This window comes from Pelophylax lessonae, assembly GCF_965119305.1.
Source record: "Pelophylax lessonae genome assembly, chromosome: 2".
Classification (NCBI taxonomy): Eukaryota; Metazoa; Chordata; class Amphibia; order Anura; family Ranidae; genus Pelophylax; species Pelophylax lessonae.
The window spans coordinates 106,954,340-107,098,518 of NC_138769.1; positions in this window are offsets into that span (position 1 = coordinate 106,954,340).

Consider the following 144,179-nt stretch of genomic DNA (forward strand, 5'->3'; position numbering starts at 1 on the left):
CTAAACACATGCAAAGGATGGAAACTGTAAAAAAATAAATTCCTATCTGTAGGTTTGATATATATGTCAGATTCCACTCTCCTGTTGTCAATGCAAATCATAGTGTTCAAAAACAACACAGATTTACCACCAACATACATAGTGAATTTTATGTTGGTGCTTAATGAATTGAGTATCTCATTGAATACTTGAAGGGTTCCAATGTCACCCTGCAATATCACAAACACATCATCAATATAGTGCCACCATGTGGCGCAATGCTTGTTATAAATGTCTTCATTGTATATATACATCTCTCCTCAAACCTAGGCATAAAAGTGCGAACAAATGACGGAGCGACATTGGAACCCATTGCAACACTTTTCAGTTGTTGCACAAACACATCCTGAAAAAGAAAATAATTGTTATTCAAAATTAACTTCAAAAGTTTTTCAATCAGCCAGATTTGTGCTATAGAATATAAATCACTTGTTCTTATCAATTCTTTGGCTGCTGTGATTCCTGCATCTTGCGGTATGGACTTGTATAGGCTATTTATATCCTATGTTACTGGAATGTAATCAGGTGATGATTTAAGTTTTTGTAGAAAATTGTTTGTGTCCTTGATATATGACTTTGTTCCTTGTATCAAAGGGGATAAAATTTTATTCAAAATTGTGAAATAAGTGCTTAAAAAGTAAAGGGGTTTATTATCACTTTAAAAAATAGATCCCCTGCCCGATGCAGGGATCAATTTATAACTAGAGTTGAGCGGACACCTGGATGTCCGTGTTTGGCGGGTTCGGCCGAACTTTAAAAAAAAGTCCGGGTCTGTGTCCCGGACTTTTGCCGAACTTTTCCCGGACACCGAACCCCATTGAAGTCAATGGGGACCCGAACTTTCAGGCACTAAAATGGCTCTAAAACACCAATGGAAAGGGCTAGAGTGCTGCAAATGGCAGCAAAACGTTGTTAAGAGCATGGCAAGTGCTCTGCAAACAAATGTGGATAGGGAAATAACTTAAAACAACAAAAAAAAAACAGAAAAATAAAACAATGTTCTTCATCTCTGAAGGACGAGGCCCATATGGAGTAGGAGGGAGGTTGAGGTGGTGGTGGATGTGGCTGTGTCATAGGCGTGCACACAGGGTGTGCCGGATGTGCCTGGGCACACCCTAATCACCTAGGGCACATAGCATTATCGCTCTGTTTGCCAGTGAGGAGATGGGAAAGATCTCCCTCGGACCTGCTCTGCTCTATTTCACTTTGCCAGCAGGGAGAGTAATGTATCGGGGCCATGTACATGTAGGCAAACACATGCATGTGTATTTAAAATTTGGGGTGCACACCCTAATGCAATAGGCTGCGCACACCTATGGGCGGTGTAGGTGGAAGCGGCGGTGGAGGAGGACCAGGGCCGGATTAAGAGCATCATGGGCTTGGTGCTGAGGATTTTGAAGGGCATGCACCCAGAGGAGGAAGGGTGCAGCCATGCATGCCTAATTCCACATGGGATGCTGTCTCTGAAGCCCATAAACACATCCATGCATCGGCAACTGTCCCTCCTTGTCCGGCCTTCGTGCTGTGTGGGGAGGTTCTGAGGGAGCTGCCTGGGGAAGCGAGCATAGAAGCCAGACTTCTGTGTTTACAAGTGACAGAAGAGCGGTAACAGTGAATATGGCCAACCTGGGGCCTATATAAAGGTAGGGGCCTGGAGCTGCAGCTCCAATAGCCCCTACGTTAATCTGGCCCCGAGGAGGACGAGGTAGCCAACACTGCTTCTTTTCACAAATTTTAAATGAGGGTACACCCCAAAAGAGTGAGAAAGGGCAAAAATGGAACAATGGCTGGGTAAGGTCGGTATCCATCGCTATTCTGCACAAGGTACGGAAAAGTCCCGTGGGATCCATGCCTGGTTCATTTTAATGAACGTGAGCTTGTCCACATTGCAGTATGAGATGCGCCCCAAAAATTGGAAAGGTGTATCTCACACGTACCGACACAGACTATCCCGCAATTTAATTGTTTATACCCAAAGGTTTTGATTAAATAGCGGAATAGAAAATGTGATCAAAAAAAGTGTATGTATCTCACACGTACAAAACCACACTAGGCCCCAATTACTATTGTTTGTACCCCTAAAAGGCTGAATGAGGAGTAGGAGGAGTATGGAACAGGCAGCACCCTCAAATCTTCAGAAGTATAAGATGAACCCCAAAAACTTGGAAAGGTGGATCTCACACGTACCAACACAAACTATCCCGCAATTTAATTGATCCCCAAAGGTTTTTATTGAATAGCGGAATAGGAAATATGATCAAAAAAAGTGTATGTATCTCACACGTACAAAACCACACTAGGCCCCAATTACTATTGTTTGTACCCCTAAAAGGCTGAATGAGGAGTAGGAGGAGTATGGAACAGGCAGCACCCTCAAATCTTCAGAAGTATGAGATGAACCCCAAAAACTTGGAAAGGTGGATCTCACACGTACCAACACAAACTATCCCGCAATTTAATTGATCCCCAAAGGTTTTTATTGAATAGCGGAATAGGAAATATGATCAAAAAAAGTGTATGTATCTCACACGTACAAAACCACACTAGGCCCCAATTACTATTGTTTGTACCCCTAAAAGGCTGAATGAGGAGTAGGAGGAGTATGGAACAGGCAGCACCCTCAAATCTTCAGAAGTATGAGATGAACCCCAAAAACTTGGAAAGGTGGATCTCACACGTACCAACACAAACTATCCCGCAATTTAATTGATCCCCAAAGGTTTTTATTGAATAGCGGAATAGGAAATATGATCAAAAAAAGTGTATGTATCTCACACGTACAAAACCACACTAGGCCCCAATTACTATTGTTTGTACCCCTAAAAGGCTGAATGAGGAGTAGGAGGAGTATGGAACAGGCAGCACCCTCAAATCTTCAGAAGTATGAGATGAACCCCAAAAACTTGGAAAGGTGGATCTCACACGTACCAACACAAACTATCCCGCAATTTAATTGATCCCCAAAGGTTTTTATTAAATAGCGGAATAGGAAATATGATCAAAAAAAGTGTATGTATCTCATACGTACAAAACCACACTAGGCCCCAATTACTATTGTTTGTACCCCTAAAAGGCTGAATGAGGAGTAGGAGGAGTATGGAACAGGCAGCACCCTCAAATCTTCAGAAGTATGAGATGAACCCCAAAAACTTGGAAAGGTGGATCTCACACGTACCAACACAAACTATCCCGCAATTTAATTGATCCCCAAAGGTTTTTATTGAATAGCAGAATAGGAAATATGATCAAAAAAAGTGTATGTATCTCACACGTACAAAACCACACTAGGCCCCAATTACTATTGTTTGTACCCCTAAAAGGCTGAATGAGGAGTAGGAGGAGTATGGAACAGGCAGCACCCTCAAATCTTCAGAAGTATGAGATGAACCCCAAAAACTTGGAAAGGTGGATCTCACACGTACCAACACAAACTATCCCGCAATTTAATTGATCCCCAAAGGTTTTTATTGAATAGCGGAATAGGAAATTTGATCAAAAAAAGTGTATGTATCTCACACGTACAAAACCACACTAGGCCCCAATTACTATTGTTTGTACCCCTAAAAGGCTGAATGAGGAGTAGGAGGAGTATGGAACAGGCAGCACCCTCAAATCTTCAGAAGTATGAGATGAACCCCAAAAACTTGGAAAGGTGGATCTCACACGTACCAACACAGACTATCCCGCAATTTATTTGATCCCCAAAGGTTTTTATTGAATAGCGGAATAGGAAATATGATCAAAAAAAGTGTATGTATCTCACACGTACAAAACCACACTAGGCCCCAATTACTATTGTTTGTACCCCTAAAAGGCTGAATGAGGAGTAGGAGGAGTATGGAACAGGCAGCACCCTCAAATCTTCAGAAGTATGAGATGAACCCCAAAAACTTGGAAAGGTGGATCTCACACGTACCAACACAAACTATCCCGCAATTTAATTGATCCCCAAAGGTTTTTATTGAATAGCGGAATAGGAAATATGATCAAAAAAAGTGTATGTATCTCACACGTACAAAACCACACTAGGCCCCAATTACTATTGTTTGTACCCCTAAAAGGCTGAATGAGGAGTAGGAGGAGTATGGAACAGGCAGCACCCTCAAATCTTCAGAAGTATGAGATGAACTATGTCACATAAGAAACTCAACAAAACAAAACTATTTAGCTCATGATGTCGACAGAGTGTATCACATACAGTATATAATTTTTGTGTCCAAAATTCCACTTTAAAGTAGAACTAAAGGCAAAACCGTTTATTTTTAATTTTGGATGGAGTAAGGAAGTGTTATAACCCCTTTCAGTTTTTTTGCCATCTGCGTCCCATTGGAGACATTTTTCTTCATGTCCTGTCCCACAGTCAGAACAGGAAGTGAGAGAAAACTCCTCCAAAGTGAAAGAACCCCTGGTTGTATCCAGGGTCACCAGAACGTGTGTCTTCATTGGAAGATTTCCTCTTGATAACTCTTCTAGGGACAACCCAAAATTTTGGACTTTCTTTCATTTTTAGTGATCACAATAAATGTGACAAGTAGATAGGGTAAATCTCTCTAAAAGGGGCACAGATAGCAATAAAACCTAATAGGTATTCTAATCCCTCTCCACTCTATCCAAAACTAAAAAAAAAAAAAAATGCCTTTAGTTATACTTTACAGCTGCAGGCAAATAAAAAAAAAATGATCCTTTACAGCAGGACTGTGCCTACACTAAAGGTAAGGATTAGACCAGTCCCTGCAGTGTCTCCACTAGGGATCGACCGATATCAGTTTTTTGTTGCTGATACCGATACCGATATTTTGGCCATCGCATATCGGTATTGGCCGATATGGGCCGATATTTTGTACATTTAAAGTTTTAAAAAATAAAGACAATTTTTGGCACAAATCTGGTACTGAACATGTTAATTTTTGTTTAATGGCTGGCTTGCTAGCACTCTGTGGTGGGTGGCTGGCTGGCACCCTGTGGCAGGTGGGTCGCTGTCTGGCACCCTGTGGTGGGTGGCTGGCTGGCTGTCTGGCACCCTGTGGTGGGCGGCTGGCTTGCTGGCACCCTGTAGTGGATGGCTGGCTGGCACCCTGTTGTTGGTGGCTGGCTGTCTGGCACCCCATGGTGGGTGGCTGGCTGTCTGGCACCCTGTGGTGGGTGGGTGGCTGGCTGTCTGGCACCCTGTGGTGGATGGCTGGCTGGCACCATGTGGTAGGTGGCTGGCTGTCTGGCACCCTGTGGTGGGTGGCTTGCTTGCTGGCACCCTGTGGTGGGTGGCTGTCTGTCTGTCTGGCATGCTGTGGTGGGTGGGTGGCTGGCTGGCACCCTGTGGTGGGTGGCTGTCTGTCTGGCATGCTGTGGTGGGTGGGTGGCTGGCTGGCACCCTATGGTGGGTGGCTGGCTGGAAGGCACCCTGTGGTGGATGGCTGGCTGGCACCATGTGGTAGGTGGGTAGCTGTCTGGAACCCTGTGGTGGGTGGCTTGCTTGCTGGCACCCTGTGGTGGGTGGCTGGCTGTCTGGCATGCTGTGGTTGGTGGGTGGATGGCTGGCTGGCTGGCACCCTGTGGTGGGTGGCTGGCTGGCAGGCACCCTGTGGTGGGTGGGTGGCTGGCACCCTGTGGTGGATGGCTTGCTTGCTGGCATGCTGTGGTGGGTGGGTGGGTGGCTGGCTGGCACCCTGTGGTGGGTGGCTGGTTGGCAGGCACACTGCGAGACTAGTCCCGACTCCAGACGAGGCTGTCCATGGCGAGAGAGGCAGCCTAAGAAGGCAGAATGACGTCACGAAAATATCTGCAATATCAGTAACTTCTGGGGCCGATTCTGATATATCGGGGAAAGTGCATATCGACCCTCGATTTATTGGCCTTGCCGATAATCGGTCGATCCCTAGTCTCCACCCTCACATTCTACGGGTTTAGGGTCCTGACGTTGTCCTTCAATGGATGGGAGGGTGCTGAGGAACAGTTCATGGGGGAGCACTGTCTGTCGGTGGAGCAGAAGATCAGGTAAGTAAAACTGTTTCTCCTCTCCTCTAGACAAATCAAGCTATTAACCCTTGCAGTGGGGCTATGATCATTTTTATTTGCCTGGAGTTGGGCTTTAAGGGCCGCAGAGACAGAGCTGTTAAAGTGATTGTAAAGTCTTGTTTTTTTTTTTCTATAAAAAACAAACATGTTATACTTACCTGCTCTGTTGCAGTGGTTTTGCACAAAGCAGCCTGGATCCTCCTCTTCTCGGGTCCCTCTTCTGTGATCCTAGACCCTCCCTCTGGTTCAGTGCCCCCGCAGCTAGCAGCTTCCTATGGGGGCACCCGAGCCAAGGCACAGCTCCCTGTGTCAATTCAGATACAGAGCCCTGACCAACCCCGCCCCCTCTCTCCCCTGATTAGCTAGCTGAATTTGATTGACAGCAGCGGCAGCCAATGGCGCCCCTTCTGTGTCTCATCCAATCAAGAGGGAGAATCTCGGACAGCTGAGACGCTCATGGAAATCGCTGGACAGAGAGGGACCTAGTGTAAGTGTTAAGGGGGCTGCTACTCAAAGAAGGCTTTTTATTTTAATAGTTGGATATTATGGTTTATTATATACATACTTTTTATTTTAATGCATAGAATGCAATGCCTTTACAACTTCTTTAAGCTGTATTTAGATTACAAGCCTCCATTTGGACATCACTGACCTACTTCTTGCCACAAGACAGTCCCATGCAAAGTTTTCTACTACAGTTTGTACATTTATGTGCAAAAATATTCCTTACCATAATGCCAAAATATGAGGGAAGTCATCTTGTAAAAATGTGATCATTTAGGCACCCTGTATTAGCTCTATGTTTGGATTTATAAAATCTCAAGTTCAGGATGTTTTAGGATTTGCCACAATTGACAAATAAGGCAATTTTTCAGCATCTTTTAAAGATTAAACAGCATTTAATGCATGGACTGCTTCACAGGGAGCTGGCTAAATATATATTATTTGAAATTTAGCTGTTCCCATAAGAGTAAGCTACAGGGATCCTAAAATAGAGAAGTTAACAGAACAAAAGCTGGCTATAGTTGTGACACTTCTTAAAGAGACATTGTCATTCCACCCATTTAGGTCAAAGTGAGAGTGTCTGCTGAAAGTTCACCACCCAGCAAGTTCTACTTATTCATCTACGCTTTCTCACTGCATCCTCGCTACAGTAGTCCGCCTTGGGTAAGCTCCAGTGTTGGATGGTCTCAGTGCTTACCTGGGTTTATGATGAAGCTGCCCCTCCTGATACACTCAGTGTTCAGGCCTAGCAATTGGATTCTCAGGCCCAGTTACTGTTCAGTATGAGGTCCCATGCTTCCCTATACCCAAAATCCCTACCTAATTAGAGCAACAAAGCACAGAGTAAGGCTTTCCAACAGAATTGGGGAAGGTTGGGGTGGTATGTATACCTTGCTGAGGGGTGGGTTATTAGCAGACTCTACCGTCACTTAATTTGGAAACGTGAAAAAGTCTCTTCAGGGGGCACTAGTATTGTTTTCCAGTAATACATGTATCTGTGAGACAGCAAAAGATATGGTGAATAATAGTTAAATAAATGTATATGTATGTGTATTAAAATTGGTACCTTGTAAATATTAATTTTATATTGTGGAGGGACAGAGTGCGACACAGGGGGAGGTGACTGGTGGCATTAGGTGGAATTAGGCCACCAGCAGTCTGTGGGAGAGAAGGGAGTTGGAGAGGAGTATCCTGGGTATATCCATGAACCAAAAAGGAGGGGTGCCAGAGCCCTAGGGTAGCTGTGGGACTGAGTGATCTACCTCTCACCCAACCCCATGTGAGGCTAGTCAGGAGAGAGCATATAAAAGCACCGCAGGCATTGCAACCTACTTTGCACCTGCTTCCTTGCAGCCTGGAGGATCAGTCATCATAAGACAGATTTTGCCCACATGGACATTTGTCAGACATCACATGATGAGTGGTCTCTGGCCACCCACTGTTATGCTGTATTTTCCTACACCTATTTGGAAACACTACTGCCTATTATGGAGCTATCAGTTGTTTGGTACACTTTGCGAAGATACACTTACTCTTGTGGATTACAAATACCTTCATTTGAAGACTAAGTGCTCCACGCTGACTTTCTACAGACTTTGATTAGGGTCTATGTATTGTAATTAAGCCCCAGTGGTTAGCTGCATCCCTCCTACTTCATATTAGGGACATTTATTGAGTTTATTGTTTAACCACTTGTGGACCGCCTGCCCACAATGTTCTGCTGAAGGACAGCCCACACAGGCAAAGTATCACATACGTACGTTCCCGCCTGCTTCAGGGTTTTAGTTGTGTGCACGCATGCACGCCCCCCTCCCCCCTGCCAGTACCCACTGTGATTGTACACCAGAGACATCTATTAGTAAAAGCAGCACACTTTACACATATTGCACATAGTTGGCACGCATTTAACCTCTTAAATGCCCTAGATGTAAACCCTTTTCTAACCAGTGTCATTAGTACAGTTACAGTGTATAGTATTATCACGGATCACTTTATTAATGTCATTGGTGATGTTAGTGGCAGTTAGTCAGTTCCCCCCAGCATCAGTTAGTGTCAGATTGCCCGCCCCACTATAACAGTCCCATTATAAGTCATTTACCATCAGCATTAGTAGTATAAATAAAGAAATTCCAGTATATATATATATATATATACACACACACACATACACACACACACCATAGTTTGTAGGCACTATAACGTTTGCGCAAACCAATTAATATACACTTATTGGTTTTTTTTGTTTTCATCAAAGACATGTAGAAGAATACATTTTGCCCAAAAATTATGAAGAAATTCAATTTTTTTCATTTTTTATTGAATATGTTTTGTAGCAGAATGTAAAAAACATTTTTGTCTTTCAGTTATATCTCCAAAAAAAACTGTGGTGAATAAATACCACCAAAAGAAAGCTCTATTTGTATATAAAAAAAATAAAATTATATAAATTTGGGTACAGGGTTGCATGACCGCAAAATTACCAGTTAAATTAGCGCAGTGCTGAATCAGCATCAGGATCAGCAGTCCTGCGTTGCATGGGAGAATGTGGGGGGCCTGCTCATAACAAGGGACTGCTGAACAGCAAAAGAGAGCACTGCTGCTGAAGAAACAAGGACTAAGATAATTATATCAACCTTGTTATCACCCCCGAGTAGTTAAAGTGTTACTAAACCCACAACTGTAAAATCAGTCTGTATATACAGTAAAGCATGATTGTTGTACTCACGGTGGAACTTAAGGGGTTAATCCTCTGCATTGTGTAAAAAGTCTGTTTGATCCTGTCTTTTCTGATCCTCCCCTCCTTCCACATTCCCCTGATAATTTCCTGATAACACAGAGTCTATGGAGTCAGGCTGCGCATGCTCAGTTTGGTGTTTGTTGCTAGAGAGGTTTTTTTTATTTTCTTGGAAGGGTGCATGTGATCCCTCCTGCTTGATCCCAACTTGCAACCACTTGTTACCAACCTTTGGCTTGTTAACTGACTATGCTTTAGCTTGATCCGAACCTGCAACCACTTGTTACCAACCTTTGGCATGTCACTGACTACGCTGCTGCTTGATCGCTTCCTACTATATCTACTACTGGACCCTGGCTTGTTCACCTCCTAATGGAGCGATCCTTCGGGTCACAACAACCTGGTACTAACATGCAGCAAAATCCATCTCCACCATCAGGAGCTTTAGTAAATACCAGTGCTTAGACCTGGCTCCTTGAGAGAGCTTACATCATCTGCCAAGTTGACTTGCTTGTGTACTTATCCTGCTGGTTCAGTGGGAGCCTCTCTACTGCTATGGCTACTGGTCCCCGATACTGACCCCTGACTGACACCCAGTTTAGGCCCTATTACAATTATTTTGCTGGTGACAACTGCTGAGGATATACCCCCTTGCATTCCTAGTGCTGCTCCCCTGTTGGCTGATTCATCAAACTAGGATGAAGCAACACCATCAAATCAGGCAAAGCAAATCTCTGACCTCTAAAGTTGTTGTTTTGTTTTCAAATTTTCTCCAGATACAGGATGGCAAGTGTGAAATTGGTCTTAATACAGTAAAGCAATTTGTTGAAAAAAAAAAATACAGATTATGCTTTTACATATAATTCTTGATATGTTCAGTAGAACACTTCTCCACCTGTAGTAGTGACTAGGAATACGGAGACTGCCTGCTAGCTACACAGTGCTGAGAAATTGTTGTAAAGTGAGCTGCAGAATGTTTTATTTAGGTGCTATATCATTCACACCTGACTTATCTCCTACTGTTTAAAGGCTAAAATTGCCACAATCTGGGATCATTTAATGTGATATGAGAACAACACGCCTTGGATGGTGTATGTATAACAGCCCAATGCCATTTTGCAGGTAATTTACTTCCCTTCATATCAAGAAGTAGATAGCTAAAACTGCAGAATAATCTGCAAACAATGTTAACAAAATTGATCAACAAATAAGATACTGCGCTCAGCACAATATATTTATGTTATCTCTGAGAACTGGCATAAAGTGAGGACATTTAATAAGCTGACAGACAGTGGGGAGATAGCTGTACTGTTTCCCTGGATGTCTGCTGCTGCTGCATTCTTGGAATCGTTTTTGGCAGTGTTACGTAATTCAGACGCTTACTTTCATAAATACAGTCAGTGCTTTACGAAGCTGTCACTTTAATTCGCAGACAGCTTTAGGTTACACGATGTAAAGCAGTGGTGGTCAACTTTATCAAAAGGGGGGGCCTCAAGTACGGCCCTCATAATTTCCAAAGGGCCGCACACAGAATTCAGTAAAATTTAATTGTCAAAGACAGCAGAAAAAAAAAGAATGGTGTAATACAAGGATATGGTCAGACTCAGAGACTGCAGACAAGATAAAAGCAATGGTCAGAGACTTTGAACATGAAACAAGAGATGTTGAGAGATTTTGGATATAATGCAAGAGATGGTTAGGGACTGTGGACAGAAATGGTCACTGCAGAGAAGTAATCAGAGACTGTAGACACGATATACTGTAAGAGATGAGTAGAGACTACAGATATGGTATAGGAGATTTGTCAGAGATTGCAGACATGATATAAGAGATGGTTAGAGACTGCAGACATGCTATAAGAGATGGTTAGAGACTGCAGACATGATACAAGAGATGGTCTGGTGCCGTGGACAAGGTGAAAAAGATGGTCAGAGATTGTGGACATGACACAGTAGATGGACAGAGACTGCAACCATAATTATAAGAGATGGTTACAGACTGTAGACATGGCATAGGAGATGGGCAGAGAATACAGACATTATATAACAGATGGTTAGAGACTGCAGACATAATAAAAGAGAGGGTCAGGTACTGCGGACAAGGTGAAAAAGAAGGTCAGAGACTGTGGAAATGACACAAGAGATGGTCAGAGACTGCAGACATGATACAAGAGATGGTCGGTCAATACCTGTGGACATACCTGCAGGAGGATGTCAGAGACTGTGAACCTCTCCAGTGGACAAGGTACTGAAGACTGCAACCCTGTCTTTTAGAATTGAGGATCTTGGACACCTCATACTTTTGTTGTCCATCGGTGAGAATGGTGGTGGCTGGACCATCCTGGAGTAGCAGGAAGTGTGGAAAACCGGATGTATTCAAAGAGAGGTGGGTAACTGTAAATGATACATTACCAGTCCAATTTGAGAAAGTACTCTGTAGGGACCAATGAATCGAGGGCCCCATTTTGGATGATGGTTGTTTAAGTCGAAGATTGCTAGTAGATAGCCAGACTCTGTCTCCTACAGCGTACGGATATAGGTAACGTCTTTAAGAAAAATGAGAACTTCCGCGCTATGGATTAAGTGGATAGATAATTAAGTGAAAAAATGTGTGTATAAATAAATAAATAAAAAATATGTAGTAAATGTATGAAATATAAAAAATATATATATATATATAGATATATCTAAAAATAGGCTGCAGCCTCCCTGGATGATAGTCCGGAGACTATGCACTGGATATAAAAGGAATAGGGGTGATGGCGCTGCCTATATAATTTAGATATAATAAAAAGCTGTGCTGCAAAGTGCCTTAAACTAAAAGCAATAATGTGTAATATTCAAACAATAATATATTTCATAAAAACTTCAATTAAGTGCAAGTGCAAGGTATAAAAGTGCCTGCAGAAAGATTAGAAAGTGACTGGTGCAATGATGTATGAGCAATAAATAATATTTAACATGCAATATTAATGTGCTAAAAAGTATATAATACTATATAAAGTGAGCTGTTCCACTAATACCACGTGTTGGCATGGGGAATAAAAAAGTGCCAACAGAGCAACAATAGAAAAAAATTATTATTTTAAAAAATACAGCTTGCAATGTCCAATAAGAAAGATCCAGTAGAAAAGTCTATTTCATGTGCGGTGACTTCAAAAGCAATAAAAGTGACAACACTCGGAACAAACCGACACTCAGGTGGAAAGGTGACCCCGTGGTGGGTGGTAAGGTGCTGGGATTCCTTTGATAAAATTGCACACTTACCAGAGACACCCACCCCACACAGGGGTATAGAGCGGGTGTATTTATGGGTCTGGCAACCTAGCGGTATCCTAGTGCTTCCCAGCCACTATAGATGCGATGGTGCTTGTATATAGCGAATTCGCATCTATAGTGGCTGGGAAGCACTAGGATACCGCTAGGTTGCCAGACCCATAAATACACCCGCTCTATACCCCTGTGTGGGGTGGGTGTCTCTGGTAAGTGTGCAATTTTATCAAAGGAATCCCAGCACCTTACCACCCACCACGGGGTCACCTTTCCACCTGAGTGTCGGTTTGTTCCGAGTGTTGTCACTTTTATTGCTTTTGAAGTCACCGCACATGAAATAGACTTTTCTACTGGATCTTTCTTATTGGACATTGCAAGCTGTATTTTTTAAAATAATAATTTTTTTCTATTGTTGCTCTGTTGGCACTTTTTTATTCCCCATACCAACACGTGGTATTAGTGGAACAGCTCACTTTATATAGTATTATATACTTTTTAGCACATTAATATTGCATGTTAAATATTATTTATTGCTCATACATCATTGCACCAGTCACTTTCTAATCTTTCTGCAGGCACTTTTATACCTTGCACTTGCACTTAATTGAAGTTTTTATGAAATATATTATTGTTTGAATATTACACATTATTGCTTTTAGTTTAAGGCACTTTGCAGCACAGCTTTTTATTATATCTAAATTATATAGGCAGCGCCATCACCCCTATTCCTTTTATATAGGTAACGTCTTTGTCTATTGGCATGAACTTTATATCTCCCAGAAGCTTTCTGTAACAGGACATGGATCTTCCTCCAGTGCAGAAACAAATCCTTCACGCGTTGATCTTTTGCAGGCACGCCAGAAGATGGTTGCAGCAGAGGAAAAGATCGTGGGTGATAGCCTAATGCTGCATATAATGGAGTAGTATGCAGTGAACCGTGCCAACGAGAATTGGGGGCAAATTCTGCTAAAGGCAAAAGCTTGGACCAATTGGACTGTAGTGAGTTGGCATAATGATGACGATAGGTCTCTAGGGTCTGGTTCATATGCTCAGTTTGTCTATCAGTTTGTGAGTGGTGTGAAGTAGAGAGGGACACCGTAGTCCCTAAACTTCTGCAAAGGATCTCCAAAATTGGGATACAAACTGGGAACCACGGTCTGAGACTATGCTGATAGATATCCCGTGGTGCCTGACGATATGTGATAGGATGGGTGCAGAGAGAATTGGAGCTGAAGGTAGTCCTGACAGTGGTACAAAGTGCAACATCTTAGAAAAACGAGTAAGCGGGACTGAGTTCTGTGCTATAATCTTGTGTGGGGGAATTATGTACTGCTCAGTGGGCTGGACAAGTTCAGAGAATATAAACTGATGGGAAAGAGGATCAACTTTCCTGTTCTTGTGTCCTGGAATATATGACAAAATAAAATTGAAATGGGCCTGACATGAATTAAGACGTTTGGCAGACTGAAGATACATAAACTTTTTGTGGTCCGTCAGAATCATAAAAGGTTTTAGGGTCCCTTCCAAGAGATGTCTCCACTCTGTCAGTGCCAGTTTAATTGCCAGAAGCTCACGATTGCCCACATCATAATTTATTTATTATTTATTTATTTTGAAAAAAATGCGACTGGGTGAATCTTGCCAGACCTTTGTTGTCTTTGAGATAACACAGCCCCAGCTCCCACTTCAGAGGTTTCCACTTCAACGATATACTACAGATCTGGGTTGGGATGCTGGAGAGTTGAAGCCATGCTAAATATTTCCTTTAATTTCTGGAAAGCAGATACTGTTTCTGAGGACCACACCTTACAGTTTCCCCCTTTCTTGGTTATAGCAGTAAGGGGGGAAGCAATGGTGGCAAACCCTTTTATGAAGCATCTGTAATAATTGGCAAATACCAGAAAACTTTGGATCCCTTTTAGAGTGTTTAGTTGGGGCCACTGGAGAACAGCCATCAGTTTTTGTGGATCCATTGGAAACCTTCAGGACTTTTGATATACCCCAGGAATGGTATCTGACTTTGATGAAAAGCACACTTGTCAAACTTGGCAAAAAGGTGGTTTCCATGTAAGCGCTGTAACACCTGCTTCATGTGAAACACCTGTTCCGGGTAAGATTTGGAAAAGATTAATATGTCATCTTGGTATATTATGACAAATGTGTTCCTGAAGTCTTGGAAAAGTTCATTCATGAAATGTTGGAAAACAGCAGGGGCATTTCAGAGACCAAATAGTATCACTAGTTATTCATAATGCCCTTACCGAGTATTAAAAGTGGTCTTCATCTCATTACCTTCCTTTATTCAAATCAAACTATATGCCCCCCGTAAGTCCAGTTTTGTAAAAATAGTAGCTCCTTTTATAACTTCAAACAACTCCAGAATGAGAGGCAAAGGGTAAGAATCTTTCACAGTAATTTGGTTCAGTCCTCGATAATCAAGACCTCCAGCTTTCTTTTCAATAATGAAGAATCCTGCCCCTACGGTAAGGAGGAAAGGTGGATAAAACCTCTCTTTATACTGTCCTGTATGTATTCCTCCAAAGACTTCTGCTCTAGCTGGTACAGAACATAAGTCTTTCCTCTGGGAAGAGGTACTCCAGGAATCAGGTTGATTGCACAGTCAAACGTACGGCTTGGAGGTAGGACTTCTGCTTTCTGTTTGCAGAATACATCCGCAAAATGTGAGTATTCATGTGGAAGAGTAGGTGGTGTCTCAACAGAAGCCAAGATACCTAAATGTAGTCCCTGGGGGTGATGGATGCAGTTAAATAGACAGGAAGACCCTCAAGATAGTAATTCTCCATTTGGCCAGTCAAAGGATGGGTTGTGCTGTAGCAACCAGGGGTAACCCAGAATCACGGGCAGGTAGGGAGATTCAATTATAGATAAAGTTATCTTCTCCTTGTGCAGGGCATCGATTTGAAGGGTAACAGGGGTTGTCTCGAATTCCACAATGCTTTTACCCAACGGCTGGCCGCAAAGAGTAGTGACCCATAGGGGTATGGGCTTGGAGACTAATGGAATGTTGTGCTTTTTAGCGAAACCATAATCCATGAAGCCCCAGAATCCACAAAGACCTTTACAGTGCACTAGGGGCGATATTTTATGGATAATGGCAGGTATTGTTAACTTTGATTTGGAGGAATAATTTCTAAGGTCTAACCCAGTTCCTCTGACACAAGTTAGACCTTTCCCTTTTACTGGACAGGAAGGACAAGAGGATAATATGTAATTAATAAACATAGACCCAAGGAACGTCTTCTCTGTCTTTCAGCTTCTGACAAATGAAAACGATTGACCTCCATGGTCTTCTTCCTTCTCTTGACACCTTTCATGAAAGCAAACATCCAAGCAGACTTAACTTTAAACTTTTAAGATCATCTGGGAGATCCTTATAAACCAGTTCATCTTAATGCAATCTGCAAATCCTTTATGGAAGGTTTCACACAGGGCACTGACATCTCAGTTTGTCTTCTCAGCATCTTGCAGCGATGGATCATTGAGTTCAAGGTATGAGGTGACCCATGCCAAAGCGTTTCCCTTTAGTAAGGATATCACAAAGGTCACTTTTGTGGTAGAAGTACTAAATTCCTCAGGGTTGTTATGAAAGAGTAACTGACACAGATTTAAAAAACCTCTGCAAACTCCAGTCTCACCCCCAAATTTTCCAGGTAAAGTGATTTTGAGAGGCACAAATGGCACCGCCGGGACAGCTACTGTAGTGGGCTAGCCTGCAGCAAGGATTTCCTCATACAGGTGAGCTTGTCCAGCTTAGAGTCCAGGGAAGACAGATGTGCCTCATGGGTACCAAGCAAATGTCCTTGGCGGATAATAGCCTTCACCAAATTAGCAGGGTCCACTGTCATATTGGCCCATTGAATATGTGATGCACCTGTAATAGGCTGAGTTCGAAGTGGATCTTAGGCTGATGATTAGGCGAAGACGTGGTCAGGCAGGCCGGCTGAGATCTAGATGCGAGGTACAAAGTCGGTATCCGGGAGAGTAGTAGGAAGGCAGGCAGAGGCCAAGACATGATCGGGCAGCAAGGTACAAAATCAGCAGGCAGAAGAATGGTCAGGAAACAGGCAAGAGTCACGGTGTAAATCCAGCACATAACACAGAGGCAGCTCAGACAGGAACTAACCCAAATCAATGGGCCCAGAGCACAGGAAGTGTCCAGTATTTAAAGCCTGAAAAAATTGCAGATCTTCTACAGCTGGTTGGCAGCTGTCCATAAGGAGAGTTGCACAGTGCAAAAAACCTGCAGCAGAAACCAAGACCTTCCAGAGGCTGAATGGCTAGGTCTATGCACTTCCACACCAGAAACCTAGGTTCAAGCCCCAAACCAGAGCTGATCTGACATGTAAATGACATAACCAGAATCTACATTTATGAGAAGTCTGTAATCAGGTGCTACGGTCTCTGTCGCAGTACTTTATATTATGTCTCAAGGTTAGTATGGATGTCTTAAACCTGGTACACGCTAGTTGATTTTTTTTTTTTAATCCAGTGGATTGGAGTGGCTCCTCCTAAGCTCTTCAATTTTTTTCTCATTCAACCCCTGCTGAGCTATTGTGTTCTGACAAGGGGACGGCCCTCACACTAGAACACACCCGTCAGCACTCTCAGCCATTGGCGGAGATCACTGATCAGGTGCCAATTGGCAGGCCTTTTTTGGTCATGCCCAAAGCTGATGGCTGGCTTTTGTTGGCTTTGTATTGAACTGGCCAGGCACCCTACAATCTCATGGTACAATCTCCGTTAATTTTACTAAAACTATGCAATGTTACAACCCACCTAAACAATCGAATACTGGTAAATACCATAAGTTAAATACACAATCTTGTGTAAAGATTTTTGATGAAATGAATAAACTGGTGACATGTTCTCTTTAAGCCCACTGATCAAGTGTGTTTCTTGGTACTCATTGTAGATGATTTGGTATTGAGCTATATAGTTTAATGCAGACAAAAACAGCAAACATATGCATGTTGAAGTTTTGAATAATTTGAAGAACATTAGTCTAAACTACTTGTGTCAAACAGAAACAGAAGGCTGCGGGCTAAATCTGGACCTCCAAGCTATTTCTGATGTTGGACGAGAAGGCCTGGCTTGCAGTTTTTGCTCTAATTCATTCTAAAGATGTTCAATCAGGTTGTGGTCAGTACTCTGTGCAGGCCAGTCAAGTTCCTCCACCCCAAACTTCCTTAGCCATGTCTTTATGGACCTTAGTTGTGCATTTGTACGCAGTCATGTTAAAAAAGGAAGGGGTCATCCCCAAACTGTTCCTACAATGTTGGGAGCATGAAATTGTGCAAAATGTTTGGTATGCTGATGCCTTAAGAGTTCCTTTCACTGGAACTAAGGGGCCAAACCCAAACCCTGAAAAACAACCCCACACCATAAGAGGAACTTGACTGGTCGACACAGAGTCCTGACCTAAACTAGACAGAACACCTTTGGGATGAATAAGAGCGGAGACTGCGAGCCGGGTCTTCTCATCCCACATCAGCGCTTGACCTTACAAATGCGCTTCTGGAAGAATGGTCAGAAATTCTGATACACACACTTCTAAACCTTGTGGACAGCATTCCCAGAAGAGTTATAGCTGCAAAGGGTGGGCCAACTCAATATTGAACCCTATGGACTAAGACTGGGATGCCATTAATGTTCATATGTATGTAAAGGCAGGCGTCCATATAATTTTAATACTATAGTGTAGAACAATCCTAAAACTTGTACTCTATGTAGCACACTCCTGAACCCTGACCTCTGCACTCTGTGAATAAGGCACCCCTGAAACTGCATTCTGTACATAGGGCACCCCTGAACTCTGCACATAACATACTCCTGGTATTTATTGCCCCTTTATTATCCTCCCGCTGTTTGGCAATTTGGCCACACCCACCATTTGATGCAGTTTGGCAGGGGGTGTGGTTGAGTTCCTGCATCTATTTTCTCAGAAAAAAACCCCCAGATAAATGTATATAGTCTTAGAGATACAATTGGCTCTTTGAAGACAACCATAATGCTGATGTGGCCCGTGCCCATGGTCTAAATGGATGCTTCAGTTTAGGAGACTTTATTGCAGACTGATTGGTGGAGGGAGAACTTGTTTTGTTGTATGTGGGACAAATGCACTTTTTTACCCCTTGATTAAAATAAACCTGGAAATCTTAAGGAAATAGACTACTATCTATTTTTTGTGTTTTTTTTTTTTCGCAAAGAAAACATGTAAATCTATTTCACATATATAAGGGGTGGGTAAAACAAAGTCAGGACAAGTTATTTCCAATGTGCATTACAGCACCTGTTCAGTTCAGCAAATTACTTAAAGCAAAGCAGATGAAAAATTCATTTCTTGGCTTGGTTCTTATAGACAGTCGCCTGAAAGAATTCAAGCAGCAAGTCTATTCCGTGGTTTTCTTCGTTTATTGAAAGGACTAATATGGAAATCACAAACTCCAAGATCTAGCACCGGAAGTTCCTGACATTGCAATCACTATCACTCTGTCCGCTAAACTCAGCTTCTACCATGCCAAGGTATCAAGAATTCCAACTATGCGCTTTGAAAAGCTTCTCTCTGCAATGGAATTTTGTAACTTCTGATCTAACAGAGACTCAGGAAAGGGGGGGAGAAGGAGATCAATAAAAAGTGTATTTCACCCAATAACAATATCCCCAATGTATTATTTACTTGCGGAATTTACAATGTGATGCACTGTGTAAATACAGCAAGTATGATGTGTCATGTCTCAGTAGGCTGGGAAACAAAAGCTGAATTGAGGTCATATTAGACTAAAATATAATATGTGAAACAAGCTGTGTTTTCTTTACCTACCTGTGAGTTCCTTGGAATGCTTGGAAAGAGCTTTTCGGTGACCTTAGAATACTTTTAAGTGGCATGTAAAGGCCTAAGTAAGCAGCTATAGGGCCCATACGAAAAATAACTGCTCTAATCTTTTCATTTTATGGGACCACAAAAAAAGACAAGGTCCCTTTTAAAATAAGACATGACAAAATGTAGAGGGCAGTAACTCATAGAACCAATCAGAATTTATCTTGCATTGTTCTAACTGCACATTAGCTGTACAAATCTAATGTGTGCCCATTTTGGGTAACACACAGTATCTCCCAAAAAAGAGTACACCCCTCACATTTTTGTAAATATTTTATTCTATCTTTTCATGTGACAACACTGAAGAAATGGCACTTTGCTACAATGTAAAGTAGTGAGTGTACAGCTTGTATAACAGTGTAAATTTGCTGTCCCCTCAAAATAAATTAACACACAGCCATTCATATCTAAACCACTGGCAACAAAAGTGAGTACACGCCTAAGTGGAAATGTCCAAATTGGGCCCAAAGTGTCAATATTTTGTGTGGCCACCATTATTTTCCAGCACTGCCTTAACCCTCTTGGGCACGGAGTTCACCAGGGCTTCACAGGTTGCCACTTGAGTCCTCTTCCACTCCTCCATGATGACATCACAAAGCTGGTGGATTTTAGAGAGCGTTGCGCTCCTCCACCTTCTGTTTGAGGATGCCCCACGCTCAATAGGGTTTAGGTCTGAAGAGATGCTTGGCCAGTCCATCAGCTTTATCCTCAGCTTCTTTAGCAAGGCAGAAGTCATCTTGGAGGTGTGTTTGGGGTCCTTATCATGTTGGAATACTGCCCTGCGGCCCAAGAGAGGGGATCATGTGCTGCTTCAGTATGTCACAGTACATGTTGGCATTCATGGTTCCCTCAATGAACTGTAGCTCCCCAGTGCCGGCAGCACTCATGCAGCCCCAGAACATGACACTCCCACTACCATGCTTGACTGTAGACAAGACACACTTGTCTTTGTACTCCTCACTAGGGATGATCGAACATCGGTTCGACTCGAACATTGACTGTTCGAAATTCGGCCGAATTCCGAACTTTTTGCTGAAAAAGTTCGGAATTCGGCAACCAGAACCGACAAAAATGCAATGGGACAGGAAATGGGCTTTAAAAGCCCATGATTGGACCAGAACCATCAGTAAAAGCCAATTGAGGGGGCAGGAGAATGCTAGGAATGTGATTGTAGTGACTAGGGGGTCCAGAGGCCAATCATTAGTGAATACGCCCCCCAGTATATAAGATAGCCCTGCCAAATCTCTACCATTTTTATACAGGGATGCGGAAGAGAGTGGAAGCAGTTCTGTTACTTCTGCTCTCAAAGTGTCATTTAGCAATTATTAGTGTGAGGAAAGGGATATCTAGTGTAGTTAGGGTACTATTTTCCACTATAGTTAGATTTAATAATCTAGTTTCTGTAGGGAAAGTGTTAAGTGTAAAGGTGACCGTAGTGTAGTGTAGTGTAGGGTTAACTGACTCTGACTGCTATGGCAGGGTGACACAACCCTTCCATGTCAGGGTGACCACTATAGAGAAAAGTTTGTTTCTCTTAGAACACTTACAGAACAGGATGGTGGCTTCTCCCCTGTCACCCTGCTTTTTGTTGCAGGCGTTTATAGGGCTTTTTTGAGGACATGTTTGGAGTCAGGCATGACATCTGAACTTCTGTGTAGGGGTATATATACACACACACACACATGTATGTATATATACACATACACATATATAGGTGTGAAAATAACAGAAACCTATGCTTGCGCTAATGAAATAATTAACAGGCATACAGTCAGGTCCATAAATATTGGGACATCGACACAATTCTAATATTTTTGGCTCTATACACCACCACCATGGATTTGAAATGAAACAAACACGATGTGCTTTAACTGCAGACTTTCAGCTTTAATTTGAGCGTATTTACATCCAAATCAGGTGAACGGTGTAGGAATTACAACAGTTTGTAAATGTGCCTCCCACTTTTTAAGGGACCAAAAGTAATGGGACAGATTAACAATCATAAATCAAAATTTCACTTTTTAAAAAATGGTTGCAAATCCTTTGCAGTCAATTACAGCCTGAAGTCTGGAACGCATAGACATCACCAGACGCTGGGTTTCATCCCTGGTGATGCTCTGCCAGGCCTCTACTGCAACTGTCTTCAGTTCCTGCTTATTCTTGGGGCATTTTTCCTTCAGTTTTGTCTTCAGCAAGTGAAATGCTTGCTCAATTGGATTCAGGTCAGGTGATTGACTTGGCCATTGCATAACATTCCACTTCTTTCCCTTAAAAACTCTTTGGTTGCTTTCGCAATATGCTTCGGGTCATTGTCCATCTGCACTGTGAAGCACCGTCCAATGATTTCTGAAGCATTTGGCTGAATATGAGCAAATAATATTGCCCAAAACACTTCAGAATTCATCCTGCTGCTTTTGTCAGCAGTCACATCATCAATAAATACAAGAAAACCAGTTCCATTGGCAGCCATACATGCCCACGCCATGACACTACCACAACCATGCTTCACTGAAGAGGTGGTATGCTTTGGATCATAAGCAGTTTCTTTCCTTCTCCATACTCTTCTCTTCCCATCACTCTGGTACAAGTTGATCTTGGTCACATCTGTCCATAGGATGTTGTTCCAGAACTGTGAAGACTTTTTTAGATGTTGCTTGGCAAACTCTAATCTGGCCTTCCTGTTTTTTAGGCTCATCAATGGTTTACATCTTTTGATGAACACTCTGTATTCACTTTGGTGAAGTCTTCTCTTGACTGTTGACTCTGACACACATACACCTATCTCCTGTAGAGTGTTCTTGATCTGGCCAACTGTTGTGAAGGGTGTTTTCTTCACCAGGGAAAGAATTCTTCGGTCATCCACCACAGTTGTTTTCCGTGGTCTTCCGGGTCTTTTGGTGTTGCTGAGCTCACTGGTGCGTTCTTTCTTTTTAAGGATGTTCCAAACAGTTGTTTGGCCACACCTAATGTTTTTGTTATCTCTCTCATGTTTTGTTTTTTCAGCCTAATAATGGCTTGCTTCACTGATAGTGACAGCTCTTTGGATCTCATATTGAGAGTTGACAGCAACATAGTCCAAATGCAAATAGCACACTTGAAATGAACTCTGGACCTTTTATCTGCTCCTTGTAAATGGGATAATGAGGGAATAACACACACCTGGCCATGGAACAGCTGAGCAGCCAATTGTCCCATTACTTTTGGTCCCTTAAAAAGTGGGAGGCACATATACAAACTATTGTAATTCCTACACCTTTCACCTGACTTGGATGTAAATACCCTCAAATTAAAGCTGAAAGTCTGCAGTTAAAGCACATCTTGTTTGTTTCATTTCAAATCCATTGTGGTGGTGTATAGAGCCAAAAAGATTAGAATTGTGTCGATGTCCCAATATTTATGGATCTGACTGTATGTCTCCGCTCCTATAACACCTATATATGTGTATAAATACATATAAGTGTGTGTGTATATATACCCCTATACAGAATTTCATATGTTTTGCCTGCCTCCAAAGACCCCCAAAAAATGCCCAAAAAATGCCTGCTGCAAAAACACACCTGGGCGTTTTAGGAGCTGGCGTTTTTTTTGGGCATTTTTTGGGAGTCTTTGGAGGCAGGCATAACATCAGAACTTCTGTGTAGGTTTATATATACACACACACATGTATGTATATATACACATACACATATATAGGTGTGAAAGTAGCAGAAACCTATGCTTGCGCTAATGAAATAATTAACAGGCATATGGCTTCTCTGCTATAACACCTATATATGTGTATGTGTATAAATACATATAAGTGTGTGTGTATATATACCCTATACAGAAGTTCAGATGTTATGCCTGCCTCCAAAGACCCCCAAAAAAGACCCCCAAAAAAAGCTCTATTTGTGGGAAAAAAAGAACATCCGTTTTTGTTTGGGTACAGCGTTGCATGACCGCGCAATTATCAGTTAAAATAATGCAGTGTTGTAACGCAAAAAATGGCCTGGTCATTAAGGGGGTAAAACGTTCCAGTCCCTAAGTGGTTAAAGACACACATTAAAGCAGATTTATCAAAAAAAAAGAAAAAAAAAAGACATTTGTTACAATTCCGTTCCCTATGGGTAAATTGTGGAATTTTGCCCCTTGTTTTCGAAGTGCTTTCTATTCATGAGGTCCCTCCTGCCCCCCTCTGCTCTTGCTGGGACCAATCTGAATACATTTTTGAAGAAGTCGACTGATTCAAAACTGCAGCATTTCTTGTCTATGAGCACTTTCCACAGACAGGCAGTAGCAAGAGAAATGTAGAGGGAGGGGGATTTGTCAGGCCCTGCATTCCTTTTGATGTTGCTTGTCGGTAGAAAGTGCTTACAGCCGAGACAAGTTGCACTTACGAATCAGTTGTCTCCTTCAAAGCTGTTGTCACACATAACAGAAATTTATGAATGAAGACAACAACAGTACCTTTCATTCAATAATTAATTATTGCAGATAGTGCCAGGACAAGATAATCTAGAGCCCAGGGCGGACATGCCAAAGTGACCCCCCCCCCCAAGTTGTATGAGTATTATGTGTCAGCAAAAATCCCCCTACAAAAAAAACTGAGCACTAATTTGCATGCTGACCCCCTAAGCATAAATTCCCCTCCTCCCAGTACAAATCCATCCCCTTCTGAAATCACCCATCCCAGTACATATTTTTGCCCCTCCCTAATCCCAAAGCTCAAATGCCCCTGCATCCCCAAAAAATCACCATTCAGCATAAATCCTCTACTCCTAAAATTTCCCCTCCTAGTACACATCCCCCCCCCACTCCAAATCCCACCTCCCAGCATAAATATTTCTTCAATTCCCCCTCCTAGCACAAATCTTCCTCCCCCTAATCCTCCAACTGTAACTCCTTAAACTATGTAGTGCAAGGGCCTGCCTGATTGCATACAAATTAAAAGTGTTTAGATTTGACCTCATATTATATGGTTTTGGTAAATCTAAAGGAAAAAATCTAAAGACAATTATCTGTATAGTGTGTAGGGTTGAGCGGACACCTAGATGTCCGTGTTCGACGGGTTCGGCCGAACTTTAAAAAAAAGTCCGGGTCCGTGTCCCGGACTTTTACCGAACTTTTCCCGGACACCGAACCCCATTGAAGTCAATGGGGACCCGAACTTTAAGGCACTAAAATGGCTCTAAAACACCAATGGAAAGGGCTAGAGTGCTGCAAATGGCAGCAAAACGTAGTTAAGAGCATGGCAAGTGCTCTGCAAACAAATGTGGATAGGGAAATAACTTAAAACAACAAAAAAAAACAGAAAAATAAAACAATGTTCTTCATCTCTGAAGGACGAGGCCCATATGGAGTAGGAGGGAGGTTGAGGTGGTGGTGGATGTGGCGGTGTCATAGGCGTGCGCACAGGGTGTGCCGGGTGTACCTGGGCACACCCTAATCACCTAGGGCACATAGCATTATCGCTCTGTTTGCCAGTGAGGAGATGGGAAAGATCTCCCTCGGACCTGCTCTGCTCTATTTCTCTTTGCCAGCAGGGAGAGTAATGTATCGGGGCCATGTACATGTAGGCAAACACATGCATGTGTATTTCAACTTTGGGGTGCACACCCTAATGCAATAGGCTGCGCACACCTATGGGCGGTGTAGGTGGAAGCGGCGGTGGAGGAGGACCAGGGCCGGATTAAGAGCATCATGGTCTTGGTGCTGAGGATTTTGAAGGGCCTTAAGGGCCGTGCCTTGGCATGCACCCAGAGGAGGAAGGGTGCAGCCATGCATGCCTAATTCAACATGGGATGCTGTCTCTGAAGCCCATAAACACATCCATGCATCGGCAACTGTCCCTCCTTGTCAGGCCTTCGCGCTGTGTGGGGAGGTTCTGAGGGTGCTGCCTGGGGAAGCGAGCATAGAAGCCAGACTTCTGTGTTTACAAGTGACAGAAGAGCGGTCACAGTGAATATGGCCAACCCGGGGCCTATATAAAAGGTAGGGGCCTGGGGCTGCAGCTCCAATAGCCCCTACGTTAATCTGGCCCTGAGGAGGAGGACGAGGTAGCCAACACTGCTTCTTTTCACAAATTTTAAATGAGGGTACACCCCAAAAGAGTGAGAAAGAGCAAAAATGGAACAATGGGTGGGTAAGGTCGGTATCCATTGCTATTCTGCACAAGGTACGGAAAAGTCCCGTGGGATCCATGCCTGGTTCATTTTAATGAACGTGAGCTTGTCCACATTGTCTCTGGACAGGCGGCTGCGCTTGTCTGTTATAACGCCCCCAGCCGTGCTAAATACCCGTTCAGATAATACACTGGCTGCAGGGCACGCCAGCACCTCCAAGGCGTAACGGGCAAGCTCAGGCCATGTGCCCAATTTGGAGACCCAGAAGTTGAAGGGGGCAGACCCCTCATTCACTACATGTAGGCGTGTGCACACATACTGCTCCACCATGTTGGTAAAATGCTGCCTCCTGCTAAGACGTTCCATCTGAGCTGCTGGTGCTGCTGTTTGTTGTGGCGTGCTGACAAAGCTTTTCCACATTTCGGCCATGCTAACCCTGCCTTCTGAGGTGCTGGCGGTGCCCTGGTTGCGTTGGCGACCTCCTCCTCCTCCTCCTCCTCCTCCTCCTCCTCTGCCTTGTGCTTCCACTGTGGCCCCGCTGTCAGATGGGAATGCCAGCAGCATCGCATCTACCAGCGTGCGCTTGTACTCGCGCATCTTGCGATCGCGCTCCAGTGAGTGAATTAAGGACGGTACGTTGTCCTTGTAACGGGGATCCAGCAGCGTGGCCACCCAGTAATCAGCACAAGTTAGAATGTGGGCAACTCGGCGGTCGTTGTGGAGACACTGCAGCATGTAATCGCTCATGTGTGCCAGGCTGCCCAGAGGCGAAGAAAGGCTGTCCTCTGTGGGAGGTGTATCGTCCGTGTCCTCTGTATCCCCCCAGCCACGCACCAGTGATGGCCATGAGCTGGCCTGGGTGCCACCCTGCTGTGAACATGGTTCCATCTCCTCCTCCAGCTCCTCCTCCAGCTCCTCCTCCTCCTCATCCTCCAGAACTGTGCCCCTGCTGGACAATTGTGTCCCTGGCATTTGTGTGTGCAGGAACCCACCCTCGGAGCCCCTTGCGAATGACTGCCCTGAAAGCCTTTGAAATGTTACCTCTTCATCCTTCTCCTCCTCCTCCTCATCCTGTGCCACATCCTCTTCCATCATCGCCCGAATTGTTTTTTCAAGGAGGCATAGAAGTGGGATAGTTAAGCTGAGAACGGCGTCATTGCCACTGGCCATGTTGGTGGAGTACTCAAAACAGCGTAACAAGGCACACAGGTCTCGCATGGAGGCCCAGTTATTGGTGGTGAAGTGGTGCTGTTCCGCAGAGCGACTCACGCGTGCGTGCTGCAGCTGAAACTCCACTATGGCCTGCTGCTGCTCGCACAGTCTTTGCAGCATGTGCAAGGTGGAGTTCCACCTTGTGGGCACGTCACATATGAGGCGGTGAGCGGGAAGGCCGAAGTTACGCTGCAGCGCTGCCAGGTGAGCAGCAGCAGGGTGAGAACGCCGAAAGTGCGCACAGACGGCCCGCACTTTCTGCAGCAGCTCTGACATATCGGGGTAGTTTTTAAGGAACCTCTGCACCACCAAATTCAGCACATGCGCGAGGCAAGGGATGTGCGTCAAACCGGCTAGGCCCAGAGCTGCTATGAGATTTCGCCCATTATCGCACACCACCAGGCCGGGCTTGAGGCTCGCTGGCAGCAACCACTCATTTGTCTGCTGTTCCATGCTCCTCCACAACTCCTGCGCGGTGTGTGGTTTGTCCCCCAAACAGACAAGTTGTAAAACTGCCTGCTGTCGTTTAGCCCTGGCCGTGCTGAAGTTGGTGGTGAAGGTATTACGCTGTCCGGATGAGGAGGCAGTAGAGGATGAGGTAGCGGAGTAGGATGAGTTAGGAACAGGAGGCAAACTGAAGCGCCCTGCAATCCTCGGTGGTGGAAGGACATGCGCCAAATTGCTATCCGCCTCAGGCCCATCCGCCACTGCATTTACCCAGTGTGCCGTTAGGGAGATATAACGCCCCTGACCGTGCTTACTGGTCCACGTATCGGTAGTTAGGTGGACCTTGGCACAGATGGCGTTGCGCAGTGCACACCTGATTTTTTTCCCCCACTTGGTTGTGCAGGGAAGGGATGGCTTGCCTGGAAAAGTAGTGGCGGCTGGGCACGACGTACTGTGGGACAGCCACCAACATAAGCTTTTTAAAACTGGGCATCTCCACCAGACGGAATGACAGCATTTCAAAGGCCAATAATTGTGAAATGCTGGCATTCAGGGCCAGGGATCGCGGGTGGGTAGGGGGGTACTTCCTCTTCCTCTCAAGTGTTTGGGAGATGGAAAGCTGAACACTTCCACGGGACATTGTGGAGATGGTTGTTGGTGACCCAGGTGGTGGTGTTGCTGACAGATCGTCTGTTTGCGGGGTGGCAGGTGCCGGTATGACTACAGAGGTGGCTGGAGCGGCCGAGACTGCAGCAGAAGAGGAAGCAGGATGAGCCAGAGACGTTTCTTGGTTTTGAAGGTGTGTACTCCACTGCAGCTCGTGCTTTGCACTTAGATGCCTGATCATGCAGGTTGTGCTCAGGTTGAGAAGGTTTATGCCTCGCTTCAGGCTCTGATTGCACAGGGTGCAAACCACTTGTGTCCTGTCATCAGCACATTTTCTAAAGAACTTCCACACTAGAGAACTCTTTTGAGCTGACTTTGGTGCGCTCATTCCCTTGCTGCGTTGGGCAGTAGCAGGCGTAGTGTCTAGGGCACGGCCGCTCCGCTTCTGCACCCTGCTCCCTCTTCTGCTGTACTGGTGGCTCTGTGCGACCACCGCCTCTTCCTCCAAAAAAAACAGGTCACCTGCATGACCTTCATTCTATGTGGGGTCGAGGACCTCATCGTCCTCCACATCATCTTCCACCCAGTCTTCACCCCTGCCCTCCCTGTCGGTCTCCACAATGCTGAACGCCGCAGCAGTTGGCACCTGCGTTTCGTCATCATCGGAGACGTGCTGTGATGGTCCTTCCATGTACTCATCTTGAGAAATAAGTGGTTGGGCATCGCTGCACTCAATCTCTTCCACTTCTGGGGCAGGGCTAGGTGGATGGCCCTGGGAAACCCTGCTGACAGAGTCCTCAAAAAGAATAAGAGACTGCTGTATGGCTTGGGGCTCAGACTGCTTGCCTGATTTGCAAGGGGGTGAGGTGAAAGACGGTTGGACATTGGCTGCAGGTGCCAACTCTGACCTTTCTGCAGTAGACTGGGTGGGAGACAATGTGAAGGAACTGGAGGCACTGTCAGCAGCAAACCAATCTACTATCGCCTCTCTGTGTTCTGGCCTCATCACTTCTAGAGGCGTATGATGCCCTACCAAATACTGCTGCAGGTTCTGTCGCCTACTCACACTTGAGGAAGGTGTTTCACTTGTGCGTGTAGCTGGCACAGATCGACCACGTCCTCTCCTTGCAACAGGAGCTCTAGCAGCAGCACCACGACCCCGGCCACGGCCCCTATTTGACGCTCTCCTCATATTTCTGAAATTTAAGATCTTGCCCTAGAAAGGTCTTTATTGAATAGCAGAACAAAAGAACAACAGTATCGCACGGGTGTATCTCACAGTCAAATATGCAAACTATGCGCAATTTAATGTTTTTTACACCAAAAGGGTGTGTATTGAATAGCGGAATAGGATAAAAAACTGTGTATCTCACACATACAAACACAGACTAGGCCCGATTAAATTTTTTCCTACCCTAAAGGGAGGATGAGGAAGAGGAGTATGGAACAGGCAGCACCCTCAAATATTCAGAAGTATGAGATGAACCTCAAAAACTTGGAAAGGTGGATCTCACACGTACCGACACAGACTATTCCGCAATTTAATTGATCCCCAAAGGTTTTTATTGAATAGCGGAATAGGAAATATGATCAAAAAAAGTGTATGTATCTCACACGTACAGAAGCACACTAGGCCCCAATTACTATTGTTTGTACACCTAAAAGGATGGAGGAGGAGGAGGAGGAGTATGGAACAGGCAGCACCCTCAAAGCTTCAGAAGTATGAGATGAACCCCAAAAACTTGGAAAGGTGGATCTCACACGTACCGACACAGACTATTCCGCAATTTAATTGATCCCCAAAGGTTTTTATTGAATAGCGGAATAGGAAATATGATCAAAAAAAGTGTATGTATCTCACACGTACAGAAGCACACTAGGCCCCAATTACTATTGTTTGTACACCTAAAAGGATGGAGGAGGAGGAGGGGGAGTATGGAACAGGCAGCACCCTCAAAGCTTCAGAAGTATGAGATGAACCCCAAAAACTTGGAAAGGTGGATCTCACACGTACCGACACAGACTATTCCGCAATTTAATTGATCCCCAAAGGTTTTTATTGAATAGCGGAATAGGAAATATGATCAAAAAAAGTGTATGTATCTCACACGTACAGAAGCACACTAGGCCCCAATTACTATTGTTTGTACACCTAAAAGGATGGAGGAGGAGGAGGAGGAGTATGGAACAGGCAGCACCCTCAAAGCTTCAGAAGTATGAGATGAACCCCAAAAACTTGGAAAGGTGGATCTCACACGTACCGACACAGACTATTCCGCAATTTAATTGATCCCCAAAGGTTTTTATTGAATAGCGGAATAGGAAATATGATCAAAAAAAGTGTATGTATCTCACACGTACAGAAGCACACTAGGCCCCAATTACTATTGTTTGTACACCTAAAAGGATGGAGGAGGAGGAGGAGGAGTATGGAACAGGCAGCACCCTCAAAGCTTCAGAAGTATGAGATGAACCCCAAAAACTTGGAAAGGTGGATCTCACACGTACCGACACAGACTATTCCGCAATTTAATTGATCCCCAAAGGTTTTTATTGAATAGCGGAATAGGAAATATGATCAAAAAAAGTGTATGTATCTCACACGTACAGAAGCACACTAGGCCCCAATTACTATTGTTTGTACACCTAAAAGGATGGAGGAGGAGGAGGAGGAGTATGGAACAGGCAGCACCCTCAAAGCTTCAAAAGTATGAGATGAACCCCAAAAACTTGGAAAGGTGGATCTCACACGTACCGACACAGACTATTCCGCAATTTAATTGATCCCCAAAGGTTTTTATTGAATAGCGGAATAGGAAATATGATCAAAAAAAGTGTATGTATCTCACACGTACAGAAGCACACTAGGCCCCCATTACTATTGTTTGTACACCTAAAAGGATGGATGAGGAGGAGGAGGAGTATGGAACAGGCAGCACCCTCAAAGCTTCAGAAGTATGAGATGAACCCCAAAAACTTGGAAAGGTGGATCTCACACATACCGACACAGACTATTCCGCAATTGAATTGATCCCCAAAGGTTTTTATTGAATAGCGGAATAGGAAATATGATCAAAAAAAGTGTATGTATCTCACACGTACAGAAGCACACTAGGCCCCAATTACTATTGTTTGTACACCTAAAAGGATGGAGGAGGAGGAGGAGGAGTATGGAACAGGCAGCACCCTCAAAGCTTCAGAAGTATGAGATGAACCCCAAAAACTTGGAAAGGTGGATCTCACACGTACCGACACAGACTATTCCGCAATTTAATTGATCCCCAAAGGTTTTTATTGAATAGCGGAATAGGAAATATGATCAAAAAAAGTGTATGTATCTCACACGTACAGAAGCACACTAGGCCCCAATTACTATTGTTTGTACACCTAAAAGGATGGAGGAGGAGGAGGAGGAGGAGGAGTATGGAACAGGCAGCACCCTCAAAGCTTCAGAAGTATGAGATGAACCCCAAAAACTTGGAAAGGTGGATCTCACACGTACCGACACATACTATTCCGCAATTTAATTGATCCCCAAAGGTTTTTATTGAATAGCGGAATAGGAAATATGATCAAAAAAAGTGTATGTATCTCACACGTACAGAAGCACACTAGGCCCCAATTACTATTGTTTGTACACCTAAAAGGATGGAGGAGGAGGAGGAGGAGTATGGAACAGGCAGCACCCTCAAAGCTTCAGAAGTATGAGATGAACCCCAAAAACTTGGAAAGGTGGATCTCACACATACCGACACAGACTATTCCGCAATTGAATTGATCCCCAAAGGTTTTTATTGAATAGCGGAATAGGAAATATGATCAAAAAAAGTGTATGTATCTCACACGTACAGAAGCACACTAGGCCCCAATTACTATTGTTTGTACACCTAAAAGGATGGAGGAGGAGGAGGAGGAGGAGTATGGAACAGGCAGCACCCTCAAAGCTTCAGAAGTATGAGATGAACCCCAAAAACTTGGAAAGGTGGATCTCACACGTACCGACACAGACTATTCCGCAATTTAATTGATCCCCAAAGGTTTTTATTGAATAGCGGAATAGGAAATATGATCAAAAAAAGTGTATGTATCTCACACGTACAGAAGCACACTAGGCCCCAATTACTATTGTTTGTACACCTAAAAGGATGGAGGAGGAGGAGGAGGAGTATGGAACAGGCAGCACCCTCAAAGCTTCAGAAGTATGAGATGAACCCCAAAAACTTGGAAAGGTGGATCTCACACGTACCGACACATACTATTCCGCAATTTAATTGATCCCCAAAGGTTTTTATTGAATAGCGGAATAGGAAATATGATCAAAAAAAGTGTATGTTTCTCACACGTACAGAAGCACACTAGGCCCCAATTACTATTTTTTGTACACCTAAAAGGATGGAGGAGGAGGAGGAGGAGTATGGAACAGGCAGCACCCTCAAAGCTTTAGAAGTATGAGATGAACCCCAAAAACTTGGAAAGGTGGATCTCACACGTACCGACACAGACTATTCCGCAATTTAATTGATCCCCAAAGGTTTTTATTGAATAGCGGAATAGGAAATATGATCAAAAAAAGTGTATGTATCTCACACGTACAGAAGCACACTAGGCCCCAATTACTATTGTTTGTACACCTAAAAGGATGGAGGAGGAGGAGGAGGAGTATGGAACAGGCAGCACCCTCAAAGCTTCAGAAGTATGAGATGAACCCCAAAAACTTGGAAAGGTGGATCTCACACGTACCGACACAGACTATTCCGCAATTTAATTGATCCCCAAAGGTTTTTATTGAATAGCGGAATAGGAAATATGATCAAAAAAAGTGTATGTATCTCACACGTACAGAAGCACACTAGGCCCCAATTACTATTGTTTGTACACCTAAAAGGATGGAGGAGGAGGAGGAGGAGGAGTATGGAACAGGCAGCACCCTCAAAGCTTCAAAAGTATGAGATGAACCCCAAAAACTTGGAAAGGTGGATCTCACACGTACCGACACAGACTATTCCGCAATTTAATTGATCCCCAAAGGTTTTTATTGAATAGCGGAATAGGAAATATGATCAAAAAAAGTGTATGTATCTCACACGTACAGAAGCACACTAGGCCCCCATTACTATTGTTTGTACACCTAAAAGGATGGATGAGGAGGAGGAGGAGTATGGAACAGGCAGCACCCTCAAAGCTTCAGAAGTATGAGATGAACCCCAAAAACTTGGAAAGGTGGATCTCACACATACCGACACAGACTATTCCGCAATTGAATTGATCCCCAAAGGTTTTTATTGAATAGCGGAATAGGAAATATGATCAAAAAAAGTGTATGTATCTCACACGTACAGAAGCACACTAGGCCCCAATTACTATTGTTTGTACACCTAAAAGGATGGAGGAGGAGGAGGAGGAGTATGGAACAGGCAGCACCCTCAAAGCTTCAGAAGTATGAGATGAACCCCAAAAACTTGGAAAGGTGGATCTCACACGTACCGACACAGACTATTCCGCAATTTAATTGATCCCCAAAGGTTTTTATTGAATACCGGAATAGGAAATATGATCAAAAAAAGTGTATGTATCTCACACGTACAGAAGCACACTAGGCCCCAATTACTATTGTTTGTACACCTAAAAGGATGGAGGAGGAGGAGGAGGAGGAGGAGTATGGAACAGGCAGCACCCTCAAAGCTTCAGAAGTATGAGATGAACCCCAAAAACTTGGAAAGGTGGATCTCACACGTACCGACACATACTATTCCGCAATTTAATTGATCCCCAAAGGTTTTTATTGAATAGCGGAATAGGAAATATGATCAAAAAAAGTGTATGTATCTCACACGTACAGAAGCACACTAGGCCCCAATTACTATTGTTTGTACACCTAAAAGGATGGAGGAGGAGGAGGAGGAGTATGGAACAGGCAGCACCCTCAAAGCTTCAGAAGTATGAGATGAACCCCAAAAACTTGGAAAGGTGGATCTCACACGTACCGACACAGACTATTCCGCAATTTAATTGATCCCCAAAGGTTTTTATTGAATAGCGGAATAGGAAATATGATCAAAAAAAGTGTATGTATCTCACACGTACAGAAGCACACTAGGCCCCAATTACTATTGTTTGTACACCTAAAAGGATGGATGAGGAGGAGGAGGAGTATGGAACAGGCAGCACCCTCAAAGCTTCAGAAGTATGAGATGAACCCCAAAAACTTGGAAAGGTGGATCTCACACGTACCGACACAGACTATTCCGCAATTTAATTGATCCCCAAAGGTTTTTATTGAATAGCGGAATAGGAAATATGATCAAAAAAAGTGTATGTATCTCACACGTACAGAAGCACACTAGGCCCCAATTACTATTGTTTGTACACCTAAAAGGATGGAGGAGGAGGAGGAGGAGTATGGAACAGGCAGCACCCTCAAAGCTTCAGAAGTATGAGATGAACCCCAAAAACTTGGAAAGGTGGATCTCACACGTACCGACACAGACTATTCCGCAATTTAATTGATCCCCAAAGGTTTTTATTGAATAGCGGAATAGGAAATATGATCAAAAAAAGTGTATGTATCTCACACGTACAGAAGCACACTAGGCCCCAATTACTATTGTTTGTACACCTAAAAGGATGGAGGAGGAGGAGGAGGAGGAGTATGGAACAGGCAGCACCCTCAAAGCTTCAAAAGTATGAGATGAACCCCAAAAACTTGGAAAGGTGGATCTCACACGTACCGACACAGACTATTCCGCAATTTAATTGATCCCCAAAGGTTTTTATTGAATAGCGGAATAGGAAATATGATCAAAAAAAGTGTATGTATCTCACACGTACAGAAGCACACTAGGCCCCAATTACTATTGTTTGTACACCTAAAAGGATGGATGAGGAGGAGGAGGAGTATGGAACAGGCAGCACCCTCAAAGCTTCAGAAGTATGAGATGAACCCCAAAAACTTGGAAAGGTGGATCTCACACATACCGACACAGACTATTCCGCAATTTAATTGATCCCCAAAGGTTTTTATTGAATAGCGGAATAGGAAATATGATCAAAAAAAGTGTATGTATCTCACACGTACAGAAGCACACTAGGCCCCAATTACTATTGTTTGTACACCTAAAAGGATGGAGGAGGAGGAGGAGGAGGAGTATGGAACAGGCAGCACCCTCAAAGCTTCAGAAGTATGAGATGAACCCCAAAAACTTGGAAAGGTGGATCTCACACGTACCGACACAGACTATTCCGCAATTTAATTGATCCCCAAAGGTTTTTATTGAATAGCGGAATAGGAAATATGATCAAAAAAAGTGTATGTATCTCACACGTACAGAAGCACACTAGGCCCCAATTACTATTGTTTGTACACCTAAAAGGATGGAGGAGGAGGAGGAGGAGGAGGAGTATGGAACAGGCAGCACCCTCAAAGCTTCAGAAGTATGAGATGAACCCCAAAAACTTGGAAAGGTGGATCTCACACGTACCGACACATACTATTCCGCAATTTAATTGATCCCCAAAGGTTTTTATTGAATAGCGGAATAGGAAATATGATCAAAAAAAGTGTATGTATCTCACACGTACAGAAGCACACTAGGCCCCAATTACTATTGTTTGTACACCTAAAAGGATGGAGGAGGAGGAGGAGGAGTATGGAACAGGCAGCACCCTCAAAGCTTCAGAAGTATGAGATGAACCCCAAAAACTTGGAAAGGTGGATCTCACACGTCCCGACACAGACTATCCCGCAATTTAATTGATCCCCAAAGGTTTTTATTGAATAGCGGAATAGGAAATATGATCAAAAAAAGTGTATGTTTTTCACACGTACAGAAGCACACTAGGCCCCAATTACTATTGTTTGTACCCCTAAAAGGATGGATGAGGAGGAGGAGGATGAAACAGGCAGCACCCTCAAATCTTCAGAAGTATGAGATTGTGTTCACTGTACCCCACAAAGATTGTGTTCACTGCACCCCAAAAGGATTGTCTTCACTGCACCCCACAAAGATTGTGTTCACTGTAATCCACAAAGATTGTGTTCACTATACCCCCCAAAGATTTTGTTCACTGCACCCCACAAAGATTGTGTTCACTGTACCCCACAAAGATTTTGTTCACTGCACCCCACAAGGATTGTCTTCACTGCACCCCACAAGGATTGTCTTCACTGCACCCCACAAAGATTGTGTTCACTGTACCCCACAAAGATTGTGTTCACTGCACCCCAAAAGGATTGTCTTCACTGCACCCCACAAAGATTGTGTTCACTGTACCCCACAAAGATTGTGCTCACTGTACCCCCCAAAGATTTTGTTCACTGCACCCCACAAGGATTGTCTTCACTGCACCCCACAAAGATTGTGTTCACTGTACCCCACAAAGATTGTGTTCACTGCACCCCAAAAGGATTGTCTTCACTGCACCCCACAAAGATTGTGTTCACTGTACCCCACAAGGATTGTCTTCACTGCACCCCACAAGGATTGTCTTCACTGCACCCCACAAAGATTGTGTTCACTGTACCCCACAAAGATTGTGTTCACTGCACCACAAAAGGATTGTCTTCACTGCACCCCACAAAGATTGTGTTCACTGTACCCCACAAAGATTGTGTTCACTGTACCCCACAAAGATTTTGTTCACTGCACCCCACAAAGATTGTGTTCACTGTACCCCACAAAGATTGTGTTCACTGCACCCCAAAAGGGTTGTCTTCACTGCACCCCACAAAGATTGTGTTCACTGTACCCCACAAAGATTGTGTTCACTGTACCCCACAAAGATTTTGTTCACTGCACCCCACAAAGATTGTGTTCACTGTACCCCACAAAGATTGTGTTCACTGTACCCCACAAAGATTTTGATCACTGCACCCCACAAGGATTGTCTTCACTGCACCCCACAAGGATTGTCTTCACTGCACCCCACAAAGATTGTGTTCACTGTACCCCCCCAAAGATTTTGTTCACTGCACCCCACAAAGATTGTGTTCACTGTACCCCACAAAGATTTTGTTCACTGCACCCCACAAAGATTGTGTTCACTGCACCCCAAAAGGATTGTCTTCACTGCACCCCACAAAGATTGTGTTCACTGTACCCCACAAGGATTGTCTTCACTGCACCCCACAAGGATTGTCTTCACTGCACCCCACAAAGATTGTGTTCACTGTACCCCACAAAGATTGTGTTCACTGTACCCCACAAAGATTGTGTTCACTGTACCCCCCAAAGATTTTGTTCACTGCACCCCACAAGGATTGTCTTCACTGCACCCCACAAGGATTGTCTTCACTGCACCCCACAAAGATTGTGTTCACTGTACCCCACAAAGATTTTGTTCACTGTACCCCACAAAGATTTTGTTCACTGCACCCCAAAAGGATTGTCTTCACTGCACCCCACAAAGATTGTGTTCACTGTACCCCACAAAGATTGTGTTCACTGTACCCCCCAAAGATTTTGTTCACTGCACCCCACAAGGATTGTCTTCACTACCCCACAAGGATTGTCTTCACTGCACCCCACAAAGATTGTGTTCACTGTACCCCACAAAGATTGTGTTCACTGTACCCCACAAAGATTTTGTTCACTGCACCCCACAAAGATTGTGTTCACTGCACCCCAAAATGATTGTCTTCACTGCACCCCACAAAGATTGTGTTCACTGTACCCCACAAGGATTGTCTTCACTGCACCCCACAAGGATTGTCTTCACTGCACCCCACAAAGATTGTGTTCACTGTACCCCACAAAGATTGTGTTCACTGCACCCCAAAAGGATTGTCTTCACTGCACCCCACAAATATTGTGTTCACTGTACCCCACAAAGATTGTGTTCACTGTACCCCCCAAAGATTTTGTTCACTGCACCCCACAAGGATTGTCTTCACTGCACCCCACAAGGATTGTCTTCACTGCACCCCACAAAGATTGTGTTCACTGTACCCCACAAAGATTGTGTTCACTGTACCCCCCAAAGATTTTGTTCACTGCACCCCACAAGGATTGTCTTCACTGCACCCCACAAGGATTGTCTTCACTGCACCCCACAAAGATTGTGTTCACTGTACCCCACAAAGATTTTGTTCACTTTACCCCACAAAGATTGTGTTCACTGTACCCCACAAAGATTTTGTTCACTGCACCCCACAAAGATTGTGTTCACTGCACCCCAAAAGGATTGTCTTCACTGCACCCCACAAAGATTGTGTTCACTGTACCCCACAAGGATTGTCTTCACTGCACCCCACAAGGATTGTCTTCACTGCACCCCACAAAGATTGTGTTCACTGTACCCCACAAAGATTTTGTTCACTGCACCCCAAAAGGATTGTGTTCACTGCACCCCAAAAAGATTGTGTTCACTGCAGCCCACACACAGAAAAATGGATGTGGATCACTGACACCTGCCTATCTCCTATCCCACACCACACAGCAATATCGATTGTAGTTTGTAGAACACACTGACCCTATAATTCAGCAGACTCTATCCCTAAAATGCCTACAACTCGCCCTGCCTAAACACTCCGACCTGACCCTAAATTCTATCCGGACACCAATTCGTTTTCCCTGCCTGTCTTTCCCTAATCAGCAGCCAGCACGTATGTGTGCTCTGTCCCTGAGCTAAGCAGCAGAATGACGCCGCTGCGGCTGCCTCGAACTTATAAAGACTTGGTCACATGCTTCAGACGGCCAATCACAGCTACTCATACATTTGCAGGCATGGCTGGGATAGCTTAAGGCACACCAGTTAAACGATTGTTGATTGGCTGTTGAAAGCCCGCCATGAAAAGAGCGCCAAAACATGCAAAACCCGGAAATAAAACGACCGAACACTGATTTTTTACCCGAACATACAGTAAAGTGTCCGTGTCCGTGTTCGGGTAACAAAAATCCAATTATTCGGTACGAACACGAATAATACAGTCCGTGTTCGCTCAACACTATGTATGGCCCTTTAGGTAGTGTTTAATCATCCACTGTTTTTGGTATCCTCTGTAATCACTGAACAGGTGCTGGGTCATGCCTGAGGCTGGCCATACATGGGTCGAATTCAGAAAGAAATTTCTTTCGAAAATCTTATCTAAGAACTTTCGTTTGAGTTTCCCACCATTAGTGGGCCGTAGCAAAAATCGATTTTTGTGCTGCTATCAAATTTAAGTGATCGGCATGAAAGGGTTTTGAAAGGGCGTTGAAAGGGTTTTGAAAAATGAACGATTTCTAATCAATGATGGTGGTGGGAAAATCTCGCGTGAGAAATATAATAGAAAAATAAATGTACATGAGCGCAAGAAAAGAAAATTCCCAGAAAAAAATATTTTCTGTAGAAATCTGAGGTGAAATTGAAGGCTTGTTTGGTAGAATTTCGAAACCAATCAGATCAGAAAATGCACAAAATTAGTTTGGATCTTGACCCATGTATGGCCTTCATTAGAGAAACAGTGAACCTAAACCATCAATCTTGAGATGGTAATGACCATTTTCCCATATGACTTAGCCAGGTACAAGTGAAAAGCATGTCAGGGCACTCAAGGTTTATGAACACCGTCCAACCCATGTTAGACCAGACAATCATAGCTCCTGTTGGTCTGCATCTGAGGCCTGTACTCTTGTTTAGGGAGTTGATGTCAAGGTAGGAGCTAAATATGGTGTTTTTATGATAAAAGTGCACTTGGCCTTTAAATTCTATTAAAATTCCTGTCATATTTTTATTATTGTCTTGGTCACTTTTAAATAAATTCATCCTGTTTGTCCAGAGAACCATTGTTGATGAGACAAAAGTGACAGGAAATACAGATTTTAGAACTGTCATCCGAACAAGAGATGAGGGTAAATCTTCAATTGGACACCTGCTTTGATCCCACATATCTAAGAAATTTCCTATGAAGACTTGTTACACTTATTTTGTAAAAGATCATACTAAACGCCCCCGTATTGCAAAAAGAAAAAAAAATGTGCATTTGTTAATTTTTTCCAACATTGCCTGCAAAGCATTGCAACTGCGATCAGGGCATCACAGGTGCAATGCAAAGGATCCTGAACAAATTTCTCCAGCCCTAGGAATGGACCCTCAGTTATTGAGCTGGAGGAAGTAATCAATGTACTACAAGTGCTGTGAATTTGTTGCGTAGGCAATTGGGACCTGTAGATTTTCTATTCACAGATCTTGTGAATGGATGACGCAGCTGTGTGGGTGACTCCATGTGAGCTACACACAACTAGGCAGACTTAACCACTTGCCGACCGCCGCAAGTACATATACTGTGGCGGTCAGCCCCGTGCAGGCAAAGTGACGTATGGGTACGTCACTCGCCTGCGAGCCAATAGGGGGAGAGCGCGTGCCGCCGGAGGCGCGCTCCCGCCCCCGCTCGTTCACTGTGATCCCCGAGCGTGTGACCGGTGGACCCAATGTCCGCCGGTCACTCGCGATCGTCCATTACAGAGGGAGAAAGGCAGGCAGCTAATGTAAACAAAGCCGCCTGTCATTCTCCCTTGTGTAAGTGCAGAGATCATACGGTCCTGCTATGTAGGATCGTATATCTCTGTAGTTACACAACAAGCCACATCCCATAACAGTTAGAAGCACGCCCCTAGGGACACACTTAACCCCTCCTTCTCCAATAAAGTTAACTCCTTCCCTGCCAGTGTCATTTTTACAGTAACAGTGCATATGTATAGCACTGATTACTGTAGTAATGTCCCTGGTACCCCCAAAAGTGTAAAAAATGTCAGTCAAGGGTCTGATCTGTCCGCCGCAATGTCGCAGTCCCGCAAAAAAAAATCGCAGAACGCCGCCATTACTCGTTAAAAAAAAAACAATAAAAATTACAAAAATCTTTCCCTTAGTTAGTAAACGCAATAACTTTTGCGCAAACCAATCAAAATACGCTTATCGCAATTTTTTTAACCAAACATATGTAGCAGAAAACAAATTGGCCTAAAATGTTAAAAAATTTTGATTTTTACATTTTTTTTGGGGGGGGGGGGGGGATTTCATATAAAAAAATGTGAAAAATAGTTTTATTTTTGTAAAATTGTCGCTCTTTTTTTGTTTATAGCGCATGATCAAAAAATTGCACAGGTGATCAAATACCACCAAAAGAAAGCTCTGTTTGTGGGAAAAAAAGGGCGTCAAATTCGTTTAGGTACAGCGTCGTACGACCGTGCAATTGTCCGTTAAAGTCACGCAGTGCCGAATCGCGAAATAGGGCCTGGTCAGGAAGGGGATAAAATCTTTCGGGGCTTAAGTGGTTTAAAAATATACAGATGGCTGCAGGGAGAAGAACCCAGTGATTCAGATAAGAAAGGGACGGTTTGAGGGTGGAGGATATGGAATGACACCATGTTCTATGTTACACCCTAAATATGTAACTTCCTGTGGTGTCTTCAGAACAGGAAGTAAAGGGATCTCTCCCTAATGAGACAGACAGCAAAAAAAATAAACGAACAGGCTTTAACTTTCTCATTTCTATTCTAATCTAAAAATAAAGTTTTGGCTATACACACACTTCAAGTAATTCTATGGCAGATCTCAATGGAGTCCTCCTGCTTTTCCTTCAGTGATCAGTCATGGACGACTCATACTCTCCCACTACTCAATGTCCCGTCTGCAAAGAACATGAGGACCGCATGTTCTGTACTCATCCAGGTGGTCTGGAACACAAACTGCACGAAAATTGGTCAGGATGTTTCCTCAGTACCATAGTTTGCAAATCAAAAAGGTCAGAACAGCAGACTTTTCTGTCCAACAAGACATTCTGATGAACACATCTTCCAGACATTGAGTATGTATCATAGAAGAAACACAAACATACTTAGAACAAATAATCCTATTTACTTTTGTCTATTTACTTCAAAGATATAAGTCTTGTGCTTGGGCTTTAGAGTAAGCTGTTAAATCTCAGGGTTCTCACTGTGCTGTCAGGTTAGAAGGAACCAACTTCTACATCTCCAACCTATCACTTCGGTGATGTGACAGCTTGTAACATTCCTGTGACCCCTTTCATTTCTTGTCGAGTAATTAAATGTCTTTACCGCACACAGCTGTGTTTGATGATCAGAGAAAACAAATAACAATGAATGAATAAACAGCTCAGTGTTGTCTACACGATAGTGACCCTAGTAGCACCACAGAAGATTTTAATTGTCTCTTGGATGGCTATAAAATGGCAGCCACGTTGCATGTGCTGATAAACAATACCATTTCTCTACATTCATCAAATTTTAGCAAAACTGGAAACTTAGCCAGCTCCATTTTTTAAACGCATTTGATATTAAACAATATAAGTAGGGAAATAAACCCTACAAGAAAACTGGACAATGGCTCCAGGTGTCAGAGCCAAGAAGGCCAGAGAAGGGGAAAAGGGGAAAAAGAAAAAGGAAGAGAAGGACAACAAGAATGTGAAAAAAAGAAAAAAGGGAAAAAGAGAAAGAAAGAGGGAAAAAAAGAAAAAGAGAGAAATGAAGGGAAGAGGGGGAGGGAAAGAAAAGAAAAGCCTGAGGGGAGGAGGAAGCGAAATGAAAAAAAGAGGGGAATGGATGGGGAAAAGGAAGAGGAAACAGGGCAGCACAGAGAAGGGAAAAGGAAGGGGGGGGAAAGGAGGGAAGAAAAAAAGGGGGGAACCAAGACAGAAAGAACGGGAAAAAGAAACAGAGAAATAGGCAAGAAAAAAAGGGGAGCTGGAGAAAGAACAATAGAGGGCTGGTGGGATTTTTAGAGGTACCGTATAGCATGGAATGACAACAATGTGTAAAATATAAATATTTAATGATACATATTAAAAACAAATACTAGAAAGACACATAAATTGATGAGACAAATAGTATTACAATGCATAGGTACAAAAAATGGCAATGTATATAGATATACAACTCATCCGATGAGTTGTATATCTATATTGTATGTTTATATTGTTTACATTAACTGGGATGTTGGTACCCTTTTTTTTTCAGAACAAACACTATAATTCTTTCACGCATTTGATTTTGTAATGTAGGGTAGCTTGTATTACCTTATTTTGTCAATTAGAAGTTTTAGGCTTTGAGGTCCCATCCATGTTAGTTCTAGATTTAAGATTGGAAACCTTATTCAGGGATGCACCAGGCACCAAATAAGGTAATTTGTATCTATCTAGATGAGGACTGAATATACTCAATACGAGTGATTGTTTATCCTCACCCTATCTGGTGATGCATCCAGATATTCATTTTCTGCAGACCTGAAGGGGCTAGAAAACCTTAACACCTATTAGTGTACTATACTGGCCACATTCCCTCTTGCTGACAGCCATATGATGATAGACTAGATTATTGTGTGACTCTGTATGTGTGTGCACTGTGTGATCGCAGCTGTGTCTATCCAAGACTACGATGTCTTTTTCATTTTCACCTAGGTGCAGGTGTTGTTAGAGTTTTTAAACTAAGTGTTTTTTGTACTCCTAATTTTTGAAAAAAAATATTTTGTGATTAAGCTGCATGGTCCTGCTGTTACTTCTTATCTGGGGTCCTTTCCCCCAAATTCTCCATGCTTGTTTCTGGGTCACTTGGATCGTGCCATCAAGTTGGTAAGTCAGCAATCATCTGGGATGCTGTCATCATGGCTTTACTAGCCTCACAGTGTTTATTAGACTAGTGAGATATTGACAATATTTTTTCTTATTTTTTACCAAATAAGGTAAGTGTGCTGCTTTAGGGTTTTATGTATTGTAGGAATGTAGGTTAGGGTAGGGTCAAGAGGAAGATAAAAGCATTTGTTAATGCCAAGGTATTGCGAAGCAGTCTGTGGAAGAATGTAAAAGAGAGACTAAAACTCCACCTGCTGTGGAGTTTGTATAAATACAAATCATTTGTATGCAACATTTCATATTTAAAGTACAACTAAAGGCTCTTATATGGCTAAACAAGTAGCAAATCCAGTTGCAAAGGCATCTTAAAAGTAAAAAAAAAAAAATTCCTTGACCCTCCCTGACTGAGGCAGATTCTTCTCTGATTGTGTCAAATGCTTTTCCTGTAGTCTGACTTTGGCTTTGCTGGGAGACTGCGAGAAAACTGTAAATGTACAATATTACCATATATTCCCTTTAACCAGTAATGGGTCAAAAATTGTGAAAAAAGGAAACATGGACTTTGCAGGCACTGGGTATCATAAAATCACATGCTTTATTTTACAATGCATTTAAAAACATCAAAAAACGGGGAAAAAAGCATACAACAGTCATATCCCATATGAGGGGAATATGAGATACAGGATTGGTAGGGAAATAATTTACATTGGTGGTAATAATACACATTAATACAGTCACAATAATATGCCAGTAGTATTGATACTTCACAGCGGGATGATCATGGCCACAGGTGACAGGGAACGGTACTGTCGTCCCGGGGGATCGAACGATGTGTGTTAGCAGTAGATCATACAGTATTGTTGAACCATATTGCTCGACATGTTTCGCCTTATGCTTCCTCTCGGAGCTAATGGATCAATATTCTGTAGAGTTCAGTAGGCAGTGATAGTACAAGTAAAAGGTATAACAAATACCAGACAGGAAGGATATATGAAGGATCAGATTTGTCACTTGGGTGGTTGTATAGGCAAACACGCAACCCGGCATTAAAAATGAACACAAGTTGGTATAAGACACATCAATTGATGTGCCATACTTGTAAAGAGTAAAATACTCATAAACATAACAAGTATCTGTATTCACAAATGCCTGGTAAGGGCAGAGGGATATCCCTTAACATACACCCAATCCCACAGCATACATCCTCCTTGGATGGGGGGTAGTCACTCCATTTAACCAGTAATGGATGAAAGCATTGGGTGGCATATTGTTGGTCTCGGGTGTAATGTGGCTAGCATTGGCACGTCCTTTATAAAATTAAAATTTTAATCAGGCTGTCATTTAAAATTAAATTTTACATTTTGAAACATAATTATTTATTTGAAATGCAAGTACAGTATCAACTAGGCATGCCATGTTTCAGAGACAGGCAACCGTTTGGGCATAGAGTGGCAAAAAATGTTTGTATATGAGAGTGCTAGATGCAGTATAAAACAAAATGTTCAATCAATAAAATAAATATTTTGTGGTACTATAAATTCAATTGTGCAATAATAACCCCCAAGATTGGTGTCAGTGGCCGCAATAACATACTTCCTAACTTTAGTAAAGACCCAAATAGCAAGCAGCTGTGCTGCAAGTTTGAAAATGAATGGCTAAGCTATTGCTAGACTTGCCAGGCTTTACAAGTTTGTTGCACAATTGCAGCAAGTCCGCATTGCATGACTCCAGATAAACTTTGCAAACATTCTGCAAGTCTGCAGCAAGTTCTGGTTCAGTTATGTTGTGCAATAGTCATCCCACCACAGGGGTCACTGTGACTTGCAGAGCTCTTGCTGCAGACTCACCACTGCAACTTTGACTTGCCACAAGAATTTGCTACAAATTGGAAAAGTGTCAACTAGAACTTGTGCTTCAAGGGCTCTGCTCAAAATGCCAGTGAAAATGTGCAGCAAGTTAATAGACTTACAATTTAACACTGCCACAAATTTGTGGCAAGTTATCCTTGCTATCTGGGCAGGGACAGTCTAGATAATGGATATTAAAGTTCATACTGTGCGCCAGAAGTGGGTGTAGCTACATAGGGCTAAATATGAGCCATGATTTCTAAGGGTACAGTCAAATGGAGTGTGAATCTTAGCCCAGTATACACTTCACAAGTGTGCCACAGCCCTTGTACTACTACTGGACTCCATAATAATCAGTAACTGTGTAAACAACAAAACTCTTTGGTGAGGAGTAAAATACAGCACCTCATAAAAATTGCAGCAATTACAATTTATGTAACAGTACCACTAAAATTGCTGGTCAATGGATGGAAAACATGTCCTGGCAGGATTGGTCAGTGGCAGAAAGAAAAAATGCTCCACTATTAGTGGTCAGTTAGAACACAAATGCCCAGCAATATTGGTCAATTAGAGAAAAATAAAGTAACCCGCTGTTTGTAGTCAGTGGGAGCAAAATGCCTAATGTTGTTGGTCAATGGGAAAAAATGCCCTGTGCCATTGGTCAGTGGGAGAAAAATGCCTGGTGTTATTGATCAGTGGGGGGAAGATAGAATTACTCCATATGTGGGAGTAAAAAGCAGAGTGCAGCGGCCAGAATTAAGTAACACAGAGTATAGGATTCAGGAGTAAGTAATGCAGAGTTCAGAGGGTCAAGAATAAGCAACGCAGAGTTCAGGGGTCAGCAGTATGTAAGGAAGTATACAGGTGTCATTAATATGTATCGCAGAGTAAACACTTCAGCACCATATAGGCAGCGTACAGGTGTCAGTGATATTTAAGGCAGAGTACAGTGCTCAGTAGTATGGAGGGCAGAGTACAGGGGTCAGTAGTATGGAGGGCAGAGTACAGGGGTCAGTAGTTTTTGCAAAGCAGACTACAGGGGTTAGTAGTATGTAGGGCAGAGTACAGGGGTGAGTAGTATGTAGGGCAGAGTACAGGGGTGAGTAGTGTGTAGGGCAGAGTACAGGGGTCAGTAGTATGTAGGGCAGAGTACAGGGGTGAGTATTATGTAGGGCAGAGTACAGGGGACAGTAGTATGCAAAGGAGACTACAGGGGTTAGTAGTATGTAGAGCAGAGTACAGGGGTGAGTAGTATGTAGGGCAGAGTACAGGGGTGAGTAGTGTGTAGGGCAGAGTACAGGGGTCAGTAGTATGTAGGGCAGAGTACAGGGGTGAGTATTATGTAGGGCAGAGTACAGGGGACAGTAGTATGCAAAGTAGACTACAGGGGTTAGTAGTATGTAGAGAAGAGTACAGGGTTAATTTATTTTTAGGGCAGATTACACGGGTCAGGAGTATGTAAGGCACAGTGCAGGGGCCAGTAATATGTAGGGGAGAGTGCAGAGGTCAGTAATATGTATTGATGTTTACAGAGGTCAGTAGTATGTGGGTAGAGTACAGGGGTCAGTAGTATGTCGGCAGACAACAGGAGGTCAGTAATATGAAGGCAGAGCACAGAGGTCAGTAGTATGTAAAGCAGGCTGCAATTTCACCCCATATACAAAACAGCACTAGCAAGCAGTAGCTGGAGAGATATAGCGCTCTATTGTGGGGTGTTTGTCCCCACAGATCCACCTCTCGCATCCAACCCAGGTGCTTGTATGTGATGTCACATATAATCGCATGGGATGGATGCAGGTGGTGGATCCATAGGAACCAGCATGCTGGAAGCTATGCCTCATTGTCTCCATTGCTGCTCTCTATTTTGGGGAAAATCCTGACATCTTGTTCCACCAAAAAAGGCAATGCATGCTACCTGTGGCACACAAGCTGGGGGTTGTTGGTTGTTGGCCCTGTTGTATTTACATAAAGCATTTTTTTTTTTACCTAATATTGTTTTTTTGCTGTATTATTTTTTACACTTCATATCAGAATCAGAGGAAACCCAAACATTGCTTGTTTTTACAGACTTTCAGTGAAAATGGCTTTTACTGTAATTCAGTAATATGTGGAGCATTTGTAATGTGTTCACATTGAAGTGTATAGGAGAATAAATCAAGGTAATGTAATGTGTGGTAAAATTAATAAACAATAAAATAATAAACATACTCAAAAAAAGTGTATACGAAGCTATAGGATCCAGTTCAAATGCAGCTTTCTAGAGCCTTCAAAAATGCTGCTCAAATGTACATTTGAAACAAAACACAAATGCCTGAGTACACTTGCTGTTATGCATGATCCCATTAAAATGCTAAGGTAGCGAAGCATGAACTGGAAGCATTCCAGGGTTGAAGGTACAATTAATCCACCTGTGTGTGCCCTGCATAGTCTCGTTAGCCAATGTCTACATATATTGCAAACATGTGGCTGAAGATGTCAGCAGTGTGTGTTAACAGTGTGTGGTCGGGCATAGGCCAAAGCCATCCAGGCTCTGCCAGTTAGAACTCAGGTTTAAGTTATATCCATTTTGGCTTGCTCTACATTTAAACAACCTTGTGTATAATCCCAGTCTTCCCTACTGTAGCATGTGGTAGACTTTGCCAATCTTTTAAGTAATTTCCAGGAACACATATTTGATGAGTAACTAAATGTAATTCCTTCATGCAATGGTAACAGGGTACTAGTGTAATATGTAATACCTTATCTACACTCAAAATGTAGTTATATACAGTATATATATACATATATATATATATATATATATATACTGTATCTCACAAAAGTGAGTACACCCCTCACATTTTTGTAAATATTTCATTCTATCTCTTCATGTGACAACACTGAAGAAATGACACTTTGCTACAATGTAAAGTAGTGAGTGTAAAGCTTGTATAACAGTGTAAATTTTCTGTCCCCTCAGAATAACTCAACACACAGCACACATTAATGTCTAAACCGATGGCAACAGAAGTGAAAATGTCCAAATTGGGCCAAATTAGCCATTTTCCCTCTCCTGTGTTATGTGACTTGTTAGTGTTACAAGGTCTCAGGTTTGAATGGGGAGCAGGTGTGTTAAATTTGGTGTTATTGCTCTCACTTTCTCATAACGGTCACTGGAAGTTTAACATGGCACCTCATGGCCTCCTCTCTGGGGATCTGAAAAAAGAATTGCTGCTCTACATAAAGATGGCTTAGGTTATAAGTAGATAGCTAAGACCCTGAAAATGAGATGCAGCACAGTGGCCAAGAACATACAGAGGTTTAACAGGACAGGTTCCACTCAGAACAGGCCTCGCCATGGTCGACCAAAGAAGTTGAGTGCATGTGATTAGTGTCAAATCCAGAGGTTGTCTTTGGGAAATAGACATGAGTAAGGAAGGAAAGAATCTGCGCTAGGATAAGATATATATAAAATATATATAGTGTATGATGCTGGCTGCAGCCTACTGTAAACCAAAGGGTATACAGTAAGATGAAGAAATTGGTAAGGAGGTAAGTGGCGCTGCCAAATGTGGATAAAGAGATGTAAGGAGAAGGGTATATTCAAAAGATATGTATAAATATGATCACAATGTAAAAACTTATCAACAATGAAAAATGAACGTGGTAATAATACAAGTGTGATCAAATAAATTATTTTGATAAATAAATGAATAAATAAATATGGGCACTGTATAAATGCTTAATATACTAAGTGACACACTAATAAGTGATTTAATAGTGATACAATTCAATTAAAGGGGTTTATTCCTTCTCCAAGAAATAAAGTGCAGATCGGTCAAGATCTATAAAAGTGACTGAGTGACTCAGTGGTATAAATCAAATAAATAAAAGATGCTCATTACAATCATTAAAGTGCAGAACACAATCAAGGTCTAAGGTAAGGTGCTAAAGTGACTGCGTGTTGATAAAATCAACCAATGAATGAGCCCCAAAGGGCGTGTAGGGGTGAATTCAAATCAACATCCAAGGTAAATGAGACATAAAGTGCTAGCAAAAGGGGCAATTCCAAAATCGCATAAACATAAATATTAGACAAAATCACATACAAAGGAATATATAAAAAGCAGGTGTCCTAATCACGCATAAGATGAAATATAACTCTCAATAAAGGATTGGTATATGAATGAGTTATATAATATATTAGGGAACCTGAACTACCCAACTAGTGCCATCATCCAAAATAATATAGAAAATGGGAGTTTGTGGGGAATCTTGGGCTGGAAAACCAAAACCCAAATTGGTTCATCACAAAAACAGAAAACTGGACTTTCTAAGGCACATCATGAAATGAATCATAGCGACTCACAATTGCTCTTAAAACATAATTTTATTACAAAATAGGGTTACAGTAAAATTAATTGAGAGGACAAAATGTCCAAACAAAACATGTATGACATGTGTGAAGACAGTGGGTTTGTTTAAAAACGAATGACCCAAGACTATTTTAACCCATATAGTCTCCTAACGAGAATGGGAAAATAGTGTGGGTTATTATAAGTTCACAAAGTTATTTGAAATAACATCATAAGATACATATTCACATCTGAAATTTGGGTCTACGCGTTTCGCAGTGTGCTTCTTCAGGACCGTATATTATACATCCGAAGTTTCTGTGATAGGGTGTAGCCAACGTCTCCCAGGCGAGCATAGAGGACGCCAGAAAAAAAGGGTCTTGGCTTGTACATATATAGTATAGACCTTTTTAGACTAAACCCTTAACCATGTAAAGATATACAGGTGGGGTAGACTCCGGATTGGTAAATCCTGGAGTCAAACCAAGCCCTCGAGATTTCTGAGATTGTAGTATGGTGGAAAACGGTACAAATTGTATATTATATATCATCCAAAATGGGGGAAGAGCGGAATAATATGTCTTTTCAAGGTAGTTGATGGCCGAATAGAGATATATTTAGGTAATTTAACTCTTAGCCCCGGTTCACACTTGTGCGAGTGCGGGGTTCGCATGTAATGTCGGAGCGCACTGCTCCTTCATTACATGCGATCGGCTTTGCGGTGCGAGTTTAGCCATACACTTTGTATGGCTAAATTCGCAACGCACCCGCAGCAAACACGCACAGGGACCCTTTTTGGCAGCCGCATCAGGATCGGATCGCACAGCGGTTCACACTTGTGCTATCCGATCCTGTGCAAACTGCAAGATCGCACTGCGATATGCGATCAAACTGGGGGTGTCGTTAAGATTACATTGACACCCCCAGCGTATCGCATATGGCAGTGTGAACTGTCGGGGGTGCGTGTGCGATGCGGGAACAGGCTGCGGATTCGCAGCCTTCCCGCATCGCAGAAGTGTGAACCGGACCTTAAGGTGAAGCCAAACAGCATTATCCTAGTCAATCGCCCAGGTTATGGGTTAACGGTATTTGTTTGAATCATATTCATAGAAACTGATTAATTCCATTAAAAAAACAGTGGTCCCTCAAAGATTTTTTGAAAATCAAAGCTGAAGGTTTCAGGCTGATATGTTTGGTGTTTGCCGCATGTCCCGCCGCCAACCGCCAACCTTGGCGATTGTCACTGGTTTTATGTTTATAGCGCAAAAAATAAAAATTGCACAGGTGTGCAAATACCACCAAAAGAAAGCTCTATTTGTAGGAAAAAAAGGACATCATCTTTATCTGGGTACAGCGTCGCATGACCGCGTAATTGTCGGTTAAAGTTAACGCAGTGCCGAATCGTAAAAAATGGCCTGGTCATTAACCACTTTACCACTAGCCACTGTGCTGCTACTGCGGCACAGTGGCTCGTGGACTCCTCCCCCTGTAGGCTGCGCTCGCGCGCCGCCGGAGCCGCGCTCCCGCTGTTTTCATTCACAGCAGGAGTCGGGCCAGGGGAGGAGCAGCGGCGATCGCCGCTGCTCTGCCCCGATCGTCGGGGAATCCAGTTTGGAGATGCGCCCGCCTGTGTAAACAGAGCGGGCGGATCTCCTAAGTGACAGGGAGTGACAGATCGGAGTGTTCAGCATAGCTGAACATCCGATCTGTCCCTGGCTCACTCAGTCACCTCCCCCCCCACACGTTAGTAAGCACCAGGCATACATTAACCCCTCCCTCTCCAATAAAATTAACCCCTTCCCTGCCAGTGTCATTTTTACAGTAACAGTGCATATTTATAGCACTGATTACTGCAGTAATGTCACTGGTACCCCCAAAAGTGTCAAAAACGTCAGTCAAGGGTCCGATCTGTCCACCACAATGTCGCAGTCCCGCAAAAAAAAATCGCAAATCGCCGCCATTACTTGTTAAAAAAAGAAAACACCAAAAATGACAGAAATCTTTCCCTTAGTTAGTAAAAGCAATAACTTTTGCGCAAACCAATCAAAATTCGCTTATTGTGATTTTTTTTACCAAACATGGGTAGCAGAAAACAAATTGGCCAAAAATTAAAAAAAAATTGGTTTTTAAATCTTTTTTGGGGGGAATTTCATATAAAAAAATGTTAAAAATATTGTTATTTTTTCAAAATAAACGCTCTTTTTTTGTTTATAGCGCAAAAAGTAAAAATCGCATAGGTGATCAAATACCACCAAAAGAAAGCTCTGTTTGTGGGAAAAAAAGGACGTAAATTTCGTTTGGGTATGGCGTCACATGACCGCGCAATTGTCAGTTAGATTCCCACAGCACCGAATCGCAAAAAGTGGCCCAGACATAAGACAGCAAAATGCTCTAGTGGTAAAGTGGTTAAGGGGGCAAATCCTTTGGGTCCAGAACTGGTTAAACTTAACAGAAAACGTGGACCCCTTAGCAATACTGCATATGGGTCTTTTTCTGGCAAGTAGAAGGATACCACTTCCTGTAGTTTCTGAATGGTCACCACTCATATATATGGGGAACAAAGAGGGATCCAAATAGTGTAATATGTTCCTCTTTATTAATAATTATGCAAGAAAATTGCACTTAACGCCCAGTGGGAGGGAAATGCGTCGACACAGATTAATGCTCTCCAGTGACACCATATCCGGTTTACAGTGGAACACACGCAGACGTGCGCACGTCGTGTTGCCATCCACGTCCACGAGATTAAATACCTTAAGGGTGTCTCATCTACATATTTGGCTAGGAAATGCGATTATTGATCTGCTACATTGTGAGCACAATTTTTTTTGTATATTTATTAATAAAGAGGAACGTATTGCACTATTTGGATGCCTTTTTGTTCCCCATATATATGAGTGGTGACCATTCAGAAACTATAGGAAGTGGTATCCTTCTACTTGCCAGAAAAAGTCTGATAGACTCATATGCAGTATTGCTAAGGGGTCCATGCCTTCTGGTAAGTTTAAACACATTGGAGGGTGGAGCATAGTTTGCTGCATGAAAGTCACTGATCAGCACAGGACTTCAGGTTTAGAAGCACTTCAAATCCTCACGGACTTTCACTGGACACTCGATTGCTTGATTTATGGACTCATGTTTTCAAATTTTTTTTATTATTATGTATATTGTTTGTATTGATACTTTTTTTCTGTGTTAATGTTTTTGAGGTGCACTTATTTTTACACTTTTATTCACACTGGGGCAACTTGTCAGGCGACTCAGCCGCTTGACAAGTCGCACTCCATTCAGTGCAATGGAACCATTCTAATCGGAGAAACTCAATTCCCTCCGACTTATAAAAAGGTTCCTGCACTACTTTGGGGGCGACTTACATTGACTTCTATTAGAGAAGTAATTTGCAAGCCCCGCTGAAGTCGCACTGCAGTGTGAACCGAGCCTTAGCATCTTTGCCATTAGAGACACATTTGATTTTAAATTGTCACATGCTCACATTCGAAGTATAATAGAAGTCTATTCACCACTGGTGTAGCCAGGTGGGTACACTTTTGGCATATTATTCACACTGTCATTGCGCTGTGGCATATGTTTTGTTTGATTATTGGCTGTGTGTTGAGTTATTTTGAGGGGGCAGCAAATTTGCACTATTATACAAGCTGTACACTCACTACTTTACATTGTAGCAAAGTGTCATTTCTTCAGTGTTGTCACATGAAAAGATATAATAAAATATTTACAAAAATGTGAGGGGCGTACTCTTTTTTGTGAGATACTGTATTTACATTTATTTATATATATATATATATATATATATATATATGGAAGAAATAGGACAATTGCAGTACTTGTAAAATGAATCTGTTGTCTTGTATTGTAACATTCAGGGAGTCCCATTATTTCTGTGGATTGTTGGCGAGTGCTCAGCAGCTTCATTAAGAAATGTGAAAAATCTGTATCCAAATCCCACCCAGAAATTCTAAATCAGGCCCAGCTGTTAGGCTTGGGGAGAGGAGGACTCAAATAAATTGTCCTTGTGGGCAAACATTATCACCTTGCCTTTTCATAGTAAGGACGGATTGCTTTGATCTCAAGAAACTTCACTAAGTAAAGTATACTATGGTGGTGCAGTGATTGGTGGACATTGTAAAAAGTGGGCATTTCTTAAAGACAAAATGGCACTTTATTTCATCTTCCAGCATCAGGTTCCTTTGTAGCTCTTGGCATTTTTTCACGTGACATCTCAGAGCTGCAAAAGAACTTGCTGGAAGACTTCCCTCTGCTGGATGCTGCAAAACAGAAAACAGTAAGCTATACAAAGGCCACTACATGTCGTTCGATGTCTGAATTGTGAAGTATGTCTAGTCAGAGCCATCACCCCACCATAATTTACAGGTCCTTCTAAAAAAATTAGCATATTGTGATAAAGTTCATTATTTTCTGTAATGTACTGAAAAACATTAGACTTTCATATATTTTAGATTCATTACACACAACTGAAGTAGTGCAAGCCTTTTTTTTGTTTTAATATTGATGATTTTGGCATACAGCTCATGAAAAACCAAAATTCCTATCTCAAAAAATTAGCATATTTCATCCGACCAATAAAAAAAAAAAGTGTTTTTAACACAAAAAAAAAGTCAACCTTCAAATAATTATGTTCAGTTATGCACTCAATACTTGGTCGCGAATCCTTTTGCAGAAAGGACTGCTTCAATGCGGTGTGGCATGGAGGCAATCAGCCTGTGGCACTGCTGAGGTGTTATGGAGGCCCAGGATGCTTCAATAGCGGCCTTGAGCTCATCCAGAGTGTTGGGTCTTGCGTCTCTCAACTTTCTCTTCACAACATCCCACAGATTCTATATGGGGTTCAGGTCAGGAGAGTTGGCAGGCCAATTGAGCACAGTAATACCATGGTCAGTAAACCATTTACCAGTGGTTTTGGCACTGTGAGCAGGTGCCAGGTCGTGCTGAAAAATGAAATCTTCATCTCCATAAAGCTTTTCAGCAGATGGAAGCATGAAGTGCTCCAAAATCTCCTGATAGCTAGCTGCATTGACCCTGCCCTTGATAAAACACAGTGGACCAACACCAGCAGCTGACATGGCACCCCAGACCATCACTGACTGTGGGTACTTGACACTGGACTTCAGGCATTTTGGCATTTCCCTCTCCCCAGTCTTCCTCCAGACTCTGGCACCTTGATTTCCGAATGACATGCAAAATTTGATTTCATCCGAAAAAAAGTACTTTGGACCACTGAGCAACAGTCCAGTGCTGCTTCTCTGTAGCCCAGGTCAGGCGATTCTGCCGCTGTTTCTGGTTCAAAAGTGGCTTGACCTGGGGAATGCAGCACCTGTAGCCCATTTCCTGCACACGCCTGTACACGGTGGCTCTAGATGTTTCTACTCCAGACTCAGTCCACTGCTTCCGCAGGTCCCCCAAGGTCTGGAATCGGTCCTTCTCCACAATCTTCCTCAGGGTCCGGTCACCTCTTCTCGTTGTGCAGCATTTTCTTCCCACTTCCCACTGAGGTGCCTTGATACAGCACTCTGGGAACAGCCTATTCGTTCAGAAATTTCTTTCTGTGTCTTACCCTCTTGCTTGAGGGTGTCAATGATGGCCTTCTGGACAGCAGTCAGGTCGGCAGTCTTACCCATGATTGCGGTTTTGAGTAATGAACCAGGCTGGGAGTTTTTAAAAGCCTCAGGAATCTTTTGCAGGTGTTTAGAGTTAATTAGTTGATTCAGATGATTAGGTTAATAGCTTGTTTAGAGAACCTTTTCATGATATGCTAATTTTTTGAGATAGGAATTTTGGATTTTCATGAGCTGTATGCCAAAATCATCAATATTAAAACAAAAAAAAGGCTTGCACTACTTCAGTTGTGTGTAATGAATCTAAAATATATGAAAGTCTAATGTTTATCAGTACATTACAGAAAATAATGAACTTTATCACAATATGCTAATTTTTTGAGAAGGACCTGTATTATGTTGGCCCAGTGGAACAAATGCCCATTTGCCCTCCAGCAGGGGGTTGTCTGCCATGGTTAGGTATTACCTACATTTATGTATAAAAATGTTTTCTGGTGTCTATAAGCATCTTTATAGACCTATCTTTCAGTACAAGATAAAGGAAAAGTGGAAACTATGTTTAGGCTGACAGTTTATAAACCACAGAAAAAATAAATTGGTTTAGGAACCTACAGTATATATATATATGAACTGTGTGGGAAATTTATTAGGAAGAAGTAAGAAAAAATCAAGAAATGTTTGCGAGACTTACATTGTGTGTAGATCACTTTGGAATTATGAAGTGTGCATTATATTTCACATATTCAGGTCAGAATGCAAGTTTTTGCCAAGGAACATGAAATTAATCAAAATACCCAAATTTATATCTTTAGCTTGACCTTAGATACTCCCTCTGAAGAATACCAATCCAGAAAGATGATTAGGTGTCTCTTATAATTACAGAAAAAAATAAAAGTAGGGATTTCTTGGAAATACTAATATTATATTTAAGAATTCACAAGGCTGTGTGCTTGGAAATATGTTTTTATGACTGTGTCATTTTCTATTTGTAGTTTGACAAACTGGAAACTTCAAGGAGTTTATAGGGAATTGCAGTTGTTCCAGAAAGGACTGTTACACTTTCTATGTAAGTGAATGAAAAATCATACTGCTGTAATGGAACTTTATTCTACGCTGTCAACATAGCAGCTTGTATTTTTCAGGTGGGAGAAATTATTTAAAGTAAACCTATCACAAAACTTAAGCAGTTAAAACTGAGCACAATACAAGGTTACCATCAGTATAAACACACATGATGTCAAACTAATTGTAAGATCAGTTAGAGACAGCTGAAGTTGTATGCCAATTATAAAGCCCAATTGAACTTTCAATTGAAGGACCCATTAACACTGTGTGCGGTGACAAGAAGTTTTCTACAACAGAATATTGCCACCAGTTATGAAAAGGGCACATAGAAAATGATTGTTTTCTATGTGCCTTGTTAACACCACAATCTATAAATGGAGCAGGGGGAACTTTCATTCACCCGCCCATCCTCCATTCATTGAGACCTTGTCATTGCGACAGTACAGCTCCTAAAAATGAAGCAGGGAGCAGAGGGGGTGGGCAAAGTCGGCACATTTGATGAGGGCCTGTCACAGGTGAAGTTGTCCGCATTAACCCCCACACCACTGGAAAATTACAGCTGCTGGGGTGTTCATGGGGTAGAGGACAGAAGATCTCAAAGAAAAGAGCAGCCACCGGTGCATAGGGCACTTGCCACTCATGTAAGTATTGTCCCAGGTGCTGATTTAAATAAAAAATCACTAAACTTTAATGTTTCCTTGAGCTTGGCCACACTCACTACCACCTCCTTTTTGGTCCTTTAAAAGAATCATATACAAAGAGAAAAAGAAAGCCTGCAATCAATGTTAGTTGTGTGGTTGGCTTCAATACTCTCCAGGTTGTTTGTGGGGGGGGGGGGGGGGGGCGGAGGGTAGAGAAAGGTGCGGAGTGGTACAGCAGTGGGCCATGCTGTCTACTCCGACTTGTACAGGTTGAACTGGATGGACTATTGTCTTTATTCAACCTCACCTACTATGTAACTATGTAACTATGTATGCCTCCAGGGGTTCTTTAGGCTACACAAGGCGATGAACCGCGTCACTAACCCTTACATGTGGGGTAGCACCTTTTTCCGAAGGCATTCTCACCAATGCCCCGGAGCAGACGGGGCAATGGCCATGGGAAGAATCAAACATTAGGGCAGCTCTTCAATTCAGAGATGAGCCACATGTGTGCAATACCAAAATACGGAGTTCCTCCATAAGCTGCTTCGTCCAATGTCCTACACACTTGTAATGATATATGTGTTGCATTCAGAGAGACATGCTGAGCCTCTGCCCACCCCCCCCCCCCCCCAGTCAGTGCAACTCAACTTTTACTGTACTCTTAGAACTACATGTATAACATGCAATAACATATTTCTTCTAACTAAACCTAACTGTGGCTGCCTGAGGTTACCTACACAGGTGAAGCTTCTTTGGGAAAAGTTCATACCTAGATATGCCCGAACAGAGGTACCAGGATATGCTCAAACAGAGAAGTCCATGCGTTGGGGTGTTCCAACAAATCAGCTTTCCAGAGCAGACCACAGGTCCCAGCAGGTATCCCTAATTGAGTGCGTCCCCCCTTAGGATCTAGACCTCTTCCCTTTTATAAAACACAGGAGGGAGGCTGGACCCCATAGAAACCCCGCAAACACATCAGGAAAGGCAGCAAAACATCAACCCTTTCCCCCTGATCTGGGCAGCCAGGTGCTAGCTAAATATATATTAGGCCAACAGCCTAGATGCTAACCTGCAACAAACATGCAGCAAGCAAATTTAGGCCTCGTTTACACTAGCTGTTGGAGGGTGGTACAACCACATGGTTCAGCCATTGTTAGCCATTGTTTTATAGCCAGCAAAGCAAAAATGATCACCTCTGTCTTGTTCAGTGGGCAGCACCACCCATTAAACATAACCCATTCAACTTATTAGGGGAGCCCCACAATTGCGTGCAATGCAGGCGGTTATGCAATGCTAGTGCGGGTTTCGAGGGGTCAAAACAGGCGGTGAGGAGGTGATACAATGCCTCCTCCCTGCCTGTAAAATGCTGTCTGAAGAGTGATCCGAATAGCAAACCAAGAACTCCTTATTTAGTTACTTATGCTGAGTCAGTAACTTAAAAACTACTCAGTACCCTGGATCAGCATGACTGCCAGGATTTCCTAAAGGAGAGGTCAAAAATGGTATATTCTCTGCTGTACAGCAATTGTTCAGCCTCAGTATTCTTTTTGGTGCTTCTAGAGAACTTTTCTTGAATTTGAGATGCATTTCAGAAATGTTTGCTATTTATTCACAATGACCTGTATATAGGAATAAAAACAATGCGTGGCAAAAGTCACAATAAACTCAAAAGAACACTGCTTCATACAGTCCAAATAAAAAGTAAACTGCTGCCTTCCAGATGCTTCAAAAATGTTTCACAAACAGATGTCAGAAGCAAAAGACAAACAAGCTTGTACACTAACCCTTAATGAGGACCTGAGTGTGATAAATGCAAATAGTACACTGATGGCCCTGCTGCTTACAAGCGAGGTTTCAAAAGGGAGGTTTTCTGCTATATTACTAAACAGTGGGGGCATTATATGGGTGGGTTAAATGATGGGTTTGGGATGCTGAGGATGCAGGCTTTTATCATTATTATTTATTCTATTGGTAGAACCTAATGGACATGTGTCTTTTTTCAAGCTGGCATGTAAAACTGCAAGGTTTAGCTTAGCGTGAACAGATGCAAGTTTAGCTTAGCGTGAACAGGGGCCCCATCTATCTTTAGTTTGGGCTTCAGCAAATTTTCCCCCAGCAAGAAGTATAGGTGTTTGACTAAATACCAGCTGTAGATATAAATTCCCCTTTCTCATTACCAGACAGGAAAAGAAAAAGGGTCACTCTAGTCTAGGATGTCAAAATTATTCTTGTTTATTTAAATGGCTGCTTGGGTCACCTCGGTCTGAGAGGGTTTTTGAAATAACTTTTCAGCGCTAAACATGTCACAGGAAACATTGTTGTGGCCCACGTTTTTTTATTTTTTATCTTTTGACTGATTTTTTAGGGTGCAAGGAGAAGGACCACTGGTTTTGGGAGATTTTTGCATTAAACATTTGGAGAGTCACCTTTAGTGGGATATACTGTATATTTCTCTCTTGTCACCATTGGATATGCTTCAGGTGTGATTGTGACCTGCTTAGAAGGCCAGATGGTTAAGGCAACTCCAGACCTCCTACTTGTTTACAAAGTCATTTACAGCTTGAAAGGCCTAGAGATGGAGTGAATCAGCTTCTGCCACCTACCTGAAACCACATCTCTATTACCTTCATTACCTTGATTAGGCAGAAAAGCTTATTTTGTGCCTCTGAGCAGAAAGCAGAATCTGTCAGCACCTCATAGGAATCATTCAAGATAGTAAAAAAATTCAGTTACCTTTATGAGTTCCATGGTAAAAAAGTAACGGCAACAAATGATAACATTTAAACTGCGTCTTTCAGGCAACACATGGCAAAGGTTTGCTCAGAAGCAACATAGTATTTATAATCTGTTGGGCTATAAGTGCAATGCAATGGAGCATGCAATGGTAATGCTCAAATACTCATACCAGAAACTCATATAAAGAAAAAAAAAGTATTCAGTGACTTATCTCAACAGAGTGAATTTCAGTGCTGCAATTCCTAGGAAAACCCACTAAACCAAGCATGAATGCAAATCTCATCCTTCCTGTGCCACCTGGTCTGAAACATCAACATATTTTGACTGTCTTCCTCTTGTTTATTGCACTTTTAAAAGATATATATGAAATTTAAGTTCATTTTAAGAACTAACAAAGATGGCAGATGAACTGATATTCTCCCATAGAGTGTCCAGCAGTCCTTATATTCCCCCTCTTTGCTTCAAAAATCGTTTTTGCACCCAGGAACACTGATGCAAGAACTGATATAAAATTCCATATTTACACATATACATAATATTATTTTTCATTATTCATGGAAGAAAGCAGTGAGATGGGGGAGAACAGACTGTTGCTGTCTGGCCATAGACCTGTTCAGTAATGCCAGATCAGGCTGGAATGGTACATTGGTTTCAGGTTCCATTTTTGTTCTTGTGTAAATCAATATGCACACATAATCTACATTACAGTAGTGCTGCTTGGTATGCATAAACACATCATATAACACCCTGCAATTATTTGTTTGGACACACTTTTATTCAGGAGTGTTACTGTCTCAAAGGTGCTTGGTTTAAATTTGCAATTTGTAATATTCATCCAAGAGGGCAGCTCATTTTTCGTTGACCTTTTCAGAAAGAAATTTTCAGTTTGACGTGAAAATGAATTTCAGCAGCACCTTGGAGTGTTGCTGAACGTTTCTAAAGGGGAACAGACCATAAAATTGTTTCTCACTTATCCTTGTAAAATGATGGAATCGTCTAGTGAGTAACCATCACATTTATATCTAGTAACAGAGTTCATCTCTCATAGTTCATTTGCATCATCATTCTAGTTACACACAGGGAATTTAGGAATTTGGCTGAAAATGTAGCCACTTAAAAACCATTTTTGGAAGACAAAGTTCAGTTAGTTTGCTAATCTAGGAAGTAAAGGCAAATAACCCCAACAGGATACAAGTAGCAAGAAATAATTTGATAAGAGTTTTTAATCCTTCCCTACTTTATCTAGAAAAAAACAAAAAAAAAAAGAAAACGGATGTAATTTCGCTTTATCTACACTTCAAGATGCCAAAATGTGAGTCTGCAAAGTTTTTTATGGTGTAGTTAGCCTTCAATAAAATATGGAACCTGTTAGAAAATAGAGTAGAGAGTGGTATTTGGCACTAACGTGAGTGAACTGTTAAATATGTAATGTTAAAGTAAGATGCTGGTTGTGATGTGGTTATTGCAGCTCATTATCTAAAATTCCTGTGGAAAAGAACTAGAGAAAAAGTTTAGGGTAGTGCTGTCTGAACAGAGTTGACCTGCTGAGCAATAAGTAACCTTTATTTCACACAATATGTGCTTAGTTATCCATGTGTCACTAGGGTCATTGCTCACTTGTTTACTTGTATATCTCAGAGTAATACTTAACCCAACAATGAAAACCTATAATGCAAAAATTTCCTTTCTTAAAACATTCAACATTCATTTTACAAAATGTCATTTTTCATAAAAAATATTGAATTAAATATGGCATAAATTGTACTATTTTGTCCCGTTCAGTGCACTTTGCTACTTACAAATCACCCCTTTCAATTGTAGCAGCCTCCTAGATAGGTTGCTAGGAAAGCTAGGTAAATGTAGTTCTTTTTGGCTCCACTGTAATCAGGAGAGCAGTTTGTGATTGCTTTGCGCAATTCTGGGCTCCACTGGTTGCAGGTTTGATTATTTTACCCTGCCATCTGGAGGATTCCAGAATATACTGTAGTGGGCTGGAGAGACAAACCAGCAACCTGAATATTTATGTTGTCTCAGCCAATACCTGGAGGAGAGTGCCCAGAAGGTGGCTGGCAGAGTACATAAATGGTCTTGGACCTGGAGCTGCGGGGTTCTTGTCCAGGAGGAAAAGTTCCCAGCCTGAAGGGCTGCTGTCCTTGCAGGCAGCCCAGCTGAAATTCTACCTGTGCTTATCAAGGTACCAGCTATTCTAAAGCTGGGGGGGCTGTTTGATGAGAATCTCTAAAGCTAAGTAAGGGATTTCATTGAGGATCCAGTCTAAAGAGTTCACTAGGGAAATGCCTGAACACTTTAGAAGGAGGCATCCAAGTATCCAGGGACATTGTGAGTACCGACCTGAGTGCAGGATCCTGGTGACTGTTGCTGCTACTATCCCTTGTGTGTCAGTACTAGTGTTTGCCTGCCCTTCAATATCAATGACAGTGTCTCTGTGCAGTGCAATATCTGGGTCGGTCATTACTAGAGGGTACTGTCTTAAGGAGTAGCACCAAAGTGAAGAGTGTCCTCTCATAGCCCATCTGAGTTAATGGAGAATCCCACAGTTCCCTGTGCCCTGTCCAAGTTTATTCAGCAATAAATTTCAAGAAAAGCAACCCCTAGATTGTGCATTGAGTCAGAAAGGGTGTATTGTGAAGCACCAGCGTAGAGTTGTCAGTCTGTAACAGGAAGTGCTGTTACTGGCAGGATTTCCAGATAAGGAACTTTGCAACAGATTTACATGTACAATGAGATATGATGCCAAACATACTGAAAATGAAGATTTACATACTCTTTTAGAAGGTTATACACGTAGGAGGACCATTAACCGCCTTAGCGGTATCCCCGAGCGTGACTCGGGGTAGGAATTTTCTGCTATTAGCGGTATCCCCGAGTCACGCTCGGGGTCAATGGGCAGAGCGTGCAGACAGCGCAGCGGAGCTTCTCTTACCTTATCCTGGCGATCCAGCGATGAGCTCTCATTGCTGTGACCGCCAGTGAGATCTCCGCCGCTCGTCTGTTGGTAGGAGGACTTCCTAGTTCCGTTCCCTGCAGCAGCAATGCTGCATGGGAGCGGAACTAGGGAGGGAAATTCAAAAAAAAAAAAAAAAAACGTTGCACAAAACACAAAACACATTTTATATTATATATATGCATATATATATATATATATATATATGCATATATATATATATATATATATATATATATATGCATATATATATATATATATATATATATGCATATATATATATATATATATATATACCTATATATACACACACACACACATATATATATATATATATATATATATATATATATATATATATATATATATAAAATTATATTATTGATTATATTATTGATTCGATTATAATTCATGCGTATGTGTGTGTGTATATATATACACACACACATATATATATATATATATATATATATATATATATATATATACACACATATATATATATATATATATATATATATATATACACACATATATATATAATATATAACGCATGAATTATAATCTAATCAATAATATAATTTTATTATATATATTATATATTAAATAATAAAATAATATTATTGATTCGATTATAATTCACTTGTTTGTGTTTCAAATTTATCACATCTGGGATGTCTACTAGAGTCTTGTTTTGGTCAGGTTTAAGTCAGTAATTACTAAGAATTGTAGGCCTATAATACATAACGCCAAATTTCCATGAAAAGAATTGTACCGCTTTTGGAACAGAATTCCTGACAGAATCATACCGCCAGGGAGGTTAAAGGACAAGTTTACTTTAGAAAAGGGTTGGTCCCTGTCTAACTACCCCAACTGTTTATTAACATGAGTATCATTGCCACCGGCTGCCACAATGCATTTATCTTGTGGCTGAATCTTCTCCCCAACTAGCTACACCTGCAAGTTGAGCCCACATTGACTTCTATGTGAACATTTCCAGACCATATCATAAGAGTTGCCAGTAAAATTCTGAGGTGCCAGAACAATAAAACTCAAATTAAAGTTTACAGCTGAAATTGGTTGAGCATCACTGAACTTTGGCAAAGCGGTGTACACATATGTATTTCACATTATTTTGATATGTTGGTGTATTTCTTTTGTGGTTGTTTGCTAGTGCTAACTCTGTCTATAATTGTAATCTATTGATGTAAGATGATGGCGTGTGGACATAGTATTTCCTCAGTGATTCTGTAATAATTGCCTGCTGGACAATAACAAACACTGCCATAAACAAATTAACTTTACAGTGCAAATGGATCGAAAGTGCTCACTGGTGATGAGCGCATTCAGTGAGCGAAACCCAGACTGTCGGGGACAGTGGTATTATTTGTCTTTTCTTTTTCATTATGGAAATAACATTAATGAATTTAGATTTAAATTTTTTTTATAGGAATAATTTAATCAATTGAATACAACTGGTAAAGAGATTTTCCTGACACCGGGTATAGTAAGGTAAGAGAATCATCATCAGACTCATAAAAATAGAAGAATGCTTATCACACTTAAATCTGTAAGCATAAGACATCACAGAATTCATTTTTGATAACAGGCATACACCTTGAAATGTAAAATGAGCACATGATTAAAATGGACTATGTATAAATTACCTTCAGTATAAACTAAATGGTAAAATGATCTTTAGATCCACAGACATAAGCAACTGAAGTTACAAAGCAAATCGCAACTGTAAAGGATAAGCTTCGATCTAACCCTCCTATCTACTAAAACAAAGATCCTTTTTGCAATTTTTTAGGAGAGAGTCCTCAAGAGTTTAGTAAAAGAGGAAAAGACCGGTGTAACTAATCAATGCAAATATCTCTATTCAAAAATACAGTATCTCACAAAAGTGAGTACACCCCTCACATTTTTGTAAATATTTAATTCTATCTTTTCATGTGACAACACTGAAGAAATTACACTTTGCCACAATGTAAAGTAGTGAGTGTACAGCTTGTATAACAGTGTAAATTTGCTGCCTCCTCAAAATAACTCAACACACAGCCATTAATGTCTAAACTGCTGGCAACAAAAGTGAGTAAACCCCTAAGTGAAAATTTCCAAATTGGGCCCAATCAGCCATTTTTCCTCCCCGGCGTAATGTGACTCGGTAGTGTTACAAGGCCTCAGGTGTGAATGGGGAACAGGTGTGTTAAATTTGGTGTTGTCGCTCTCACCCTCCCATACTGGTCACTGGAAGTTCAACATGGCACCTCATGGCAAATAACTCTCTGAGGATCTAAAAAAAAGAATTGTTGCTCTACATGAAGATGGCCTAGTCTATAAGAAGAGTGCCAAGACATTTAAACTGAGCTGCAGCACGGTGGCCAAGACCATACAGCCATTTAACAGGACAGGTTCCACACAGAACAGGCCTCGCCATGGTCGACCAAAGAAGTTCAGTGCACGTGCTTAGAGTTATATCCAGAGGTCATTTTTGGGAAATAGACATATGAGTCCTGCCAACATTGCTGCAGAGGTTGAAGGGGTGGGGGGTCAGCCTGTCAGGGCTTAGACCATATGCCGCACACTGCATCAAATTGGTCTGCATGGCTGAAGCCTCTTCTTAAGATGATGTACAAGAAAGCCCGAAAACAGTTTGCTGAAGACAAGCAGACTAAGGACATGTGAAAAGTGTGATTAAACCCGCGCTAGGTGAAAAATATTATATATGAAATTAAATATTGCAGCAGCTGCTCACCAAGTAAAAGCCTTGGATATATAGTATAGTCAAGAAAAACAGCGCTTGCAAAAATAATAACTAATACCTCATATAAAACTAGTGGATGAATGTATCATATAAACCATAAAAAGTGCACAGTGTTAATAAATACCATTACATAAGTGATAAACGATTCATCAGTGAATGAGAGTGCACCAGTGCTGGTAAATGTGAAATCAAAAAGATTTTTCCAAATATATATGACTAATAGCAAAAAAAGTCCAGTTACTGTGCAAACAAACACTCAATTAAAGGTGATAAGGTGCTGATAATATCATAACAAGGTGCCGAGGTGCTGAAGCGCTTCCAAAATCCAGTACAAGGTGTCTCAGAATCCCTCCAAGAACCGCACTCACCAGAATTGATGGACCCTCCACTGGGGTCAAAACAGGTTGAAGGTGAAATAATATCAAGGGACCACCTCCAGGCTGCCTTTATCCTCTTCTTTCTGATTAGAGTCTGCAGGGACCACAATTCCTTCACTGAGAGTCTGATTCCTCTAGGTTGCAATTCCACGGCCCCAGGAAGTGACGTCAGCTGGCTCTGCCGCACTGGAAATGCGTTGACGCATTTTGCCCTCCCACTGAGGTGTTTTCAAAGTCTGTACAGGAAGGGTGTACATTCAAGCAGTGGCGGCTCGTCCATGCAGGGCGCAGGTGCACCGCTCCCTAATCCATGCACCTGGCCCCTAATCTACATTCAGGGTGCTGGACGCATGGATTTCAATGTTTTTTTATTTTATTAGAAGCATATGATTAGAGCCGGAGGCTCTAATTGGCTTAAAAAAGGGTGGGCTTGGGGTGCAGAGCGCTGCGCCAAAAGCCCACCCAGTTGTGTGACATTAGCAAATTATTATTCACTAATGTCTTCCTGTTTCTCCTCACGGCCAATCAGGAAGCGAGTCCTAAGTCCTGATTGGCCCGGAGTCCTAAGACCCGATTGGCCGCGAATCCTAAATCCTGTTTGACTGGGAGGAGCATCGACCGCCAGGACTCTGGAGCAAATGCAGGGGAAAAAGTGCAGGGGCAGGAGGGAAGCCTGACCCCCGCTTCGATCGAGCGACATGGGGTGGGTTCTGTGGTTGACTAGCTAGGGGGGGCCGCGGGCCACCCCCCAAAGAAAAATGAGCACCAGCCGCCACTGCATTTAAGTGAAAATGGTATATGCAAAATATCTAATATTAGGTTCTACTTCTGACCTTCAACATGTTATAGTAAAGGCTTAAAGGATAAAAATATTTTCATACAATTTTTTTTTTAATGTACCGCCATGATCTCATCCTACATATTAGAGGTCTGAACACAGGTTTGGTGCAGAGGGTAGAGTCTTTTCTCTCCCTTCTTTCTTTCGCTCCCTTGGATTTGTGTATAATGCCATTGTAACAATGCTGTTATTTTTTTCTTTCAAGAGAATACTTATGGAAAAAAAAATATATATATATTTTCATACACCATCCCTTGCCTTTCCCATTCTATGTACATGTCAGTGTACCACCAAGACTGGGAGAGGAACCCTCTTCATCGGCAGAGTAAAAATGAAGAAATTGACAGCTTAGCTGCTGGAGCTTATGGAAAAAGACCACAAATACAGTACATTCTACAGTGTGGTCCTGCCGGATAGAATGTAGACCAGAGGAATGCTCAGCTCTAAGCCAATATAGATTTAACTTTAACAAAACTTCTTCCTTTTTTTTTTACATTATTAGGACTGATGATTGGTTGCTCAAGCTTGAACATTCTGGGAAAAAAGGGAAGGAGGTCACATGCTTTATGATCCTGAAAGAGACCAAGTATTTTACAAGGGCCTTGATGAATATTAGCAGGTTGGGGTTGATTTTTTCAAGAGTGTTTGTCACTCTGCCCTGAAAGTACACAGTCTACTGGGCCTCCCAGCACTGCAAGGTTTTAATGCTTGTTTAGTGTAGGGGTAGAGGAATAGGCAGTAATAGTTACCTATATAATAATAAGGTTGCAGCGCTAAAGTATAATCAACTTTAATATAGTGCACAAAAACAGTGTAATAAAAGACGATAAGGTCTAAAAGTATAAGTCCATAAATTGTGTATATAACAATGATGACGGTTCTTGGTGTTCAATATTTAAGACGTTTCACCATGGTGATAACCTCCACCCAATGGAAAGATTGCAAACTCACCAGAACTCTATGTTGTCTAGATTATAGGACTTATACTTTTAGACAGTATCATCTTTTTATTACACTGTTTTTGTGCACTATATAAGGTTGATTATGCTTTATCGCTGCAACCTTATTATTATATTTGAAAGTTGGTGTTGGTTTATATACACTGTTTGCACGCTGCTAGTTTTTACAGAGGCGCTGACATATATATTTTGTTTACAGTAATGTTTACCTCTTTATTCACTCATATGGCAGCTGGTGTTTTCCCTAGATTTCCAAGACTTCACAGATATAGGTTGGCCCCACCACCCTCCTGTACCATGTAGGACTGCTGGTCCTGCATGGTATGCAATGATGTTGGAAAGCCTGTGACTAGTGAAGCGGCAAGAGGGAGAGGTATTAGGGGACCAGTCTTACAGCTCTTAGGAAGCCTAAAGGAACAAGGAATAATGTAAGTACTACTACTTATTCCTCCTCCCCTAGACTAAATTATCATTTAACCCTTGCGGTGTGGAAGGGGAAACATTGCAATGGTAATTCTTACTGCCTTGCCACTTAATAGCATTAATTGCAGTCACAGCCATTCCTGGTTTTGTTTTTTAGAGTATATAACAAGAAGGGGCAGATAAGCAGTCAATGGGCCAGTTAGAACTCTTGTTCTATGCTGCCTATATAGTGCACTCTGTTATTGTCTTATTAGGAATGGAAAGAAAAGGGGTTTAATTAACCTCTTTTATCTACGGGATAGTGGCAGGTATAGTTTAGAAAATTAGGGGGCTAGTTTTGGCAGGCTTAGAATGAGTAAAGAATTTGTTGCTGGGGAAAAAAGGTCTGTGACCTTTATCTTAAGGTTAAAATAAGCCCCTGTTCCCACTCAAAAGCTGCCCCTGTAGCTGGTAAGATTAGGTAGTGTACCTGTTAAAACCTGTATTTCCTGCCTCCAGAGCTCCCCTCAGCGCTATTTAAGGGGGCTCCCAGTGATTGGATCTCAGACCGCCTCATTGAGCTCAAGCTGTGCTGTTCCCCTCCCCCCCTCCCCTTTTTGTCGCGGCCAGTATATTATTTGTAGGGTCACCTTTGCATGATGCAAAGGGGGGCGATATTGTACTTGAAGTTTGTTATTAACAATCTGTTTCTGGTGTAAGTATGGATAATTATTTTTAAGTCTTATTTATTTGTTTCAACCTTGGACATGGTGGCCGGGTTGTTTTACTGCTTTGAACTGATGTATCAAGTTATAAGTGTTTTTAAACAAATAATAAATGGCCGCGGCCTTTTTAAATCCAACATTAAAGTGTGTGGTGTCATCATTTTTTAATATAAGTTTTATTAGAGTATAAGAAATCCTGTCTACTATCCCATAGCTCTCATAGCAACATGTACACTTACACGCAGTCAGGTAGAACCCCAAGAATTTTTCAGAGAGCTATGTTCATGTTATATAGATAATGGAAATAAATATATAAGGTAATGGGCAGAAACTATAGTCTCAGTGATTTCCTGTAAACATAAGCCAGTAGCCCGCATGACTGTACATTTTCATGTTGCTTTATGAATTGCTTTTTCATCCAGCTCAGGAGCAGCATAGTTTTTTCATCACTCATGTGTTATTACCTTCCTAAGAAGGTGGTAGAAGTAATGAGGCCTTTCACTAACTGCTGCGTTGAAAACGCCTTGTTCTGTTTTAGCTACCTGTCTGTATTACTCACTATAGATTTCCTGAACCTTTCCATAGGATTGCTGACTGGTATTTCACAGTGTGAGAAGGAAAGAAAAATTTTAACAGAGCTGCTTACATGCAACAAATGACTCTGCTTCCTGTGTGTAAAAGGCCTGGAACTTTTCACTTTTACTTCTCCAGCTGTATAGTCTGTAAAAGCAGAGATCTCAGCAGGTTCTGTTAGAATGGGCATGGTGGGATTGTATAGAGGGAGCAGTCAGTGACTTATTAACCGCTTGCCGACTGCGCACAGTATATTTACTGCGGCAGTCAGCCCCGGCCAGGCAGAGTGACGTAGATCTACGTCGCTAGCCTGTCACCGGGTTTTGAGCCAATAGCGGGCGAGCGCGCGCCCGCCTCGGCTCGTTCACAGAGGAGTCCGGGTGTGTCATCGGGTCCGCCGGTCACACTACGATCGTCGGTAGAGCGGGAGAAAGGCGGGCGGCTTATGTAAACAAGCCGCCTGTCATTCTCCCCTGTGTAAAAATGGAGATCAGACGGTTCTACTATGTAGAACCGTTGATCTCTGTTTTTACAATAGGAGACCATGTCCCATCACAGTTAGAAACACGCCCCTAGGACACACTTAACCCCTCCCTCTCCAATACAGTTAACCCCTTCCCTGCCAGTGTCATTTTTACAGTAACAGTGCATATGTATAGCACTAATTACTGCAGTAATGTCACTGGTACCCCCAAAAGTGTAAAAAATGTCAGTTAAGGGTCCGATCTGTCCGCCGCAATGTCGCAGTACTGCAAAAAAAATCGCAGATCGCCAACATTACTCGTTAAAAAAAAAAAACACCAAAAGTGACAAAAATCTTTTCCTTTGTTAGTAAACGCGATAACTTTTGCGCAAACCAATCAAAATACGCTTTTTGCGATTTTTTTTTTTTACCAAACATATGTAGCATAAAACAAATTGGCCGAAAATGTTAAAAAATTTAGATTTTTACATTTTTTTTGGGGGGGGAATTTCATATAAAAAAAGTGAAAAATATTGTTATTTTTGCAAAATTTACACTCTTTTTTTGTTTATAGCGCATGATCAAAAAATTGCACAGGTGATCAAATACCACCAAAAGAAATCTCTGTTTGTGGGAAAAAAAGGACGTCAAATTCGTTAAGGTACAGCGTCGCACGACCGCGCAATTGTCCGTTAAATTCACGCAGTAACAAATCGCAAAAAAAACCCTGGTCAGGAAGGGGGTAAAATCTTCCGGGGCTGGTTAATTGCCCTACCTACATCTGGCTTCCTGGCTTAGCAGATCCCTATCTCTTAACCATTTATGATGCATGCATAAGACCAACATGCGCAATGTGATCTGGGTCACCTCTGAAGAAACTTCCTCTATTGGGCTTCTCCTCCATCTAATGTGCCGTCCTTCAAATGTATCTAGTTGAGCATCTATCCTAGATGCCTCAACAGTCTTTCTCCATGTGTTTACCCTCCTACTTTTAATCTCAACTGAAAATCTTCCAGTGGGGATACTCCCTGCGCTGACAACTGTCTACAAGAGGATTCTCCTCCCTTTGGAGAAATGTAAACACTTCCTGTTGTTATTTATGGGCAGATGTCAAGCACCAGCACAGTCATGTGGGGGAAGGACAATGAGTCACATGATTCCCATACCTGGAAGTATCTCATTGTTCCCTGTGGCCAAATGGATTAGCGGAGCAGCAAAGAAAAGGTGACTATTAGCAGCCAAGGAGGACAACAATTAAGTACACCTTTTGCTTTGCCCTGCATTGGGAAAGCACAGGTTGACTTTAGAGTATAACTAAGGGCAAAACCTTTTTGTTTAGTTTTGGGTAGAGTGCAGAGGCATTTGAGGGCTTGTCAAATGTTATTGCTGTCTGTGCTCCCATTACGGAGATTCACCCTCTCTATTTGCCCTGTTTACCATTATCATTGAAAGTAAAAGTAAAACAAAAATTCCCAATTTTGGGTTGTCCCCAGAAAAGTAATAAAGGGGAAATCTTCCAATGGGGACACTAGTTCTGGTGACCTGGGGGTCCCCAAGAAATTCCCTTAATTTGAAGGGATTTCCTCTCATTTCTTGTTTGGCTATGGGGCAGGAAGTAAAGGGAAATATCCATAATGGGACATACAGTATCTCACAAAGTAATGTAAAGTAGTGAGTGTACTGCTTTTATAACAGTGTAAATTTGCTGTCCCCTCAAAATAACTCAACACACAGCCATTAATGTCTAAACCGCTGGCAACTAAAGTGAGAACATCCCAAAATTAAAAAATCCAAATTGGGCTCAAAGTGTCAATATTTTGTGTGGCCACCATTATTTTCCTGCACTGCCTTAACCCTCTTGGGTATGGAGTTCACCAAAGCTTCACAGGTTGTCACTGGAGTCCTCTTCTACTCCTTCAAGACGACATCACGGAGCTGGTAGATGTTAGAGACCTTGTGGTCCTCCACCTTCCATTTGAGGATGCCCCACAGATGCGCAATAGGGTTTAGGTCAAGAGACATGCTTGGCAGTCCATCACCTTTACCCTCAGTCTCTTTAGGAAGGCAGCGGTCATCTTTGAGATGTTTTTGGGGTTGTTATCATGTTTGAATACTGCCCTGCGGCCCAGTCTTCGAAGGGGATCATGCTCTGCTTCAATATGTCACAGTACATGTTGCCATTCATGGTTCCCCTGGAGGGGGGTTTATCTTACAGAGGCCCACTCTGTGCCTATTGGAGAGTCTCTGATAGAAAGAGTCCCCTCCAGCCCCCATGAGAAACTACATTAGAGTGTCACTGAACAATAGAAAAATAAACAATATTATATTAATTAATAGCACTTTGATGCCCAGGCCCAAGACTAGAAGACTTCACTTACCTTAAATAATGGGTACTGGGGCTGGCTGCTGGTCCTGGGGCCTGGCTTCTGGGACTGGGTCCTGGCTTCTGGGGCTTTGCTGCTGGTCCTGGGGTCTGGCTGCTGGTCCCCTGATTCCTGGCTGCTGGTCCTGGTTTTTAGGGCTGAGCTGCTGGTCCTGTTTTCCGGCTGCTGGTCATGGTGTCTGGCTGCTGGTCCTCCTGGGGACTGGCTGCTGGTCCTGATTCTTGGCTGCTGGTCCTGGGACTGGCTGCTGGTCCTGATTTTTGGCTGCTGGTCCTGATTCCTGGCATCTCTGTGGTGTGCCGGTCTCTGTGGTATGCTGGGCTGTGGTGCCAGTCTCTGTGGTATGCTGGGCTCTGTGGGATGCTGGGCTCTGTGGTGCTGGCCTCTGTGGTGCCGGCCTCTGTGGTGCTTGGCTCTGTGGTGCTTGGCTCTGTGGTGCTGGCCTCTGTGGCGCTGGGCTCTGTGGGCTCTGTAGTGGCAGTGCTGTGTTCTGTGGGCTCTGTGGCGCTGGGCTCTGTAGTGGCAGTGCTGGCTCTGTGGTGTGGGCTCTGTGGTGGCAGTGCTGGCTCTGTGGTGTGGGCTCTGTGGTGGCAGTGCTGGCTCTGTGGTGTGGGCTCTGTGGTGGCAGTACGGGCTCTGTGGTGTAGGCTCTTGTGCGAGATCCAGGCGAGGCTGCGGCTGTCACTGTGATGGCGCCTGTAATTCGTTCATAGTCCCGGCTCACAGGCGGAGTGATGTCAAATGCACTCCACTCTGTGGTGTCAGGCTCTGTGGCCTCTATGGTGCTGGGCTCTGTGGTGCCAGGCTCTGTGGCCTCTGTGGTGCTTGGCTCTGTGGCCTCTGTGGTGCTGGCCTCTGTGGTGCCGGGCTCTGTGGCCTCTGTGGTGCTGGTTCTGTGGTGCTGGGCTCTGTGGTGCCGGCTCTGTGGTGCCTGGCTCTGTGGCCTCTGTGGTGCTGGGCTCTGTGGTGCTGGGCTCTGTGGTGCTGGGCTCTGTGGTGCTTGGCTCTGTGGTGCCGGGCTCTGTTGCCTCTGTGGTGCTGGGCTCTGTGGCCTCTGTGGTGCTGGCTCTGTGGTGCTGGGCTCTGTGGCCTCTGTGGTGCGGGCTCTGTGGTGCTGGGCTCTGTGGTGCTGGCTCTGTGGCGCTGGGCTCTGTGGTGCTGGGCTCTGTGGTGCTGACCTCTGTGGTGCTGACCTCTGTGGCGCTTGGCTCTGTGGTGCTGGCCTCTGTGGCGCTGGGCTCTGTGGGCTCTGTAGTGGCAGTGCTGTGCTCTGTGGGCTCTGTGGCGCTGGGCTCTGTGGGCTCTGTAGTGGCAGTGCTGTGTTCTGTGGGCTCTGTGGCGCTGGGCTCTGTAGTGGCAGTGCTGGCTCTGTGGTGGCAGTGCTGGCTTTGTGGTGTGGGCTCTGTGGTGGCAGTGCTGGCTCTGTGGTGTGGGCTCTGTGGTGGCAGTGCTGGCTCTGTGGTGTAGGCTCTTGTGCGAGTTCCAGGTGAGGCTGCGGCTGTCACTGTGATGGCACCTGTAATTCGGTCATAGTCCCGTCTCACAGGCGGAGTGATATCAAATACACTCCGCCTGTGAGAGGAGGAGCCGTACAGAGAAAGCAGGTGGCTGCAGCAGAGAGAGCAAAGCTGCTGCTTCCTCTGTACGGCTCCTCCTCTCACATGCGGAGTGCATTTGATATCACTCCGCCTGTGTGCCGGAACTACTGCAGTGAGAGACTCCCGCGACTTGCGGGAGATTAGGGTTATGTGCAGCGTGCGCCCCCCCCCTCACACGGCGCCTGGGAGCGGTGCACCCCGCGCACCCGCCCAAGATCGGCCCTGAACAAAATGACAAATCATTTGTTAGGTAAAACCGCTCCTTTATATGTAGGTTGATGTGAACTTAATCTAAGCCAATGTAACCAGCTCAGCCCTGCTGAGGGCCCATTGGATGTTAGGATACAGCTAGCATTCTGGGAACCCATGGTGCATCCCCAACCCCATTCAGCTGCGAGATACTCTGACCAACAGCTCCATGTATATAAGAGAATGGGGATACTGGCTGATGTCATTAATCAAATATGGCAATTGCCAACATCATAGGTGTGCACAGCCTATTGCATTAAGCTGTGCACCCCAAAGCTCAAAAGCATATGTACAGGTTGCAGAGTTAAGGAGTGCGCTATGTAAAGTGCGCAGAGTTAAGGAGTTCACTATATACAGGGTGTAGATTTAAGGAGTGCGCTGTGTACAGGGCGCAGAGTTAAGGAGTGCACTATATACAGGGTGCAGAGTGCGCTATGTACAGGTGCAGATTTAAAGAGTGCACTAGATACAGGGTACACTGCTCAGAGATATGCTATGTATAGAATGCAGAGTTAAGAAATGCAAATCTTACAGGCCAGTTTACCACCCCCCCCAGTAAAAAGCTCTCCCTTGCTTTGCAAACCCATCCTTTGCTTCTAGTACAGAGCTGTCCTTTCTCCCTCAAATCCTCTCTACCCCACCTAAAGATTACCAGAGATAGGAGAGAGGAGCTACTGCCGAAAAGGGCAACTAAAACTTACAATAGCAGTGTTCAGGCTGCCAGCATGGGCTTTAGGAGAAGTTGCCGCCAAGACATTAGAGCTGTGCATGTCCCCCGCCTCCACCCTTTGCTATCATAGAATAGTGCAGAGCATGCAGCATGGGAAGAGGAGATTTTCACTTGTACACACAGAAGTCGGTCTTCTGTGTGTGCAAGTGAAGTGACAGTAGCAAGTGGCGGGCAAGGGACTATCGCTGTAGGTTGTGGAACTCTGTTCCAGCTAAAAAATAGCCCTGTGTGCTGATTGGAAGGTGTCCAGGCACATCCGGCACACCTCGTGTGCATGGCTATGACCAAATTCCTAGCAGCCACTGAGCCCGAAGTGGGAAGCTGTCACATTTACTGACACTAGTAATACTGCTACTAAATTAATGACTTCCCAGCAACTGGCGGTTTGGTTCTACGGGCAGTTGAGCAGGTCATTTTGTTCACCTTCTCGGTAAAGGGTGAACAGCCAGAGTTTGCGGCGGCTCAGAGTTCAAATTTGAACCCAATCCTTCCTTACGTGTATTTCAGCTGAATATAGCTTGCCATCAAGGATTGATGAATAAATCATTTAGAAAAATATCCATGCAGTACGTATTGTTATTGATGAAAATGGAATTAATATGATTTAGCACACTCTGATTTATTGCTCTAGGGTCCCTGCAGGGATGAATATGGAAATACTGTTAGTTTTATAATCTTGGGTCATTGAACTGTTGGAGCTTTGAAAATTCTTGCAATAAAGGAATTTTCATGTTCAGCAAACAGAACGGGTATTATTCATGAATTTGTGTTATATATCTTATATGTCTTATTATATTCTTAGTTACAGTACATGGTATGCAAGAACCACCCTCCTTGCACCTGAGTGGTAGTTAATTGGGGGAAATGACGATTGCTGTATTTTATTTATTTTGGTATAACTTCCATGTAACTTTTTAAAAGCAGATGTCCATATAGACAGTCTCAGATATGGGAGCCAGCCACCACAGCTATTTCCTACGCCAGAGTATGCAAAAAGTGTGGATATCTATGTAGCACTTTCAGTGTATGGTTTCTTTTCTCCTCTGACTGTGAGAGCGGAACTTATATAACCACAAAGGTTTTATTAATTAAATCACAGCTCAATTTTCCATTCTTGCTCTGTGTGTGATCTGACATACAGTATATTAACCAGAATCAGCGGTGGCTATGCATCACTCTCTGCAATGTCTTTTTTATTTTATATGGTGCACTCTCTTAAGGAATTTAAGTCTCGTTAAAAGTTGGAGGATGATATTTTAAAACGCGGACCAGCTCTAACTACTATGTATATCAATTAACATTTTTGCTTTCTTGGCTTCTAATCAGAATAGTTAATACTTAGTTTGGCAGTTCTTCATTACCAAACAACAGCCCAGAAATTGTGTGAATGCCATTTACTGCACCATGGTGATGGATGGCATATCTCATGCATGAACAGTGTAGGGAAAGCTGCACTTACCTAATAAATAGACCTGTCACTATAAACTTGTAGGCAGGTGCCATCTATTTTCTTCGCTGCAGATGGGGATCAACTGCAGTGGCATTGCCAGAGGGAAAGGAAGTCTTCTATGACTTCCTGGGTCACAGGGGAAGCGATCCAATTGGATCCTGGCGTCCCATGTGACTCTGGAGGCCATCTCGGGTCAGGCAGATTCTACCTTGGCTCTCAGGCTGGGTGCGCATTTTACTTGTGGCTACAATAGGGAATGTCACCACTCTGTCAGGGACAGTGTTTAGTATCAGGAATAGGTTCCTGAGGAATAGGGAAAGTGCAGGAATACGTCATCATACCTGGAAGCCACCCCATTTGGGTACAGGCCGGCTAGGCCACATTCCGCTCCTCAAGACAGACGCTGTCAGCACACCTGTGACCTTCTGCTACTAACTCCTTGCTGTTACATCTGTGAGTGATCCAGTCAGGCTTGTTCTGTATTGCCAAATTTCACCTACAATATATTCTTGTTTTTCTGCCTCTGGGCTCTGCTGTACCTAACCACAAACCAACCTAACAACAGGTATTTATACAAAAAATCCTAAAAACTAAATTGAGAAATTTAACGGTACCACCTTGAATATAATAAAATATCAAATGTTTATTGCACAAGGGTTAAAAGCATATAAACCATGAAAAAACACTCATATATTGATACAAAATATACACATGTACATAGAACTATATTAAACATAGTATAGTAGTTTCCCCATCATCTCTGCCAGAGTTGGGTTGCTTGCTGTGACTTTGACACGTTTCATGGGTCACTGCCCGCTTCATCAGAAAGAAAACTACAACCAAGCTCCGTCAAACATGTATACAAAAGCATACAAAACTAAACACAATAGTAATACGACCAATTGTTGCAAACTTCCAAAATGGCTAGGTCAGTTCATCTGGCATATGTCCAATGTGTCACCATAGGCCAAGGTTCAAGACTCAATAACAGGCTTTAATAAATGTAAACATCTTGGTCATCATACTGGTGTCTGCGAGCATCAAAAAGTATTTCCAGATGGCCTGTATTTGGTGACAGGGAGCCGGAGAGGAGAGGGGGAAAGCCGTATCCCCTGCCAAGCCGGTTGTGATGATCATCTGGCATTTGATATTTTATCATATTTGAGTTGGTACCAATAAATCTAGTTCCTAGTACCTCAATCTAGTTCCTAGGATTTTTTGTGCATATTTTCTACTAGGATGTGGTACCAGACAATATTTATAAGGTCCCTTGGGCAATCTTTCCTCCCATCTACTATTTATTAACAGATATTTATAGCGGGCACCTGCAGTTATTTTATCATGTGGATAAAACTTGAAACTTGCCCACTTCAGAAATGACCCCTCACGGGCATGATATATGTGTTTTGAAGCATTGCCATCATTGCCGGGAAAATGTCAACCAGCACCCAAGGCAAAGACAGGAAACTACTGTTGGCAGAGTATTGAAATGAAATGCTTATATATAGTTCACAGTACATGCTGTTGAACTTCCAGCAACTGCACCCCCCCCCCCCATGGGTGGAGAAGGGGACAGGGCCAATAGTGGCAAGTGGTGTCACTGAAAAGAAAGAATGTCCCTTCATCTGTGGTGTCCCTGGTAGAAGCACCACTTTAATATATGTTTGATATATTTTTCACAGAACCTGAAACTGATAATCATGCCTATATACAGTATCTCACAAAAGTGAGTACAGCCCTCACATTTTTGTTTTTATCATATCTTTATTTACGACAACACTAAAGAAATTACACTTTGCTACAAAGTAAAGTAGTGAGTGTACAGTTTGTATAACAGTGTGAATTTTCTGTCCCCTCAAAATAACTCCACACACAGCCATTAATGGCTAAACCGCTGACAACAAAAGTGAGTACACCTCTAAGTGAAAATGTCAAAATTCGGCCCAAAGTGTCAATATTTTGTGTGGCTATCATTTTTTTTCAGCACTGCCTTAACGATTTTGGGCATGGAGTTCACCAGAGCTTCATAGGTTGCGACTGGAGTCCTCTTCCACTCCTCCATGACAACATCACGAAGCTGACGGATGTTAGAGACCTTGCGCTCCTCCACCTTCCATCTGAGGATGCCTCACAGCTGCTCAATAGGGTTTATGTCTAAAGGCATGCTTGTCCAGTCCATCACCTTTACCCTCAGCTTCTTTAGCAAGGCAGTGGTCGTCTTGGAGTTGTGTTTGGGTCGTTATCATGTTGCAATAGTGCTTTATGGCCCAGTCTCCGAAGGGAAGGGATCATGCTCTGCTTCAGTATGTCACAGTACATGTTGGCATTCATGGTTCCCTCAATGAACTGTAGCTCCCCAGTGCTGGCAGTACTCACGCAGCCCAAGGCCATGACACTCCCACCAGCATGCTTGAATGTAGACAAGAAACACTTGTCCTTGTACTCCTCACCTGGTTGCCGCCACTCACGCTTGGTACAATGTGAACCAAATAGGTTTATCTTGGTCTCATCAGACTACAGGACATGGTTCTGCTTGTCTTCTTGTCTGCTTGTCTTCAGCAAACTGTTTATGGGCTTACTTGTGCATGATCTTTAGAAGAGGCTTCCTTCTGGGACGACAGCCATGCAGACCAATTTGATGCAGTTTGCGGAGTATGGTCTGAGCACTGACAGGCTGTCCCCCCATCCCTTTAACCTCTGCAGCAATGCTGGCAGCACTCAAATGTCTATTTCCAAAAGGCAACCGCTGGATATGACATGGAGCACGTGCACTCAATTTCTTGGGTCGACCATGGTGAGGCCTGTTCTGAGTGGAACCTGTCCTGTTTAACTACTGCATGGTCTTTGCCACTGTGCTGCAGCTCAGTTTTAGGGTCTGGCAATCTTCTTATAGCCTAGGCCATTTTCATGAGGTGCCACCTTGAACTTCCATTATCCAGTATGAGAGAGTAAGAGCGATAACACCAAATTTAACACTTCAATTTAACTCCAAGACGACCACTGCCTTGCTAAAGAAGCTGAGGGTAAAGGTAATGGACTGGCCAAGCATGTCTCCAGACCTAAACCCTATTGAGCATCTGTGGGGCATCCCCAAATAGAAGGTGGAGAAGCGCAAGGTCTCTAACATCCACCAGCTCCGTGATGTCATCATGGAGGAGTGGAAGAAGCATCCAGTGGCAACCTATGAAGCTCTGGGTTCTCCATGCCCAAAAAGGTTAAGGCAGTGCAGTAAAATAATGGTGGCCACACAAAATATTGACACTTTGGGCCCTGTCTGGACACATTCACTTAGGGGTGTACTCACTTTTGTTGTCAGCAGTTGAGATTGTGACAGTTGATTAATGGCTGTGTGTTATTTTGAAGGGACAGCACATTTTCACTGTTAAACAAGCTGTACACTCACTACTTTACATTGCAGCAAAGTGTTATTTCTTCAGTATTGTCACATGAAAAGATAGAATAAAGTATTTATAAAAATGTGAGGGGTCTACTCACTTTTGTGAGATACTGTATATTGCTTACAACCGACCTTACCCTCTCCCCTTCATTTAACATTTGCTACCATTTCTGTAATAACTATTGCAAAATAAACACATCTAATTATAATTACTTACCATCTTTGTTTCTATATTGCCTTATGCTAATGCATTCTCCACCTATAATTCTTCTCTGACTCACAGACATCATTGGTGACCAGCTTCTTCTTCTGGTTTTATATTGTCAGTCCACCGCTGATGTCAGTACCAGATCTGGAAAAAAAAAGAGTGGACTTTTTCCAAGTTTTCTTTATATACACAGATCTCACAGTTTTTCTCTGGAAGGCACCAGTGATGTAGTCTTCCTAGGGGGCACCAGGATCTCTTCAAACCTATGCAATGCATTACTGGGCAACTTGGCAAAAGGTTCAAGTGCTTCTTTAGGTGCAACATAGTGCATTTTTTGCACCATAGATTTCATTGGAGCATATGAAAAAATCACATGAAAACGCATCAACAATGCATAAAAAACGCATGAAAAAGGCATTAATAGCAGACCCACAAATGTAAATGCCATCTAAATTTAACAGAATTTTAAGTTGCATTCACCAGGGAGGAAGCGCAGCACAGACAAATTCAGGTCAGCAGGCTGGCTGGCTGGTTGTGCTGCCTCACAGAGCTGTATAAATATCAGGAATGGGTGAACAGAAATGCAAATTGGCAGGCAATGCAGCTCTGATTTATGTATTTCATTAATGTAGTCAGCACTTTGACTGGATTTCAGCTTTAAAATGGGGTTAAAGGGCGAGTTTATATAAATGTATAAATTAAACATAACTCATCAGAGCTTTTCTTTAACTTCTCAGTTTGAGAAAATTCTTTTTTTTATTTTAACTTAGTGAAATATTATACTACTGTTCCCAAGGGAGACTTCTTTATGCTATAAGACATTTTGATCCATCTGGACTTAACAAAACATGGAAAATAGTGATCATGTATTGTACACTTTCGCACATGGCTGCCTTTCAAAGGAAACAGTTCTGGATGTTTCTGTGTCTAGACCACAGAAGAAAAATACTTTTTGTACTAATTAACCTATCAAAGGGATAAAAGTCTATGATTAGGACTATGAAGCAAGGCACCAAACTATATATCTGAGATTAAACAAAACACTGCCAACTGGATTCACTTTATGTTTTCATTTAGATCTGTATGTACATGAAATTTTTGTAAAACGACCCTTCTCCACCATTACAATGTGTAGACACTTTTAAACAATAACTTTTACAAAAAAAAATTCAAATCTTTGAGGCTAGGATCCATTTAAAAGGTATTTTGGCATTTTTATAGGGACCACATGTTAGATTTTGACATTTATTTATATTAAAGACTAAAAGATTTGGTTCCCCTGTGTGTCCAATTAAGAAAAGTGCTGAAGAGGAAAGCAGTGGAGGATAGAGATGTATATTTAGGTGCTTCTTTCGTGAGGTGCTGTAAGAGTTCTGTCAGAGATTCGAGAGAATGCTAATATTTGATAATACCACAATTGGAGACCACCAGAATGCAAATTCCAATTGCTATCGTGCATTCAAACTCAATAGTGAGTTGAAATTACCCAGCTCTGCTTACAGGCCTTTCCTGGACTGCTATACAGCATAATATTTCAGGTATGTCATAATTTGCAGCCACACTGCTAGCCTATACTTACTTTTTTCTTTGCTTACCCATCATATTCGTATGGCTGCTGCGAATGGAGTCACCTCATGTGACAGCACTGGGTGCTTGAGCAACCAATTACCAAGCACCAGCACTGTCACATGGGAGGAGGGGGAGTGTGCAATATGGGCATAGCTCATGCTCATTTAACCACTTAAGCCCCGGAAGATTTTACCCCCTTCCTGACCAGGGCCTATTTTGCGATTCGGCACTGCGTCATTTTAACGGACAATTGCGCGGTCGTGCGACGCTGTACCTAAACAAATTTGACGTCCTTTTTTTCCCACAAACAGAGCTTTCATTTGGTGGTATTTGATCAAAAGTGCGATTTTTTGATCATGCACTATAAACAAAAAAATAGAGTCAATTTTGCAAAAATAACAATATTTTTCACATTTTTTTATATGAAATTCCCAAAAAAAATTTAAAAATCAAAATTTTTTAACATTTTAGGCCAATTTTTTTTTTTACCATATGTTTGGTAAAAAAAATTGCAAAAAGCGTATTTTGATTAGTTTGCGCAAAAGTTATTGCGTTTACTAACAAAGGGAAAGATTTTTGTAATTTTTGTTGTTTTTTTTTAACGCGTAATGACAGCGATCTGCGATTTATTTTGTGGGACTGCGACATTGCGGCGGACAGATCGGACCCTTGACTGACATTTTTGACACTTTTGGGGTTACCAGTGACATTACTACAGTAATCAGTGCTATACATATGCACTGTTACTGTAAAAATAACACTGGCAGTGAAGGGGTTAACTTTTTTGAGAGGGAGGGGTTAAGTGTGTCCCTAGGGGCCTGTTTCTAACTGTGATTGGCTGTGGCTTGATGTGTAAGAACAGTGATCAACGGTCCTACATAGCAGAACCGTTTGATCACCATTCTTTCACAGGGAAGAATGACAGGCGGCTTTGTTTACATTAGCCGCCTGCCTTTCTCCCGGTGTAACGGACGATCGCGAGTGCCCGGCGGACATTGGGTCCGCCGGGCACATGCGCGGGAGAGTCCGTGACCGATCGGGAGCAGGAGCGCGCCTCCGGCGGCGCACGCTCTCTCCCTAGAGCCTTACAGGCTAGCGACGTAGCCATACGTCGCATTGCCTGTGAGGGGCTGACCGCCGCCGTAAATAGTTGTGCGGCGGTCGGCAAGTGGTTAAAATGATTAGCACCACTGAGTTACTAGTCATGGATGCCCTCTGCCTTTACCACAGGGGCATCATGACTGGAGTGAGTTCCCTCATGTTAGAAGAGGATTTGTAGTTAAAGAGACACTGGAGAATGAAAAATCTGGTGCAGCTGTGCATGGTAGCCATTAGCTTCTAACTTCAACTTGTTCAATTATGCAATGAAAAAAAAAACCCTGGAAGCTGATTGGTTTCTATGCAGAGCTGCACCAGATTTTGCACTCTCTCTAGTTTTAGTAAGTCAACTCCCCATCGTCTGCCCTCCACCGCCTTATACTCTCTTTACCAGAGCCTCCTTGCAGCTCCTTGCTCCTCCGCTGCCATTGACCTGCTCATTGGGGACTGTGTCTGAAACTATTGCTGGGCCTAAGCACTATCACATGACCAGGGGAGTGAAGTCACCACTTTCCTGGTTCACCGACACAACTTAACTGCAAAGAAGTAATGAGATGTGGGAGAGCTCAGACAACATACGGGGTTTAGGGGGTGTATTTTCTAAAGCATGGGCTAGGTCATAGCATATATTTAAAGCGGAGTTCCGGGCACAGAAATCATTTTTCAACAAACATACCCCCGGGACAGTCAGGGCTAGTACATTCCACAATGGCTAGCCTCTGATCTGTCCCGGTTCGCACTTACCTTTTAGAAGAAATATTCACTTATAAAATTTCTTCCACAGCGTTTCCATCTCTCTTGTGGGCAGCTGAAGCTGGCGCGGTCCTCTTCGGCGTCTTCTTCGGTGTCTTCTTCTCCCTTGCCCCTTGCATTAGCTGAATGATAGAGAAAAACTGATGGAGAAGAGAAACATTGGAATACCAGTCAGTACCATTTCACAAAAGTGTATTTGCTTTGGAAGAATATATCACCTCTAACTTTGGGTGTTCTACTTGGACTTGAGGATGTTGCTGCATTATGTAAGACTATTAGAATCGTTTTACATTTTAGAATGGGGCACCTTGAGACTGTCCATAACTTTTAAAGGGTGCCTTGACTGAAAAAAGGTTGAGAAACACTGATCTAAGTTAGTACAACTACTTACAACCTACTATTTGACCAATCCTCCTTGTTCCTTAAAGCAGAGTTCCGGGCACAAAATCGTTATTTTTTTTTGTGCCCGTCCGCTTCTACACCTTCACCTGAAAAGGAATTGGATAGTTAGGTTTTTTTTTTTATTTACTCACCTTGTAATTGAAGATCAAAGATACTCACCTAGTCTTCACTTTCTCCCTCTGTGCCGCGGCTCCGTCGTCACTTCCGGGCTTGCACTGATTCCTGGGAGCTGAACGTCATCGCTCCCAGGAATCAATGCGACGGCACCGGCCCCTCTCGTCACTCAAGGTCTCAAGGTGCCCCATTCTAAAATGTAAAAACGATTCTAATAATCTTACATAATGCAGCAACATCCTCAAGTCCAAGTAGAACACCCAAAGTTAGAGGTGATATATTCTTCCAAAGCAAATACACTTTTGTGAAATGGTACTGACTGGTATTCCAATGTTTCTCTTCTCCATCAGTTTTTCTCTATCATTCAGCTAATGCAAGGGGCAAGGGAGTGTCAAACAAGGATGCTATGCAGGCGACTGACATCCTCCTTATCAACTGATTATGCCAATGGTTGTTAGGACACTGGCAGCTAGAAGGTTGTAATTGTGCACAATGAAAACCTTTTTTTTTAAAACAATTTTTGGGCAATTTTTAGCCATTTTGTCAAGGCACCCCTGAAGGAACCTTAAGGCACCCCAGGGTGCCTGGGCACACTGGTTGAAGAAGGCTGCCTTAGATAATACTTTTTACCTTGGTCCACCATTTAACCTTCTTAGCGGTATTCCCAAGCGTGGCTCGGGGTTAAATTTCAGAGCCAAAAGCGGTAACCCTGAGCCACACTCGGGGTACCGCCAGAAGCACCGCTGGATCCTGAAAGCGGGGTTACTTACCTTGTCACCGGGATCCAGCGATGTATCCCGGCGGTGTCTAGCGGCGGATCTTCCTCCCGATCCTCTCCGTTTCCTGGCTTCCGTCTCCTGCGACGTGACGTTTGCAGGGGGGGTGGAACCGGCGGCAAATTCAAATGTAAAACACACAAAACACACTGATACAATGCAAAATAAAAAAAATCACATTAGTTTGCCCCCCAGTGCCCTTTCCTGCAGTTTTACTGTACTTTTTATGTATATATATATATTTATACATAATATATATATATATATATATATATATATATATATAATATAAATAATATTTATATTTATATATATATATATATATATATATATATATATATATATACACAGTATATATATATATATATATATATATATATATACAGTAAAACCTTGGATTGCGAGCATAATTCGTTCCGGAAACATGCTTGTAATCCAAAGCACTCTTATATCAAAGCAAATTTCCACATAAGAAATAATGGAAACTCAGATGATTCGTTCCACAACCATTTATTCATAAATTCGTCAGTTTATAGTCCATATAATATTATAGCATTGCGATAGGTTGTGTAACCATAAAATGTCCATCCACAAATAGCCGCTTCCACAAGGGGATTAGAAGCAAAATCCAGCAGGAGCTACAGAGTATCAAAGAGAAGAGAGGCGCCTCTAAGTGTAGCAATATGGTTCCATTTAATGAAGGTACAACATTTAGCAACTCACATGGTTGATGAAAAAAAAAGGCACATCTAAGTATGCAGGCATCTGGGGTAAAGCTGTCCACATAGACCATCTTCTGCACCGCCGGCTGCCAGTCTGTAATCCTGACCGGGAAGACCACCTTGGAGTAAAGCGATCTGAAAGCGAGGGGCAGCATGGAAGGGATGGCGGTGTGGAGGATGGTCTATGTGGACAGCTTTACCCCTGATGCCTGCATCCTTAGATGTGCCTGTTCCTCATCAACCATGTGAGTTGCTAAATGTTGTACCTTCATTAAATTTAACCATATTGCTACACTTAGAGGTGCCTCTCTTCTCTTTTATACTCAGCTGTGACTTGAGGCTACTTGTATATCAAGACATCGCTTGTATATCAAGTCAAAATTTATTTGAAAATTTTGCTTGTCTTGCAAAGCGCTCTTAAACCAAGTTACTCTCAAACCAAGGTTTTACTGTATATGTATACATACATACATACTTTAACTTTTTTATAGTTTTTTATTATATTATAATTTATGATTTTGTGTTTCAAACTTTATCATACCCGAGATGTTATAAAGAAGAACGCACAGTAAAAAAAAATCATATGTAAATAGTTGGTTTGGGCTGCTCATTCTTAAAGCGGAGTTCCGGGCACAGAAACCATTTTTCAATAAACATACCCCCGGAACAGTCAGGGCTAGTACATTCCACAATTGCTAGCCTCTGATCTGTCCTGGTTCGCACTTACCTGCAAGATGAAATACTCACTTATAAAATTTCTTCCACAGCGTTGCCATCTCTCTTGTGGGCAGCTGAAGCTGGCGCGGTCCTCTTCTGCGTCTTCTTCCGCGTCCTCTTCTCCCAGAATGCGCCTGCACCGGCCCCTCTCGTCACTTCCGGTGCGGCGCCGCATTCCTCCACAGCTTCTGGGCATGCCCCGGAAGTGATGAGCGGGGCCGGTGCCGTCGCATTGATTCCTGGGAGCGATGACGTTCAACTCCCAGGAATCATCGCGAGACAGGAAGTGACGGCGGAGCCGCCGCGCTGAGGGAGGAAGTACCCTGAGGTGAGTATTTACGATCTTCAATTACAAGGTGAGTAAAAAAAAAAAAAGAACCTAACTATCCAATTCCTTTTCAGGTGATGGAGAACTAGCGGACGGGCACACAAAAAAAAAGATCGATTTTGTGCCCGGAACTCCGCTTTAAGAATTACATGCAAAATAATGGTACCGCTTTCAGCACCTAAAATCCGAAAGAATCATACTGCCAGGGAGGTTAATAGTGTCAGAAAAGTCACTCTGCTTTCTTGGAGCTTTTAGTATTTTTCTATGTTTGTCACCACTGTAGCAGGTAAAATATGCCCCTCTATACCCTGTTATCACAGCGAGTATTTGGGGACAAGGAGGATTGCTCAAATAGTAGGTTGAATGTAGTTGTACTACCTTAGATAATACTTTTTACCTTGGTCTACCATTTATTAGTGGCAGAAAAGTTACTCTGCTTTCTTGGAGCTTTTCGTTTTTTTTATGTTTGTCACCACTCTAGCGGGTAATATATGCCCCACCTTACCCTGTTATCACAGCGGATGATTGTGGACTGAACTGCGCTCTCCCACAGGAGGTGTGTGTTGATTACAATCAATTAAACATGTGATTAAAAAGAGTTTTTAAAAACTCAACTTATCATGCACAATAAAAAAGCAATGACATATAAAAAAGAAAAATTGGACATAGCCCAAAGTGTCTAAGGAGTCTGGGGGGAAGTGTACACTCCAAAAAAAAAATACATTTGAGTGGGTGGTTAGAAAAATAAAAAAAAATAAAATCAAAGTGTAGGGTACAGAGGTTAATAAAGAAGCTGAATTGCTTTGAAACACACTCCTGTTACCAGGGGAGCATTGTGGTGTACTACAGGTGGTTTTCTGGACAGTTCCTAGACCCTGGCTGCTCCTGTCATCTTTTCCTGCAGCGTCGGTATCTCCAGCCGCAGTCATCGCTTCTCCCCAGCCTGTGGCTAAGGCGGAGGGATAGACATCCCTTGAACGAACTTCACATCAGTTCCAGCATCCTGCTTCCCACCTCACCCCCTCTCTTTTTGTTTTTGAGTGTAATATTTTATTGGTTTTCATTATTAAAGCGGAGTTCCGGGCACAAAAACGATTTTTTTTTTTTTGTGCCCCTCCGCTAGGTAGAGCTCACCTGAAAAGGAATTGGATAGTTATATTTATTTTTTTTGTTTACTCACCTTTTTATTGAAGATCGTAAATACTCACCTATGACTGCTTCCTCCTCCAGCGCCGAGGCTCACCCCGTCACTTCCTGCCTCGCGATGATTCCTGGGAGCTAAACGTCATCGCTCCCAGGAATCAATGCGACGGCACCGGCCCCGCTCATCATTTCCGGGCGACGCTGCATTCCCCTGCTAAACAGCTTCTGGGCATGCCCAGAAGCTGTTTAGGAATGCGGCGCCGCACCGGAAGTGACGAGAGGGGCCGGTGCAGTGCATTCTGGGACACGAAGACGCGGAAGAAGACAGAGAAGAGGACCGCGCCGGCTTCAGCTGCCCACAACAGAGATGGAAACGCTGTGGAAGAAATTTTCTAAGTAAGTATTTCTTCTAAAAGGTAAGTGCGAACCGGGACAGATCAGAGGCTAGCCATTGTGGAATGTGCTAGCCCTGACTGTCCCGGGGTATGTTCAGCAAAAAATCATTTCTGTGCCCGGAACTCCGCTTTAAATCCTTTTTTGGTTATCCACATAGAGGGGGTATGGAGGTTGCCTTCATCCCTATTTACTAGTACTCGACAGAAAACCCTCTTTTGATTGGGACTTTATGGCAACTCTCAAAACAGTATTAGTACTAATAGGCCAAAAAGCTCTATTCTTAAAACTCCTTATATTTTATTTGGATAAAACATCATAAAACCCTTTATGTGCTAGAAAATATATGAGAAAAAATATACATCACATAGATTAATTTGCATGAATACATATGAAATATTGGAACAATTTACCACTGGCTAGCAACTCAGCGTGTACCATCGATTTTTTTCATATGTATTCATGCAAATTAATCTATGTGATGTATATATTTTCTTACACATTAAGGATTTTATGATGTTTTGTCCAAATAAAATATAAGGAATTTTAAGAATAGACCTTTTTTGGCCTATTTGTACTAATACTGTTTTGATAGTTGCCATAAAGTCCCAATTAAAAGAGGGTTTTCTGTCGAGTACTGATTATTAAATCCTTATGGTACTGCACTATGAGTGTGCGTTCTCTTTTTTTCTTTTGTCTTAAACCCTGTTATGCCTAAAGGGGCACAAATTTGAACTGTGGTGCATAGGCTGCCATTTAAAGCTGTTTTCTATCAATGGTAAATTCCTTTTTTGGAAGATTTTTTTTTTCTTGCCATTTTGGAATTTCCTTTCCAGTGTTTATGGAGTTGGTGCAAGACATTCTGTTACCTCAGCTGGCATAGATGGTGTTTCAGTGGCTAGAATTACAACAAGCTCAATACTGTTTTAACATTTTGAACTGGGATTTCATATTCCTTATGGAGGTGGGTGGTAAGAAGCCCATGTAAGCATCTAAGCTTGGCATTGCAACTGGGAGCTGAATTACTCTATGCATTGATGTTGGCACTAAGGTCTTGTTTTCATTAGTACAATTTCAGATGTGACTTCACACAGAATCGCATGACAAGGGAAATGTCATTGTTTTCATTTGTGCCCATTCTAATTGATGCAATTCGGATAGGTGTCATTTTGGAAAAGGTTCCTGCACTACTTTGGTGGGATTTACCATGCAACTTTCATGCAGAAATTGTCGAGACCTGGTATCCCTTGCTTCTCTGGAGATGTAAATGTCTGCTTCATCCACTAAATTCTATGCATTTAGCAAATTTACGATCTGCAGCACCAACAGGAAAAAAAAAACGCCATTTAAATACTGCAGTACTGGAATTCACACAACTACCTTATTTCATCTAGCCAGAGAGAACCCAGTTCTAACTAAACGAATTATCTGATTGCTAGGTTTTCCAGTGGAGATCATTTGTAAAGCAGGCAGATCTTGGCAGGTACCAACATATATGTTTACACTTGGTTGCCAGCGATATTAATAGTTTAAAAGTGGTACTTTAAATTAAAAACAGAACACAAACACTCAGAAATGATGTGATAATTCCCCTTTAATAAAACTCTGTTTACCCAGGATTCACACATTATATGGAGCACGGATCTTCACAGAGGTAGGGTGCTGGATGGATAGCAACATTTAGCAGTAAAGCATACACGTACAGATGTCATCAGTAATTGAACAACGCATACATTTATTAATACCAACTTTTAGGAATCCCACAGGATTCCTTCTGTCAAGAAGCCAAGGCTTACAGTTGGAGAAATGAAGCCTGCAAGGTCTTGAAAACTTGGTGACGTTTTAATAAATGTACACCTATTTCATAACTGTATGCAAGATCTGTAAATAATGAAGCTATTTGTAACAGTGATGAGCTCATCATAACCTTTGGCCTTATTCTATAAAGAGTGCAAAGAGCAATGTACTAATGTAATGAAAGCCTCCCTGATTACATATACATTGGACAGACTGTTTAGACATGCCAACACTGTGCAGTGACAGTTGTTGGTAACCAGGGCTTTTTTCAGCAGGAACACAGGGGAACGCAGTTCCGGCACCTCCAGCACAGACTGTATTTTATGTCAAGGATTGCTGGGGTGTGCTGGAGGGTCTATTGATGCTGGCTGCTGGGGATTTATTGTCACTGGCGGGGATCTATTTTTGTGTGGGGGTCTATTGTTGCTGGCAGGAGTTTTATGTTGCTGGGAAGGATCTACCGTTGAGGGAGAAGTCTGTTGTTGCTGGCTGTTTGAGGATCTATTGATGCTGGCTGCTAGGAGATCTGCTGTTGCTGGTGGGGGTCTATTTTTGCTGGGGTGGTATTTTGTTTCGGGGGGTACATTGTTGCTGGGTGGCAGGTCTGTTGTTGTATATGGGATCTATTATTGCTGGGGCCTATTTTGCTGGCTGCTGGAGGATCTATTGATGCTGGCTGCTAGGAGATCTGTTGTTGCTGTTGGGGTCTATTTTTGTTGGGATGGGTATTTTGTTGCGGGAGGTACTTTGTTGCTGGGTGGCAGGTCTGTTGTTGTGTGGGGAATCTATTGTTGCTGGGGTCTATTGTTGCTGACTTCTGGGTGATCTATTGATGCTGACTGCTCGGAGATGTGTTGTTGCTGGCAGAGATGTATAGTAACTAAGTAGAACTACTTCACTACTGTACTTAAGTACCGAAAGGCGGTATCTGTACTTTCCTAGAGTAGAATTTTTTTCTCCTACTTCCACTTTTACTTCACTACATTTTTTCAATGATTTCAATACTTCTACTCCGATATTTTTTTTTTGTGCTGCATAGTTACTCGTTACTATTATAAAAATTACCACTGCCAGAACAGTAGATGGCAGGTTTCATGAAGCTCAAAACATGTGTATTATCAGCGCATACGAAAATAAAAGCTACTGTATGTATAAATAAAAGCTGCATAAAAAACAATATGATGTTCAAACTTTTGACTTCTTTCTTTAATAACTACATAACACAGTACTTGTACTTTTACTTTCAGTACTTGAGTAGCAATTTTTTTTTTTCAAAACTACTGGTACTTTTACTTTCAGTACTTGAGTAGCAAAATTTTTAAAAAAACTACTTGCAATACTTAAGTACAAAAAATGTTGAATACTTTAGTACTTCTACTCAAGTCACTTTTTGATTGAGCACTTCCACTTCTACTCAAGTCACTTTTTGATCGAGCACTTGTACTTTTACTCAAGTATGGGTTTTGATTACTTTATACAACTCTGGTTGCTGGTGGGGTCTATTTCTGCTGGGGTGTTATTTGGTTGCAGGGGGTACATCGTTGCTGGGGGGCAGGTCTGTTTTTGTGTGGGGGATCTATTGGTGCTAGGGGGTCTATGGTTGCTGGGGTGTGGTTTGTCAAATTCCATACAAATTACTTAGTAGCACAAAATGATACTTGGTTCTTTATTCTCTAAAAGGGGCGATACTGGGAAGGTGGGTAGAGGGTGGAGCCAAGAGACAGTGCCCAGAGGTGGGTAGGGGGCAGAGATGAAGGGATACTCAGAAGGGGGGATCCTGCCCCTATTCTCTGAGAATAAAAAAGTCTTGTTGGTAACTATAGAGGATATTGTACTTTTAGATTGTAAAGTGCTATGGGTTATTGCATTGGAGAGTTAATACTTATCTCTTCAAACTCTTTTAGGCTTTTTAAATAAAAAAAAAGTTAAAAAGAACCAAACAGGATGGGGCTGATTACTGAAACTGGGAAATACAAAATCTGGCGCAGCCCTGATTAGAAACCAATCAGCTTCCAAGTTTTTTTTTTTTTGTCAAAGCTTAACTGAACAAGCTGAAGTTGGAAGCTGATTGGCTACTGTGCACAGCTGCACCAGATTTGCACTCTCCCGTTTTAGTAAATCAACCCCTATGTGTGAAAAGCACTAGCTTGGGTGAATAAAGCACCAGTTTGCTTTGAAGCTTTGGAACAAGGGTTTTTAACTGAGGGTACCCATACCCCTTGGGTGTATGGGAACCAAATAATGGTAGTATGGAACTCAGTGGCGGCTGGTGCTCAAAATTTTTGGGGGGGCGCAAAAAGAAAAATGTAATAGGTATTGCTTCGCGCCAAAAAACGCAGTAAAAAAATTGCGTGACTTTGAAGCTGTGCCCCCTTCAATGCAATGAACACTGTGCTGTGCCCCCTTCAATGCAATGAACACTGTGCTGTGCCCCCTTCAATGCAATAAACACTGGGCTGTGCCCCCTTCAATGCAATAAACACTGTGCTGTGCCCCCTTCAATGCAATGAACACTGTGCTGTGCCCCCTTCAATGCAATGAACACTGTGCTGTGCCCCCTTCAATGCAATGAACACTGTGCTGTGCCCCCTTCAATGCAATAAACACTGTGCTGTGCCCCCTTCAATGCAATAAACACTGTGCTGTGCCCCCACAATGCAGAGTTCAGCGTGCATGCCCCTTTCAATTCAGAGCGCCACAGCATTGTCCCCAATCACTGCAGAGCGCCACAGTATTGTCCCCAATGATTGCAGAGTGCCCACAGCATTGTCCCCCAATGATTGCAGAGTGCCACAGCATTGTACCCCAATGATTGCAGAGTGCCACAGAATTGTACCCCAATGATTGCAGAGTGCCCACAGCATTGTACCCCAATAAATGCAGAGTGCCCACAGCATTGTACCCCAATAAATGCAGAGCGCCACAGCATTGTACCCCAATAAATGCAGAGCGTCACAGAATTGTACCCCAATGATTGCAGAGTGCCACAGCATTGTACCCCAATGATTGCAGAGTGCCACAGAATTGTACCCCAATGATTGCAGAGTGCCACAGCATTGTACCCCAATGATTGCAGAGCGCCACAGCATTGTACCCCAATGATTGCAGAGTGCCCACAGCATTGTACCCCAATAAATGCAGAGTGCCCACAGCATTGTACCCCAATGATTGCAGAGTGCCCACAGCATTGTACCCCAATAAATGCAGAGTGCCCACAGCATTGTACCCCAATAAATGCAGAGCGCCACAGCATTGTACCCCAATAAATACAGAGCGCCTCAGCATTGTACACCAATAAATGCAGAGCTCCACAGAATTGTACCCCAATGATTGCAGAGTGCCACAGCATTGTACCCCAATGATTGCAGAGTGCCACAGAATTGTACCCCAATGATTGCAGAGTGCCACAGCATTGTACCCCAATGATTGCAGAGCGCCACAGCATTGTACCCCAATAAATGCAGAGTGCCCACAGCATTGTACCCCAATGATTGCAGAGTGCCACAGCATTGTATCCCAATAAATGCAGAGCGCCACAGCATTGTACCCCAATAAATGCAGAGTGCCCACAGCATTGTACCCCAATAAATGCAGAGTGCCCACAGCATTGTCCCCCAATAAATGCAGAGCGCCACAGAATTGTACCCCAATGATTGCAGAGTGCCACAGCATTGTACCCCAATGATTGCAGAGTGCCACAGCATTGTACCCCAATGATTGCAGAGTGCCACAGAATTGTACCCCAATGATTGCAGAGTGCCACAGCATTGTACCCCAATGATTGCAGAGCGCCACAGCATTGTACCCCAATGATTGCAGAGTGCCCACAGCATTGTACCCCAATAAATGCAGAGAGCCCACAGCATTGTACCCCAATGATTGCAGAGTGCCCACAGCATTGTACCCCAATAAATGCAGAGTGCCCACATCATTGTACCCCAATAAATACAGAGCGCCTCAGCATTGTACACCAATAAATGCAGAGCGCCACAGAATTGTACCCCAATGATTGCAGAGTGCCACAGCATTGTACCCCAATGATTGCAGAGTGCCACAGAATTGTACCCCAATGATTGCAGAGTGCCACAGCATTGTACCCCAATGATTGCAGAGCGCCACAGCATTGTACCCCAATAAATGCAGAGTGCCCACAGCATTGTACCCCAATGATTGCAGAGTGCCACAGCATTGTATACCAATAAATGCAGAGCGCCACAGCATTGTACCCCAATAAATGCAGAGTGCCCACAGCATTGTACCCCAATAAATGCAAAGTGCCCACAGCATTGTCCCCCAATAAATGCAGAGTGCCCACAGCATTGTCCCCCAATAAATGCAGAGTGCCCACAGCATTGTCCCCCAATCAATGCAGAGTGCCCACAGCATTGTACCCCAATAAATGCAGAGTGCCCACAGCATTGTCCCCCAATAAATGCAGAGTGCCCACAGCATTGTCCCCCTATCAATGCAGATTGCCACAGCAATGTACCCCAATAAATGCAGAGTGCCCACAGCATTGTCCCCCAATCAATGCAGAGGGCAGCGTGCGTGCTCCCTTCAATTTAATGCACTTACCAGGCGGCGGCGGGTTCTTCCCTCCTCGATCCAGTCCGTCCTCTCTGCGGCGGCGGCGGGAAGGAGAGCGGCTTCTCCCTCGTCCTCTGAGCGGCGGTGATGGTGAGTGACTGACTCACGCACCGGCACCGCCCCCATTGTGACGTCAGGGATCGGATGTCCTGGATGATGATTGGTCCAGGCTGGAGACTGGACCAATCACAGCCAGGATATCCGAAAGTGGGGGTGTCCAATCGCAAGGACTTGCGATCGGGTTACGCCCCCAGAAGGCTGCCGATCGGCGCCTCTTCTGGGACGTAACCCCACCCCCCCCCTAGCCACCACTTCCATTACAAAGGCCGACGAACCCAATTTATTTTTTTTTTTTAAACTTTATTTGTTCGCTGTCATTTTTTTTTTTTTTCTTTTTTTTCTTTTTTTTAGGGGTAGGGGGGCGGCGCTATGCACGGGCCGCCACTGATGGAACTGGGTCTCTGGATTTATCAAAGGGTGATTTCAATGATTTTCAAAAGGACCCAAGAAATAAATTACTAAGTAAAAAACAGGCAGTGATTGGTGGTAAACTTAATTAACTATTCCCCATAAAATAAATATACCATAGCATATAAAAAGCGGTGAAATCATCGATCCCTTGAGTCCATAAAGTAACACTTTTGTGCCAACAGGTGTCAACATTAAGGCCCTGTTCACACCTGAGCATTTTTCAGCTCGTAATATGCTCATCTCTGAAGTCTCAAAATGCCCAACAAGCAAAATCCTATTAATTTCAATGGCCCCTGTTCACATATGAACATTTTGCTGCCTAAAGCTCAAAAAAGTACATGAGCTCTTTTTTTTGCAGATTACAAGCAGATTTGTTAGATGTCAATGCCTGCCTCCAAACACCTGGATAAAAATGCCTGAGAAACACCCATAAAATGCCTGAAAACGATACGCCCAGGTGTGAATGTAATGAAAAAAATCCAATTATCCCCCATCCAGGGCAAAGAGCTAAAAACAAACAAACAAAAGAACCAATACAAAGTGCATTAATAAAGGACAATGTGCTTCAAATCCAACTCTGGAATCCTTCACCCATCAGAGTGACATTTAGCTCACCCTTTAAGTTGGACCTTTAGAATATAGGAGGTCAAAAACAGCTCCAATAATAACCCCAGTGTTGGAACACAGCTCATTTAAAGACTCAGCATTCGGCTTTCCAATTTGAAAAGTTCTCCAAAAGGCAATATCCTCATCAAATTGTCAAATAGACATAGTGGCCTCTGTATAGACGTTATTTAAAACAATTAGGATTTAAAACACATCCACAATAGTAGAATTGTTTAGCCCATATATTTAATTATTTGTTGTGATTCCAGGGCCTCCTTAGGTTTACTGTCTTATCTCACATTCTCTCTGCCTGGCACAAATCATTTGGTGGAGGGGGGATTATGGTGTGGGGTTGTTTTTCAGGGGTTGGGCTTGGCCCCTTAGTTCCAGTAAAGGGAACACTTAAGGGGTACGAATACTAAGACATTTTGAACAATTTCATCCTCCCAACTTTGTGGGAACAGTTTGGGGTTGGCCTTTCCTGTTCCAACATGACTGCACACCAGTCCACAAACAAGGTCCATAAAGACATGGATGAGTGAGTTTGGGGTGGAGGAACTTGACTGGCCTGCACAGAGTCCTGACCTCAATCCGATAGAACACCTTTTGGATAAATTAGAGTGCAGACTGCGAGCCAGGCCTTCACATCTAATATCAGTGGCTGACCTCACAAATGCACTTTTGGAAGAATGGTCAAACATTCCCATAAACACACTCCTAAACCTTGTGGACAGCCTTCCCAGAAAAGTTATAGCTGCAAAGGGTGGGCCAACTCAATAATAAACCCTACGGACTAAGACTGGGATGCCATTAAAGTTCATGTGTGTGTAAAGGCAGTCCCAATACTTTTGACAATACAGTGTATATCCTTTGTATATATACATACACACACATTATATATTTATTTTTATATATATATATATATATATATATATATATATAATCAATACATTTGTGTTTCACCTATAGGGAAATTAAGAAATGGAAAAAGAAGCAAGGCGCCTCTAAGTGCAGTAACTCGGACATTTATTGTCAAATAAAGGATTAAAAACACTCACAATAAGCAAGCTGTGACAGATAAAAAACAGAGCAGTAGTGAATCTGGATCCGTCCGGAATCTGCAGGGCCACTGCTCTAGCGAGTGGACATCTGGAGCTCCGCTTCCTGTGTGGGCATTCTCTGACCAGTGTTCAGGCTCCTGGCAACAGTGCAGAGACGCGGGCAGCCGGTATCCAGTGACACGGGTGGATGGTCAGTTACATGTTTCGGAGCATGCGCGGCTCCTTCGTCAGATCTCCTGGCAACAAAAATGAATACACCCCTAAGTGAAAATGTCCAAGTTGGGCCCAATTAGCCATTTTCCCTTGATGGTGTCATGTGACTCGTTAGCGTTACAAGGTCTCAGGTGTGAATGGGGAGCAGGTGAGTTAAATTTGGTGTTATCGCTCTCGCTCTCTCATACTGGTCACTGGAAGTTTAAAAAAAACATCTTAGCAGGCATTAAGGAGATCTTCTGAAAAGCTGCAGAAAACTTTAACAAATAGTCACTGTAAGGCCTAGTTTACACTTGCAGTTGGGGGTGGTAGAAACAGGTGGTTGAGCCACATTTTTACTGTCCCTTCAAGCTGCACAGGCAGCTGTATAGGGATATACACATGCTGTGGCTGTGTTGCTATGAATTGTGGCGTGGCAAAAATGATCCTGCCATGAGGTTTGGCAGGCAGTACCGCCCAACCCATTCAAGTGATTAGGGCCATGCCAAAACTGCCTCGTAACCACAGATGGTACAGGTTTTTAGGGATTAAAACAGGTGATGAGGCATTGATGTTCTACCTTTCTTTCTTGGAGCCATATATAGCTTCATATTTTCCTACACCGTCACTTTAAGCCCCTGCGTGGGCGGATCTGTTGCTCCTTTTATTATTCCATTTTAATTGAATAAAAACGAATGAAACAAAAAAAAAAAAAAAACGGTGATGAGGAGGTGACATAATGCCTCCTCCCCACCTGTCAAACATCCTCTGAAGAGTGATTACTCCTAAGAAGGCTACTGCAAGTGTAAGGCTGGGTTCACATTTTGGAAATTGGATGCAGGTTTCCCCGCGTCCTATTCGCATTACAGGAGAGAGTGCCTGGCTCTCAATGGAGTCGGTTCACACGGCTCTGGTGCGGTTGTGAAGCACACTGGAAAAGGGTCCTGTGCTTCTTTGGCTCCGTTTCAGGTGCAAATTCAGGCAAATATCTGATGCTGATTCGCACCTGAAATGGTGAACCGAGACGCACCGGACCCCAGGCACGAACCAGCGGCCGCATTATTGTCCTAATTCATCTAGTAGCTACTTAGCCCCGGTTCACACTTATGCGAGTGCGGGGTTCGCATGTAATGTCGGAGCGCACTGCTCCTTCATTACATGCGATCGGCTGTGCGGTGCCAGTTTAGCCATACACTTTGTATGGCTAAATTCGCACCGCAGCCGCAGCAAACACGCACAGGGACCCTTTTTGGAAGCCGCATCAGGATCGGATCGCACAGCGGTTCACACTTGTGCGATCCGATCCTGTGCGAACTGCACGATTGCACTGCGATATGCGATCAAACTGGGGGGTGTCGTTAAGATTACATTGACACCCCCCAGCGTATCACATATGGCAGTGTGAACTGTCGGGGGGGGGGCGTGTGCGATGCGGGAACAGGCTGCTGATTCACAGCCTTCCCGCATCGCATAAGTGTGAACTGGACCTTACTGTTTTATTTACTAAAACTATGAATTACAAAGTGGCTGTTTCAATAGTTTAGTATTGTTTGAAAACAGTGTAATATAAGCTGAAATTCTCCAATAAAATACCCTATGTCAGCATTTACAAATTAGAAGCAGGTAAGAATCTACAATGAAGTTTGCTAAAATCCTATAAATATAACTAACTTTATACTATAAAGCTAACTTTTTTTTTTTTTTATAACAAAAATAAAGTATAAATTCAAATGACAGGTAACTAACTACAAGAAGGCCATAATCTGTCATTACCATGCTTTCACTGATAATCATCAATTTGAGCTAAGTACAACAACTTGGCTCCTCCATAGAAGCACATTGTTTTTACTGGAAGTTATAATATGTACAGAAGTGGGATGAATGCTTTTCTGGGCGAGGTGTCCCTGTGTTTTTTGGATGACAAAGAACGTTTATGTCTGAGGCTGACAAGACTTTAAGTATTGTAATTGTAAGAAGATGACAACTTCAGCACGTGTCAGCTATTTAAGATAAGGGGTAATAGCTAAAAATAATAAAACATTTGCTGTTAGACAGGAAAATAAAGCGTAAACCAAAAATGTTCCAGTGCTGATTATATGTAATTATAAACACTCTCAAAGTGTAAGATGGTTAATAATGGTGTGACATAACTGAATTCATGTCAACTCCCATTTTTCTCATAGTAGTAATGCAGAATCTAAACAGACACCTTTTGGCTGCTCAGTAAATATGGGTCGATTTTACTTTTCTTCTGTACTGTCCTATATATGACAGGCTCATGGGAAGAATCTGGTATGCATACCTATTAAAGCGGAATTCTGGCCTCAAAATCGAAAAAATTGATTTTAGGCCATCCGCTTGCTGATTGCAACCTAAAAAAGAAATGGATACTGCCGATTTTTTTTTTTTTTTTGTTTACTTACCTTATTATAGAAGAAAATATACTCACCTTCCTTCCACTTCCTCCCACTGCGGCCGCGGCCCACCCCGTCACTTCCGGTTTGCGATGACTCCTGAGAGCTGAACGTCATCGTTCCCAGGAATCAATGCGCCTGCACTGGCCCCGCTCGTCACTTCTAGTGCAAGTGCGGCATTCCCTGCTATACAGCAGGGATGCAGCGCCTGCCCCGGAAGTGACGAGCTGGGCCGGTGCAGTGCATTGTGGGACTCCGACGTCATGAAAGAGGACATGAAGAGGGACGCTGCGGCTTCAGCTGCCCACACCTGAGATGGCAGTGCTGGAGAAGAACTTTTCAAGGTAAGTATTTCTTCTTACAGGTAAGTGCGACCCGGGACAGTTCAGAGGGGGTATTTTTAGCTAAAATTGACCCCCGAAGCCGGAACTCCGCGTTAAAGAGGAACTCTACTCTGGAAGCTGTGGTTAAAACTAGTCAGCAGTATTGCCTGCGGTCTCCTTACAGCGGATCTTTCTCCATTACTAACTTACCATGCCTTGTTCTGTATTGTCTCTGTGTATAGGTGAACATTTTGGTAGAAACAGGACTTTGTTTCCTTATGCGAGAGTCTCTAGCAAGGAGAACAGTGAGTAACACAGTAGTGACATCATCACATTTTACTCCAAATCTCGTGAAGCTAGCAGTCAGTCAGGAGTGCCTTAGATTTCATACTGCAGATATACAGCTAGAGGCATGCCTAAGCACATTCACATACCAGGTAGTGCACTCCTATTCTACAGGAGGAATTCTAAATGAAAGGCGCATTTATGGGGTGCTGGCTAGGCATAATTAACAATTCTAAATGTTCCCTGTAACACAGCAAATCTTCAATTTAAACATAGGGTCCACAGGATCTATCATTAAAAATTGTTGACATTGCTCTGCCCCCAATGGAACAAAGTACATGTAGTATTTTGTCCCATTTAGCTAAGTGCTTCCAAATGCCTCGTTACCACTGAGCTGTTCGGTTCGGTTCAGTACAGTTCAGTATGGTACGGTACGGTATACCTTGATCAGGCTTGCATTTCCACCGACAACAGTACCTAAGCTCAACAGTACCTTAACAGTGTTGCTCAACCCTGTTGGTACGATACTAATGTGTAAGAAATTTTAATTATAACCCTCTCTTAGAACTATCAATAAAAAGTGATCCTGCAGCTGCTGTGGAATTGTAGGCCACACTCCCGCAAGACTGGCTTAACCTACTAAATAATAGCACTGACTCACAGTTTGGCAAGAAAAGGCCGCGGCACACTTTATTGGTTTAATATAACTTAAATCATAAATATTTAACTGTTTGTAAACAACCACTCAAATACCGTAATAACTTTTAGTTGCTCAGTTAAAGAACTCGAGCAACCATAACCATAAATTACCATTATGAAAATACAATGTCCCCCCTAGGATACCAGGGTGACCCAACCACATAAAGGTGCTCGCGACAAAGGGAGGGAGGGTGGGGAACTTTCTTCTTCTTGCTCTTCGGTGCAAAAGGAAGCACCCCAGACCGGACCAAGCTTATATAGCCTCTGCTATACCTGCAGGAACCTTCCTCATACCCCTATTGGCTGACACCTGCTGCAGAGCACAGGTATAATTTAACCCCATAAAAGCCTAATCCTGCATAGCTTAACCCCCTTATCCATCTAACCTAATGCTGCTAGGGGTGGCCACAATCCCACACAAGTGGCCACATAATGTGCCCCCTTTTATATGGAATTGTAGGCCACACTCCCGCAAGACTGGCTTAACCTACTAAATAATAGCACTGACTCACAGTTTGGCAAGAAAAGGCCGCGGCACACTTTATTGGTTTAATATAACTTAAATCATAAATATTTAACTGTTTGTAAACAACCACTCAAATACCGTAATAACTTTTAGTTGCTCAGTTAAAGAACTCGAGCAACCATAATCATAAATTACCATTATGAAAATACAATGTCCCCACCAGCCGGGCTTGAGCATCAAGGACGGCCCTGCCCCACCACCGCGGCCCTTTCAATGCCATACTGCAGTCCGAGGTTAAATATGTCAATTCCCACATCCGAAAGGTGGATGCCATCCTGACGATATAGCCCTTGAAACCCACCCACCAGATCTACATGCCTATAGGACCAGCCGCCAATGGACGGCATAAACTTCTCCATGGCCCTATTCACCCTCTTCCTCATTCTTTCCATAACCTTCCTCTGTGATGAGGAAAGCCAAGGAAGCCGAGGAACTATCTCGGAAAAGACCATCACCGCCCCAGGAGAAGAGAGAGAAAACAAATGCAAATCACTTTTTATCCTGAATAATAAGTCCAAAGTCCTAACATTACCCAGGTCATTACCCCCAGCATGAATTACCACTATGGATGGAGGAGGCCAAACTTGAAACAACCTAGACAGGTGAAAATATAATTGATACCATTGCAGGCCTCTAATTCCTTTCCAAAATAACTGAAAATCCGGAGGTAGCGCTAAATTCGTACTGTATGTACGCTGTGCTGCTCTCTTCCTCGCCCAATAAATGAATGAGTGACCTAATATCCATACTGTTCGCTGACAACCTGGGGAAGTCAAAGAAACAAATTAGGTCTCACATATAATTTGAAACATTCCACCTTCCCATATTTTGTATTACCGTGTCTGAAAATCCCTTCCTAGCTGCCTCAGATGCTGCCCCGGAAGGAATGGGATGAAAACTTAAAATTCTGTAAACCCAGCCTTTCTAAGCAATTATGTAGTACAAAATCAAACTGGTATTTTGTGAGTGGAGCGGAATCTTGGTGAATCAAAAAACGTCCACCACTATTAGGTCTCACTTCCAAAAATGTTTTGACCGTTAATAAAGGGCACACTTCCCCCATATTTTGAGCCTTGAGGGCAATTCCCACACCCCTTCCCATAACGTCCGCCTTTGAGCTACGTAACCAAATATGAACCCCTTCCCAGCCCACTACCACATGATCGTACAGAAGGCCTCCATCCGCCTTCCTCGATAAGGGTAGCAGCTCAGAGATGCGGAGGGCCCCAAAGAAAGCCAATACAAAGGCCGTTCTAAAAAGCAGTGCCTCGTAAGCAGAGTAACACACCGTCGAGGTCACACCGCAAATATCCACCAATAACTCAAGCGATATAGGTCTTCTGCTATCAACCACCGGCACTGCCCTCCTGTATCCCTTCAATACCTGCTGTACTGAAAAATATGTCGTGCATGCCGGAAAGCCTTTCAAGCGGCAGAAAAAAGAAATGCCCGCAAGTGTCTCTCACATAACTGTAAGACATTTCCCGCTGCATTAACGACGCTACAAACTCCAAAACAAAACTCTCCTCCGGACGACCATCCATCCGACCCTTTGCTTCCATGAAAGACAACCAGCTCCTCCAGGCAGCGGAATAGCTCGCCCAGGTTCTCGGGGCCACAGATCCCACTATCGATCTCTTGACTAGATCCCAACCACTGTCCAGACCTGGCTTGGAATTTCGTTACCCTCCTCGGCGAAAGCGGTCCATCTGAAACCGAGATAACGCGCCGGCCAGATTATTCAGGACACCCGGGGTGTGTTTAGCCTTAAGCCAAATATTGAGCTGTAAACATAACAGAACCACCCTTCTCAGCACTCTAATCACAAATATTGATTTGGAGGATAGGCAGTTCACCGCAAACAAAACCTTTTATTATTAGTTTCCACCAAAATCCGCCTATTTGCGAAGCGCTCTCCCCACAGTCACAAGAATTGGAAAAAGCTCTAACAGGACCACATTTTTCGTCAGCTTTCCACTCTTCCATGACTCAGGCCATTCTGCACAGCACCAATGTGTCTGCCAGATGGCCCCAAAGCCTTTAGAACCCGCCGCATCGGTGAACAAACGAAAATCCGGGGCAAAAATAAAATCCGCTTGAAAAAAGGAACGACCATTGAAAACGTCGAAAAATTCCGACCAAACCAACAAATCATCCTTCAGCTCACTGGTCAACCTAATATGCGAAAAAGGGGACTTCAAACCCGAAGTAGACAGGTAAAGACGCCTTGAAAAGACCCTGCCCATAGGCATAATTCTGCACGCGAACGCCAGCAAACCAAGAAACGATTGCATTTCTTTCAGGAGGATCTTTTTCTTGGACATAAAAAACCTCACCAGAGATCTCAATTTCACCACCTTATCCGCCGGCAAGCAGAACTCCATACGGTTCGTATCAACGTGAATTCCTAAAAAAATTATCTCCGTAGCGGGCAAGCAAGTCTTTTCTTCCGCCAAAGGAACCCCAAAATCCTCAGCCACCTCTCTAAACACCTGGAGCAAGTTAAAGCAATCCTCTGAGTCTGGTGGACCCATGAACAAGAAGTCGTCCAGGTAATGCAGAACACCCGCACTACCTGACTTAACAGATACCACCCAGCGCAAAAAGGACGAAAAGGCCTCAAAGTAAGAGCAGGACAATGAACATCCCATAGGGAGGCTTTTATCGAAGAAAAACAAACCATCCAGCTGGAAACCCAAAGAATTAAATGCCAAAGGGGATACCGGTAACAGCCAAAAGGCGGACTTTATATCCGCCTTCGCTAGCAACGCACCCTGACCAAAATTATTTTCTTCTTTTCTTCTTAGCGATGGCTTCCTCGAACGTGGCATAGGACACCGAACACAGCTCCCCATCTATATCATCATTCAATGAACTTCCCTTGGGATAGAAGAGGTGATGTATAACACGGAATTCATCCGTCTCTTTTTTGGGAACCACCCCTAGTGGAGAGATACAAAACTTATCAAAAGGCGGAGTCCCAGCTCAATCTCCTTAATAATCTTGTCCCGAACCACCTGTGGAAAATTTTCAACCGATTTTAAATTATTAACCTCCAGGCATCCTTCCCCGGTAAATGAAGGCAGAGGAAAACCATCCTCAAAGCCCTCAGTGAGAAAACGAGCCCTCTCCCTGTTTGGGTATCTGTTCAACCACGGACGCATTCTTTCCAGCCTCACAGGCGTGCAGGCTTTTTGGAAAAATATTGTTCTGTGATTGGCTAGCCCCTAAATTAAATTTTTTCCTAAAGCATTTAGTCGCTGGATGCGTGCCCGAACAAAACGAACACTCGTGCTTATATCGGCAAGCCGCATTCTAGCGACAATGGCTTTCATTGAATGCGAAACAGCAACCCTTGCGATAAGCTGCATTCTGAGTAGTCAATGTCACTGGCCTAGTAGAATTCTGCCTCTGGGGGGCAATCAGGTTCAGCCAAAGGCCAACATCTTTCATACCCCACTGTAAAGAGGAATGGACTGACAGTTTTTGACGAAACGACTCGTCATAATAGTACCAACCCAACCCCCCGAAGCTCTTATAAGCCTCCAAGATATGGTCCAGATGCTGAAACAAGCCCCCGCACTTCTCGGGGTGCTTCTCAGCCATTACACCAGCGAATATGCAAAACTCTTGGAGCCAATTATGGAATGATCTGGGGGCCCCCCTGCGCCGTTCCTCATCCTGCTCTTTCTCCCTCCTATCCGACTTAGCCGACAGCTCTTTGTGAGCGGGCAAAAGTGACAATATGTCAATGAACTCTCCCTTCCAGATCTTCTCCTTGACCCCCGAACTCAGATGGTAGCCCAAAGGTGACACTTCGCAGGGGATCGCGCCCTTCATGCACACCTCCGGAACACCGCTAACCACCGACGATGCATGTAAAGGCAATATATTAGCATCCTTTAATATATCAGCACTCCCCTGTAACAGATTGTCAGCAGAAGGAAAGGGGACAGTAGATACAGCAGGAGAAAAATTAGGCTCACAGCTCAATTGCTGCTGAACAAACATAGAAGAAGAAATAGGCTGCTTGACAGACACATTAGGAGTTACAACAGGAGCAATTTGAGCAAAAGAATTCACCAAAGACGACAAAGAGTTAATTAGAACAGACAAATTGTGCGCATTACTTAACTCACCCACTGGGGGCAGCACTGCCTGCTGTTCCGCATCACCCAGCATATCACTAGCTGCTCCTGGAAGCCTTTGCTGTAATGTGGCCATCCCCCCAGCAGGTGTCGCCTGTACATTTACTGGGATAGCCTTAGGTGGAGAAGGCAGCCGCCCTCTCTCCTGTTCTGAGCCTGCCTGGAAGGCTTCAGCCCACCCTCCACCGCCCTTTCTTGGAGACGGGGAGGCTCGTCTTCTTCTTTTGGAGGCACGTCGCAGGCGCGCCTGGGCTGTCTTCACCGCCGTGACACCGCACGGCGGCTCTCCTGCAGTCACTCGAGCCGGCTCTTCTTCCAGCGTCTTCTCCCTCTCAGGGGCCCGACTTCTCCTCGCTCTGGTCTCCCGGCCTGAACTGTCCGCCGGCCGCTCCGCATATACACTCGTCTGTGAGGGGTGGGGGCGGCCATCTTCGGTACCATGCTCCACAGTCCCAGGGATATTCAGGCAATGCTGCAGCCAGGCTTCTCCCCCTGCACCCTCAGCCTTCTCTATTAGCTGCTTCAGAAGAGCCTCCATGCCAGCAAGGTACGCAGAAAGTTCCTCTTATTTTCTTATGCTGAACTGTCTTCCTCTTGAACTTTCTTCTTCTTGCTCTTCGGTGCAAAAGGAAGCACCCCAGACCGGACCAAGCTTATATAGCCTCTGCTATACCTGCAGGGACCTTCCTCATACCCCTATTGGCTGACACCTGCTGCAGAGCACAGGTATAATTTAACCCCATAAAAGCCTAATCCTGCATAGCTTAACCCCCTTATCCATCTAACCTAATGCTGCTAGGGGTGGCCACAATCCCACACAAGTGGCCACATAATGTGCCCCCTTTTATATTCACTACGTAAAAACCAAGAAAACAATAAAGTGCCAAAAAAAGACAGCACTTGCAAGAATGTGCATATCCATAAAATAATAAATAAATTAAATCATGTAAGGTGCAATTGTGTTATGAATGTGCATATCCATAGAATAAATATAGAAAACAACAATAGATTAAATCATGTAAGGTGCAATTGTGCTACGTCAATAATGACAACTAACATCAATTCCCAGAATAATTGAAGCGCAATGGTGCCAAAATTATAATTTTGTGCATAAAGTGCAAAAGTGCTCAATACAAATATTACAGTGCAAAAAATGTCCAAAACTAGGTAAACAGTCCACTCAAAGTATAACTTCAATAAAGTGCTGTAATCAAAGGAAAGGTGCTTGAGGTGCTCCACACAGTGGAAAGGTGCTTCAAAAACCCTCTTGGGGATCCACTCACCAGAACTATATGGTTAATGAGCCTGGAAAATGCAGTGGTCCTCCAACGTAATATGAGCCCTTTGTTATGCCTCGTACACACGTGCAGATTATCTGAAGACTTTTGTCTTCAGATTTACCTTTTCTATGTAGTGCAAGGGCCTGCCGGATTGCATACAAATTGAAAGTGTTTAGATTTGACCTCATATTATATGGTTTTGGTAAGTCTACAGACAAAAGTCTTCAGATAATCTGCACGTGTGTACGGGGCATTAGGGTTACCCAACAGGATGGATGGAGCTTTAAAGTGGATGGGTCAGCAAACCTCCAGCCTCCAATATAGTCACCCCCTCAATAATCACTCAAAAAGAAGGGAATGAACTAAGAATAATGAAGCCTGCAATATATTTTATTATACAAATGCCAGATTAAAAATACTCACACATATTAAAAATATAAAAGCGTTGAAAACCACATAAAACAAACGATAAACGTCTCCTTCCGGGAACGCTGCCCGCGTGCATTCCACGAGATGTAGGAAGTGACATTGTGTGGTTGCCGTCGAGTGGAAGAGGACTCCAGTGGCAACCTGTGAAGCTCTGGTGAACTCCATGCCCAAGAGGGTTAAGGCAGTGCTGGAAAATAATGGGGGCCACACAAAATATTGACACTTTGGGCCCAATTTGGACATTCTGACTTAGGGGTGTACTCACTTTTGTTGCCAGCGGTTTGATGGCTGTGTGTTGAATTTTTTTGAGGGGACATCAAATTTACACTGTTATACAAACTTTACACTCACTACTTTACATTGTAGCAAAGTGTCATTTCTTCAGTGTTGTCACATGAAAAGATAGAATAAAATGTTTGCAAAAATGTGAGGGGTGTACTCACTTTTGTGAGATACTGTGTGTATGTATGTATATATATATATATATATAGATAGGAACTCTTAAGGCGTCAGCATACCAAGACATTTTGCATAGTTTTATGCTTCCAACTTTGTGAGAATAGTTTGGGATGGTCCCTTTCTGTTCCAACATGACTGCACACAAGTGCACAAAGCAAAGTCCATAAAGACATGGATGAGTGAGTTTGAGTGGAGGAACTTGACTGGCTCGACTCAAATGCTCACCCCAAATATAACTGTATTTGTTTGGGAATGTTATTATTATAATACAGGATTTATATAGCGCCAAGGGAAGTATAACATTAGGTTGTTAGCTGAAGGCAGGATAGGCCTCCCTGGAGAAAAGAGTTTTTAGGAATCGCCTAAAAGTGGACAGAGTAGGAGATAACCGGACAGATTGGGGTAATGAGTTTCAGAGGATGGGAGAGGCTCTAGACAAGTACTGGAGAAGAGCTTTGGAGGAGGAGACAAGGGAGCTAGAGAGCAGAAGGTCTTGGGAGGAGCGGAGAGGACGGTTTGGCTAATATTTGGAGATAAGATTGGTGATGTAGCTCGGGGGCAGAATTGTAAATGGCTTTTTATGGTATTGTTAGTGTTTTGAATTTTATTTGTTGAGCAATGGGGAGCCAGTGGGGGGATTGGCAGAGTGGAGTGGTGGACATCGAATAGTTGGTAAGGTGGATGAGTCTGGCAGCGGCACTCATGATAGACTGAAGAGGGGATAGCTTGCGGAGGGGTAGGCCAATGAGGAGGGAGTTATAATAGTCAAAGCGAGAGATAACAAGGGAGTGAAGTTGCTTAGTGGTGTCAATGGTTAGAAAGGGGTGTATTTTGGAGTTGTTTTGGAGGTAAAGTCTGCAAGATTTGGACAGTGATTGGATTTGGGGCTGAAAGGACAGGTCAGAGTCCAGGATGACACCTAGCACCTTGGCATCAGGGGAGAGACTGATGGTTGTATTACTGATCTTGATGGAGAAGGGTAGGAGGAAAAATTATAAGCTCAGTTTTAGAAAAATTAAGTTTGAGGAACAACATCCATGCTGATATGTCAGTTAGTAAGTTAGTAATGCGAGAGGAGACTGAAGGAGTAAGGTGAGGAGTAGTAGTTCTTTATTTTTTCTCTAACTTCAGTCCTTTCTGAGTAAAAGACCTGGAAGAAGTAAGAAGCAAACTGGGTTAGAGATGTCAGAACTCCTATCTGCATACTATTTTTTGGGTTAGTGAGCCATTGGAACAGCATGATAGCCAGAAAAGCAGCATTTTCACAAAGTTCAGTCCAAAGACATTTAAGCATGCAATGCTTCTGTATACAGATTTATATGTAGAAAAGTAATGCTATGACTAAGAGTAAATTAAATATAATCCCTCCTATTCCTTGATATACTTTACCTTCACAGAGTTAAGTTTTGTTGATTACTGTCCAGAATCCATAAAAGTAGAATATTGCCTGATACTGGCTTTAATTCTTGCTACAGGCCCAACATTTTATGAAACATTATAATTTTGCATCCAAAAAGTATAAACTATAACTATTCATTTTGCATATTTGATATTAAATGTTGTTTTTCCACCATTCCCCTTTAAATTTAGAAGTTAGTCCTTTCATCGCAGTAATTGGAAGTAGACTGACATATGCACTGATCCAGTCTCAACTGGTGGCTGCACTGTGAGCCAACTTTGAATAGCCAGCACCTGGCGCTAGCCTGCATTAAATACACATGGGGACACAGATGCATCAAGACAAGAATGAGCGATTTTCCTCTGCATCTGACTCCGCAGTGCTTGTCAAGTCTGTTTGCATTTTCTTTCTTGCAGTCTACTTACCTGTTGTAGCCAAGTTAGGTCAAGCATATTATTATGACAACAAAGGTCTGCTGACATTTGGAGATACTGGTAGTTTGACAGGTTATTTATCATGTTTTCCTTCCATAGTGTCCAAGAGCCACAGATTACAGTTTTCATCAGCTTGCTGTTTAACCTCAGGATAGTTAAGATCTCTGAAGCTTGCCTGGAAAAATTAACTAAGCATCCAGATAAATAAACAATATGAAACTGCCTACTCGTATTCCCAACAGACGGGAATAGATTTAGTGTATGAAGGGTCCAATCTGTTTTAGCTGATGTTTGGCTATTCCAGGAAAAAAAAATTCCTTTGTACAGCCGCCCCTTTCTCGTTGCTTGTCACAGGCTATTCCTTTTCTGTGAGTGCCTAATTACCTCTGTGCTGGCCCAGCTTCTCTGACCCTTCCCTTCCTACATAACCTTTACCTAATGCTGAGGAGCCAAATCAAATACAATAGAAAGTTACTTGAGTCACTCTGAGTCTACTGGAGCTGTTGAAATGACATCCAGGATGGCAGTCTTGATGCTTTTGAAAAACTATACAAGGGAGACTTTTACAGGTAAATGGCTACATAAAATGTGTTACATAGGGACATTTTTGTTGATAGGGTTTCCTTAACTACTTCCGGCCCGCGCTATAGCCGAAACATAATTTCCGGGAGGCCGTCTTTAAATGGCCTCCCAGTTACAGGCTCCCCGCGCGCTCCCACGAGCGCGCATCATGGAAAATCTGTGTCGGCCGTGTCCCTTGGGCACAGCCAATCACAGATCGTGGTAAATGGCCAATCACAGCAGCCATTTACCACGTGATCGGACCATGTAATGAGAGATGATCTCATATGTAAACATATGAGATCATCTCTCATCGCCAGCTCTCCTTCCTCACACAGAGACTGCATGTGAGGAAGGAGCAGAGCCTATCAGCGCTTAGGGGACAAAGAAAAATGTAATCAGGGCACTGATCACCAGTGCCCTGATTACAAAAGAGGTAAATAAAATAACGCAAGTGCCCACCATCAGTGCCCACAGTGCCCACCATCAGTGCCCGCCATCAGTGCCCACCATCAGTGCCCATAGTGCTGCCAGTCAGTGCCCATCAGTGCCTGCTCATCTAGGCACTGATGGGCACTGACTAGCAGCACTATGGGCACTGAGTGTGGGCACTGATGGTGCTGCCCATCAGTGCCGCCCATCAGTGCTCATCAGTGCCACCCGTCAGTGTCCGTCAGTGCCACCCATCAGTGTCCAGCAGTGCCGCCTCTCAGTGCCCATCAGTGCCGCCTCTCAGTGCCCAGCAGTGCCACCTCTCAGTGCCCAGCAGTGCCACCTATCAGTGCTCATCAGTGCCGCCTATCAGTGCTCATCAGTGCCGCCTATCAGTGCCACCTATCAGTGCGGCATATTAGTACCTCCTCATCAGTGCCACCTCATCAGTGCCACCTCACCAGTGCCCATAAGTGCCACCTAATCAGTGCCCATCGGTGCAGCCTATCAGTGCCCATCAGTGCCGCCTCATCAGCGCACATTAGTGAAGGAGAAAAATGTATTTATTTTCAAAATTTACTCGCAGAAAATAAGAAAAACTTTTTCTCTGTCTTTTTTCTTTTTTTTTGTAAGAAATAAAAAACCCAGAGGTGATTAAATACCACCAAAAGAAAGCTCTATTTGTGTGAAAAAAAATGATAAAAATTTCATATGAGTACAGTGTAGCATGACCGCGCAATTGTCATTCAAAGCGTGAGAGCGCTGAAAGCTGAAAATTGGCCTGGGCAGGAAGGGGGTGAAAGTGCCCGGTAGGCAAGTGGTTAAAATGCTGACACTAAAAGGTTGTGACTTGGTAGCCAGAAAGCTGGGGCAAGGCTTCCTCAGCTGACAGGCCACTGGGAAAAGTAATTTAACAGAGAAGAGACCCTTCACAAATGTGATTAATTCTCAAATCTTTGATACATCTTCATCTTTCAAACTTACATGTTGGGATGGGAAGGTGTCAGGGATGTGGACAAAGAACTCCTGGAAGACTAGGCACCTCCCTCATTTTAGAGGCAGAAAGATTGCAGCCCCTTAGTATATCTCAGTAAGCAATAACAGTCCTTGCCTGTCATAAGCCTGGATGCAATAATTCAATTTATTGATAGCAATGAGAGCCAATAAACACTGAAAATAAATAATCATGTTGCTGAAAAAAATCATTATGGTAAAAAGAAGACATGCATTATGACTTAATGAATGTAACGAGCCAGAAGTGACATCATATGCGGAAGTAAAGAATTTTAACACTGATGCTTGCTTGAAATTTTTACATGTACGTGCAATGGATTTGATTTTAAATAAATGTTGTTTTTTACTACAATACTGCACCATAAGCAGCTATTTCCTATCTCCCCATACATGAGTGAGACATGCAGGCAGCATGAGTCGGACAGGGTATTTAAAGGCACAATAATTTGTAAAGAACAAAAAGAGGGTGCACCAGCCTTGTGCATTACCCAAATGGAGTTTATAAAAATAAATTAAGAAGAAATATACTCACAAACGTAAAAATGTAAAAAGCATATCGATCCACAATAGACCCAAAGTGGCCTGGTCATCAGGACAATGTCCAGCACGTCAGAGATGCATTTCGAGGGGAGATCCATTCTTCTTCAGAGCCAGTCTAAAGCGATGCATCACTTTAGACTGGCTCTGAAGAATAGAGGATCTTCCCTCGAAACGCGTCAGCCATTTGGAAGGTCCTCCGGTGTTCTGGACACTGTCTTGATGACCTGGTCACTTTGGGTCCATTGTGGATCAATATGCTTTTTACATTTTTATGTTTGTGAGTATAATTCTTTTTAATTTATTTTAATAAACTCCATTTGGGTAATGCACAAGGTCGGTACGCCCTCTTTTTGTTCTTTACACAGGGTTCCCATCGGGTTTCCTCTGACCCTAGGAGGGCAGCAAAATCAGTGCATATACCCGGAGATTTAGAGACCTACCACCGCCAAATCTTTGTCGAGCGCAGGAGATTTTGTCTATTTGTTCACATTAAAGGCACAATACCACTGAGTAGTGGAGCCAGTAAGAGGTGCTAAAGGAGACCCCCCCAGAGGTAAAGAGGAGGAGGAACACCACCACAATCTGGGAGGAAAATCCCATACATGCTGTATGACACCCACTTTGAAGTAAGAGTTTTGAGTTCAGGCCCCCCACTGAGACATACACAATAAGGACTAATCAATGGGACTGTTTTCTCACTTTATTCTCATGTAAATAAGCACATTGTAGCACCAGCACTGGACTTTATTTGAGTTTCATGCAACACTACATCACATCAATTTAATTCTAATGTACTTAAAGTTTGAATGTTTTAACCATTAAGTTGGATAAGGATTTATTATTGTGTATGAAGTTGTAAAAGTGGATTGGACACAAATTCAGGGAAAAATATCACACCAATCACTGTTAACCTTTTTTTGATATTGTGTAATTCTGAGAACATACTGTGAGCAGCATGGCATCCACATTGGGAACACACACATTGATATCAGCAGCAGCTCTAGACCAACATAAGATTGCAGATTATTGATACACCTCAAAGCACCACATATCCAAACCAGGTGGCACAGGAGTAATACACATATTATTTTTAGTGAATATATCCTATTACCACGGTTTGTTCAAAAATATATATACATAAATAAATCCAGATAGGCAAGGACGGGCAACTTAGGCATCAATAGGAAATGCCATAAATGTAAGGTTTGATAGGCCCCACACAGTTCTGTTCAGCAAGGGGGACAAGGCACTTATATAAACTGCCCTCTTTCCTGTGTTGGTCAAAAAAGTTTTGTTTAAAAAAAAAAAAAAAAAAACTTCCTTTACCTTTTCTGAATGATCCATATCCTTCTTCATTTGTGTCTCACATGCTCCTCCTACCAGACACTACAACTCACACTGGGAGGGTTTCAGCAACAACGGCAATTCAGACCCTAAAGAAATCAGTGGGCAGGCTAGGTGTGGCCAGCTGCTGATTGACAAGCTACAGATCTGTGAACTTCCAACATTTTCCCACTGAGGTGCAGGCAGGCACATCCTACATGTGAGTGGCAACTCTGCTCTGAATTCAGGAGCAGTGCAGGATTGTTGTCACCCCATTACAGGAAGCTGCGTTTGGTGGATTTCACTGGCAGATATTTGTGGGACTTTGAAGAGGCACTAGTGAAGTCTGGTAAGTGCAACTGCACATATAATTAGGGTGCTGCAGCACATTTTTTAATAGGATGTCATGGTTCTACTTTAGAATAAATATCTGTCTTTAAATCCCTGTCAGCAATCTCACAGGTTCGGTTGAGCCCTGGAGCAATACTTCTCTAGTTTAGTTTACTTTGCCATCAATAAAAAGTGCAAACAGAATTTTCCTCGGAATTACTATCCTTCTGGTCACTCGTCTGATTTGTCTTTATCCAAACAAAACTGCAAGGTTAGCGCACTGAACAGCCAAAGACAATTCATTATTTCATTTAAAGTATTATTGGTGCTGGAGTCGGCCTCAGATTCCTGTCTGGTCGAGGACTTAAAAGTGTTTTTTGTGCGCGACTGCCAGGCAGAGGTAGGGATCTGAGGGTTCTAAGACTAGTAGAAAATCACAGCTATAAATACTCAGCGTTAATTATGTCAGCAGGACACAAATGACTATTCAACGTAGGCCTCGCTGTAATGCTGATACACTTGTGGTCTTACGAGAACCCCACTTTTTATTGCCTGTAATGGTACTTGAAACTGCAGTCTTACTAAATTAAATTCACCTTAAAAATGTAACCAGATGAAAGCTTGTGAAGTATGACAGCAAAATGATGCCTATTATATGCTTGCAACAAATCATACGTACAACAAGTCTCCAAGCTTTGACAAAGAAAATATACATGTGTGGCAGGCTGTACAAATCTGAATTATGTGTTTAACTACTGAGCTGCTAAGACCCTATACACACACACATCTTACAACTCTAGTTATATACAGATGTGTTCCATGTGCTTTTTACATTTCATTTAGATTTGTATGTTACTTTAAAATGACCCAAGGCTTTTGTCAATTGCAAAATTTTTTAAATTTTCTTGGTTACAAAAGCTACACAACACAAATGCCGTTTGAATGTACATTTTACATGTGACTGCAAGTTTCCTGCAAGCAATGGAGTAGAAAATATAGAAGCACAGTCTTATAAATCTCCACTAAGAGCCGGTTCACACTGAGACGACACGACTCCTTACTACTTCGGGGGCGACTTGTGCATTACATTGCACCACGACTTCGGAGCGACTTGCAGGGACTTCACATAATGGAAGTCTAAGCAAGTCGCTTCGAGGTCGCCCCGAAATAGTACAGGACTTGTGTCGCTCCTATTAGAACAGGTCCTGTAGCGGTCAATGGACCGCGAAGGAACGCGACTTGTCAGGCTGACAAGTCACCTGACAAGTCGCGCTAATGTGAACCGGCTCTTACATGCATCAGCATGCTTCTCACATTCTGAGATTGTATGGGTGGGAAAAAAATCTTTGGAAAAACTCTTTCAAACTTTTAAAGGTTACTGTGATATGTTGTCAGGGTTCTGCATGGATTTGATCTCAGGATGTTTAAGTCCTCATGAACACAGGGCGTTTTTACAGCCGCTTTTAGGAGCGTCGGGCGTTTTTATTTTGCAGCTTAAAAATGCCCATTCATGTTGTTCTATGGCCTCATGCACATACAGACGTTTTGAAGCTGTAAGTGGAACTTGGGGGGAACCCCAGGCTGTTTTTTTCCATTTTGGCATGGAGTTCACCTTCAAGATCCTCAGAGCACAAGTGGCCCCACAAGTCGGATCATCATGATCTGACTTGGATGCTAGTCAAATCAGTGGGCTGAAAGTCAGATCAAAGATGGCTCTCATAGGCAACCACTGATTATGAATAAAGGCAGAGAAACTATGCTAAAAGCTAGCACAGCTAGAAAGTAATTGTGGGGGTTTGCTATAGGCCACCTAACCAAGGGGAGGAGGTAGAGCTGGAATTTTTAGCACTAATGGGTAAAGTGGCAAAATTGGGATCAGTCATCGTATTGGGGGACTTCAATTACCCCAACATTGACTGGGAAGAGGGGACTGCACACTCACAGAAGGCCCGCCTATTCACGGAAACCTTACTGGATAATTACATGTCACAGTTGGTGGATTCCCCCACCAGAGAAAACGCAGTCCTGGATCTATTGCTCACTAATGACCCAGACATAATCTCGGAGGTAGGAGTCCAGGACAACCTGGGCTCTAGCGATCACAGGATGATCACATTTAGTGTAAATAACAACATAACAAGACAAGTGGGGAACATAAGAACCCTAAACTTCAGAAGGGCAAACTTTCCAAAATTGTACTCAATGATGGAAAAGGTAAACTGGGACCAAACCCTGGGATCCCTGACCACAGAGGAAAAATGGGAATGCTTTAGGAACATATTAGGCAAAGGCATCTTGCAGTGCATTCCTATGGGAAATAAATTTAGAAGAGACAAAGCCAAACCTGGCTGGCTAAACTGTAGCGTCATAAAACTTATTAGGGGGAAAAAATTGGCCTTCAAGAAGTATAAATCAGAGGGCACAGTATCGGCTTTCGAGCAATACAAGGAGGCAAATAAGAAAAGTAAACAAGAAATCAAGATGGCTAAAATCAACTTTGAGAGACAAATAGCGGAGGATAGTAAAAAAAACCCAAAGAAATTCTTTAAATATATCAACAGCAAAAAAACTAAGGCAGAGCATATTGCACACATAATTAACAATGATGGGAGGATGGTTACAGAGGACACTGAAAAAGCAACCGTGCTAAATGCTTTTTTCTCGTCAGTCTTTACACAGGAAAAGGAGGGGTACACTGACCATGACTGTATGGTTAGTAGTAATAAACAGGACTTGCCACCATGGCTAACAGAGGGGGAAATCAGGGAAAGGCTGGATAAACTTAACACAAACAAATCACCAGGACCGGATGGCATACATCCGAGAGTACTCAAGGAACTCAGTAAAGTTATATCGAGACCACTGTTCCTGATCTTTGCTGACAGTATTAGGACAGGAGATGTACCAGGGGATTGGAAGAAAGCTAACGTGATTCCAATATTCAAAAAGGGCCAGAGGCATATCCCGGGAAATTATAGGCCTGTCAGTTTGACATCAGTAGTATGTAAACTTCTGGAGGGGATGATAAGGGACTATATTGTAGAGTTTGCTAAGGACAACAACATCATCAGCAGTAATCAGCGCGGGTTTACAAATGGGCGTTCTTGTCAAACCAATCTCCTTACATTCTACGAGGAGGTGAGCTGTGAGCTAGATAGGGGGAGACCAGTGGATGTGGTGTACTTGGATTTCGCTAAGGCGTTTGATACAGTTCCCCACAAGCGCTTAATTTATAAAATAAGGTCTGCAGGTATCGATAGCAGGGTTTGCTCTTGGATACGGAACTGGCTAAAAAGGCGGGTCCAAAGGGTAGTAATAAACAGCGCATACTCAGACTGGTCTGAGGTGGTAAGCGGGGTCCCCCAAGGCTGAGTCCTGGGACCAACCTTGTTCAATTTATTCATAAACAACATTGAGGTCGGGATCAGTAGTTCGATATCAGTTTTTGCAGATGACACAAAATTGGGCAGGGCAATAACTTCACAACATGAAGCAGATATCCTGCAGAATGACCTGGACAAAATAACAGAGTGGGCAACGACATGGCAAATGAGGTTTAACGTGGAGAAGTGTAAGGTTTTGCACTTGGGGACTAAAAACATAAAATCACAATACACGTTAGGAGGGGAGCCCTTGGGGGAATCAAAAATGGAGAAGGATCTGGGAGTATTGGTTGATGATAGATTAGGAAACAGCATGCAATGTCAAGCGGCATCTTCCAAAGCCAACAGAATATTAGCATGCATAAAGAAAGGGATGCATTCCAGAGATAAGACTATAATCCTTCCACTTTATAAAACTCTGGTCCGACCGCATCTGGAGTATTCCGTCCAGTTCTGGTCGCCAGTCCTCAGGAGGGATGTGTTGGAGCTGGAGAGAGTCCAGAGAAGGGCAACTAAACTAATTAGGGGATTGGAGGACCTTGACTATGAAGAGCGTCTACAATCGCTCGATTTATTCTCCCTGGAGAAGAGACGTCTGAGGGGGGACATGATAGCAATTTATAAATATCTTAATGGGGATCCCAGCTTAGAAAAAAAGCTGTTCATTCGAAGGGATTGCATGAGGACTCGAGGGCATACAATGCGATTAGAGGAGAAGCGTTTTAACCTCAGGCAACGCGGGGGGTTCTTTACTGTTAGGGCAACAAGATTGTGGAATTCTCTACCACAAGAGGTGGTTTCTGCGGGTAGTATGGTGGCTTTCAAAAGACTCTTAGACTTACATCTCAAGGATCAGAACATTCAGGGGTATGGGAGATGATTACAGCCACACATGCCTACACAGGTTGAACTGGATGGACTATTGTCTTTATTCAACCTCACCTACTATGTAACTATGTAACTATGTAGCTAAACATGCATTAGGGACAATGAAAAAAGCTAATAAAAGCAAGTTTTTTTACAGCTGATTTTCCTGGGGTTGATAGAGGCTTTGAAGCTCGTTTTTACTAACGCTCTGTGTGCATGAGGCCTAAAGCATTTTACACACATTGCAGGCTCACTATATAATCTCTTTTAGATCTTTGAACCACCCACCACCCATTAACTACTTGACCTCTGGAAGGTTTAACGGGATAGTTTTATTTATTTATTTATTTTACTAGTAATTGCGGCGATCAGCGACTTATAGTGGGACTGCAATATTGCAGACGATATTCTGACACTAGCTGGCACTTTTTGGAAACCAGTAACACTACTACAGTGATCAGTGCTAAAAATATGTACTGTCACTGTACTAATGATACTGGCTGGGAAGGGATTAACATCAGGGGCTATCAAAGGGTAACTGTGTGCCTGACGTGTTTTACTATTGTAGCACCCTCCTAGGTAGGTGCTAGGAAAACCATAAGGGAGGCCCTGTCTGCTTATCAGGGGAGCCTAGGGAGCTAGGCTGTCATGTGTTTCCAGGTGTGCCTGTTGAGCTTGGGGAGTCTCATTGAGGGCTCTCATTGGACAGTGGAGGAAACCTGACCAATAGCACACCAGGGCTTGTATCTACCTCAGAGGGCAGAATCTGCCACAGTGCATCCTGGGAGGGGATATAAGTCTGAGGGGAGCACATGACAGGGCATCTTTGGCGGCAAGCAGAGTCCCAGGAGGAAGGTGACGGCTGTCTCCCCTCCTGTCAGCATCAGGAAAGGTGTCCTTGGCAGTCGGCCTAGAGGACAGAAGGTTGAGCTGAGCTCCAGAGAGAGATCCAGTGTGCTGTTGACCGAGTGGAGTTGCTGGGGCAGAAGTTTCCGGAAAGCAGTGTCGTGACTACTGTAAACTGCCCAGGGGTCTGCCTAGGATAAGGGACCACTCCAGAAGGTCAGAGGGATCCAGGAGCCAGCTAACCAGGAGGAAGCTTAGAAAGGGGGTGCCTGAGTCTAAGCCCTGAAGAGAAGTGTGTGTGTAAAGAGGGTGCCTATGCGGGCCCTGAAGTTTGTAAGCCTTGCAGCAGATGTACAAGTAGCTACCTCACAGGAAAGTGTTAAGGGAGCTTCTACAAGGACTTTGTGCCACAAGAAAGTGACAGGAGTCAGTTCAGTGCTAAGAGACCGCAAGTTAGAGTTCATTAGGGCCAACCGGTGTTGACCGGCATTTAGCCAGCGTCAAGTCAGCGTCAGCAGTCATTTTTTTAGTTGTCCCCCTAATATTGTGCATAGTTGAGCCAGAAAAGTATCCCACTCATCCCTTCTCCCATCCAAGTTCTCAATAAACTTAAAAACCCAAAGATACTGGACTGATTTTTGTCTCAGTGCTCACACTTGGAGAATATGCCTAACTGTGCTGCTAATGCTAGCGGTAACCCTGGCGGACCCATATCCAGCAAATCAGCTGGGAATCTTGCTACACTATACTGAGGGAGGTGCTTTTACTAGGTGAAGACCTAGGAATTACATCCCTTCTGGGTTGGCAGAACGCCAATCTACCTTGTTTACACAGGCAGCTCACAGTTCTATCTCTTTCTCTGATGATCAGCGGGTGCCAGCGGACATTGAGTAAGCGGTATCTGCCGATCTACTCTCGCTGTGTGTAATTACAGCGGGACCTAGTCACCGGTGGCGTGTTTTTGCGCCAACCTGGAAGTGCAGGATTATGTATAGATGCGGGATCCTGCGCACAGCTGCTGCCCTGTAGCAGTAAAGCTGCTATGGGGCGGTTGCTAAGTGGGTAAAAAGGACACAATTTTTTAGCAGTTGATTACATTTTATTTTCACTCTGCCCGCTGCCTCCTCCAGTTTTGCTTAAATCAGAAGGACATGTCCCCGCTCCTGCAGTGATGGGGATATCCCAGGAGGCTGAAAGAGACAAGACACACAGCAGCTTGAGGGCAGACCTGGGAGCTGGCTGTGCGAACCCAGAAGAAACAGTCAGCATGTCACGCCTTATTTGCGCAGCGGTCTTACAAATCATTTTTTTTTCTTCTTTTTTAATTCTTATTTGAATTACAAAAAAATAAGAAAAATGTAAAGTTAGTCCAATTTTTTTCTATAATTTGAATGATAATGTTACGCCGAGTAAATAGATACCCAACATGTCATGCTTCAAAATTGTACATGCCTGTGGAATGGCGACAAACATTGGTACGCTTTAAAAATGTTTACAGGTTACCAGTTTAGAGTTACATAGAAGGTCTAGGGCTAGAATTATTGCTCTCGCTCTAACGATCATGGCAATACCTCACATGCGGTTTGAACACTGTTTACATATGTGGGCGCGACTTGCGTATGCATTCGCTCGGAGGGATGGGTGCTTTACATTTTTTTTTTTATTATTTTTATTTTGCCTCTTATTTTTACACTGTTCCTTTAAAAACTTTTTTTTATCACTTTTATTCCTATTACAAGGAATGTAAACATCCCTTGTAATAGAAATAAGCAGGACAGGTCCTCTTTAATGTGAGATCTGGCTTCTGTAGAGGTCCTTTGGAAGATAAGATATCTCTTTATGCGGACAACACATTGTTATATTTAGGAGACACTAATGACTCCTTGCGAACTTTAATGGGAGCATCACTACATTTGGGGTATTCTCTGGATTTACCATAAATTGGTCTAAATCTGTTCTTATGCCCCTTGACCTGATGGTATTGCCCCTCCCCGTAGGTGCATCTTAAAAAAAGTTATCAATGTGCTATATACCAGGGGATCACCTTTATTTTTTTGACTATATATGTATTAGTCTGTGCAATAATTATGTTCTGATTGAACTGTATAGCATATTATTGGGCTGCATAGTCACTTACAATCATTGTCAATAAAAAAGTTTTGATACAGTAATTTTTTTTCAGCAAGAAAAAAAATGGGCCCTTTAAGGCCGTTGGGAGGAAGCAACGTATGACGTTGCTCCGGTTCTCCAAGGCCATAGAGTTGAGTGGTGACCATCTTGCCCTCACTCGACTTCCTGCCTTGGACATGAACAAATTGGATTGTTTTACTCGCCGCCGACGGCTCCGGTAAGCAGAGAAAAGGACCGGGAAGTGAATCCGCCGCTGGGACCACTTTTATGTGAAAGAGGACTGCTGTCAAGATCTTACCTTGCCCTCCTGTTGGCAGCCATCTTGGACATGTGCAGACTACTGCCTCTCATAAACTCTGATTGCATCATCACTTGTCTGCTGCTTGGGTGTTGCACAGTGATGATGCTGCTGCACGCCTAACTATATCAATCACCTTGCGTTTGTGCTCAAAGGTGCATCACTGTTAGCAGTCTTCTGTCTCCTGTGTTCCTCTGACCAGGCTTGGCTGACGACTCTCCTGGCTCTCGACTCCGCATCGGCAGATGACCCGGGAACGGCAGACTACCTGCTTCTGGCCCCGGCTTGGATGACTACACGCTTCTGGACTCGACCCCAGCTAGGATAACTACACGCTTCTGGACTAAACCCCGGCTAGGATGACTACCCTCTTCTTGACTTGATCCTAGCTTGGATGACTACCTGCTTCTGGACTCGACCCCTGCTTGGATGAACACCCGCTCCTGGACTTGACCCCGGCTGTTCCTGATTTTGCAACTTTCTCTTGCTTGTTTGTTTGTTTGCTCCAATAAACTGCCTTATTTTACCTGCATCTCTGAGTGGTCGTGTTTCCTGGCACCCTGACAACCGCCCGCCCTTTAGGAAATACCGGGGTTATGGCAGCTATCTGCTGCCATAACCCCGGTATTTAACGTTAAAGTACCAACGTAAAACTGGGGTGAGCGGTCCGGAAGTGGTTACTCTCATAGTCCTTCACATGAAATTTCTAAAGTCCATTATTTTTAGTCTTTTTAATTGTGTAGCTTTCATCAAAATAATACCTGGAAATCCAGCAATGAAAGTCCTTGTTCAATCATTTCCTATCATAGATTTAGCTAAAGACGTCATGTGACGAAACGTACGTCGGGGCTGGGATTCATGAAGATATCTGTGCTGAAGGAGAGCCTGACACCTGGGAGTGGTGAGATATTGAGGACTGTCTGTGCTCACACTGAAGATTTATATAATCTTTTGGCACATTGAGCACAGAGCATTTTGAAAAGAGATATCACTGATTGATTTACAGAGGAACAGCACTGGAAAGCAACTGGACAGACTGGAAGAGTTCACTAATGAAATAGGAATGGCGATTTTTGTATTTTTTGTTTGAAATTATAAATGCACAGGAGCACTTTATGTGAATGTTGAATTTATGTATATGTTTCACATGGTTGATCAATAGTAGATAAAAGCACCAGGATAACACAATTTGAGTACTGTATATTGAGGTTTAATAGCAATACAAACAATAGTTATTTTTACCAATCCGGTTAGACACCTCTTTCCATTACGTCTTGGATTCCCTGCATGCTTTGCAGTTTCTCCTTGCGTTTGTGCTCAAAGGTGCATCACTGTTAGCAGTCTTCTGTCTCCTGTGTTCCTCTGACCAGGCTTGGCTGACGACTCTCCTGGCTCTCGACTCCGCATCGGCAGATGACCCGGGAACGGCAGACTACCTGCTTCTGGCCCCGGCTTGGATGACTACACGCTTCTGGACTCGACCCCAGCTAGGATAACTACACGCTTCTGGACTAAACCCCGGCTAGGATGACTACCCTCTTCTTGACTCGATCCTAGCTTGGATGACTACCTGCTTCTGGACTCGACCCCTGCTTGGATGAACACCCGCTTCTGGACTTGACCCCGGCTGTTCCTGATTTTGCAACTTTCTCTTGCTTGTTTGTTTGTTTGCTCCAATAAACTGCCTTATTTTACCTGCATCTCTGAGTGGTCGTGTTTCCTGGCACCCTGACAACCGCCCGCCCTTTAGGAAATACCGGGGTTATGGCAGCTATCTGCTGCCATAACCCCGGTATTTAACGTTAAAGTACCAACGTAAAACTGGGGTGAGCGGTCCGGAAGTGGTTACTCTCATAGTCCTTCACATGAAATTTCTAAAGTCCATTATTTTTAGTCTTTTTAATTGTGTAGCTTTCATCAAAATAATACCTGGAAATCCAGCAATGAAAGTCCTTGTTCAATCATTTCCTATCATAGATTTAGCTAAAGACGTCATGTGACGAAACGTACGTCGGGGCTGGGATTCATGAAGATATCTGTGCTGAAGGAGAGTCTGACACCTGGGAGTGGTGAGATATTGAGGACTGTCTGTGCTCACACTGAAGATTTATATAATCTTTTGGCACATTGAGCACAGAGCATTTTGAAAAGAGATATCACTGATTGATTTACAGAGGAACAGCACTGGAAAGCAACTGGACAGACTGGAAGAGTTCACTAATGAAATAGAAAAGGCGATTTTTGTATTTTTTGTTTGAAATTATAAATGCACAGGAGCACTTTATGTGAATGTTGAATTTATGTATATGTTTCACATGGTTGATCAATAGTAGATAAAAGCACCAGGATAACACAATTTGAGTACTGTATATTGAGGTTTAATAGCAATACAAACAATAGTTATTTTTACCAATCCAGTTAGACACCTCTTTCCATTACGTCTTGGATTCCCTGCATGCTTTGCAGCTTCTCCTCTGTTGTTTGCTTTGGATTTCTAAGGACCACATGTGGGTGGGGTTTAGACACCCTAGCGAGGTACATTGGGAACTACATTCACTAATTGCCTAAGTTCTAGACAGAAATTGTCAGTCTTGCAAAATCAGCATTACAGCACAACTCCAGACTTAAAAGCAAGCCACAGTAAACACAGTTAACTCTCTAGAAACCCGATGCCAGGTTGCTCTCCTGTTAACACTAAGCACTCTGGACACTACTACAGTTAGAGAACACCAACTCCCAGGCACGCGGTATTTAGGAAGCAGAGCCTGCACTGGCATCCACCAACCTGGCAATACCTGTCATCTCACTCCCATTAACATGTCCACAGTTACCAATGGAACAAGAAATAAACCTCACTCATAACTACATGCTTGTTCTCTCTCCCAGGGGCCCCCTCACTTCATAGCATACTTTCCTGTGACTCCTGGGCTGGGTCCCTAGGTACACTGTAAGTAACCATCATGATACATGTACATTTACGCTAGCAATGTCACTATAGCCTACACTAGACAGCAAACTACATGCTGGACTAAAATGTACCGTATCTCCTCTAGCCTCCAGTCCCCTTGTTACAATCCCTGTCCTTTAGATTCACCATGCAATGCACTTCTCAGAAAGACTTTAGACTAGGCATTTAAAGCAACACAAACAGTCTTTACTGAAGAAATGCAAACATAGAAGAACAGTTTTTGCAAATCAACTTCTTACATAAAATCCTGTACAGACGTGCACTAGTGCCCTTAGTGTAATCATACCTGAGTTGCAGCAAGTCCATAGTCATTTAAAGGCAAGTGTCCATTAAGGCAAATACTCCACCACATAGGTAGCAAGTGTCCTTACAGTTCATGATTGGCAATAATCCTTAAAGGCAGTAAGTCCATAGCTGGTAACTGAAGATCCATCAGAGTCTTCAGATTCCCAGCCCTTCAGGGAGCCCAAGCTGCCCCCCCCCCCAAACTGGGGCACAGTCCAGCAGCATAACAGCCTACATTTTGGCAGTATTTCCTAGGCAGAGCTCCCAGTGCATTTCAGTGAACCCTTTTTATGTAGATCTCTAGAAAATAGGTGGGAAAATCTAGTCAAATAATTACTCAGATCCACCACACATCAACATTTTGCACCTGGCTAGCTCAGTTAACTTGGGGACATGAGCACAGAAAACAGGAACACAGAAAGAAAACACATTAACCCCTTTATAGGCACCTGCCCACAAACATGTCTCAAGGTACCTTGCTGCCTGCAAGCAGTGATTCCCGTTCTGACTCTGCCTTCGGAAACTCCTCCTCTCAGCACCTCTGTAGTTCAGAAGGCAGGCTCTGAGAATTCTCTGACGCAGCAGTGCCTGAATTCAAGGACCTAAATGTGTGGGGATCATCAGAAAGTAAGTTTTCAACTTTAAGATCATTCAGATTCACAAGACTAGGCTAGAAATAAATGAAGCACAATGTGGAAATAGACATTTGACTACAATTTGACCATAGATATGTTTTAAAGTGGACAGAAAGTGGCTGAAAGAGAATTCCAGAGATTAGAGTTGAGCGGATACCTGGATGTCCGTGTTCGGCGGGTTCGGCCGAACTTGAAAAAAAAGTCCGGGTCCATGTCCCGGACTTTTTCCGAACTTTACCCGGACACCGAACCCCATTGAAGTCAATGGGTACCTGGACTTTCAGGCACTAAAATGGCTCTAAAACACCAATGGAAAGGGCTAGATTGCTGCAAATGGCAGCAAAACGTAGTTAAGATGCGCCCCAAAAATTGGAAAGGTGTATCTCACACGTACCGATACTGATTATGCCGCAATTTAATTCTTTTTACCCCAAAGGGTGTAGATTGAATAGCGGAATAGAAAATATGATATAAAATTGGTGATTTTCCAATAGCACATGTGAACACAGCAGTGTCTTATGTCAGTCAGCTCTGTTGGAGGCTATGAAGGGAAAAAAAAAGAAAATTCCCCTTTAAGTTTGTAATTTTTAAATAGATTAGTACAGACTATGCCACAATTTAATTCTTTTTAACCCAAAAGGGTGTATATTGAATAGTGGAATAGAAAAAAGTGTATAAAATTGAAAATCACTCAATAGCACATGTGAACACAGCAGTGTCTTATCACAGTCAGCACTGAAGCAAAAAGGCTATGAAGGGGGGGGGGGGGGGAACCCCTTTTAACTTGTAGTAAAATAGATCTAAGATGAACGCTGCACACAACTGACTGATAAAAATAAATTTTTTTCTCCCTCCTCCTCCTCCTCCTCAGTGGGCTCAAGTGAGGGCAAAAATATTGTGTTCACTGCACCACCCCACACACAGCAAAATCGATGTAGAACACTGACCCTGCCTAATCTCCAGCCTCGCCCTAATATGCTCGATAAGATCGTTCACTGCAAAACCCCCCACACAGCAAAATCGATGTAGAACACTGACCCTGCCTAATCTCCAGCCTCGCCCTAATATGCTCAATAAGATCGTTCACTGCACAACCCCCCACACAGCGAAATAGATGTAGAACACTGACCCTGCCTAATCTCCAGCCTCGCCCTAAAATGCTCTAATAACTCTCCCTGCCTGCACTCCGACCTGACCCTGCATTCTTTTCGGACACAATTTTTCACAGAATCACTGTCCGTCCCTAATCAGCAGCCAGCACGTATGATGTGTGCTCTCTCCCTAATCTACAGCAGAATGACGCAGCGCGCTGGGGCTCTCAAACTTATAAAAACATGGTCACATGCTTCAGATGGCCAATCACAGCTACTAATACATTAGTAGGCATGGCTGGGATGGCTTAAGGCACACCAGTTAAACGCTTGTTGATTGGCTGTTGAAAGCCCACCATTAAAAGCGTGCCATTACATACAAAACAGGAAATAAAATGACCGAACACGGATTTTAAACCCGAACATACAATAAAGTTTTCGGGTCCGTGTTCGGGTAACAAAAATCCAATTATTCGGTACGAACACGAATAATACAGTCCGTGTTCGCTCAACACTACCAGAGAAAAGTTAAAAAAAAAAAAAAACAGATCAAAGCAGTATTTTATGAAGAGTGACATATTTTATAACATGGCAGCAGTCTCTAATATGGAAATTCCTTTTAACATGCATCCCAAGCATGACAGCCTCTTTTTTACTAAGTAGGATTCTCCTGTAATACAGCAGATCTCTCCCATGGCATCAGTGATATATCAATATCATGAAATGTAAGAGCTTTCTATTGACGTGGCAATTGGGTGTCATGTGACAGCTCTTTTGTAGTATAGTAGCTTTCTCTTGTAAGGCAGAATTAATCTTGCAACAAAAGCAGTTCTGCAAAGTGTTGAGGATAGACATACTGCATGTCAGGTTGTAGTACACATTGATTCAAAATCAGGTTGGGTTGCAGGTTGCCCTTGGACCAAAATGTGGTAACCTGAGGGCTAGTGGAGAGTCGCTGCCATTTCTTCACCCTGCACCAGGCCTACCAATGTATATGTGGAAATGCAAGCTTCATCTGTCTTAGCCCAAGAGGTTGGGGGGGGGGGGGGCACTTTGGCATTTTTTCTTTGGGAGTCAGAAGACTCTCTGCCAGCACTTCATACAATAACATTGCATTTAACTACATGTTTGGCCCTCACTGAGCAGAAACGTGTACTGCATGTTATAATGCATTAGCACTTCCTTGCTGGCAAATTAGAGGTTAGTAGTTGGCATTTTACAAAAACACCCCTGAGTATTCATAGACAGTCTATGCTCTGCTTATTTTTTCAACAACGATGGAGACAATGGCTCTATTACAATAGCAGGAATACCAGAGTGATACAGCAGATACTGCCAGATACAGAACAATCTGTTTATAAAACGTCACCTTTCCAGTCAAGAAATAGCTCCAGACATGACATCACTGTGTCCAGTTGATTAAGCAGGGCAATGACAAGTTGTAGTGGAGTCTCAGAAGTTGTCTACAGCAGAAAGGGCGGCATTTCTGGACTGCTGATACTAGGTTTGCATGCCAGGTTCATAGCTCATGAGATACATAGCTAATAGGTCAATGCTAAGAGCACTTAGTAGTCGTAAATACTTTCCTGAGTGCTGTAATTAGTTTGGCACATCATAAGCTAAAATTCTGATCTCACAATTGTATATGTTAGTGAGCAAGAAACTCAAACAGTGGAAAATATTGCTCCCCAGGCACATAAAAGAGGCACACTGCCAGGAAGGAACATAAGAGCATACATGTGTCCATGCGTGAGCTACAATCTGGGAGCATTTCTTATAATCAACCTTACAAAGAGATTAGACCGCTCATGTGATGCAGAATTCTAACGTGTATAATTCACAATTAATACCACAACACAGCTAAATGAGAAGATCTACTACAAATGATGTTTTGTTGCAGCTCATATTTACATACAATTTTTTTTTTTCTGGTGAAAAAATGTAAATATATGTTTATTTCACAAAATTTCCAGCTGCTTAGTAGTTTCCAATTTGGCGTGATCCAAAAGTGTTCCTTATAAAAGCTAGCATAGGGAAAGGGGTTAAGTGTCTGGGCGACTAAAAACAAACCTGAAAAAAGAGATGCAATGTAAAAACTATATGAATAGCAGGCAAAGGATGACCATACTTTAAATAAACCACTTACTTTTTCCAGTATTAGGTAATAGTAATAGGTAAAAGGTAATAGGTTCATCTAATAGTTCACATCTTCTATTGCAGATATTTACTTTCCAGCCCATTTGCCAGAAGGAGTCCTGTGAGATACCCAGTTCTTACAGGTATGCGGGTAAATGTGAACCTCTCGCCTTTCAAGCCAAGAAGCAGCGGTCAGTACCTAAATGGCCAATTGTCAGGTCCGAGCACTGTATTATGGGGAGGGAGGAAGGTCCCTAGCCCTGTCTAAATTCCAAAACAGGCCAACTGAGTTTACACAAGACACCCCACTCAAGACTAAAGCAGGTAAGTGGGGCAGCAGTAAGGTTGCCACCTTTCTGGGAAAAACATTTTCTCTGTAACGCCTTTGGCTCACTGCACAACGCTTAACATCAAGATAAGGATAATTATTTTTGATAAAGTAGCAGTTGTTTTCAGTTTAATGAGATCTACTAATAAGGTAATGTACCTAAAATAAAGATCTTTATCAGGGTGTTAAAGCTTTGTATATTGTTACAGAACATTCTCTTTATTAACTTCCTAAACTTTTGTAACTAACTGTGAACATAGCTTAAATCTGCCTTATAAAACTTTAAGATGGGGTTTAGCAGTTTTTGGTAGTCTGTTTCAGGGTGTTTTGGGAGTGGATTATGTTACGTCATCACCAGAGGTGGGGGACTCGAGTTACATGACTTGACTCGAGTCAGACTCGAGTCACCTTTTTGGGGACTTGCAACTTGCTTGTCAGACTTCGGTAAATTACTCGACTTGACTTTGACTTGTGCCCTATGACTTGCGACTTGACTTTGACTTGCGACCTATTGCTTGCAGTGACTTGACCCCCGCTGGCCGCTGACACCCCCCCCCCCCCCCCCGCTGGCCGCTGCTTTGGTTTGTTCCGCTGTCTCTGTCCTCTGCACCAGTGAGTGACGTTGGGAGTGATCGCCGGGACCTATGATTCACAGCGGAGGAGGATCCTCCTCTTCGGCTCCTCCTCCTCTCCTCCGCGCCAAGAAGACCAGCTCCACCCACCTCCTCCCTCATGTGTTGTGCGGCGGCGGCCGTAGCTGAGCTGTGAAAAAGACCGACCGGCCCGTGGAAGGTAGGTAAAAAAAAAACTATGCCTGGAGCCATGATCATCATGTTGGATGTGTGTGGAGCAGTAAAAAAAGGCAGCACTATGTCTATAGGCCATTGGGAGCGGTGAGTGACTGTCTGAGCATTGCAAAATGAAAATGCCAAATGGAGCCTGGAGCCATGTTGGATGTGTGGCGCAGCCAGTAAGGCAGCACAGTGCAGCCAGCAATATACTAGGCCATGGGAGGTGAGCAAATGAAAATGCCAATGGAGCCATGATGTTGGATCTGTGTGGACTGGAGCATGTGTGGAGCACCAGGAGCAGTAAGGCAGCACTGTAGGGCAGGCCATGGGAGGTGAGCATAAAATGCCAATGGAGCCATGATGTTGGATCTGTGTGGACTGGAGCATGTGTGGAGCACCAGGAGCAGTAAGGCAGCACTGTATAGGGCAGGCCATGGGAGGTGAGCAGAAAATGCCAAATGGAGCCATGTTGGATGTGGAGTAAGGCAGCCAGCAGCAGCACTATAGGCCATGGGAGCATTGGGAGGTGAGCAGAAAATGCCAAATGGAGCCATGTTGGATGTGTGGAACAGTAAGGCAGCACTGTAGGCCATGGGAGGTGAGCAAAATGCACACCTCCCATGGCCTATAGTGCTGCCTTACTGCTCCACACATCCAACATGGCTCCATTTGGCATTTTCTGCTCACCTCCCATGCCCTATAGTGCTGCTGCTGGCTGCCTTACTCCACATCCAACATGGCTCCATTTGGCATTTCTTTGCTCACGTCACCTCCCATGGGTGCTGCTGGCTAATGTATGACACTGAGGATCTCCCACCGCACGAGCTGTCATTTTGCCACACATGTACCTTCAGGCTTTTTTACTATTTTACTATTAATAATAATGTAATGTCACCGTGTAACTAATCACTGCTGCAGCTGCTTTATTCTTTTTTCTATCCATCGACTGTCTGTGTGTGCCATCCTTTTCATGCTAATGTCTTCTTCTCCAGGCGGCCATATTACCCAGCAGCACGCCACGCACACATCCCACAGAGAATCATTCTCTGTGACTGATAGTCTTTCTTATTTGAAGGAAGAAAAGTGAGTACAATTAATGTAATTTTATACATGCCCTAAACCTAAATAATCACACATTATTACTATCTTCTGTGTGCCATGTATGTACATCCTCTGTGTCATCCTCTGTGTGCCATCCTATACCTGTCATGTACATCCGGTATCTCTGCTGCCGTGCCATCACTGCCATGTACACTCTCTCTCCCCCTCTCTCTCTCCCCCCCCCTCTCTCTCCCCCCTCTCTCTCTCCCCCCATCTCTCTCTCTCTCTCTCCCCCCTCTCTCTCTCCCCCCCCTCTATTTCTCTCTCTCTCTCCTCCCTCTCTCTCCCCCCTCTCTCTCTCCCCCCTCTCTCTCCCTCTCTCTCTCTTTGTACCAATAAATATCGCCTTATCGATTTGCATTTTTTTTTCTCGTGGGCAATTGTGATCCCTCCAGCACCTTCTCCAGGCGGCCATTATCCACCCAGCAGCTGCAGCACCACGCACCCCACGAGAAACATTTTCTGTGACTGAAAGAGTCTCTGTAAATCTGTGAGTGTTGTCACAGATGGGAGATACACTTCTGCTTGGTTTAGACCAATTACTGTCGGTTGTCGGGCCGGCTACAAAGTTAGCCAGGAAGGTTTAAGGAAGTTGAAAAACCTTATTGATGGTCTGCTTGGTATAGGTGCGGTATGGGTTGGGTACACTTAGTTTCCAGTTTTCAGTGGCTCAGTCCCTACTGGCAGTGTCAATAATGAGCAGAGATAGTCCTCTCATCAAACCCCAGGGTGCTGCTGTGAACTCTTGCATTAGAAGGGAGCCCCCTTAGTCCTTCCCCAAAAAGCCTCCAATGATCAGGGATGGGAAGCAGAGAGTGAGCAGACGCTCCATTCCCCCTGCGACACTCCATTCCCCCTGCAAGGGCAGTGATGTGATCTGTATTGCACTGCTTCAGGTGTCTTTACTCTCCATTTCAGGCTCAGGTCTCCACTGGTTGGGCCTCCCGCTGACAGGTGAGCATACCGACTGTTTCCTCAACTCCCGCAGCACCAAAAGAGCGAAGTTTTCCTGGGCAGTTCAATAAAAGCCATCTATCCACTCCTCCTACTGCATAATGTCACTTGGGATCTGTATTAATTAATTAATATAATTAATTATAATTAAAGGGTCGATTGGCCCCATTTATATGGCTGCCACCCCGGGCTACAACTCCCATGATTCCCAGGGCTCTGCATAGAAGGCTTGCTTGGCTATAGCTCTCCCCCTGCTGGCTGGGAGGGATGGTGCAGCGTGCAGCATAACATCAGTATCACAGTACTGTAGAGGGAGAAAAGAACAAAGGGCAATGTCTCCTTCTCCATATTGCTGTAGCCCAATGTCTGGCTACATTAGTTTCTGTAAAAGTCGATGTACAATGCAATGACAGGTCCTCTTAATCAGCCCAAATGTGTCGCTAATAAGATGTACATAGACAAAAATTCCAACAGGCAACATTGTTCCATGAGACGGAATGAGGAATGAGATCCCTTGACAAATACTCTTATCAGGGCAAATCTCGGCTGCGCAGAAGATATCCAAAGCGCAAATGAATTTTTTAAAACAACTATCTGACTATTAGGTGTTTTATCTGTATGATCAGCCAGGTAGCCACCCACAGTGGCAAGGATTTATTTTGTTTTATTTTTATTTTTGGATGTTTTGATGCTTGCACTTGTGTGAAGAAAATTGCAAGAATGAAACCATACACTGTTGTTTGCAACCACTTCTCAGCTATCTCCCTGTGTAACGAACCCCCCCCCCAAAGGGGTCATCCACACCTGCCACCGAGCTAATCCCTCACAGCATTCAAAATGTTTCTTTAATATGCCAAGAAAAAAGCACTAAGCACTGCAGTTTTGTTAATGTTTGAAATAAAATAAAACATTTCCTGAAGTGAACACTAACTTTTAACTTTATTTAAAGGTGAAAATTGGGGTAGATCAGTATTTTGACTTGATTTGTGACTTGACCAAAATAAATGACTTGACTTGACTTGCTTGGCTTCTAGCAGTGACTCGACTTGACTTGCTTGCTTTTCGCCACAGTGACTTGGGACTTGCTTGTGACTTGAAGGTTACGACTTGAGACTTGTTTGTGACTTGCACATGTGGGACTTACTCCCATGTCTGGTCATCACCTCCCTTGTTGCAGAAAGGACTTCCATTCCTCTGTTGTCTTCTCAACAAAACTCTTTGGGATCTTCCCTTGCTAGGTATACCCTCTGGGCTGCTGAGGGCTCCTGTTTGCATTCTTTCATTGCAAAGTGACAATTCAGTCTTCGATGAATTGGCCAATTCTGACTTTTCTCTAGTGTTGGTCTCAAGAATAAATGCTATAGGTCCCACTACCCTTCACATACTAGTGAGTGTAGTGTGCAAGACAATAAGGTTGGTAGAAAGCAGCATATGAAATATTCAATCTGTGTCTCAATGCCAGGATCTGCAGGATAAAAAGCCAATGTGGACTACAGAACCATGCACATGTGTGGCACCTGGCCCACTGAAATAATGCAAAGACTTTTTACCTAAGCAGTCTGTCTGCATCTAAAGTCTGTACAACATTTAACTTTTCTTAATGTGGAAACAGTTTACACTGCTTGTCATACACTTAACTGGAGAATGACAGTTTTTCAACTACTTCATTTGTGGTGAAAAAAATTTGGCACTTTCCCAGGGCAACTCATTCAAGCTGATGGAATGCCAACACTTGATAGGAAATGGACTTGGCTGTCTTCAAAATACATCCGGAAGAGGGGTCCTCCACATACAGGTGCACCACCAATCAACTCTTTCATGGGGTCCTGGTGTGCTTGGCACACCACAGTTTCAGGCACTAGCTGACAACCACAGCCTAGGTGTCTGTCCTAAAAACAATGACTGACTCAACCATGTTGAACATTCATTGTGGCAAAACCACGGCTGAAGAGCCTATTTTTACCACGCCTTGGCCACAAGTGTTAACAGGGCCACAGACATATAAAAACCTAACAAGAGTTGTAGCTGCTGATGTATATAAACAAATAATAAAAAACATATAAAGCTCACTGTATATTTAGGTGTTTGATCATTTTTTCAAATTCATTACTTTTATGGCATGAAGATGAATGCACCTGTTACTGTGAAATGTAAGAGTACTGAATATTTTGGCAATATATGTACTTTAAAAAAGCAGACAACACTTTCCCCATTTAAAATCTCTTTATTTGATTGCACTGCCACAGACTAAAGAACAAATGACTTTTGCAGTTTTATTACAATACTTCTATATTTTATTAAGTGACCTGCACTGTCATACTTAATATATTTTGCTCTAAATGAAGTTGAAAGATTGTCCAGTAAGGATTATAATTAATTACGAAAACCTGAAACATAACCCATTTTCAAACTTTACAGAATGATGTATTGTGAGAGAAGTGTGGAAACATGGCAGAACCAGCATGTAATGTCTGTTACAGATTGGGAAGTTTGAGTCATGCAAAGCTTAATCTTTATACAAGAATACCTTTCGAGTTACTATGCTTTGACAAAATTTAAGTTGCCATGTGGAAGCTGACATTTGACATGCCTTTTGATACTGCAGTTTTACTGCGATAATTATTCCAAATGATGTATTGCGTTGTATTGCTCTGCCTTGCCACCTTTCAACCAAACTGATCAGTATGCTTCAGAGGCTTAAGTTAACTTAAACTGAAACTCCAGTTTTTTTTTTTTTTTTTTTTTTAAATTCAATTTAGTTTTCTTACATGCATTAAAAGGCTTTTAGTCTGTGCTAGAGCATTTGCTGCAAGTGAAAGCTATGCTAGTGAGCCTGCTTCAACTATAACTGCATTGATCAGTCCAAGAGCAGTAAAAAGAAACAACGCACTCCTGGCATGCCTTTAGGTGTGGAGAACTTTTTATAGGATTTTCAATGAAGATGAAAATCTCACTGAAGTAAACCCAAGAACATTGCTGGAGATGTCTGTAATTAGACCTCAAGCTCTGTTCTGGGAGAGATATTGAACCCAGAGCATGGGGATCATTATTCTGGGAAATCCTGTCCACAAATAGTATAGTGTTACTATTCTTGCAAAGGAACAGACATTTGAAATGATTTCAAATTTTATTTTATAGCTGAACTCCAAGAAAATACTGTATAAAACAATATTCAAAGCAGTTATATACGGTATATTATTAAATATATTTCTATGTAAATAGTGTAAGTACTCTGTCTTCATAATACCTTTCTGTTAACCTCTGCATTGCAACACTAAGACTAGGACCGGGAGGACTATCGGCCTATAGGCTCTGTCATCATACACATGTAGTGATACTGGGCATGCTGACAGAAGGAGAAAGGCAGAGTAAACAGGGGAATGGGCTCTTCAATGACCCCATCAATATCCAGCTGCTGGTTCACTATCCTTTACCGAAAACACAACTAGCATTTGTACCTTACAGTAAAAATCTTTGCACTGCAACCAGTGTTTCTCCACCTTTTTTTGATCGAGGCACCCTTAAAATGATGCACAATCTTGGGGCACCCCATTCTAAAATGTAAAAAATGAAACGAATAGTTTTACATAACGCAGAAACATCCACACACGTAGGAAACCCAACGTTAGAGGTGATTTAATCTTCCAAAGCAAATACACCTTTGCACACTAGTACCGACTAGTATTCCAGTATTTCGCCTCAATTTCTCTCTTTTGCCAAGGCACCCCTGAAGAAACCTGAAGACACTCCAGGGTTAAAAAAAAAAAAAAAAAGGCTGCTCTACACCCCTGCTTGTGAAATGGGCAATTGAACTCAGCAGGAAAGTACTAGAAACTGCTATGAATAAAGCTCGCCCTTTAGAACTAATGGGGCTATGGCATGCATATGCGACAAGACCCAGTGCAGGCATTTTTGGAGCAATGGCTGTGGAAGGCTTTGTGGGGCCACACAATGAATATCGCTAGAAGAGGAAGGAAGGTAGGTATTTTACATAGCTGTCTGCACTCTAGGGGGTGGAGAGCATTTTCAACAAAGTATTAACTAAACCTGAACACAAACCACAGAAACACCAACTGCCCTAACAGTAATGGTTACACATAACTCATTTGAAGATAGCAACATATTGCTGAAAATGGTTTTCCTTCTGGGGACCCACAGGGCTGTCACAGTGCAATTAGTGCCTTCCTATTGGATTAATTTAGGAGAGCCCTGGGGCAGGTGATAGATGTGATAGACCTTGCGGCTGCATTGGTGCTTTACCCCTGGTTCCCACTTATCACAGCACCTACAGAGGTAATGTGGTCTCTCTTCAGCAGTCAGGAGGTCCATGCTCCAAGGACATGAGACATTTGGAGTTTGGCCCTTTACAAGTGTATGAGGGCTGACTGCACAGGTGTGGCCATTGCTGAACAGGATTTCTGCTGGAGAGGATGTAATTACTGGAGCAGTCCCCTTCTGTATTATTTAGGAAGAATGCAGCAAGGTTTTAGTAAAGAAAACCTAAATGAAATAGCTGCAGTGTCACAGATGGGAGGGGTGTGAGTGAGATGAGCAGGTTAGGTAGACAATGGAAGTTGCTCTGACCATGACATTTCAAAATATATTACTGCTCAGTGCTTGCAGTTAGAGCTTCTTTAAAATGTATTTTTCATCCTTGTTAAATCCCTGTAATAAGTTTAAAATCCATATCCTGGCTACAGGTTTGCTTTAAGTAAACTAAACTCCTTGTTTGGATACTCACCTCTCCTGAGCTGGTATGCTCTGTGCCAAAGACTAACCTCCCTGTGATGACAAACGACCTCATATTGGAAAACTACCTGGAGAAAACTAACATGAATTTTATGATTGTTTATAATTAATAGAAGAAAGAGTTGGTGATCAAATAAAAAGCTTAGATTCTGCCAAGACTTTAAAGTAAAAAAGTATTTGTAGCAGAATAACTTTATAAAGCATATAGGTATGTTATAATAATAATGGTGAGAGATGGTTCCACATGCATGCCTCTCCACAATGTGTCTTCTAGCAAATTTTGTATTCTTCTACAATATTCCAGCCAATAGAAACAATGACATATGTGAAATGATCTCACCCAAGCGCTATTCCCTCTATAAACACTCTTCAACCTAAAAACATCCTAATTCAAAGATCACAAACAGAATATTCTCAAGAATGATTAAACATTTTCTAAACTGAAAATGCAGAAAATGGAAAAAAGTCGAAGTGGAAAGTTCTGCTGCAGAAATAAATGAATTCTTTTCACTAGACTAATTCAGGAGCATGTACAAGTATAATGAAGACATGTTAAATAACAATGTGTCAAAAGTTTGAGTTGCCGTTTATAGTGGAATTGTGAGCATAGAGTACATGTGAACTGTTTTACCTGCAAAAAAAGATCTATAATTCTCTGCATCCACTCCTGTGATCAGGGTTTTATTCCTGCAGAGCCAACATTGTAATAAACTAGAGAAGAAGGGTTGCCAGTTCTACAAATCCTTCCACCTATGCATAATGCTTCTGACTGTTAGTAACACATTTGCCTCTCTTTTACCCTTTGGATAGGTTGTCATTGCTGTCCTTTTTTTGTGTATACTTCTTGGTGAAATATTGAATGGTGTATTTACTATATAGTTCAACACCTAAAGCTCCGTATGCCTAGAACTATACTTCTAGTATAGAAAGATTTAAAGTTATAACCAAAAGGCAAAACTTTTTTTTTTTAGTTTTGGATAGAGAGGAGGGGGATAAGAACACTTGTCAGTTTTTGTTTTGCTGTCTGTGCCCCTGTTAGGGAGATTCACCCTCTCTATGTGCCCTGATTACCATTAGCTTTGAAAGTGAAAGTAAAAGAAAATCCCACATTTTTTGGTTGTCTCTAGAAAAGTAATAGAGGGGAAATCTTTCAATGGGGACGCCAGTTATGATGCCCTGGGGTTCCCCTAGGGATTCCCTTTATTTTTAGGGATTTTCCCTCACTTCTTGTTTTGGCTCTGAGACAGGAAGTGAAGGTAAATCTCCTGATGTACAGATGGCAAAAAATAAACCAACATTGTTTATAACCCTTCCTTACTCTATCCAAAATAATAATAAAAAAAAAGTTTTGCCTATAGTTCTACTTTATTGTGTTTTAGTCATGAGATCTAGATGTACTGATACAGAGTTGGCAACCTGTCTCTTTCAGCCTCCCAAGCTCCAGCCTCAGTGTGCTACATTGCTACATTATCTGATTCCGGTAATGTGATACTAAATGTGGCCATACATGATTCAAATTTAGGACAATTCCTTCTGAATTGGGAAAAATTCAAGTTGTGGTTGGCTCAAAAGATCAACTTTTTTAGAAGAAGACAGCCGGAAAATGTGTTCTTCTGCAGCACAGCATGCTTCTTTTACAGCTCACAGCTTCCTACTGTACAGGTCCTTGATCCTGGTATACTTTTCCCAGCATGGGCTTCTCTCCTCCTCTTCCCCCGTTTACCAGTGAGCAGGGTTTTTTTTCAAAAGGAGTTCCCTCTTGTCTCTGTTCCCCTCTTTCCACTGCACATTCCCATCATTTGACAGGAGACAGGGTGCAGTGTCTCTGGAGAGCCTGGGCTGTGCAGCTTCCACTTCATAAAGGGCCTCTGGCTGGGCTACAGAGATTTGAAAAAAAAAAAAAATCAAATTGGTATAAAAATCATATGTAACCTATGCCCAGGTATGGAGGCTGCATCACTAAAAAGTGAAGCCTGTGGGAAATATGGAATGTGGTTGTTATTGTTGTAAATAGCAAACATAAAAAGCTATTTACTTTTTATTTTTATTTTATTTTTTCAAACACCAATAAGATTTTTCCTAGCTTGTGCTTAAATTCTGGCCTTACGCATGGCAGTGAGATAGCTAATCCGAGTCCTAAACCATAACCCCAGGAATCTTTGTTATCTGTGCTTGCCCTGTTTGAGCATTGGAAGTCAGAGGGAGCTGTGTTGGGTCTGTCCTAGCCAATCACTACTGACAGCTTTGATGTTCTAGTAAGAAAACTGGACCTCACACAGCTCCTAATTTGTTTAATTCTTCCACACATGTATGACTGAGGCATGTAGATGTTAGGAGGGCCCCCTGGCATCTAGGTTGTTGAGTCAGTTCCCAGTACAGCTTTTCAGGAACTAGGAACTGAAGTAGTGACTTTACCCTGTCGGTTCAACAACACTCACACAGGTTCCAATTTACTTTACCCTAAGCCTTGCCAGAACAAAATTGTAAGCAGAAAACTGCGTCAACACCCCTTTTATCCATGTCCTGCCCGCCCTATTACAGATTGACGGCAGGAAGGTGGTTGAGTTATCCTGACTCGCCGTCATATGACGTTGAGCAGGTAGTGCGCACTCCCTCAGACACAGCGCATACCGGATCAGGGTAAACATTCAATAAAATTGGCTGTTTACCATGTGATCGGCTGTGTCCAATCACAGCCGGTCATAAATCAAAACACAAGACAGCTGTTACTACTGTTCCGGCTTCTTCTCCTCACACACCGATTGTGTGAGGAGAAGAGCTAGGATCAGTGATCAGTGAGTGAGTGAGTGACTTTTTTCATAGTTTATTCACAGTACTGTGCACCACACAGCCCCCCCCCCCCCCCATAAAGAGAACCAGTCTCCGGCTAGATCTGTCACAGCACATCTGGATCTGTCACAGCACATCTGGATCTGTCAAAATCTGTCACACAGGCACGCCATCAGTGACCACATCTGGATCTGTCACACAGGCCCGCCATCAGTGACCTGTCACATAGTACCGCCAACAGAGACCTATCACACAGTACCGCCAACAGTGACCTGTCACACAAACCCGCCACCTGGCCAACAGCCCATCAGTACCGCCATCATTTCCAAAAGTTTTTTTACAGCCGAGGAGGCAAATGAAAAGCTTACCATGTCGGATGATGAGAGCACTGGGGAGCTCTCATCATCTGATACTGATTCGGAATTCGAGCCAGTAGAGGGTAGTGGATCGGAGATTGAGTCCGAGAATGAAACAGTCCTCCTTAAAGAATAAGGAGAACAAGGCCAGAAGACCTGCCTACAACCAGCAGCACCATACACTCCAATGTCACCAACACAAACGCAGCTAGACCCAAGGAACAGGAGCCCAGTACCAGCACTGGACTAACAAATCCAATGCAAAGAATCTGGGCCCAAACCTACCTTCCCGATGCCCTGGCAAACCCCTTATGGTTAACTGCCAGCTCAGGATCAGCTATAATTCCCCCTTTCACCATACAGCCAGGTGTGCAGCCCAACACTACAAATTTTTCCCTATTAGATTTTTTTATTTGTTTTTCCCACAAGATTTGCTGCAGTATATGGTGGACCAAACAAATCTTTATGCAGAGCAATGTATTGCCTCCAACCCCAATTCTTCCCCCATATGTTCAATTGGCGCCGTCTCACACTAGATGAATTCAAAATATTTTTGGGCCTTACATTTAATATGGGGCTTACAAATAAAAACTAAGTCCATGCTTACTGGTCCAGCCACCCCATCCACCACAAGCCTGTTTTTTCTTCTGTCATGTCCAGGACATGGTATGAAATAATATTGCGCTTCCTACATTTTAATGACAATTCGCAGTGCCCAACTACGACAAATTATATAAATTACGCCCCTAATCAATTATTTTTCAAAGCGATTTGCAGGAAGTGTATGTCCCAGACAAAAATATCTGTGTGGACGAATCCCTTATCCATTTTACTGGCCGGCTGCACTTTAAACAATATACCCCAAGTAAGAGAGCCAGGTATGGGTTGAAAATGAATAAACTCTGCGAGAGAGCCACTGGGTATGTACATGCCTTCCGCGTGTATGAAGGCAAAGACTCCCAGCTTCAGCCCCCTGAATGCCCAACATACATCGGAACCAGTGGGAAAATTGTCGGGGACCTGGCATACCCCCTATTAAAAAAGGCTACCATATCTATGTAGACAATTACTACACCAGCGTGCACCTTTTTCATCACCTGTACCGTGAAAAAACCCTGGCCTGCGGTACCACCGGAAAAAAAAGGAAGGGATTCCCACAAAATTTGGTACAAAAAAGTCTACAACAGGGGAAATCCGCATTTATGAGGAAAGAGGAAGTGTTGGCCATGAAGTGGAGGGACAAGAAAGATGTTTACATCTTGTCCACCATCCACAATGACACCTTGGTGGAGATTCCCAGAAGATGTGGCCCCATTACAAACCCTGATTGTGTCCACAAATATAATCAGTTCATGGGGGGGTGGATTTAAATGACCAGATGCTCCAACCATATTTATCAACCCGAAAGTCCCGTTACTGGTATAAAAAAGTTGCATTTCATCTGTTTCCTATGGCCATGTATAATTTGTTTGTCTGCCATCAAAAGTCGCCAGAAAACCAACCCAGCACCTACCTCAATTATATTGAAGACATTATCACTACCCTAATTTACCAACAAGGACCGGCCTCAGGAAGCATTCGCTCTGATTGTGTGAGTCAACTTCACAAGCTATATTTTGCCTATAGCATTCCCCCCACAGAATCAGGAAGAAGTCGCCAAAAGAGATGTCATGTGTGCAGCAGAAGAGGAATTAGAAGAGATACTAGCTTTCATTGTCCCGATTGTCCCTCCCAACCTGGCCAATGCATCGGAGATTGCTTCAAAATTTACCATACAGCTTGAAGATTTTAGTTCCCCTTATTTTTAACAGACTGCCATTTCCCATTTTCAAATACCTGTGCTGATCATTTGCCTGCTACCATGTTTCTACCTTCCACGTTAACTGACCCTGGCCTGTTTACCGACGATGCATTTGCCTGCCGTTTTAAAAACCACGTTTCTGACATCCACGTGCACCGACCTCAGCCTGTTTACCGACGAGGCCTTTGCCTGCTGTTTTAAAAACCACGTTTCTGACTTCCACGTGCACCGAACCTCAGCTTGTTTACCGATTATGCCTTTGTCCGCCATTTTAAACCAAGTTTCTGACTTCCAAGTACACCGACCACGATTTTTGCCTGCCACTTGGACTGATCTTCTGCTTCAGTACACAGGGGTCTCGCACATACAGTATGTGAGGGGCTTCAGAATAGTGTTCAGAGTATAGAAAAACTGTTTTTGGTTTTCTGTGTTCCCAGAACAGGGTCTGGTGTCCAGAGGCTTCAAAGAGATTTGGGTGGGAAAAGCCTCTACCCCTGTCCCCATTCTTTCCTGACAGAGGCCTTAAACTTGATGGTCCTTCCTGCTGCCTGGATCAATATTTTGGCTGTGCTGACCATATCCCTGCCTGCTGCCTGTAATGACTATGGACAGTATTTCTGCCTGCTGCCTGTAATGAATATGGACAGTATTCAGGACTTTATAGTCCACATTTCTGCCTGCTACCTGGACCAATGCTTTGGCTGTGCTGACATTATCCCTGCCTGCTGCCTGTAATGACTTATGGACAGTATTTCTGCCTGCTACCTGTAATGAATATGGACAGTATTTCTGCCTGCTGCCTGTTCGATTGCTTTTGCTGTCACTGACCACATTCCTGCCTTCTACCTGAATGCTCTCCTCTGCGGACCACTATTAAAACCACAGGTAATCTTTTGTTTACCCTTTTTGCTCAGCAGAATATATTTTGGGGTGTAATTGGTGTGTACATGCTATGTGTTAGAAATATGAAAGGCCTTCAAAAATGTAATAGGTTGTCAGGAAATTAGATGCAAAATGCATGCTCCTACAACATCTGAAGGTGTCTACTTGGATGTTGGGTCTCTGTTTATGGCCAGGCTGTGTAAAAGTCTCAGGTATCATCATACTCAGGAGGAGTAGCAGAATGTATTTTGGGGTGTCTTTTTTGCTATGTACATGCTGTGTCTTAGAAATATCTTCTAAATGGACAACTTTGTGTGAAACAAAATATGTTTTCATTTTCTTTCCGCATCTTCAAAAAACTTGTGGAAAAAAATGACATGTTAAAAAGACTCATAATGCCTCATAGAATATACATTGCTGTGTTTTCTTTCCAAAATGGGGTCATTTTGTGGTCAATTCCATTGTCTTGGTGCTCTAGGGCCTTCAAAAGTGTGATAGGTAGTCAGAAAATTGTGTGTGTAAGTTATGCTCCTAGACCGCCTGAAGGTGCTACTTGGATGTTTAGTCTCTTTATGTGGCCAGGCTGTGTAAAAGTCTCACACATGTGGTATTGCCATACTCAGGAGGAGTAGCAGAATGTATTTTGGGGTGTCATTTTTGCTATGTACATGCTATGTGTTAGAAATATCGTGTAAAAAGAAAAAAAGGTTTTCATTTTTTCCCACATTTTCCGAAAAATTGTGGAAAAAAATGAAATCTTCAAAAGACTCATAATGCCTCATAGAATATATACGTTAGGGTGTTTGCTTCCCAAAATTGAGTCATTTTGTGGGCATTTTCATTGTCCTGGCTAGGCAGGGCCTTCAAAAGTGTGATAGGTAGTCTGAAAGTTATATGTGTATTTATGCTCCTAGGAAGCCTGAAGGTGCTACTTGGATTTTGAGTCTCTTTATGTGGCCAGGCTGTGTAAAAGTCTCACACATGTGGTATGGCCATACTCAAGAGGAGTAGCAGAATGTATTTTGGGGTGTCATCCTTGCTGTGTACATGCTATGTGTTAGAACTAGCTTATAAATTGACAACTTTGTGGAAAAAAATAATTATTTTTCATGTTCCCAAGAATTGTGGAAAAAAAGTACAACTTCAAAAAACTCACCATTCCTCTTACTAAATACCTTGAACTGTCTACTTTCTACAAAGGGGTAATTTGGTGGGTATTTGTACTGTCCTGACATTTCAGGGCCTCAAGAAAGGAGATAGGCCGTCAGTTCATCAGGTGTGATCAATTTTCACTAATTGGTACCATAGCTTCTAGACTAAATAACTTTCACACAGACTAAATAATATACACTAATTGGGTTATTTTTACCAGAGATAAGTAGCAGTATAAATTTTGGCCCAAATGTATGAAGAAAAATTAATTTTTTGCAAAATTTTATAATAGAAACTTAAAAAAAAGTGTTTTTTTTCCCCCAAAATTTTTGCTCTTTTTTTGCTTATATCACAAAAAAACAAAAAACACAGTTGTGATCAAATATCACCAAAAGAAAGCTCTATTTGTGTGAAAACAAATTATAAAAATGTTGTTTGGTTACAGTGTACCTTTACTGAGCAATTGTCATTCAAAGTGTGAGAGCGCTGAAAGCTGAAAATTGGTCTGGGCAGGAAGGAGGTGTAACTGCCCTGTATTGAAGTGGTTAAAGACGGAACAATATAGTAAAAAAAGTATTTTTATTGTACAATTGTAAAAACAGAAGTAGAAAAATAAACGAATATTATATCAATTTAGAAGCAAGATACATATAAAAATATAAACTAGCAAACATTACATAAGTAGAAAGGTATTGAAGCTCTGGGGCCACCTATAGTCATCACCGGGCTAACCACCATACATTATGTATAAACACATAACATGTTTTGGACTAAAACTGTGAAGTCCTTCTTCAGAGGTGACACAGTGGGTACTGGTATATTATAGAACACAAACATGTGCTATCAGTAACAAAATAATAATAAATAAATTTTTATTATACAGTAAATATGCCATGGGGATATAATAATATCACATTAGTACAAATAATTATGCAGGCTGTATTGTACCTGCAAAATTCAACAACTACATTGTACAGCAGAGCTGGATACAGGATAGATATTGCCAAATGGATATGCATGGTTAGGGACCCAATGTGGGTGTGAACTTGTGTGGCCCAGGAAGAGCAGAGCTACAATCACAAGGAACAAACAGCGGAAAAACTGCCTGTGTGACCAACAGCCAGATGTATAGTCTATAAAAAAATAGATAATATATAGATAGAAATAATAAAATTGTATCCGTCAGCTAAACAGGCTGTGAAGGTAAGTAAGTTTATTGCATTCTGTTCCCCCTTTGAAGCAGATTTGCAGAGTGCAAAACAAGCATTACCAAAGAGTTGAAAATATATATAAAGTATATACAGTATCTCACAAAAATGAATACACCTCTTACATTTTTGTAAATATTTTACTATATTTCTTCATGTGACAACACTGATGAAATGACACTTTGCTACAATGTACTGAGTGTCCAGCTTGTATAACAGTGTAAATTTACTGACCCCTCAAAAATAACTCAACACACAGCCATTAATGTCTAAACTGCTGGCAACAAAAGTGAGTATGCCCCAAGTAAAAATGTCCAATTTGGGCCCAATCAGTCATTTTCTCTCCCCGGTTTCATGTGACTCATTAGTGTTACAAGGTCTCAGATGTGAATGGGGAGCAGGTGTGTTAAA